The sequence below is a fragment of the Panicum hallii genome, chromosome 2 (assembly GCF_002211085.1).
Source record: "Panicum hallii strain FIL2 chromosome 2, PHallii_v3.1, whole genome shotgun sequence".
NCBI lineage: Eukaryota > Viridiplantae > Streptophyta > Magnoliopsida > Poales > Poaceae > Panicum > Panicum hallii.
This window is the reverse complement of record NC_038043.1, coordinates 3,156,069-3,274,862: the sequence shown is the minus strand read 5'-3', so window position 1 is coordinate 3,274,862 and position 118,794 is coordinate 3,156,069. Positions and strand designations below refer to the sequence as shown.

The 118,794-nt window shown below is 44.3% G+C and overlaps 7 protein-coding genes, 2 long non-coding RNA genes and 2 pseudogenes across 15 annotated transcripts; all 11 read right to left on the bottom strand.

Annotated features, from left to right (window-relative positions):
* Nucleotides 1-48,964: 48,964 nt before the first annotated feature.
* On the bottom strand, nt 48,965-55,024 carry LOC112883050 (probable LRR receptor-like serine/threonine-protein kinase At4g36180). 2 transcript variants are annotated; one of them, XM_025948267.1, is made up of 3 exons: nt 53,599-55,024; nt 52,008-52,316; nt 48,965-49,911 (listed from the first exon to the last, which is right to left on the bottom strand). In XM_025948267.1, exons 1-3 carry the CDS (start codon nt 54,971-54,973, stop codon nt 49,850-49,852), a joined length of 1,746 nt encoding a protein of 581 aa, XP_025804052.1. In that variant the 5' UTR covers nt 54,974-55,024; the 3' UTR covers nt 48,965-49,849. The 2 variants fall into 2 exon arrangements, with proteins under 2 accessions (XP_025804052.1, XP_025804053.1); XM_025948268.1 differs by lacking the exon at nt 48,965-49,911 and adding an exon at nt 51,446-51,637.
* Nucleotides 55,025-58,188: 3,164 nt separating this feature from the next.
* LOC112880132 lies at nt 58,189-64,819 on the bottom strand (annotated as a pseudogene).
* Nucleotides 64,820-73,563: 8,744 nt separating this feature from the next.
* LOC112883163 (receptor-like protein 54) lies at nt 73,564-74,849 on the bottom strand. The gene is given in 2 exon segments (XM_025948415.1): nt 73,564-74,312; nt 74,315-74,849. Coding segments are annotated over 2 exon segments (1,113 nt in total). The 5' UTR covers nt 74,781-74,849; the 3' UTR covers nt 73,564-73,665.
* Nucleotides 74,336-78,217, bottom strand: LOC112883162 (receptor-like protein 53). 3 transcript variants are annotated; one of them, XR_003226763.1, is made up of 4 exons: nt 76,836-78,217; nt 75,244-75,552; nt 74,874-74,984; nt 74,336-74,751 (listed from the first exon to the last, which is right to left on the bottom strand). XR_003226763.1 is itself a non-coding variant. In XM_025948414.1 (4 exons), the coding sequence occupies exons 1-4, from the start codon at nt 78,202-78,204 to the stop codon at nt 74,932-74,934; spliced, it is 1,644 nt and encodes a 547-aa protein (XP_025804199.1). In that variant the 5' UTR covers nt 78,205-78,217; the 3' UTR covers nt 74,874-74,931. The 3 variants fall into 3 exon arrangements, 1 of the variants encoding a protein (XP_025804199.1); XM_025948414.1 differs by lacking the exon at nt 74,336-74,751 and having other exon boundaries at nt 75,244-75,333; nt 75,421-75,552; XR_003226762.1 differs by having other exon boundaries at nt 74,586-74,751; nt 74,874-75,552.
* A 2,775-nt stretch (nt 78,218-80,992) lies between these two features.
* On the bottom strand, nt 80,993-82,721 carry LOC112880125 (annotated as a pseudogene).
* Nucleotides 82,722-83,865: 1,144 nt separating this feature from the next.
* LOC112879419 (zinc finger BED domain-containing protein RICESLEEPER 1-like) lies at nt 83,866-84,880 on the bottom strand. Its single transcript, XM_025943664.1, has 2 exons — nt 84,113-84,880; nt 83,866-84,029 (listed from the first exon to the last, which is right to left on the bottom strand). The coding sequence occupies exons 1-2, from the start codon at nt 84,854-84,856 to the stop codon at nt 84,021-84,023; spliced, it is 753 nt and encodes a 250-aa protein (XP_025799449.1). The 5' UTR covers nt 84,857-84,880; the 3' UTR covers nt 83,866-84,020.
* Nucleotides 84,881-91,196: 6,316 nt separating this feature from the next.
* Nucleotides 91,197-94,128, bottom strand: LOC112882820. 2 transcript variants are annotated; one of them, XR_003226715.1, is made up of 6 exons: nt 93,870-94,128; nt 92,974-93,171; nt 92,228-92,375; nt 92,080-92,150; nt 91,876-92,004; nt 91,197-91,781 (listed from the first exon to the last, which is right to left on the bottom strand). It is a non-coding gene; the product is annotated as an uncharacterized LOC112882820 (long non-coding RNA). The 2 variants fall into 2 exon arrangements; XR_003226714.1 differs by having other exon boundaries at nt 92,974-93,162.
* A 2,564-nt stretch (nt 94,129-96,692) lies between these two features.
* LOC112880122 lies at nt 96,693-98,082 on the bottom strand. The gene is made up of 2 exons (XM_025944614.1): nt 97,255-98,082; nt 96,693-97,202 (listed from the first exon to the last, which is right to left on the bottom strand). Exons 1-2 carry the CDS (start codon nt 98,080-98,082, stop codon nt 96,693-96,695), a joined length of 1,338 nt encoding a protein of 445 aa, XP_025800399.1.
* A 5,283-nt stretch (nt 98,083-103,365) lies between these two features.
* Nucleotides 103,366-106,778, bottom strand: LOC112879426 (heat stress transcription factor A-2b-like). Its single transcript, XM_025943673.1, has 3 exons — nt 106,607-106,778; nt 105,850-106,499; nt 103,366-104,673 (listed from the first exon to the last, which is right to left on the bottom strand). Exons 2-3 carry the CDS (start codon nt 106,165-106,167, stop codon nt 103,891-103,893), a joined length of 1,101 nt encoding a protein of 366 aa, XP_025799458.1. The 5' UTR covers nt 106,168-106,499; nt 106,607-106,778; the 3' UTR covers nt 103,366-103,890.
* Nucleotides 106,779-107,680: 902 nt separating this feature from the next.
* On the bottom strand, nt 107,681-109,042 carry LOC112882332. Its single transcript, XR_003226645.1, has 2 exons — nt 108,932-109,042; nt 107,681-108,503 (listed from the first exon to the last, which is right to left on the bottom strand). It is a non-coding gene; the product is annotated as an uncharacterized LOC112882332 (long non-coding RNA).
* Nucleotides 109,043-109,518: 476 nt separating this feature from the next.
* LOC112881691 (ETO1-like protein 1) lies at nt 109,519-114,659 on the bottom strand. Of its 3 annotated transcripts, none has more exons than XM_025946507.1 (6): nt 113,990-114,659; nt 112,156-113,868; nt 111,780-112,071; nt 110,830-111,139; nt 109,907-110,166; nt 109,519-109,826 (listed from the first exon to the last, which is right to left on the bottom strand). In XM_025946507.1, the coding sequence occupies exons 1-5, from the start codon at nt 114,118-114,120 to the stop codon at nt 109,946-109,948; spliced, it is 2,667 nt and encodes an 888-aa protein (XP_025802292.1). In that variant the 5' UTR covers nt 114,121-114,659; the 3' UTR covers nt 109,519-109,826; nt 109,907-109,945. The 3 variants fall into 3 exon arrangements, with proteins under 3 accessions (XP_025802292.1, XP_025802293.1, XP_025802291.1); XM_025946508.1 differs by having other exon boundaries at nt 109,911-110,166; XM_025946506.1 differs by having other exon boundaries at nt 109,519-110,166.
* Between the last annotated feature and the right edge of the window lie 4,135 nt (nt 114,660-118,794).

The window sequence follows — 118,794 nt, the reverse complement described above, 5'->3', positions numbered from 1 at the left end:
GAAATGCCCATGGCATCCAGCTGCCAATCATGCGGCAATTGATTGCTACCACCTCTGGAGGACATTTAGCAATTCTGGTGGTGGCAAGAAGAACAAACCAGCGGACAAAGAACCTGAAGACGACGACCAAGGGGACAAATCGCACAACGTGAAGTTCCAGGATGCCTCAAAGACCGTCAACATCATCTTCGGGGGAGACGGAGACTTCGGTTCCAGGCGGGAACAAAAACTGCTTCTCCGAGAGATCATGTCCGTCGAGCCGGCGGTACCACGACCACTCCGTTGGTCGGAGGTCCCCATCTCTTTCTCCCGCGACGACCAGTGGACGAGCTTCTCGAAGCCCGATAAGTTCCCCCTGGTCCTGGATCCGGTGGTGGCAGATGTCAGGCTCACCAAGGTGCTTATCGATGGCGGGAGTGGTCTCAACCTCATCTTCGCCAGTACTTTGAGAAAGATGGGTCTGGACTTCATGGACATGCTGGTTCCAAGCAAGTCCCCTTTCTACGGCATTGTCCCAGGTAATGCGGCGCACCCACTTGGCACGGTGGTCCTTCCAGTCACCTTCGGCACGAGGGAGAACTACCGCACCGAGTTCATTAAATTCGAAGTTGCTAACTTCGAATCTTCTTATCATGCCATACTGCGCCGACCGGCACTCGCCAAATTCATGGCAGTGCCGCATTATGTTTATTTGCTTCTCAAGATGCCAGGATAAAGTGGAGTACTCACTCTCCGAGGCGACTTGAAGAAGTCATATGATTGCAATCAAGAGGTGATCCAGTATGCTTCGACTACGCGTGTGCTAGATGCTTTAGGGGAAGTACTCGCGGCCGCGCAGCAGCTCTCCCAAGCCGGGCTGGAGATCCCTTCGAGAAAGGCCAGCAAGTCGAGCATCCAGTCGACTGATGACGTGGCCCTCAAGTCGATCTAGCTCCAGGAGGGTGATTCATCCAAGACCGCCGTCATCGATGCAGGCTTAGATGAGAAATAGGAACTCGCGCTCGTCAGTTTCCTTCGGGCTAACCGAGATATATTCGTGTGGAAACCAGCGGATATGCCAGGGGTGCCTAGGGAACTGATCGAGCATGATCTGAATGTACACCCACAGACTGTGCCCAAAAAGCAACGCCTTCGAAGATTTGCTCACGACAAGCATGAGGCAATTAAACGGGAAATAGCTAAACTCCTCACGGCTGGCTTCATTAAAGAAGTAATCCATCCAAAGTGGGTAGCTAATCCCGTCCTTGTAAGGAAAAAGAATAATGAATGGAGAATGTGCGTTGATTACACCGATCTCAACAAGCATTGCCCAAAGGATCACTTCGGGCTACCGTGCATTGATCAAGTCGTCGACTCGACGGCGGGTTGTGTACTCCTCTGCTTCCTTAATTGCTATTCAGGATATCACCAGATTGTGCTCAAGGAGGAAGATCAAATCAAAACTGCGTTCATCACCCCGTTCTGGACATATGCTTACAAAACTATGTCCTTCGGGTTGAAAAACGTAGGAGCGACCTATCAGCGCGCGATCCAGATGTGCTTTGCTGATCAGCTGCATCGGAACGTTGAAGCCTACGGGAATGACGTGGTCATCAAGACCAGGAATCCCGACGACCTGATTGCGGACTTGGAAGAGACGTTCAGCAGCCTACGCAGGTTTCGGTGGAACCTCAACCCAACTAAATGCGTTTTCGGAGTACTATCAGGGAAATTGCTCGGGTTTATCATCAGCAACCGGGGAATTGAAGCCAATCCTGTGAAGATTATGGCCATCACTGATATGGGGGCTCCGGCCACAATCAAAGATCTGTAGAAGCTAACAGGATGTATGGCAGCCCTGAAAGCCCTGAACAGGTTCATCTCCCGACTCGAGGAGAGAGGACTACCCTTCTTCAAGCTCCTGAAACGCCAAGACAAGTTCCAGTGGACGGAGGAAGCCGAGCGGGCCCTACAAGATCTGAAACATCACCTTCAGTCTCCCCCGGTCCTTGCAGCTCCACTGCCGGGAGAAGATCTACTACTCTACATTGCGGCGACAACTCATGTTGTCAGCAGTGCCATTGTAGTCGAGCGCAGCGAGGAGGGCCATACGTTTGGAGTGCAGAGGCCCGTGTACTTCGTCAGCGAGGTACTCTCCGAATCTAAGGTACGGTACCCGGCGGTTCAAAAACTTTTATATGCTATACTGATTACATCAAGAAAGTTGCGCCATTATTTCGACGAGTACAAGATCACTGTGATTATGAATTTTTCATTGGTGGATATTCTTCACAATCAAGATGCCACGGGGCCCATATCAAAGTGGGCAGTGGAACTGGGGGCTTTGTCCATCGACTTCAAGCCACACACTGCAATCAAGTCTCAAGCTCTAGTCAATTTTATGGCTGAGTAGCGAGAAAATCAAGTCCCAACTCCAGTCGACAAGCCAGAGCACTGGACCATGTACTTCGATGGGTCTCTTAAACTCGATGGTGGCAGCGCTGGAGTCCAATTTATTTCCCCACGGGGCGAACAGGTGAAGTATGTCCTCTAGATTCTTTGGGAGGTATCCAATAATGAAGCTGAGTATGAAGCCTTGCTTCACGGGCTACGTTCGGCGATATCACTAGGCATCAAGCGACTACTTATATATGGTGATTCACTTCTTGTCGTTCAGTAAGTCAACAAAGAGTGGGACTGCAACAAGGAGATGATGGACGCTTATGTACAAGAAGTGCGCAAGTTGGAAAATAAATTTTCCGGCCTGGAGGTTCATCATGTGGTACGGGAGAATAATGTTGGTGCAGATATACTGTCCAAGCTAGGATCCACCCGCGCACAGGTTCCAGCAGGAGTTTTCGTCCAGGAGCTGAAACAGCCATCCATCAAGTCCTCACCTCAGATAACCACTGATGCTGGCCTTCAACAGCCTGATCAAGAGGTTATGATGCTTGGAGAGGACTGGAGAGAGGCTTATATTGAGTTCATCCGGGATCAAAAACTTCCAGCGGGGATGGACGCCAGAAACGCAGAGGCAGCTCGTGTCATGTGTAGAAGCAAGGGTTTCGTCCTAGTCGACAGTAAGCTCTACCGGCGTGGCGCACGATCACGGGTTCTCATGAAATGCGTCACAAGAGAAGACGGCTACGACATACTACGGGAGATACATGAGGGCGTTTGCGGCAACCACGCAGCTTCAAGAACGCTGGTGGGGAAAGCATACAGAGATGGTTTCTGGTGGTCCACCGCAATGTCCGATGCTGAGGACCTCGTGCGGAGATGCCAAAACTGTCAATTCTTTGGCAAGCAGTCTCATCTTCCAGTTCACAGTCTCATCACCATACCGCCATTCTGGCCGTTCGCTTGCTGGAGCCTTGATATGATTAGGCCCTTCACAATGGCGCCAGGCGGTTTCACCCATGTATTGGTGGCTATCGACAAGTTTACCAAGTGGATCGAGTACAAGCTGATAGCCAAGCTCACACCAGATCGAGTCATTGATTTCATCTCCGATATCTTGCATCGCTTCGGCTTCCCGAACACCATCATCACAGACCTGGGATCAAATTTCACGGCCAACCAGTTCTGAGAGTTCTGTGAAAATGCGTGCATCGAGGTCAAATATATCTCTGTTGCACACCCAAGGGCCAATGGTCAAGTCGAGAGGGCGAACGGCATGATAATCAAGGGCCTTAAGAAAAGACTCTATAATGAAAACAGCAAGAAAGGAGGAAAGTGGATACACGAGTTACCACATGTCGTCTAGGGGCTCAGGACTCAGCCGTCCAAAACCACAGGACAAACACCGTTCTTTCTTGTCTACGGCTCTGAAGCTATCTTACCGGCCGACATCATGTGGAAATCCCCAAGGGTTGAAATGTACAACGAAGGCGAGGCGGACGAAGCAAGGCAGTTAGAGCTCGACTCTGGCGAAGAGGCTCGCTGCACCACTCTCGTCCAGTCAGCACAATACCTGCAGGGGATCCGGTGATATCACGATCGCAACGTGAGAGAACGGTCGTTCAGTATAGGCGATTTGGTCTTACGCCGCATCCAAGACGAGTCTGGCTTACACAAGCTCAACTCGAGATGGGAAGGACCGTTCGTCGTCAAGCAGTGTACAAGACCGGGGTCTTATCGACTACAATACCCCGAGGGCCAAGATGTCCCAAATTCTTGGAATGTTCAGAACCTGCGCAAGTTCTACCCATGAGAAGATGTGCGGGGATAGCTGTTCTCCGGGCGCCTAGGCGGCCTTTTTTCTTCTGAATCAATTTGGAGGCTATGTGTCACAAAATTCGGAATGTAAATTTTTTCTGTTAACAAATGGAGGCTATAGCCACGTTCATGTTTTATATGAATCGACTTCTGGTCATGAGTTTTGATGGAGGCTACAGCCACGTTCATGCTTTATATGAATCGACTTCTTACCACGAGTTTTGATGGAGGCTACGGCCACGTTCATGAATCAACTTCTTGCCATGACCTTTGATGGTCATTTGCGATGACGATCGCATTTTTCCCAGCAAGTTAGATCCGTTCGATCGGTTTATACCTAACTTGTTGGACGGGCTCACATAAGGAGCTATTTCGACTACGCCTAGATTCATTGCGCTCGGGGTAGTTTCGACTTCTTGCTATAAGCACGGCAGTCACGAGACGATGCTCGCGTTCTTTCCTAACTGGTTAGACCTGCTCGATCGGGTTATATCTAACTTGTTGGATGGGTTCCTACTCGGAGCTACTTCGACTACTTCCAGAGTCGCTGCACCTGGGGTAGTGTCTACTACTTAGCCTTTGAACTTGGATGACAATTCAGAAGTCATAAGGCACATACAAGTGGAGACATCAAAGACAAATATATACAAGGAAAAGAGTACTTGTTTTTACACCTCAATCCTGTAGTACACTTTTTACTATCTTTTCTGCTACAGGTTGGGCTTCTTGGAGGTACTCGTTGAATTGTTCTTCAGAGCACTCGGCAGCCACACCCTGCGCGAACGCCTCTAGTCGAGCCTCCGGCCAAAAGGATTTTACAAAGCTAAGAGCATGGCTGACACACGCGATGGGGGCTTCAGTGAGGAAACTGAGTACCTTCTACGGCGCTCCGAGAAGTCGCTCCAGCAAGGGCCGCCCGTCTGCTTCGTCGCCTTCTTGTGGGTCCACCATGTCTACATGCTGCTGGGTGGCTCCCTTGAGGTCCTCCAGCTCCTTCTGGCGCTCCTCCAGCTCCTTCTGGCGCTGCTCGAGCTCCTCCTGGCGTTGTTCCAGCTCCTTTTGTTGCTGCTCCTTTTCTTCACCCAACATCTTGATCTGCTGAAGGTAGCCGACGAACTGTTGTTCAGTGTCGGCGATCACCTTCTACAGCCTCTCGACGTCATCTGTACAACGATACAGCATATTCTTCACGTCAGTAAGCAGCTCTTCTTTATATGTTAAGTTTTTCCTAAGCTCTGTGGTGAAGATAGTTTTCAGAATTCAAGATATATTGCTAAGAGAAAGTACTTGAGGGAAGAAAGGGCATGCCTTGGTGCGCCTTTTTCTGCTCTTTGAGTTGTTCCTGCAGCTCGGAGTTGGCCTTCTCAAGGTTGCGGAGATCGTTCTTGAGCAGCCACGTCTCTCGCGTCCGCTCCAGCTTCAACTTTTCGAGCTCTCGTTCAAGATATATGTTCTTCGTCAGCTCCTCTGATATGCATTTATCCTTTGCGTTGAGTTCCTGGAGGCCACTCACGACTGCTTTCAGTTTGTCGGATTTTTGTTGTAAGCGTTTGGCCAAATCCTTGATAAGGGGAAGGATTAAGACAAGCAACTCGACAATGTATAACGGCAGAGGAGTTATCATGCCTTACCACGGTATATTGGTACATCTCCTTGGAGATCTTCTGGAAGTATCGCATGTTGTTGACCGTCAGGAGTGGATCATCCACTAGATCTGTGAAGATGATGTTCTGATATCCACTCCCGGGCACCAGCAGATCTTCAGGGCTCCTTGTGGTCCCTCCAGCTTCTTCAGCAGATGTTTGTTGGGCACCTTCAAGTCAAGATGCATTCACTACATGAAGTCTGTGGTCTAAGTAGTTAGCCACGGGAGGTCAGACGCTTACTTGTGCCATCTTCAGGAGTGGCATCAGTGGCCTCGACTTGTTCTTCACCACCAGCACTGGCTTCGGGTTGCTGGAGCTCGGGGGGTGTTGGGTCGGGCAGTGTCGTGTCCTTCCCGGGGCTGGCTCCTCTGGTGCTGGTGGCCCGGGGGCTGGAGTAGCCGCGTCAGGTTTTGGCTTAAACCTCATATCAGTTATAGACCTAATGAAGCAGAATCGGTTATGTTACTACACAAGTCAAAAAGAACAGGACATGCATTATGCAATAAGGATCTACACTTACAGTGAAGACTTCTTCATGAGAGCTTTCTTTACTCTTAGGGCCCATGGTTTTTCAACCACGGTACTCGTTGCCGGCGGCGAGGTCACACCAGCTGGTTGCGAGGTTCCCGCCACAGCAATGGTTACCAGCTTGGGGTCTGGTGGAGAAGCCGAGGGACTGCAAAACAGAGTGTAAGCATGCAACAACTTTGATATTTGACAATTCAATAGGGCAGCAACTTCATACCTGGAGGGTTCGACTACATGCGCTTTGCGTTTGCGCACTATCCGACGACCTCGAGGGACCACTGGCAGCGCTTCGACCAACTCCACAGATGATCCGGGGGAGTTGTTCTTCGCTTTCCCTTCGATTTCCCTGTCCGCCAAGGGGCTCTCGCTTTCAGTTGTCTCGCTGCCGGGCAGAGCCTCCGCTGCTTGAGCCCTTTTCGCTTCGGCTACGGCGCTGGGGAGAAGGTGGTCCAGTCGGGGGATGTCGGGTTGTGGTGGATAGCTCCGGTACAACTCTGTGTGTCCCTGCAGGGGATTTTCAGTTAGCGGTGGCAGAATAGCAGAACTTATTCCAAAAAGTAGTCGAATACTTACCGGTTGTGGACGATTTTGCGTAGAAAACAGCTCTGGGACGTAGGGAACTGCGTTAACGTCCAGCAGTACTCGCTTGACCCGGATGAGCACGGCGTCATCAGTCAGCTCCTTTGCGCATATTCGAGATGGATCTTCAGTGCCCATGTACTCGAAGCCTAGTGTATGGCGCTGCTGGATTGGCTGGACCCGGCGTTTGAAGAAGGAAAACATCACGGATGCGCCGATCACTCCTATCTCTTTATGGGCTGCTATGATGGCTAGCAATTCGTCGACTTGATCCATGTCCCCCTTGGAAAGTTCGGTATTCCACTCCGGCCTTACAACAGGTGGTTTATTTGACCTTTCTGGGAGTTGGGGGGCATGATTTCTGATGTAGAACCAATGATTTTTTCACCTAGGGATATTGGAGGGGAATTTGTAGGAAATGTACCTATCGCCGGCTTGTTGTCTAAGCTGGATGCCGGCACCCCCTACAGCGGATGGATTTTTGGAGGTGGGCTGCGGCTTTACTCGGAAAAGGAATCGGAAAAGATCCCAGTGGGGTTCAATTCCAAGAAAAGCTTCGCAAAAGTGAATGAAGATGTCAATGTGGCAAATCGAATTCAGGTTGAGGTGATAGAGCTCAAGCCCGTAGAAGTAAAGAAGGCCCCGGAAGAAAGAGCAAGAGGGGAGGGCCAAACCCCGTTCGGCAAAATGGTAAAATGTGATGATTTCGTCTACATTTTCCATGGGGAGAGGTTCGCGAAAAGAGGGGCGCCAGTTGACAAGACTTTTTTCTTGGAGCAAACCCTCTAAAACAAGATTCATGAGGTTGTTGTTGAAGCACTTACTGTAAGTCCATTCTCCAGACGGTGGCTGCAACTCCTTCTTCTTCCCATCTTTCTCGCTGGATCTCTTGGGCGCCATTTCTAGATCTGCTCGCCACGAGTTGCTCGAGGGCTGCGGAGAAAGGAGCGGAGAGATTTGGCTAGATTGGGGTGAAGGCGGAGTGCAGATTTGATTGGGGGATTCACAAATTTCTTAGCAGATTGCAGATTGGAAGCACGGATTTTACCTGGCGTTACGGCGGGGTTAAATAACCAGCGGCCGGGTACAGATTTACTGTTCCGAGGTTGACGGGTCATCAAAGGAATATTTGGAAGCCGAGGGGTCATTTGGTGGATTTTTGGATAAATTATTCGATTAATCATTTTTTCTAGGTTAATTGTCCCGAAAAAAGGGTTTTTCGAATTGTAAAATCTAACTTTCATCATCTATACCATCACACCAATTGTTTAACATGGTAATATTTTTTCACTGCATGCCACGTCCTTTGGATCCTTATTTCCAAAACCTGAGAGATTTGGATTCAAGGCTCGGGGGCTGCGGGATACGTGGCATCGACTACTTATTTTTTGAATTTGTTTGAAAAGTGAGTAAAGAGGATTCAAGACTAATGTGGCCCTCAGCCTGATTCTCCGATTCAATCTAAGGCTCAGGGGCTACTCCATATGGAGTGCGATTTTTCAATCACACACCATATCAAAGTAATTCGGGGCATGAGCACCTCATAGCTTCGATGCAGCCAAGAAAGTACTCGAAGAAGAACTTCAAGAGGGAGCTTCAAAAGAAGCCGAAGACTACTTCAAAAGTACTCGAGAAGCTGCAGTACTCAGCTACGAAGAGCTCGGGGGCTTGTCAGACCCGGGGCTACGGGACTGTGTACATAACGTAGTTTAAATAGGATTAAGAGATAGAGCTTGTTTTATCTCTTATTCGTGATTGATCTCTACTCGTATGGGAGTAGGACTAGTCGGTATAGAAGGAAACTACTAGAGTTGTACTCGAGTACGATTCCTTATCTAGTATTGGACTAGGATTCATGTAACCCTATCCTCCCGGATATATAAGGGGGGCAGGGACCCCCTCAAAATATAACATCAACACCCAAGGCAATACAAATCACCATACAAGACGTAGGGTATTGCGCTCCTTGCGGTCCGAACCTGTCTAAATCTTGTGTTCCTTGCACCTTCGAGTTCCTGATCTCGGCGTCTCCTCACCTAAACTTACCACCTCGGGTATACCCCTCGGTGGGCAGCCGGTAAAACACCGACAGTAAGATCTATCTAAGTTGAAAAAAGAAAAGAGGTATGTCTAAGAAGAAGGCAATCGGGATATAGTCTAACCTCCTATGTTAGAAGACGAGACCATCAGCTTCTCAAGTTGGATCAGGTTCCCAATTGTAGAGGGTATTGGCCCGGAGAAATTGCAATGGTAAATGCTGAAAGAGGTCAACTTTGTAAGATTGCCCATCCATGATGGCATTCTCTGCTCAGAGAAGTCACGGTTCCAGAACTCCAGATCTGCCAATCTTGTAAGATTTCCGATCTGGTATGGTATTGGCAAGGGGAAATTGCAAGTTCCTATAAACAAACTTTCCAACCTTATCAGTTAGCTGATCCAAGTGGGAATCAATTTAGAGAAGTCATAACCATCAAACATTAGGTGTGTCAATTGGGTAATATTGCTGACCTAAGATAATATCGGATTCTTCATATCTGGTCCTATGAGTTGCAGGTCATCCAATGATGGAAGCTTAGATATCAAAGTGGGGAGTTTGTCATCAATGTCCATCGTGTTAAGCCCTAATTTCTTTAAATGCTCAAGCTTGGCAAACGAGGATGGCATGTCATAAGAGAAATTGGTGCCTATTAGATTTAGTGTTTCTAGATTATTTCTAGTTGGGAAGTGTGTTAACCTCACAGAAAGCATGGGGTTATCGGACAAATCAAGCTTCCTCAAACATTTTAGCTGGTAGATTTTTGTTGGAAACAGCCCTTGAAATTGGCTGTCTGATATGTCTAAAATGGTCAAGGAAGATATTTTAGAAAAGTACTCAGGGACTTCACCGGTGAGTTTAGAATTGTTTGCCAAGTTGATCGTTGTAAGTGAGCGAAGCCTTGAGAATGAAGGGTAGATAGGACCTAACATAAAACATCCAAACAAGCTAAGAACCTGTAGCTGGGGAACGGAGTCTGCTAAAACAGTGGACCAAGTCGATCCACTGCTAGATAAATCCACTCGATCAAGATAAAGCTCCCTCAGGTTGCTCATATTTGCCATGAAGACTTGGAAGCTTGGCCGCCCAAAATACAATTCATAATTAACAGACAGGTCAATGGTGACAAAGTTCTTGAGGCAGGCAATTCCAACTGGGATCTGACCCAAAAAATAGGTGCACGAGAGGTTGAGGTGGATGATATCCGTGAGCCGCTCAAAACCAGAAGCTGGGAGCAAGGCTCCACTAAAGTCATTGAATGCAAGGCTGAGGTTCCTGAGAGAGGTGAGGTTGAACAACGCAGGATCAAGACGACTGCTCGTCAGGTCGAACTCACCGAGGTCAAGAGAAATGACTCTTCCGAAGGCCACGTCACAGGTAACGCCCTCCAAGTGGTGGCTGTTGGTGATATGCCCAAGAGCCCATCATCACAATACAGTTTAAAGGCCCAAGAGGATATTGATCCAAGAGGGATTAGGGTTACTAATGGGCCTAGCCCATTAGTACGCCCTATATATACGAGGGAGGGGCTAGGGGGGCGACACAACCTGTGAGCCGTGCCACCTCCCTAGCCTTCGCCCCCCCTCTCTCGGCCGCCGCCCTTTCCGTGTGTGCGGTGCTAGCACACCGACACCCGGCGTTTCATCCCCGTACGTGTGGACTCCGTGGAGACGCTGCTGCGACTGCTGCGCTGATCGGCTGCTAGTGAAAGTGCATCTAGGCCTAATGACCTATTTTGGTGATTAATAACAACCTAAATGTGTATCTAATGTTTCAATTGAGAATAATGAGCAGGGGTCAAAGAAACCAAAAAGGAGAAAAGAAGAAGAACCAATTCCGACGATTTGTTAAAATTGGAGAACGGTACCGGATCAAGAAAAGAGTTGCAAGCGGAGAAATTTATTTGTTTTATGTTTTCTTGAGTTTAGGTATACCGTACTATCAAGGGGGATGTGGAAAATGTGTGGAAAATCACCAATAAATCAAATCTGGTGTGTAAGCCTTGTAGAAATTTATGCAAATCCGAGAGCTCCTGGCGGACAGTCCGCCAGGTCATTGGAAACTGCCTAACGGCTAGTTTCCAGTGAGACCAAATATATACCCCACGACCCCCAAACGCAAACAACTCTTGCCTAACCAGTGAAACCGAGTCTCAAGCACATTTCAAGCACTCCAAAGCTCCCCAAAGTGAAACCCTAGCTTCTCCACTCCAAATCCTTGGTCTAGGGTTGGGTTTGAGCACGATCCAAGCAAGATTCAAGCTTTCCCCAAGAGATTCACCTCTCTTGGGCATCTCTTGGCACTCTCCATCACTTTCCACATCTATTACTCTTGGAGCTTGGCTCCTAGACGGTTAGAGGTGCTCAAGAACAACCAACTCGTGGTGTGGTTGGATTGAGAAGTTTGTATTACCCTTGTTGCTAGTGAAAAGCTCAAGTTTGACCTTTGTGGTTGCTTGAGAGAGGAAAGGGTTGAGAGGAACCCGGTCCTTTGTGGACTCCTCAACGGGGACGTAGAATCCTTGAGTGGATTCGAACCTCGGGTGAAAATCTTGTGTCTCTTGTGCTTGATTATCTTACTTCATTCTAGTGTTTTTGTTATTCCTACCTTCGTCTAGTATTCTTGCCCGATCTACTTGTGTACTTACTTTGAGCTAGATTTCTTCCACATTTAGTGTTCCTCACTTGTTTTAGAGTCTTTCTATTCAAGTGGATTTTGGCATACAAGTTTTATTCCTCGAAAGGTTGCATTCCATTCCCGAGACCTCCCAGCGGACATTGGAAGTGCCCAGCGGACACTCCCAGCGGACAGTCCGCCAGGCAGCCTTGGGCTGAGATTTTTGTGTGCAGGTTTTAAGCGACGATCGCCTATTCACCCCCCCTCTAGGCGTACTTTCAAGTGGTATCAGAGTCTGGTTTCTCAAATTTGAGTCTAACAACTCGAGGAGATCATGGCCGGAGAAGATTTACACAAGAATCTTGAGAAGAACAAGGGCAAAGAAGATGAGGCGCACAAGGAAGATGACAATACCAAGTTTGATGTATCCGATTGCTCCAAGAAGAGTGGAGATCACAAGAAAAAGAGTAAGAGCAAGAGAAAGAGCAAGAGGATAGTGATTGAGTCATCCTCATCCTCAACATCAAGTAGTGATGAAGGGTCCATCTACATCAAGAGAAGAAAGAAGAAGAAATCGGTTACTTCTAACTACTCTCGCACTCCTTTCAATTATGATAACATGAGTTCCAACAACAATTTTCTTTCCGTTTCTCTTGGAAAACCTCCACACTTTGATGTTTCTCAATGGAGGACTAACATGAGATGGCACTTGTTTTCTCTTCACCCTAGTCTTTGGGAGATTGTTTGTGTAGGCATTGAGCAGCCGGATAGTGACGATGAAAGCTTTGGACCAACCATGCAACAATTGTTCCACCGCAATGCTCAAGCCGCAACCATCCTCCTTTCATCCTTGAGTAGAGAGGAATTTGATAAAGTGGATGGATTGCAAAGTGCAAAGGAGATATGGGATACTCTCAAAGTGGCACATGAAGGCACCAAGACCATTCGGAAAGCAAGAATTGAGATGATTGAAGGAGAACTTGGGAGGTTTGCCATGTTGGATGATGAAACCCCCCAAGAGATGTACACAAGGCTCAAGAAGATGATCAATCAAGTGAGGAGTCTTGGAAGCAAGAAGTGGACCGACCATGAAGTGGTCAAGAGGATGATTAGGGCCTTCTCGGTAAGGAACATAACTTTATGTACCTTGATAAGGGAAAGCCCCAACTACAAGAAGATGACACCGGAAGAAGTACTTGGCAAGATCATCAACCATGAGATGATGGAAAGTGAAGCCAAGTATGTGAAGAGCTTGTCCAAGGGGACCTCAACCTCAAGAGGGCAAGACATTGCCCTCAAGGCAAACAAGAAGGAGAAGAGCAAGAAAGTAGTGCAAGAATCCTCATCAAGTGACAATGACAGCGATAGTTCAAGTCTTGATGATGATGACATGGCTCTTCTCATGAAGAACTTCAGCAAATTGATGAGAAATCGCAACTACAAGGGTAACAAGAGGCATGAGAGCTCCAAAAGAAGGACAAAAAGAAATTGCTATAATTGTGGCAAGAGTGGGCATTTCATTGCAAATTGCCCATATGAGAAGAAAGAGGACAAGGAAGAGAAGAGGAAGGACAACAAGGAGAAGAAGTACTTCACCAAGGACAAGAAGTTCTTCAAGAAGAAACAAAGTGGTGAAGCACATCTTGGCAAGGAGTAGGACTCCGATGATGAGAGCTCCAGCTCGGATGAAGAAGTGGCTACACTCGCCTTTAACAAGACTTCTCTCTTTCCCAACCTCAAGGATGGGAAAAACATCACTCACACTTGTCTTATGGCAAGGGGAGGTAAAAGAAAGGTAAAAACCATCCCATGTTCTTCTCCTAAGTATACTACTAGTGATTGTGAAAGTACATCTAGTAGCTCTAGTGAAAATGATAGAGATATTGATATGATTGCCATGCTCAAGAATCTAGATAAAAATGCTATTGCTAAGTTTAACGAACTCATGGAAGAATTGAATGAGAAGAATGATCTCCTTGATAAACAAGAGGACTTGCTCATTCTTGAAAAGAAGAGAAACCCTTGAACTCAAGGAGATCATAACTAAGCAAGAAGAAAAATGTAAGGCCTTGGACAAGGAACTTGTGGAAAGCAAGGAGACTAACACTAGTCTTAAGAGTGCAAATGTTGCACTTCAAGATGAACTTATTTGCTTAAACAAAAGCCTTGAATTGCAATTTGACACTCTCTTGTCCAATGCCTCAACATCTCAACATGACCCATCAATTAATCCCGCCATAGCACAATCATGCCTTAGATGCAAGGATATTGATGTTGATGCTTGTGCTACTAACGTAAAGTTGATTGAAAGCTTGAAAGTCAAGATCACATCCTTAGAAAGTGAAGCACAACAAAAGAAGAAGAATCTTGAGGAGGAAAAATTCAAATATGCAAGAGGTGCATACTTGAACTCAAGACGACCCAACATCAAGGATGGTATTGGATTTCAACGTTTTGAAAAGCACAATGCAAGAGTTAAGATCAACGGGCATGAATTCCCCAAATTTGTGAAGGAAGAAGCAAGTGGGAGAGTGGCTCCCGGAACTGGGCACCCGAGAGTGCCTGGCGGACAGTCCGCCAGTCCTAGCGGACAGTCCGCCAGGACCTAGCGGACAGTCCGCCAGGAACCCTCGGGTGGCAGATTTTCAGACTCCCGCCCCACTTCTTCCAATGCATCAAAGCTTCCTACTAATCATTTCTATGACTTTAATGCATCATATGTGATTATGAGAAACAAGTTTGGTAGAGTCTTTGCTAAATATGTTGGGATACACCGCAAGAGTCCAAAGACTTGTGTGTGGGTGCCCAAATCACTTGTGACTAATGTAAAAGGATCCAAGCAAATTTGGGTACCTAAAAACAAAGCCTAAATTTGTTTTGCAGGGCTATGCCTCCGGTGGATCGAAGTGGATCATTGATAGTGGATGCACTAACCACATGACCGGAGAGAGGAACATGTTCTCAACTTATGAAGAGAATGACGATCCGACCGACTTAATCTCCTTTGGCGACAACAGTCAAGGAAGAGTATTGGGTGTCGGTAACATTGCTATATCTTCCGAACACTTCATTTCAAAAGTTTTTCTTGTTGAAACCTTGGACTACAACTTATTATCCGTATCACAACTTTGTAACATGGGCTATAATTGTATTTTTCCTCATGAGGGTGTGATCGTCTCTAGGAGAAGTGATGGTTCAATTGCGTTTAAGGGTGTATTAAAGGGAAAGCTTTATGTAGTGGACTTCACCAAAGATAAAGCTCAACTTGATACATGCTTAATCATAAAGTCCAACATGGGTTGGTTGTGGCGCCGCCGCCTAGCCCATGTTGGTATGAAAAATCTTCACAAGCTCCTAAAAGGTGATCATGTCATTGGACTAACCAACGTTGTATTTGAGAAAGATAGGCCTTGTGGAGCATGTCAAGCGGGAAAGCAAGTTGGGTCTAGCCATCCCGCCAAGAGCATCATGACAACAAGTAGACCATTGGAACTACTTCATATGGACTTGTTTGGTCCTATTGCCTACATAAGCATCGGCGGTAACAAATATGGCTTAGTCATTGTTGATGATTATACACGTTTCACTTGGGTATTCTTTTTGCATGATAAAAGTGAAACTCAAGGGGTTCTCAAGAAATTCTTAAGGAGAGCTCAAAATGAGTTCAACTTAAGAATCAAGAAGATTAGAAGCGACAACGGGAGCGAGTTCAAGAACACTCAAGTAGATGACTTCTTGGATGAAGAAGGAATCAAGCATGAGTTCTCCGCTCCCTATGCACCTCAACAAAATGAGGTGGCGGAGAGGAAGAACCGCACGCTCATTGAGATGGCAAGGACAATGCTTGATGAGTACAAGACTTCCGACCGGTTTTGGGCGGAAGCGGTCAACACCGCTTGTCATGCCATCAACCGGCTATATCTTCATCGCTTGCTAAAGAAAACTCCTTATGAGCTTCTCACCGGTAACAAACCTAATGTTTCATACTTTAGAGTCTTTGGGAGCAAATGTTACATTCTTAACAAGAGAGCTAAGAGTTCTAAGTTTGCTCCTAAAGCTATGGAAGGTTTTCTACTTGGTTATGATTCAAACTCACAAGCATATCGAGTTTTCAACAAAACCACCGAGTGTGTTGAAATCTCATGTGATGTGGTGTTTGATGAGACTAATGGCTCTCAAGAAGAGCAAGTTGATCTTGATGAACTAGATGATGAAGAAGCTCCAATTGAAGCCTTAAAGAACATGTCAATTGGAGATGTACGCCCTCAAGAATCAAGCAAGGATCAAGGTCAACAATCTTCAACCAAGGCATCTCCTCCAACTCAAGATGATGATCATCAAGAAGATGGCAATGATCAAGGGGGAGGTGTTGAACAAGATGAAGAAGAGAAAGATGATGAACAAGAGGAGTCAAGAAATCAAGTGCCACATCCTAGAGTGCACCAAAGTGTTCAACGGGATCACCCCGTGGACAACATTCTTGGTGACATTAAAAGGGGAGTAACTACTCGTTCTCGTATTGCTACTTTTTGTGAGCATTACTCCTTTGTTTCTTTTCTTGAACCTCTTAAGGTGGAAGATGCTCTACAAGATGCGGATTGGGTATTGGCCATGCAAGAGGAGCTCAACAACTTCAAGAGAAATAAAGTGTGGTCATTGGTGGAGCGACCCAAGCAAAATGTTGTTGGAACCAAATGGGTGTTCCGCAACAAACAAGATGAAAATGGTGTGGTGACAAGAAATAAACCATGACTTGTGGCAAAAGGTTACTCACAAGTTGAAGGTTTGGATTTTGATCAAACTTTTGCTCCCGTAGCTAGGCTTAAGTCAATTCGTATTCTTGTTGCCTATGCTACTCACCATAATTTTAAGCTCAATCAAATGGATGTCAAAAGTGCATTTTTGAATGGCCCAATCAAGGAAGAGGTATATGTTGAGCAACCACCGGGGTTTGAGGAAGAAGCATATCCTAACCATGTTTACAAACTCCATAAGGCGCTCTATGGGCTTAAGCAAGCTCCTAGAGCATGGGATGAATGCCTTAGGGATTTTCTCATTGAAAATGGTTTTAAAATTGGTAAAGCCGACTCTACCTTATTCACTAGAAAAGTTGGTAATGATTTATTTGTTTGCCAAATATATGTTGATGACATTATATTTGGTTCTACTAACAAAGGTTGTTGTGATGAGTTTAGTCAAACAATGGTCAAGCGATTTGAGATGTCTATGATGGGAGAGTTGAACTTCTTCCTAGGATTTCATGTCAAGCAACTCAAGGAAGGGACGTTCCTATGCCAAACCAAGTACACTCATGACATACTCAAGAAGTTTAACATGGAGAATGCAAAGCCAATCAAGACCCCCATGGGGACAAACGGGCATCTTGATCTTGATATTGGAGGTAAATCCGTGGATCAAAAGGTATATCGATCCATGATTGGCTCATTGCTTTACCTTTGTGCATCTAGGCCCGATATTATGCTTAGCGTTTGTTTGTGTGCAAGATTTCAATCAAATCCTAAGGAGTGCCATTTGAGGGCTGTTAAAAGAATCATGAGATATTTAATTCATACATCTCACCTAGGTCTTTGGTATCCAAAAGGTTCAAATTTCAAACTAGTTGGCTATTCCGATGCGGATTATGCAGGATGCAAAATTGATAGGAAAAGCACATCCGGGACTTGCCAATTTTTGGGTAAATCCCTTGTATCATGGGCATCCAAGAAACAAAATTCCGTAGCTCTTTCCATGGCCGAAGCGGAGTATGTTGCAGCCGCACATTGTTGTGCTCAACTTTTGTGGATGCGACAAACTCTAAAGGATTACGGTTATACTTTTAACCGTGTTCCTCTCCTATGTGACAATGAGAGCGCCATTAAAATAGCCGAAAACCCTTGTGAGCATTCTAGAACCAAACATATAGATATCCGGCATCATTTCTTGAGAGATCGTAATCTTAAAGGAGACATAGAGATCTCTCATGTGAGAACAAACGACCAAGTTGCCGATATCTTCACCAAACCCTTAGATGAGAAAAGATTTTGTGCATTAAGGAATGAGCTAAACATCATTGATTCTAGAAATTTGGAATGAAGTATTGCACACCTGCTTGTCTAATGGTAAACCTTTTAACAACAAAATGATTTTCAAAATACTGTATGCCTTGTTTGTGAAAATATTGGATTCTCTTGATCGTTTGGATCGAATTGGTTAACATGGTCATTTTATATGATGTTCTCTTAAAAAACCATGTATTAAATCCCAAATATTCTATATCATATACATCCAATATTATCTCTAGGTTATTTGAATAATTGGATAGTTTAAGTGAGAGCGGAGAGTCTGCTGGCTGAGAGCTCCTGGCGGACAGTCCGCCAGGCCTGGCGGACAGTCCGCCAGGAGGTCTCGGGGTCAGCTAGCAGAGCAGGCCATCTTCTTATCTCTAATGCATCTTCTTGTGGCCCCACTGCCTCATGTCCGTGGGTGTGTGTCCAAAAGGCCCTTCTCCTTCTTTGTGGCTGCTCCTTCTCTCCCCATTCTCTCTCAAACACACAACACAACATCAACTCCTCTCACTCACTCTCTCCTCCTCCCCACGGACACCACCTCCATTGTCCGTGGAACCAAGGCTTCTACCCATCCACGGCAAGGGAAGCTCCTCTTCGTGCAGCAAGGACCTCACTCCTTTGGATTTTCATCCATTGGAATCTCTCTCTCATTCAACCTAGGGCAAGAGCAAGGTATTTGCAATCTTCCATCGATCTCTCTACTCGATGCATATCTTGAGGAATGCTTTTAGCTATGGATTCCTGCTAGGTAGAGCATGCTATCCCTTGAAAATCTTGAAGAATGGATGGCTAGGTTTCAAGTTCCCTTGTTCATGCTCATTCCATGCCTAAAATTTTGATTCAACCCGATCTCCAAATATATACATCCCAAGTTGTTCAAAATTTATTTCTAGCCTTCCATTATCATCTAGAACATACCTACAAAGTTTGAGCCTCAACAAACTAGTCCTTAACATCGCGTGATTTCGCGGGAAGGTTCAAAACCGACCCCTCCTGGCGGACTGTCCGCCAGGAGGGGTCTGTTCTGTATTTTCCCGCCTACTCCCGTGTTTGTTAACATTCATTCTTTCATTTCTTCTAATCAAGCACAATACTTCCTATACATGTCCAGATGGTGCATGAGAGGCGGACCAAATTCATGCATGATCCCGCTTCCGACTCCAATTCGGATGAAATTGAAGAAGTGGAAGTCATTCCTCCACCCAAGCGCCCCAAGAAGCCAACTCGCAAAATTCCGCTTAGTCGTGCTAGCCAAATGGGTGGTTCTAGCCATGAGGCATCGAGCCGTAGAGGTCAAAGAGCTGCTCCTCCACATGAAGCTGGACCTCAAGAACCGGTTCCTCTTTTTGATGACTATCCTCCACTCCAACCCTACCGAAAATACATCATGCACAGACCGGAGTACACTAGGATCAACTTCGGTGATGTTGGAGTAAAGCGAATTGATTACACCACAAAGCAAGGAGGTGCTGTCTTCAAAGAAAGAAGGGAAAATCCTTATGATTATGAGAAGTACATCCCGGATAGGAGGTTTTGGAGCAAATTCCAAGCTGATTGGTACATATCCGTCTTTATTGAAAAGAAGAATGCTATCACCGTCTCAAAGTACATCAATTGGGCTGAAATGAGTGAGAAAAATAATCCTACTTTTGACTTGGTCATAAGAGAATGTGAGAAGAAACGCCTCTATGAATTCTTGGCCCTCAATCAAAATTGGAACAATGAGCTAGTTGCTCAATTTTGCTCCACTGCTTGGTTTGAAGGTGAGGGCAAGAATTCCTTTATTCACTTCAATCTCCAAGGGCGTGCCTTCTGGATTTCATACAAGCAATTTGCCACTATCCTCAAGCTTGATGATACTCTAGATGAGATGGAGATTTACGATGAAATTAATCCAACGGATGAAGCTCTTATGACTCTCTATCGGGATGAGGATCCGGATTTGGCGACGACTCATGGACTACGTCCATATATGGAGATCATGAACAGGATATTCCGGGAGACCTTGACTCCCAAGTGGGGTGATCGCACCAAGATACATGGTACGGTCAAGTCGCTTCTCTTGGCTATGGACTTTGATCACCCGCCCTTCAGTGTCTTTCACTTTTTCTGGACGGAGTTGAGGTACATGCTCCATCATGGCAGTAATCCAGTTATCTATGCTCCATACATCCAAAGGATGATTAATGCCGTGACGGGAATGGAGTTTGGATATGACACGGTCCATGCACCATACTGTCCACAGCCTCCCAAGGAGCAAGAATTTCCACCAGAAGGCGAGTCTCCTCCATCAGCTCATTCTCCACCCCTAGCCCACTATGGATATGCCCTCCACTTCGGCGATGCCTTCCTCCTCTAGGACTCGTCCTCGCAGGAAAGGCAATGCCTTTATTTCTGGCTTGAAGGCTCTCTTCAAGGTATGCCGCAACACCAATGATGTAGTTCGCGCTCATGCTCGGACAAATCAGCAGAGCATCAACCGGATTGAGCGCCACCTTGGCATTGAGGAGACGGATTGGCCCGTATTTCCACCTTCTCCTCCTAGGGACTTTCCGGCTGAATGGGAGCATTATGATGTAGGTGATGATGTTGATGATGATGAGGATGATGAGTGATTGCTGCTCCTAGCTTCCATTTGTCTTTTCTCTTTTTGGTGCTTGATGCCAAAGGGGGAGAAAAGATTGTATCCTAGCATGTGTTCTTAGAGTCACGGTGAGCTTGAGTGCCGTCAAAAACTTATTTGGATAATTGGATGTATGTGAGACTATGTGTTTATTGCTTATCTCGTGTTTGAACTAAGTTGGTTTGTAATAACTTATTTATGGATGATGCTATGCTATGATTATGAACCTATTGCTTACCCTTGTTTATCTAATCTTGGTTATATCTCATCATGGTGCTATATCTTTATTTGGTATGCTCATTATGAAATGGAGTTGATGAATATCTTGTGGATGCATGGATCTAGGGGGAGCTCATCACATATATATATTTCCTCAAGCGCTATTGAATTCATCGTTTTTATTTGGTTCATTTGGGTTGTCATCAATCACCAAAAAGGGGGAGATTGAAAGTGCATCTAGGCCTAATGACCTATTTTGGTTATTAATAACAACCTAAATGTGTATCTAATGTTTCAATTGAGAATAATGAGCAGGGGTCAAAGAAACCAAAAAGGAGAAAAGAAGAAGAACCAATTCCGACGATTCATTAAAATTGGAGAACGGTACCAGATCAAGAAAAGAGTTGCAAGCGGAGAAATTTATCTGTTTTATGTTTTCTTGAGTTTAGGTATACCGTACTATCAAGGGGGATGTGGAAAGTGTGTGGAAAATCACCAATAAATCAAATCCGGTGTGTAAGCCTTGTAGAAATTTATGCAAATCCGAGAGCTCCTGGCGGACAGTCCGCCAGGCCTAGCGGACAGTCCGCCAGGTCACTGGAAACTGCCTAATGGCTAGTTTCCAGTGAGACCAAATATATACCCCACGACCCCCAAACGCAAACAACTCTTGCCTAACCAGTGAAACCGAGTCTCAAGCACATTTCAAGTACTCCAAAGCTCCCCAAAGTGAAACCCTAGCTTCTCCACTCCAAATCCTTGGTCTAGGGTTGGGTTTGAGCATGATCCAAGCAAGATTCAAGCTTTCCCCAAGAGATTCACCTCTCTTGGGCATCTCTTGGCACTCTCCATCACTTTCCACATCTATTACTCTTGGAGCTTCGCTCCTAGACGGTTAGAGGTGCTCAAGAACAACCAACTCGTGGTGTGGTTGGATTGAGAAGTTTGTATTACCCTTGTTGCTAGTGAAAAGCTCAAGTTTGACCTTTGTGGTTGCTTGAGAGAGGAAAGGGTTGAGAGGAACCCGGTCCTTTGTGGACTCCTCAACGGGGACGTAGAATCCTTGAGTGGATTCGAACCTCGGGTGAAAATCTTGTGTCTCTTGTGCTTGATTATCTTACTTCATTCTAGTGTTTTTGTTATTCCTACCTTCGTCTAGTATTCTTGCCCGATCTACTTGTGTACTTACTTTGAGCTAGATTTCTTCCACATTTAGTGTTCCTCACTTGTTTTAGAGTCTTTCTATTCAAGTGGATTTTGGCATACAAGTTTTATTCCTCGAAAGGTTGCAATCCATTCCCGAGACCTCCCAGCGGACGTTGGAAGTGCCCAGCGGACACTCCCAGCGGACAGTCCGCCAGGCAGCCTCGGGCTGAGATTTTTGTGTGCAGGTTTTAAGCGACGATCGCCTATTCACCCCCCCTAGGCGTACTTTCAGCTAGGATCAAGGACGAGGAGCTCGGTTCGTGGGACGTGATCGACTACTTCCTCTACATCGACGCGCGACTTCTTCCGCTGCGCTGCGCGTCTAGTGGTAACGATCTATGATCTTCTACTCACAAGTATCTTGGGTATATGCGGTAATGATGCTAGCGTAGCCTACCCGTTTCCCTACAGTGGTATCAGAGCCATCTTGTGTAGTTTTTGGTCTGGATCATTAGCATATAGGTGATATGTTGTTGTAGTAGATTGGATCTATTACTTTTGCACGGTTTGATTAGATCAATTGGTCATAAGGGGTTAAAACTGGAGCGAGTTGATTGCGCGGCATGTGACAAAAGATTAGTTCGTGTTCTTTCTCTATTATGCATACGACATGTCCCTACCGGTTGGAATCACCATCAGGGACTAACTGTGTACATAGTCAGCAGATTGAACCAACAGATCGAGGTGATGTGTAGATGCAGTCTTCTCAAATGCAAAGTTTGCACGGTCAATGTGATTGACCTAGTAAAAATTGAGGCATTATGAATGGCTCGGATTTGAGGTGATGCGATCACTCTGATGAGATTTCATAGGGATTCCATTGACCGCCGTTGCTTTCTCGCTATCGCGACTTCCTAAGTGCTACTATGGTAGAACACGTCGTACGCCTAACTTATTTTTGCAGGGTGTGATGTGAATGGTATGGCCTCAATGTCATGTGATGATGTATGTGATGATTTGTGCGGCCTGTGTGTCGCAAGTTAACACAACCGGGTTGAGGTTGCACCATTATTGTATAACGACCTGCGTGTCGACTTGTGATGTTTGAATCCTCATGTAATTATTTCACTAGCTATTAGATGTAGGGTGTGTTCGTTTCCTTCCCTCTAAAGTTTAGACCCCGTCACATCAAAGAGAATCTTATCATTTAGAAGTATTAAATAAAATCTATTTATAAAACTTTTTGCACAGATGGGTGCTAATTCGCGAGACAAATTTAATGAGCCTAATTAATCCATAATTTGCCACAGTGATGCTACAGTAATCATCCGCTAATCATGGACTAATATACCTCATTAGATTCGTCTCGCGAATTAGACCTGGGGTTCTGCAATTAGTTTTGTAATTAGACTTTATTTAATACTTCTAAATGACAAGATTCTTTTTGATGTGACCCCTCTAAAATTTAGACCCTAGGAAACGAACACACCCGTAGTAGCTTAGTATCTTTTCATGGAGGCTTCAATCATGATGGCGATGATGATCACCACAAGACAGGACGGATGGCAATGGAGGTCACCTTGGAACCATGGCGATGGAGCCTATTGTGATGCAAGAGGCCATACTATTCATGATTATATGCCTGTGATGTTTATTTTCCTGTCATACTATTCTTTCATGCTTTTACATATGGTGGATGTTTTAATCATGATAGAATAGCTTCCCTCAGAAAAGGTTGAGTTTTTTATGCCTTTTACCAATAGGTGCACCTATAAATTTTGATCGTTGTGTGGTAGGTTTACCAAAGTAGAGTACCCTCAGCTATCACTTTTGTATAGGGTGGATGCCGGACATTCACAAGCATAGTATTGGTTTACTCAACAAAGCTATCGAAACAATTTTGGGCTTTAAGGCATAGGGTTGGGGCCGGGGCATTGGATGCCACCCAACAAACAAGAGTCGCATAGAGATGTGATTAGTAATTTGTTGCTTACCTGTATCACTACTTTTCTAGCCGTGATGCTAAAGCTCACTAGGATTTTAGTGATTATGGATCTTGAACCACTATATGTCATTAGAGGGAAGATGACTTTGATATAGTAGGTTTTCTTTTGTTAAATCAGTTAATGAAAGTCTTTACATAAACTTAGTGCTGAAATCTTGCTTTACTTTAATGTTGTAGATCGTGTCTGCCAGTAACAATTCTGCTTTCAATTTGCGTTCTGTTCTTGAGAAAGAAAAGTTGAATGGAACAAACTTTATTGATTGGTACCGCAACCTGAGAATTGTTCTTAGGCAAGAGAAAAGGGAGTATGTTCTTGAGCAGCCACATCCTGATGATCTCCCTGACAATGCAACTGCTGCTGATCGCAGAGCTTATGAGAAGCACTGCAATGACTCACTTGATGTCAGCTGTCTGATGCTCGCCACCATGTCCCCTGATCTGCAGAAGCAGTATGAGCATGCGGATGCTCACACCATGATCGAGGGCTGCGTGGGATGTTTCAGAACCAAGCCAGGACTGAGAGGTTAAATATCTCAAAGTCCTTGTTTGCGTGCAAGCTGCCAGAAGGTAGCCCGGTCAGTCCTCATGTGATCAAAATGATTGGTTACATTGAGACTTTGGACAAACTTGGTTCTGAACTTCACCAAGACTTATTAAGAAGAATCCCAATCATGTGATGATGATTCAGAAGGGGAACAAAAAGAGGAAGCGTTGGATGCCTCCTAATCCCAAAGGTAAAGGCAAGGAAAAGAGTTCCAGTGGTGAGTCCTCGGGCTCTAAGCTAAAGCCAGCACCTAAGGCCAAAATCTAGCCCTACTTCTGAGGATGAATGCTTCCACTGTCATGAAAAGGGACATTGGTCTAGGAACTGCAAGAAGTACTTGGAAGAAAAGAAGAAGAAGAAGGGAAGTGAGACTTCCATTTCAGGTATAAATGTTATAGAAATTAATATTGCATTATCTTCCAGTGAATCATGGATATTTGATACTGGATCGATGATTCACACTTGCAAATCGTTGCAGGGTCTAAGTGAGACTAGAAGATTTGCAAGAGGCGAGTTGGACGTTCGTGTTGGCAATGGCGCAAAGGTTGCGGTGTTGGCGGTCGGCACCTACCACTTGTCTCTACCCTCCGGATTAGTTTTGGAATTAAATAATTGTTATTGCATTCCTGCTTTGAGCAAGAACATTATTTCTTCTTCATGTTTGGAAGAAGTTGATGATTTTAAGATTGTAATAGAGAACAAACGTTGTTCAATTTTTTGCAATGGTATTTTTTATGCTCATTGTTCATTGGTGAACGGATTATATGTTCTTGATCTTGAGGATAAATCTGTCTGTAACATTAATACTAAGAGGCTTAGACCAAATGATTTGAATCCCACTTTTATTTGGCATTGTCGCTTAGGTCATATAAATGAGAAGCGCATTGAACAACTCCATAAAGATGGATTCTTAAGCTCTTTTGATTTTGAATCATTTGACACATGTGAGTCTTGTTTGCTTGGAAAGATCACCAAAGCGCCTTTCACTGGTCATAGTGAGAGGGCGAGTGACTTGTTGGGACTTGTACATACCGATGTATGTGGACCAATGAGCTCAATAGCCAGAGGTGGTTTTCAGTACTTCATTACTTTCACTGATGACTTTAGTAGATATGGCTATATCTACTTAATGAGGCACAAGTCTGAATCGTTTGAAAAGTTCAAAGAATTTCAGAATGAAGTACAAAATCAATTAGGCAAGACAATTAAATTTGTGCGATCTGATCGTGGAGGAGAATATTTGAGCCTTGAATTTGGTGATCATTTGAAGCAATGTGGAATGATTCCGCAGCTAACTCCGCCCGGAACGCCTCAATGGAATGGGGTATCCGAACGGAGGAACCGAACCTTGTTGGACATGGTTAGGTCCATGATGAGCCAAGCTGATCTTCCATTGTCATTTTGGGGTTATGCTCTTGAAACTGCTGCGTTCACACTGAATAGGGTTCCAAGTAACTCTATTGAGAAGACACCATATGAGATATGGACTGGGAAGCGTCCCGGATTATCTTTTCTCAAAGTTTGGGGATGTGAGGCTTATGTCAAACATTTGATGTCAGATAAGCTCACTCCAAAGTCAGACAAATGCTTCTTTGTGGGGTATCCTAGGGAAACCAAAGGATATTATTAGGCAAAGTGTTTGTTGCTCGCAATGGTGTTTTCATAGAAAAGGAGTTTCTCTCAAAAGGATTTAGTGGGAGCAAGGTGCAACTTGAAGAAATTCAAGAAACACCCGAAACTGTTTCAGCACCCACTGAAGATCCACAGGATGTGCAAGATATTGCACAACCCGTAGTTGAGGCACCAGCCCCACGAAGGTCTATAAGGGCACGTCGCGCTACTGACAAGCTCAACCTCCTTATTACGGAGGAGCACCACATATTATTGATGGAAAATGATGAGCCCTTGACCTACAAAGAAGCAATGATGGGACCCGACTCCGACAAATGGCTTGAAGCCATGGAATCCGAGTTAAAATCCATGCACGATAATCAAGTTTGGAACATGGTCGATCAAATTGACGGTGTAAGACCTGTCGACTGTAAGTGGATTTTTAAGAAAAAATTAGATATGGATGGAAATGTTCACATCTATAAGGCATGATTGGTGGCGAAAGGTTTCCGACAAATTCAAGGTGTTGACTATGAGGAAACCTTTTCGCCCGTCACAATGCTAAAGTATGTTCGGATTCTCCTAGCAATTGCTCCATATTATGACTATGAGATTGTGGCAGAACCGCCTAAATTATTCTGGCTCAAGTGCGCTAGTCATCGCTAAGTAGCCGATACTAACTCAAGGCACTTCAAACGGAACAACCCATTGGTTTGTCGGGTCTCCGCCCGATACAACCACGGTTCAACAGGATCGAAGCAGGTTTACCTCGCACGAAGGCGAGTTTACATTCACAGTACAGCTCATCAACTTTTAATTTATAGAAACATAAATATTATTAGAAACCTTATTCACGTTTAATGTAAACTTATACAAACAGTGTTTAAAACGACAAGCTAAACAGCGTGTCCGAGTTTACAGCGGAAGGAAAATAAATTCGCAACTACACACGTCGCGAAGGTTGACACCGTACTTAGCCCAAAGCTTGGAGTCACTCAGGAGGGTCACTGCCAGCCGCGGACGGATCCCACTCCACGGACCAGCCAAAAGGAGCAGAAGTTGGCCATGCAGGGTTATCCGTGGGGTTCTTGAAGGTTATACCTGAAAGATTCACTAGCAAGACTGAGTATACTAATACTCAGCAAGGCTTACCCGGAATTGGGTATGCTTAGCCCGTAATTAGACTCATGGGGGCTTGAAATGGTTCTGGGTTTTATTTTGGCTGAAAAGCAATAAAGAGTATGATCTACCTTCGAATTTTAGCTTGCAAATTCTAATTTGATTATCCATTCTATTTAAGCACCTACACTAGGCAAGCAAGGTAGAGATTAGCATTCATCAGGATTATTCCATTAATAGTTACAGTTCTTACTCTATGTGGCAGAAGGAATAAGCAGTCTCAATTTCCGCGAGAGACGGACGATTCTGAATCGAATTTCAAACCTTGCAAAGCAAACCTAACTCACACGCTTGGAACACCAAAAGGTCGTTCCAAAGCAACCGTTTGCCTTTCATTCCGGGTTGTGGAACAGGGCCACCACAAGCGACTGTAGGACCGTACGCATACCAATTGTGCAGGACCTACGTCTGTAGCGCGACTACATGACCGCTCTCCTGTCCGCTGTGCGGAGCGTACTCCCGCACGTCGGTGCATGAGAAAAACCAAATTGCAAGTGGTGGGAGGTATGTCCACTTGCCGAGCTGATCGGTTATTAGGCTTACCGCTTTACCATATTTCGCGGTATGTGGCTAGTACTTTCAAAGGCTTAGCCACCACTACCACACACTGCGACCTTAACAACTTTTATCAACACAGATGAGGTAAACCTCCAAGTCATGATATTGCTCATGACCCTATCCATGATCCTTATAGTGATAGCAGAATAGTAAACATTCAACTTCTATATCGCGCGAGTGACTTAATGCAAGATATAATATATAAGTATATAATTGCATAATGAAGTAATTTGAAATACTAGGTTATGCACCGGGGCTTGCCTTCTTGAGTGGGGTTGGGGGCAGGAATGTCAGAGATTTCCGAACTTTGGTTCGGGGCTTCAGTTAATATCTCGGCAACGTTCGCAGGTTCTTCAGAAAATCCAAGCTCGGGTTCCTGAACCAGCTCGTAGATTCCGTCGTCGAGTGTTGCTGATTCTACATGACATGCAATGATTTAAGTGAGATGGTGCTTGAGTTAAAGATTTTATTTCACGATAAAGTTGCAATCCAATAAATTAATGAACATAAACTCATGTAACAAGGGGGGGTGGGGTTTCAAACTACCATTTATACTTAGGTTATGTCATTTTAATGGAATTACTTTGAAGTAATTCGACCATGCTTAATTAAATTCAAACTATTTTAAATTTGATTTGCACAAGGTCAAAAGAACTTAAACTACAAAACAGCACTAAGCTTGAAATTTTTACACAAGCTCACTTATGACCTAAGTAAGCTACAAATCAAAAATCACAAGAACATAAGCTAGTATGCAGAAGTTATGTATAATATACCCTTTTACCTTAAGTTTAAAATAGATTCAAAAGTATTTAGTTTCAAACCAAACTTCATTAATAAAAGTTGTAGAGTTTGAATTCTAATTTCCAACAAAACTGGTTTAGAATAGGAAAAATATTCGCATATGTGCCCCTGCCAGTTCCCGACGGCGACCGGCCGATCTGCTCTGGCACGTTCCCACCGGCGGCGAGGTCACCGGTGAGGATGGACTGGCTTAGCACGATCTACGGGACATGGGGTGCTGGTTGGGGGGAAATGTGCTCGATGAGCAGGGGCGGAACACGGCCGGCGGCGAGGAAGGGCGGCGGCCGCGACGGCGTGCTGGCGTTCCCGGCGAGGGGCCGGCGAACACGGGCAAACAAGGCTCGCAAGAGCACCGGGGAGAGGTAAGGGTGCGATTCCCGTACCCAAATTGGCCGAGGATGTGGCGGAAGAGGGTTGTCGACGATGAGGCGGTCCTCGGGCGTCTCCAGCGAGGAACGGCACGGGGTCGGGGCAATTCCGGCTAGGGAAGGCCGGAAGCTCGACCAGAGCAGGTCGGGGAGCTAGCGGAGGAGGTGAGGGAGCGCTGGAGGGCTGGAATTTGGGCGGGGTGGAGCAGCCGCGGAGAAACCCGGCGAGGAGCTCGGTGGTCGCGAGGAGGAGGAAGGGAAATCAGGCGAGGAGATGGGGTTCGGGTCGAGCTTTATAGGAGAGCACTGCTCTGTAGAAGAGAGGGAGAGGGAGAGCAGGCACAGGGCCGGGCTCAGGTCAACGGGCGGCACCGACGTGCCCTTCGGGTGCGCGTGACGGTCGCTCGGCACCGGCGCCCGACGTGGCAGGACGAAGAGAGGCCAGCGGAGGCGGCGCGGGCGGTGGGAGAGGCAGCAAGGCGACACGTGGGGCGAAAGGAGGGCGGCGCAGGTCTGCAGCAGGCTCGGGAAGCAGCCGGCGGCGGTGGATCACGCGTGCGCGGCAGAGACAGAGGAGATCGGGGACCCGAGGAAGAAGACGAGGACCGATTTGCAAAATCTTAAAAGTGCAGGGATCTCACAGTAATGTCCTGATAACTTTTAAACCAGGGCTCAAATGAAGATGGGCTCAAAAGCAAAAATGTAGGTTTTTTCAAAATCTACAACTTTGCTTTAAGGTTTATTTGTAGAAGAGCAACAGATTTGAAACTACTATAAAACTTAGCAAAGTTTCTAAACTTTATATAAATCCTATTTAAAAATTACACTAAATTTACGTCCCATGTGTAGTTTCACCTGCATTTGCGATTTAAACCCAAGTTCTTGACTTTTACAAAACAACCTTTATGTATTTGAATTCCACTTCCCACTCTCATCTATTTAACACTAAAGGACCTTTATTAAATTATAATTATATAAAACCAACCCTTTTTCTTAGCATTTAAATTTTTAAACATACTTTCACCACATTTTGCACACAAGATCATACTACAATTTAGGGTGTGACAGTACTAATTACCTGAGTGTCATAGCCTTCCCCCCTAAAAAGAATCTCATCCCGAGATTTCGGAATAAGATGGAATTGGACTATCAAGTTTGGAGATTGGCTTGAAAGAAGTCTGGGAAATTATGCTGAAGATAAGATTCGGTTTCCCATGTGGCTTCTTCTTCCGTATGATGGTTCCACTGAACCTTGAACATCCTAATGGTTTCTCTTCTAGTGCTCCTCTCTTTAGTGTCTAGCACTCGGAGTCGATGTTCGGTATAGGTTAGATCAGGTTCGATTTCGATGGCTTGGGAATCGATGATCTCGGTAGGGACTTTGACGCATTTCCTAAGTTGAGACACATGGAAGATGTTATGGACGGCCGCTAGTTGAGGAGGAAGTTGAAGACGATAAGCCACGGGTCCACAGATTTCAAGAATTTCAAAGGGTCCGATGTATCGAGGAGCAAGTTTCCCTTTTACGCCGAACCTTTGAACACCTCGGGTAGGAGATACTCGAAGATATACGAAGTCTCCGATTTGAAACTGTAATGGTCTTCTTCGTATATTAGCGTAGCTTTTCTGCCGAGATTGGGCTGCCTTTAGATTAGTTTGTATAGTCTTCACCTTATCCTCTGCTTCCATGACTAGGTTGGGTCCAAAGATCTTACGTTCGCCGGTTTGTGACCAACTTAAGGGAGTTCGACATCGGCGACCGTACAATGCTTCGAATGGAGCCATCTTAATGCTTGCCTGATAACTATTGTTGTAAGAGAATTCTGCCAGCGACAAACATTTGTCCTAGTTTTTGTCATATTGAAGTACACAGGTTCTGAGCATATCTTCCAAAATCTGATTTATCCTTTCAGTTTGTCCGTCTGTCTGAGGATGATACGCGGAGCTTCGAATTAACTTAGTTCCAAGAGCATGTTGCAGTTGCTCCCAGAACCGAGCAATAAACTGTGCTCCACGATTAGAAATGATCATCTTGGGTACTCCATGAAGACGAACAATTTGATCCAGATAGATTTCCGCATACTTTTTGACATTATATGTAGTATGCACAGGAAGGAAATGTGCAGTCTTGGTCAATCGATCAACGATTACCCAAATGGAGTCATGCCTGAGAGAAGTGTTGGGTAAGCCAACAATAAAGTCCATACTGATATCCTTCCACTTCCAAGAGGGAATAGATAGAGGTTGAAGGATACCAGCAGTGTTTAGATGACTGGCTTTGACTCTTTGGCAGATATCACATTCTGAGACATACTTGGCAATTTCTCGTTTCATATGAGTCCACCAGAAGTTCTGTTTCAGATCCTGGTACATCTTCGTACTGCCAGGGTGCATAGAGAATTTGGATAAGTGGGCTTCATCCAATATCTGTTTACGGAGTTTATGATCCTTAGGTACAACGATAGGTTCGTTGAACCATAAAACTCCTTCATGATCTACTCGAAAGCACTTATACTTCCCTTCTCCTTGTGTTATCTTTTGCTTAATGATCCTGACCCCTTTATTGCGCTGTTGAGTTAGAACAATACTATCCTTAAGCGTGACTTCAACTGAGAGATGGTTCAAGTCACCTTGGGGAACGATTTCTAGATTAAGCTTTCTCATCTCCCAACAAAGAGTCTCATTGAAAGCTTCTACAGAAAAACAAGAGCAATGTGCCTTGAGACTGAGTGCATCCGCAACGACATTGGCCTTGCCTGGATGATAGTGTACTTCTAAATCATAGTCTTTGATAAGTTCTAGCCAGCGTCTTTGCCTCATATTCAGGTCTGCCTGTGTGAAGATGTACTTAAGGCTTTTGTGGTCAGTATAAATATGACATTTCTACCCATCAAATGATGTCTTCAGATTTTAAGGGCATGAATGACAGCTGCGAGTTCAAGATCATGGGTAGGGTAGTTCTGTTCATGAACCCTGAGTGCTCGTGATGCATGTGCAATTACTCCGTTGTCCTGCATAAGCACACAACCAAGTCCGGTTCCTGAAGCATCACAATAGATGTCGAAGGGTTTTGACACATCTGGTTGGGCTAAGACTGGAGCAGTTGTAAGATGATCTCGGAGAGTGTGGAATGCATCTTTGCATTTTTGATTCCAAGAGAATTTAACACCTTTCTTTAGCAGTTCGGTCATAGGTTTGGCTATTCTGGAGAAGTCAGGAATGAAACGACGATAATAGCCAGCTAGACCTAAAAAACTACGGATCTGATGGACTGATGTTGGAGGTTTCCAATCCATCACTTCTTGTACTTTACTGGGGTCAACGGATATACCATCACCGGAGATAGTATGGCCTAGAAACTTCATAGTATCTAACTAGAACTCACACTTGGAAAATTTAGCGTACAAGTGGTGGTCTCTTAATCGCTGAAGAATAACATGAAGATGTTTTGCATGATCTTCTGGATTTTTAGAGTAGATCAAAATGTCATCAATAAAGACCACAACAAATTTGTCGAGTTCTTGCATGAAGACGGAATTCATGAGATACATGAAATATGCTGGGGCATTGGTAAGACCAAACGACATGACCAGGTATTCATATAGACCATATCGGGTGGAGAAGGCCGTTTTTGGAATGTCACTTGGCCGGATCTTAATTTGATGACAGCCGGAACGAAGGTCAATTTTAGAAAATACTTTAGCTCCGGTTAGCTGATCAAAGAGAATATCAATGCGGGGTAGGGGATATTTGTTTTGATAGTTACCGCATTGAGAGGACGATAGTCTACACATAGCCTTAAGCTATGGTCTTTCTTTTTCACAAATAAGGTTGGACAACCCCATGATGATGCACTCGGACGAATGAAACCCTTATCAAGGAGGTCTTGGAGTTGAATTTTTAACTCGGCGAGCTCATTGGGTGGCATACGATAGGGTCTCTTAGAGATAGGGGCTGTGTGATAAATTCGATATCCCGGTCCGGGGGCATTCCAGGCAAATCGTCTGGAAAGATGTCTAGGTATTCACAAACGACAGGGATATCCTTTAACTTGATCCCGGTTGCAGCATAGGTGCAAGAGTTAATGTACTCCCGTTGTGGAAGATAGAGAATGGTAGGTTCATACTCAGGTGAATCTATCTCCACAGTTCGGGAAGAGATATCTAATGACACTTGATGCTGGGTCATCCAATTCATACCTAAAAGAACATCCATTCCTTCTAGGTCTAGTAGAAGCAAATCCGTTTTTATCAATTGACTACCCAGCTGAAGTGGTACCTTCCTACAGATTTGATTTGATAAGATTTTTCCACCAGGAGTTGTTATCTTATAATCTCCATTAGTAGGATAAATATCCAAGCCTATTTTAGTCCCATACTTTGCACTGACAAAGCTATGGGTAGCACCAGAGTCAAAAAGAACAATCACGGGTTGGTGGTTGATAGAGAAAGTACCCGTCATTATTGGTGTCCCCTCGGGGAGTTCGGAGAGAGTGGTCAGGTTCACCCTTCCTTGGCGGACCTGGACCACTTGCCTCTTGCCCTTGTTGGTTGGATTGGATGTTTGCCCTTGGAAAGATTTCCTAGGTTGAGGGCAATCCTTGATAAAGTGGGATGGGCTTCCGCAATTGAAACAACAATAGTTGTTGTTTCCTTGGTTGACTGGCGGAAAACTCGGCCGTGGACCCTGTTGTTGCTGCTGAAATGGTGGTATCGGTGGTCGATTGAATCGTGCCTGCTGGGGTGGTCTAGCTACCCATCTGCCAGGCATGTTACTTCGAGGTGGTTCTCGGGTAGCAGCGTTCTGAACCAACCGATACCTTGCCGGTGGTGTAGCTGAAGGCCCTGTGGGTGTCTTCCTTTTCTTTTCTGCTCTGTGGGCTGAGATACAGTCTTCCTGAGTGATGGCCATGTTGACCAATTCATTGAAATTATCGGCCCCTACCAAATTCAGCCGTTCCTTAAGTTTGGTATTCAGGCCTCGATGAAAACGATCTCTTTTGCGGGCATCATTGTCCGCATGGTATCCCGCATACTGGCACAAGTGGTTGAAGACTTGTGCATATTGCAGAACGATGCGGGTTCCTTGAGTCAGATTCAGAAATTCATTGAGCTTTCGCTCAATGAGTCCTTCGGGGATGTGGTGCACTCGAAAAGCGGTCCGAAACTCATCCCAAGTGACGACATGATCGGCAGGCTACATGGCATGATAATGATCCCACCAGATGCGGGCAGTGCCACGGAGTTGTTGGGCTGCAAAGAGCGCCTTGTTCTTATCTGAACATGGGGCAGGCAATAAGGCGAACTTGGATTCGATGGTGCGAAGCCAAGCGTCAGCGTCTAGGGGCTCATCCGCCTTATGGAATAATGGAGGCTGGGTACTGAGGAAGTCTTGATAATTTGCCACCTGGGGGTGAGGATCATCACGACCTCCTCGTGATTGCTGGCGGTGTTGGTTCTACTGTGCCTGCATTAGCAGATTTAGAAGTTCTGTCTGTCGAGCCATAACCTCGGCTAGATTTGGAGGTGGCGGTGGCGGTTGCTGGGAACCGCTAGCCTGATCTGCCCAGAAACCTTCCGGGGTACCGCGAGTAGCTCCAACCATCTGAAACAAAGGAGATCCATTATCAATCATATCCTTACTCCAATTTCAGATGATATACAATTACCAAGCAGGAATGTAATTCATATGCTCCATTCAATCGACTCATTTCAGATGCAAGGATATTGAGCAAGATGGTAAAGCACGAGGTTTAGATTTCTACTCAAACACTGGTGGTCCTTACATCTTACATCAGGGCACTTTAACTACTGCAAGCCATTCCTTAAGTACACATTCCACATATAACACAACAAGTGGCTCTAGATCTAGGTAGACTACGCACTACCTATGTCACATCTTTCTACACTAATTACAGCTAGAATGTCACCAACTCAAACCAAACTAAAAGTCATCGAAGTTGCCCACGAATGACTGACTACCTGAAGAAGAATGATGGGGACTAAGAACAGGATCTCCATGCTCAGAATCGAGGTCTGAAACTCCCTCAGTTTCCTCTAGATCTTCTTCTTCGGCTTCAGGTGCTGGTACAGCAGGAGGTGCTGGCTGCTGTTGGAGTTCATTGATTTGGGCTTGAGCATCATCAACCTCGAGGATGAGGTCGTGGATTTGTTCCTGGAGGAACTCAATGATCGTGTTGCGTTGGGTGATCATTGCGTCACTCTCGTTGATTTGATCTTCCCGGTGATGAATAGTCTCCTCTCGGGCAGCGATGATTTCATCTTTCTCTGTCACCAAGGCTTGAAACTGCGCAATCTGGGTGACTTGTCGGTCAGTATTCCTGAAGTGATCTTGCGCGATATTGATCAACTGACCCATACCGCAACGTAGCAGAAGTTGATAATGATGCTGAACATTCATGAACCGCATAGTACCCTGAAGCACTTCTTCCGTTGAGCCTTCCAACCTGTGACTTTCAGGGACTACCTTAAGATTCCACTCAGGATCGTTGGGATCTGTTGTAGCGAATAGACCGATAGGCTGTCCTGCAACTTCCCTTGGATGTTGGTTGCAGAAAAGGTAGATGGCTTCCAGATTTGCTCCCTCAATCGTATCAACTATACGATAACCTACCACGTCAACTTCGATAGGTTGCCATTGGGAGCGAAAGGGATGTTAAGGAATAGTCATTCTGACTCGACATCGACGAACACCTTCTTCCGGGTATTCCACTGCGTCATACTGAGGGGGCTCGGTATAAAGGAACGAGCTTAGTGATTCCCAAAGAAGATGAGGAAAACCCTCCCAGTGCAAGGTATTAGTGTGGAGATTGTAGGATCGAGATGGCGGACTAGAGGGGGGGTGAATAGTCCTTTCTAAAACTAATTGCGCCGGCTAACCGAAACTTATGCGGAATTGAAACTATTCGCTTAGCCAAGACTTCACCCCTCTAACTATGACTCTAAGGCACTTCCAAAAAGATCCTACACAAAGCAAATGGAGTGCCAAGCTAGTAAGAGCTTCTCCTAACAATTCTAATGCCAAGCCACACGAGTCTAAGCACTAGTACTTCACAAACAAGGGGAGTTCCTACACAATTCTAATGGGTAATAGCACAAAACCAAACCTAAGCTCACTAGATGCTCAAGGACAAGGATACACAAAACAAACTCAAGAGCTCAACTTGCTTAGCTACACAATCTAAGCAAGAGCAACTAGTTAAGCTACACAAGCTAACTAGTTACACTATGATCTCTACTTCTAGCTACACAAGCAAGAAGATGATTAGCAAGCTACACAAACTAACTAAACACTAGAGAGCAACTACACAAGCACAAGATATATATGAATGTAAATACAAGGCTTGTGATTTGGAGAATGCAAACCACCGAGAAGAGTAGACAAGATTGACACGGTGATTTTTATCCCGAGGTTCACTTGGTTGCCACCAAGCTAATCCCCGTTGAGACAAGCTCCAAGGTTGCCACCGATCCTCTTGCTAGTGGTGACTCTCAAGTCACACTCTCCCACGTGGAGTGCTCACACCGAGCTCTAGCACATGATCCGGACAAACCACTTGTTGCTCTTCACGTCTCGCTCAACTAGAGTTGCTCTTCGCGGCTCCCGCGGGGTGAGCACAATACCCCTCACAATCTCTTCTCCGGAGCACCACACAATCTTCTTGTGGGCTTCAACGGAGCCTCTTCCCACCAAGCCGTCTAGGAGGTGGCAACCTCCAAGAGTAACAAGCACACCGGCTTGCAACACGATCACCTAGTGCCACTCGATGCAATCTCTCAAAGCAATCGCACTAGAATCGCTCTCTCACTCAATCGGATGATCACTATCAAGTTAGAGTGAGTAGAGGGCTCTCAAGCACTCTCACACATGGACACCAAGTCCCCAAGGTGCTCAACCCACTCAAATGGCCGGCCACACCCTCTATTTATAGAGGGAGGCCCCAAACTAGCCGTTACACTCAAATCCCGTGAAAATAGAGATTTCGCGGACTGTCCGCCTCATAGAAACCGGACCGTCCTCCATTCAAAACCAACGGCTAGAACTGCAATTATTATGTGTCAGAGTCGACCGTTAGAGCCCCAGGCGGACTGTCCGCTCCCCTAGGGCGGACTGTCCGCTCCCCTAGGGCGGACTGTCCGCTGTTCAAAACTTCGAACCAACCGATTTGCAAACGTCTCTGACTAAATCTAGAAGTGACCGGCGGACTGTCCTCTCCCCATGGGCGGACCATCCGCAGTTCAAAAAGTGAGCACACACAGAAACCGTAGTGTTTCTGTCCTAGAATTTTCAGTAGGAGGCGGACCGTCCGCCCCCAAGGACCGGACGGTCCGCAGTTCATTTTGGACACCCAAGATAGAACTACCAAGATTCTGCGCGCGTTTCAGCTTTTAAGGGCGGACCGTCCGCCCCCATGGACCGGACAGTCCGCGGTTCATTTTGGACCACCAACAGAGTCAAAAACGGCTCTGTTAGAGCACATCCGGGATAACGGCGGACCGTCCGCCACCCATGGGCGGACCGTCCGCAGGTCTATTTCCAACAGAAATGTACCTCGGTAAAACGGCCATAACTCTTAGCTCCGATGTCCAAATTAGGTGATCTTGGACTCTATGGAAAGCTAATTCAGAGGGCTACACAACCCAACTGAATACTTGGTCCAAAACACAATGGATCAAAGCAGTATTCCACTCCAAGAGACAACCTAATTTTCGGAGAAAACCGAAAAACCTTTCCTGCTTCCCAAAGTTGATCAACATCAACTCCAACTCTTTCTCCTTTGCAAATGTGCCAACACCACCACGTGAACAACACCATGTGCATGTGTGTTAGCATTTCACAATCATTTTCAAAGGATTTTCACTTGATCTCACCACGCCACTCGATCCTAGCAACATCGCAATGTTAGATCGCTCAAGTGGCACTAGATGACCGATATGCAAACAAGTTTGCCCCTCTTGATAGTACGGCCATCTATCCTAAATCCGGTCATGCACTTCTCTACACAACCTTTGACCGGTAAAATGAAATGCCCTACAAGTCATACCTTTGCCTTGTGCATTTCATTTCATTTTCCCAAATGTTGATGCCACACAAGCACCAAATTCCATCAAGCCTTTTGATCATCTTCATAAGTCAACACTTGGCTTGATCTTCCTTAAATGATATGATCCACTCCATATCATCACATGACCTCTTTGATCCATCGATCTTGACCTTGCTCGCTCTTCACCGTTGCCTCGGTCCATCGGCGCCAAATCTTGTCTTGATCTTCTCCATTTTGGTCACATAACTCCATGTTATGTCTCATATGCAATGAGCTCCTAGATCACACTATATGAGCATAGCATCAACCCTTAGCCATTTCTCCTCCATGGCACATGTTGCTCATACTAGTGTCTTTGTATGAACTAATCTCCTGTGTATCTCAACATAAACACTTATTAGTCCACCTAAGTTGTCACTCAATTACCAAAACCAAACAAGGGCCTTTCAGAGATGCCCTGCAGGATCCCAAAAGACGTTGGAAGGAGCTGCCATCTGCAACAAGAATGCAAATGGTGAGACTAATTTACCCTGCTAAGAACTCACAAGGTAAATGAAATGAGATAATCAATTCTGATAACAGCAAAGACTGGAAATCAGATGGATGCTTAAGGCACTCAACTTAGAACTACCACGAAAATCCTATTAACCCATTCTAGAGATAAACAACACGCTATTCGTCCTTAATAAAACCAAACATACATTGCATTCGTTTACTTGATAATGGATTATGCATGCACATACTATTCAACCTCACAACCAAAAACAACTGCCGAATACCTTTGGACTTACGCGGTTAATTTCGGTGGCATAAACCATACGTCTCTCACTAATAACTAGTCGATAAGCCCTATCCGTCTTAGCCTATTAATCGTGATTAGTGTACCTGCAAAAAAAATCATATTTATATAACATGAACCTTTCATGGCAGCACGACATGAAAGCGTCCCTAAACAGTATTGTTCGCTATAGAAACAGCATCTGTACCATTACCGTCGTACAGACGACGTTAACATACGTTATCAAAACAACATATTCATGGGGGTACCGCAAACTGCGGGGGTATGAACAGCGATTGCCATACCCTGCGCCGAACCATATACTCCCAATATAACCAACCTAAGTTGATATATTGGCAGCATCTCAAGTAAGCCACTGCTTGAGAAACAGCGTTCGGTTCGCATCACCGACGGTAAGGCTAACTCCCCAGTTAGCTGAGGATCCTTACCTTCTTACCTTACCATCAGAGGTGTCGTTACACAAAGTAAAGTTGGGTTGTACATAAATTTAAGTTCTAACTGAAAGTAGTGCTGCAAGTTAGAATTATATTCTATACATATATATATACTAATAGCCACCTGATCATTCCCATATAAGTCCCTAGGGCTTTACGATCTAAGCACAACCTTAACGGTTCCAACGCACGTTGTAAATTCATTTGTTTAACAAAGTGTTACCTTGAACACACTTTTTAAGAGCTACTGTTGTAAAAGTAAACCTACAGCTCTGATACCAGCTGTGGCAGAACCGCTTCAATTATTCCGGCTCAAGTGCGCTAGTCATCGCTAAGTAGCCGATACTAACTCAACGCACTTCAAACGGAACAACCCATTGGTCTGTCGGGTCTCCGCCCGATACAACCACGGTTCAATAGGATCGAAGCAGGTTTACCTCGCACGAAGGCGAGTTTACATTCACAGTGCAGCTCATCAACTTTTAATTTACAGAAACATAAATATTATTACAAACCTTATTCACATTTAATGTAAACTTATACAAACAGTGTTTAAAACGACAAGCTAAACAGCATGTCCGAGTTTACAGCGGAAGGAAAATAAATTCGCAACTACACACGTCGTGAAGGTTGACACCGTACTTAGCCCAAAGCTTGGAGTCACTCAGGAGGGTCACTGCCAGCCGGGGACGGATCCCACTCCACGGACCAGCCAAAAGGAACAGAAGTTGGCCATGCAGGGTTATCCGTGGGGTTCTCGAAGGTTATACCTGAAAGATTCACTAGCAAGACTGAGTATACTAGTACTCAGCAAGGCTTACCCGGAATTGTGTATACTTAGCCCGTAATTAGACTCATGGGGGCTTGAAATGGTTCTGGATTTTATTTTGGCTGAAAAGCAACAAAGGGTATGATCTACCTTCGAATTTTAGCTTGCAAATTCTAATTTGATTATCCATTCTAGGTAAGCACCTACACTAGGCAAGCAAGATAGAGATTAGCATTCATCAGGAATAAGCAGTCTCAATTTCCGCGAGAGACGGACGATTCTAAATCGAATTTCAAACCTTGCAAAGCAAACCTAACTCACACGCTTGGAACACCAAAAGATCGTTCCAAAGCAACCGTTTGCCTTTCATTCCGGGTTGTGGAACAGGGCCACCACAAGCGACTGTAGGACCGTACGCACACCAATTGTGCAGGACCTACGTCTGTAGCGCGACTACATGACCGCACTCCTGTCCGCTGTGCGGAACGTACTCCCGCACGTCGGTGCGTGAGAAAAACCAAATTACGAGTGGTGGGAGGTATGTCCACTTGCCGGGCTGATCGGTTACTAGGCTTACCGCTTTACCATATTTCGCGGTATGTGGCTAGTACTTTCAAACGCTTAGCCACCACTACCACACACTGCGACCTTAACAACTTTTATCAACACAGACGAAGTAAACCTCCAAGTCATGATATTGCTCATGACCTCGTCCATGATCCTTATAGTGATAGCAGAATAGTAAACATTCAACTCCTATATCGCGAGAGTGACAGGAAATCACCCGACTTTTACCGGTCCTATTAGCGGAGCGTCTATACGATAAGGACTCGGGTACAATACACAGGTTCCTAGGATTCAATGCATCTAGGGTTTCATTTCAACTCCTAGACTTAATGCAAGATATAATATATAAGTATAAAATTGCATAACGTAGTAATTTGAAATACTAGGTTATGCACCGGGGCTTGCCTTCTTGAGTGGGGTTGGGGGCAGGAATGTCAGAGACTACCGAACTTTGGTTCGGGGCTTCAGTTAATATCTCGGCGATGTTTGCAAGTTCTTCAGAAAATCCAAGCTCGGGTTCCTGAACCAGCTCGTAGATTCCGTCGTCGAGTGTTGCTGATTCTACATGACATGCAATGATTTAAGTGAGATGGTGCTTGAGTTAAAAATTTTATTTCACGATAGAGTTGCAATCCAATAAATTAATGAACATAAACTCATGTAACATTGGGGGTGGGGTTTCAAACTACCATTTATACTTAGGTTATGTCATTTTAATGGAATTACTTTGAAGTAATTCGACCGGTTTGATTTTTATTTTGAAAACCATAAAGATTCTATCCTTGAATTTTTATGGATAAGTTTATTTTCAATAAATAAGCTTATGGTAAATTTTTCAAAATTTTCTGGAAATGGAAACTAAAATATTTGAATTTGAATTCAAACTTCAAGTTTAAATTCAAATTCTAGGTAAACAGAACTTTAAATTTTTGAAAATTTAATTATGAACTAATTAGCAACATATTAGATTATGGTAAAACGATCTTAAACAAATAAGGCTCAAGAACATGCTTAATTAAATTCAAACTATTTTAAATTTGATTTGCATAAGTTCAAAAGAACTTAAACTACAAAACAGCACTAAGCATGAAATTTTTACACAAGCTCACTTATGACCTAAGTAAGCTACAAATCAAAAATCACAAGAACATAAGCTAGATGCAGAAGTTATGTATAATATATCCTTTTACATTAAGTTTAAAATAGATTCAAAAGTATTTAGTTTCAAACCAAACTTCATTAATAAAAGTTGTAGAGTTTGAATTCTAGTTTCCAACAAAACTTGTTTGGTAATTTTTGGATTTTTCTACTATTTTCTATCAATTTTACAAGCCGGCAGCTTGCCCACATGAAATAACAAAAACGTTTATGGGGGGTCCCTTAGTTTCTTGCACATGGGTCCTTAGAACAGGAAAAATATTCGCATATGTGCCCCTGCCAGTTCCCGACGGCAACCGGCCGATCTGCTTCGGCACGTTCCCACCGGCGGCGAGGTCACCGGCGAGGATGGACTGGCTTAGCACGATCTACGGGACATGGGGTGCTGGTTGGGGGGAAATGTGCTCGATGAGCAGGGGCGGAACACGGCCGGCGGTGAGGAAGGGCGGCGGCCGCAACGGCGTGCTGGCATTCCCGGCGATGGGCCGGCGAACACGGGCAAACAAGGCGCGCAAGAGCACCGGGGAGAGGTAAGGGTGCGATTCCCGTACCCAAATTGGCCGAGGATGTGGCGGAAGAGGGTTGTCGACGATGAGGCGGTCCTCGGGCGTCTTCGGCGAGGAACGGCACGGGGTCGGGGCAATTCCGGCTAGGGAAGGCCGGAAGCTCAACCAGAGCAGGTCGGGAAGCTAGCGGAGGAGGTGAGGGAGCGCTGGAGGGCTAGAATTTGGGCGGGGTGGAGCAGCCGCGGAGAAACCCGGCGAGGAGCTCGGTGGTCGCGAGGAGGAGGAAGGGAAATCAAGCGAGGAGATGGGGTTCGGGTCGAGCTTTATAGGAGAGCACTGCTCTGTAGAAGAGAGGGAGAGGGAGAGCAGGCACAGGGCCGGGCTCATGTCGACGGGCGGCACCGACGTGCCCTTCGGGTGCGCGTGACGGTCGCTCGGCACCGGCGGCCCGACATGGCAGGACGAAGGGAGGCCAGCGGAGGCGGCGCGGGCGGTGGGAGAGGCAGCAAGGCGACACGTGAGGCGAGAGGAGGGCGGCGCAGGTCTGCAGCAAGCTCAGGAAGCGGCCGGCGGCGGTGGATCACGCACGCGCGGCAGAGACAGAGGAGATCGGGGACCCGAGGAAGAAGACGAGGACCGATTTGCAAAATCTTAAAAGTGCAGGGATCTCACAGTAATATCCTGATAACTTTTAAACCAGGGCTCAAATGAAGATGGGCCCAAAAGTAAAAATGTAGTTTTTTTCGAAATCTACAACTTTGCTTTAAGGTTTATTTGCAGAAGAGCAACAGATTTGAAACTACTAAAAAACTTAGCAAAGTTTCTAAACTTTATATAAATCCTATTTAAAAATTACACTACATTTACATCCCATGTGTAGTTTCACCTACATTTGCAATTTAAACCCAAGTTCTTGAGTTTTACAAAACAACCTTTATGTATTTGAATTCCACTTCCCACTCTCATCTATATAACACTAAAGGACCTTTATTAAATTATAATTATATAAAACCAACCCTTTTTCTTAGCATTTAAATTTTTAAACATACTTTCACCACATTTTGCACACAACATCATTACTACAATTTAGGGTGTGACAGTACTAATTACCTGAGTGTCACAGAGATATGGCAAATGGATGTCAAAACCACTTTCCTTAATGGACATCTAAGTGAGGATGTGTATATGACACAGCCTGAAGGTTTTGTCGATCCTAAAAATGCTGGAAAAATATGTAAGCTTCATAGGTCCATCTATGGATTGAAGCAAGCATCTCGGAGTTGGAATATTCGTTTTGATGAAGTAGTCAAAGGGTTTGGCTTCATCAAGAATGAAGATGAGCCTTGTGTTTACAAAAATGCTAGTGGGAGCGCACTTGTGTTTCTGGTCCTATATGTGGATGACATATTACTCATCGAAAATGATATTCCAATGCTTGAAGCCGTTAAAACCTCATTGAAAAAGAGTTTTTCGATGAAGGATTTAGGAGAGGTGGCTTACATTCTGGGTATTAGGATCTATAGAGATAGAACAAAAAGGCTAATTGGGTTAAGCCAAGACACGTACATTGACAAGATATTGAATCGGTTCAATATGCAAGATTCCAAGAAAGATTTCTTGCCAATGTCACATGGCATTACTCTAAGCAAGAGTCAGTGTGCTACGACACCTGATGAGCAAAAGAGGATGAGTACGATTCCTTATGCTTCAGCCATAGGGTCGATCATGTATGCTATGCTTTGCACGCGCCCAGATGTTTCCTTTGCTCTAAGTGTTACGAGCAGGTATCAGTCAGATTTCGGTGAAGCTCACTGGACAATTGTAAAGAGTATCCTTAAGTACTTTAGAAGAACTAAGGATATGTTCCTAATATTTGGAGGCGAAGATGAGCTCCTTGTAAAGGGTTACACCGATGCTAGTTTTCAAACAGACAAAGATGACTCCAAATCGCAATTCGGTTTTGTTTTCTGCCTCAATGGTGGGGCAGTGAGCTGGAAGAGTTCCAAGCAAGATATGGTGGCTGATTCGACGATAGAGGCTGAGTATATTGCAGCTTCCGAAGCTGCAAAAGAAGCTGTTTGGATCAGAAAGTTTGTTTCTGACTTGGGTGTTGTTCCTAGTGCATCCAGTCCAGTGGACCTCTATTGTGATAATAGTGGTGCCGTTGCACTAGCAAAGGAGCCTAGAACAACTAAGAAGTCCAGACATATACTGCAGAAGTATCACCTCATCCGCAACTTTGTTGAGAGAGGTGATGTGAAGGTTTGCAATGTGCACACGGATTGAAACGTTGCTGATCCGTTGATGAAGCCTCTCCTACAACCAAAGCATGAGGCGCACATGAGATCTATGGGTATTAGATACTTACATCAGTAATTCTAGTGTGCATGGGAGATTTTTGTGTCATGAGTATGTTTATGTAATGCTGAATAATTATTATTTGTTCCATGGATGATTATTTTTACATTGATTATCAAGTACGTGGCTTGTTCGTGAAACTCTTTGTTGACAATGATATGATTCTAAATTATCCCTAGTTTATGTCGTTATGTGGGACAACAACGACGTTGAGACTAGCACATGCATTAATTGATGATCATGTTTCACGGATCATGGATATGGAGATATCGGATTAATGATATGGACACATGTTGGTGAACATGGTGTTGGATTGACCCACTCCAAGACAATGTTGGGATTGTTATTTTGTATGTGCCATCAGTTGTTCTTGAGTGTTATACCTACTGGATCCTTAGACCTGAGATCGCCATTATTTCTCACTGTGTGTAGTGGTGTATCTTGGGGCTGCTAAACGCTACTCCATAACTAGGTAGTTACAAAAGTAGCTTACAGGTGTGTCATGAAACATGGAATGGGATGTGAGCGGATCAAGATGGAATTTGCCCCTCCTAGATAACGGGAGAGATATCTCTGGGCCCCTCGAGATAGTTGGATTTGAAAGTGCATGGCCATGCCAAAGTGATTAAAGAGTTAATCATTATGACTAAAGGTTAGTTATTAATAGAATCCACTATTAGATCGAGAGAATGGTCGAGCTATCACAAAGGTGGCACGCATCTCGCCTTGAGCTTGACTGGTATCGTGTGGTAAAGGGATCAGTGTATGAGTATATCTAAGGTTCGGCTGATATGATCTTTATGCGTATTTGTGAGTCACTATGCCCTGCTAGGTGCCGCTATTGACTTGTGATTTGGAAATGATTTCCGATCACGACCACCTACACATGAACCTAACGGGTCACACACTTAAGGGGTTTGGAATGTTGGAAAGCTTGCCTGTATGATTGTCTCTAGTGCAAGTGGGAGATTGTTGGTGATATACCCAAGAGCCCATCATCACAATACGGTTTAAAGGCCCAAGAGGATATTGATCCAAGAGGGATTAGGGTTACTAATGGGCCTATGAGATAGAAGCCCATTAGTACGCCCTATACATACGAGGGAGGGGCTAGGGGGGCGACACAACCTGTGAGCCGCGCCACCTCCCTAGCCGTCGCCCTCCCTCTCTAGGCCGCCGCCCTTGCCGTGTGTGCGGTGCTAGCACACCGACGCCCGGCATTTCATCCCCGTACGTGTGGACTCCGTGGAGGCGCTGCTGCGACTGCTGCGCTGATCGGCTGCTGGGATCAAGGACGAGGAGCTCGGTTCGTGGGACGTGATCGACTACTTCCTCTACATCGACGCGCGACTTCTTCCGCTGCATTGGGCGTCTAGTGGTAACGATCTATGATCTTCTACTCGCAAGTATCTTGGGTATATGCGGTAGTGATACTAGCATAGCCTACCCGTTTCCCTACAGTGGCAGCAATCTGTTCCAGCTTTACCATGATGGTAGGCTGTCAGCGATGATGGAAGCTTTTAGCCTGTGGAGGGAAGAAGCCTGACCGGGAGTCAAGGTGCTGTTTTGCTAAGCTTGTGGAGGCATGCTATGAGCAGGAGCAGAAGGTTGTGGAGGGGTTCCTTAGCGGGAGCCATTTTGCTACTGGTTTGCAGTTTCCAAGTTACAATTGTGTGTGACCCATTATATAGGATAAATCTGGACAGTGTAGATATTCTTCTGTTCTCTGGTTGTTCTGAATCATTCATTCCGATCGCTGACTGCTAACTCGAGAGGAAGACCACCAATGAACCAGAGCCATATATAAATTCGCATGGAAGTAAATACTTGACCGCAGCAATAGTTCAGAAATCTTCTATTATTAGATTTTGATTATGTTTAGTAGAAAAAAGACGTTAAAGGAAAGAAGTCCCTGTGTTTACTCTAAAAATACATAAGTTGACTATTATGATCCCGCAACGGTGTAAATTAAACCAGTTAGTTCACGTCAAATACAACTACTCCCCCGGTCTTCAAAAAAGAAGGTGTTTCGGATACCATAGCTAGAGCCACTAATCTTAGTAAATTATACTATATAAACAAAGAACATACTGTATTTGAAAGTGCTTTTAAGATAAATCTTTATAACTGATCGATACAATTTTCAAACTAAATGTTCCAAAGGTTAGTTATAGTTTGATTTTCAATAGGTTGATTGGAATCGTATTCAAAACACCATCTTTGTAAACGGGGAGATTAATAGGTAATTGAAACTCGAAATGATAAAATAAAGGAAGAGTTTGATTTGCATACAATTGGAAAGCAAAATATCTAATAAAGAGTACAAATAAATATGCATAGTAAAAATTAGAATTCATCTTAAAGACACAAAAGATTCCACATCAAATAAGATATAGGATATGCAAAATTCATAATTATAGGTGGGCAAAATTATCAAACTAATTTCGACGGGAATTTAAGAACAATAAACAATCCAAATTCACATTAAATCCATTTAAACAGGATAATCTGTAAATAGTTTTTTAGATTAACGAAGAAATCCGGTCTTGAACAATCACAAGTGACTGTCTATGACTACAAGCAAAATCTGACCACAAAGTCAGACGATACACAAGTACTTAGACTCCAAGCCTCAAACTGAGGAACATAAAAATAACAAGAAAGAAAGAGACTAACAAATAAAGCTAAAGACGAAACGAGAAAACAAAGACTAAGCTTCGATCTTCTTCCATGTCTTGCTTCCAGCTTGTCTACTCTCAGTGACAATCCTTCACCCCTCTTGTCCGTCCACTTAGAAACAGTTGATGACGGATCACGACCACGGTGCTGCAGGGCTCAACAACTCCATGGCGACGCTCCCAAGGGAGAAATGACGCTAATATCGCCGCTGCCGCTAGAACCAACCTGGTAGTTCAAGGTTTTCACTCGGAGAAGAAAACATGAAGATCCTTCCAACGATGCCTTCATGAAAATTTAGCCACTAACTAGTTGAAATCCATTCCATAAGCACTTAAAAATTGAAAACATAATAGGATCTGTGTTTTTCCTTCTGAGGGAACATTGTGGGGGGACGAAGGTGACGATGGGGACTCGCACGAGTAAAGAACTAAAGACTCAGGACCACCGCCGTGCTGTGTGTGATGGGGCGATACTATATACCCCATCTAGAGTTCTAGACATCCATATCCAGGCTTGCCGGCCGTTATCATGCGGTTAAGTTGGCCAATCGCGAGGGTTCAATTCCCTGCAGGTGCGTACGCAACAGTGAATGAACCCGAAGATGTATCTACACAGCAACAATCGTTTAGCAGAAGAGTGAACCCTGGTGCTTTATTTAGAGCAAGCAATAATGTGGGGAATGTTTTATTGGCCTGCTTGTTACTTGAAGAATTCAGTTTAATTTGCAGATCGATAATCATACAAAGATATGTAGTGTTTGCAGGTGATCATCACATCCATTAGCAGCCATGTTTGCAGCGAGGGAGCGAGCTCGGGCATCAGCAAGTGGAAATAATTGAAATCCATTTTAACTGCATCTAAAAATCGTACCGAGTACGATGACTAGATCTAGATGGTGTCATCAGCATGGGCAGTGGGACGAGTTGGACGGTCGGAGCAAAGGGCTCATGCTTCGGACGGTGCCTGTCTGCTGTGTGCCATTAGATGGAAGTGCAATGGGAGGGCTAGCACGCACTGATTGGCACTGATTAGCAGAACAACAGGATAGGGAAGGAGGAGATGAGTGACTGTCCCAAGGTCAAGCCTCACTATACGATCGAGTTTCCCGCCGTATCCGTATGCTAGCTGCTATCAAATTATTACAAGGGAGGAAAGGCATAAGAGAAGCAATGTACGCCATGCGACTCCGATCGATCCCCATAAACAATGTACGCTGTTTGTCGTGGACGATCGATGGCTAGCTCCAACCCCTCGTTGCCATCGATGATCTGTTCAGTTTCGTTCAGAACCACTTTACAAAAGACGATCCTTGTTTATGGGGATCCGAGTCGCTTGGCGTACGTTCTCTCTTATTCCTTTCTTCCCTTGTAATTACAGCGATGTGCGTGACGAGAATGTTTCATTGGTTTTGTTACTTGAAGGATTCAGTTTGCAGATAATCAAACAAAGATAGTGTTGGACGCACACTGTAAATTCCACACTCTGAAAAACAGTGCAGGCCTCCTTTCGTGCAAGTTTCATTCCATTTTCCCCGTTTTCGCAACAAAAAGGGGGAAAAAAGGTTTGATCCCCCAGTGGAAAGTCTATGCGAGCTCTTAGAGTTCCAAACTGGCAGACATGTAAAGCTTGCGTTCCACATCGAACCGAGTACTCCCTCAGTTTCAAGACAAGGCGCCGTACCTGGAGATTAGAGCACGTTAAGTCTTGGTCACTGAGAACTTATACTTTGAAGTAGATAAGCTTATACCAATCCATCATAACCTCTCCACCAGCAACTGCAACCCAGGAATAAGATGGAAGCAGATCCACACGCGCCCCCTGCTCCGGCCCGGCCCTGCACGTCCGCGCGACGCCGCGGTCCAGCTCGGTCGACTGTCCTGCCGCGCGTGTGATGCAACTTTTTTTTGCGAGAAAAGAGTGATTATATTAATCACACAAGGAACTACAATTAGATTTGAGTAGCTCGGTTACACAAGATGGAGCGTTTTCTCTCCACACAGCACAATGCACCGTTCTCTTTGCTAATTCAGCTAACTCATAAGCAACTCTATTGTATTCTCCTGAGCAACACCTCTGGGAGTAAAAACTGCAGGCCTGAATCTCTTTTAAAATGTACGTGTTCAGGTATCTTTCCTCTTGCTGCACTGCTAAGGAAGCTACGATTGAAGCACAATCTAATTCAAGGATCAATGGATCATAAGCTTTCTTACCCATTCCACAGCGCACTTCAGACCTTCCAAACAGGCTAATGCTTCAACCTGTTATGCAGATTGGCAGCTTGGTAAGATACGCCAGAAGAATAAAATGGCACATCCTCCATGGCCCCTGACAATTCCTCCAATACTTGCAGCTCCAGTTGCTTTCTGAAAAGCCTCATTGTAGTTCTCCAATGTAGCAAGTCCATAACATGCTAATCTCCATGCAAAAATCTGAACTTTTCCCGGTATGACGTGACGTGACGTGACGTGCAGGTGCGGTGCGACATGATGTGCTGAGATGAGAAGGATGTTTTGCTGTAAAGAGCATTAATACAGAGAATTAATGTTGACAGTAATGACTGGACAATCAAGGCTCTTTACGACGTCCAGGTTCGTTGAACCTGAGGCATAATAACCGCCGCTCATCAAAGTCATTTATGATGTCTAGGTTCGTTGAACCTGAGGCACCTCCACGCCTATATAAACCACCACCCCCTCCTCCCATCCTCACTCACCTCAGCACTTGATCCAGGTACTCCTGCTTAGGAGATCTCTCCCTTCTCCCTCAGCTGCTTTCTACCATTCCCATCGCTAGTGCTGCGCGCACAGCTCTAGCGAGAGCAGGCCTCCGGGACCTCTTCTCGCTGAAGGTCCTGCATGGGACGCGGGCAATCAGATTTTTGAGGAGCGTCTTGACGCGACTGCTCGCTCCCTGAACGACTACTTCGTCTACTTCCCGGCGTGACCGTTCGTGGGAACGACTACTTCATCTACTTCCCGGCGTGACCGTTCGTGGGACTACACTGCGAACTTCTTCCTGCATCGACATAGTTCGGCTACTTCGAGCAAGGCCAGTCGAATAGCATGTCTATTCCAGCTGGTAACGGCGCAACCGGTGCCCCCGGCACTGGTCCCGCCTTGGGGTACTTACTAAACCTATTGTGGTTTAACTCTTTGTTCATGCTTATTAGTAAGAATAACATGAACACATGCACATATCTTATTCACACATTATCACTCTTTATATCATGAAATTGCTAGTAATATTTGGAATTAAAATATATCAAAAATTGCCTAGTTTTCTAACAGATTTAAGCTGTCTCATCAAAAAGTACAACACAAACATACATGGCTACGCTTGTTAAATACTTATACATTACTTTAAATATGATTGCAAAGCCATACTTCTATGTGGTAGAAGGATCTGAATATGATTGCCAATGCAAAACCCATGCCAAAGCCCAAGCCAGCAAAGAGGAAGAAAGTGATGGCATCAAGTCTGTCCTGCCACAAAGTATAGGGTTCTGGAACCAAAGTGCTTCGGGTGGTTGAATCTGGACCTGGATTGTCACATTGCTTGTAAAGCTGAATTCCACACAAGCCAGCATTGCCTTCAAATGAACTGCTGGGAAATGACAAGAATTGGTTTCCCTGTGGTATTCTTCCTATCAAGTTATTATATGAAAGGTTCAACCATGAAAGAGAAGTTAGAGAGGTAAACTCCTGTGGAATTTCTCCCGAGAGATTGTTGCAAGAGAGGTCCATTGATTCCAGCCTCGTTAAGTTGTGAAGTTGTGATGAAATTTGTCCTGTGAAGTTATTGTGTGACATGTTAAGCCCATGAAGTGAAACAAGCCTTCCAATTGAACTCGGAATGGAACCCTCAAATGAGTTATTTGACAAATCAATTAGTTTCAAAGAGGTTTCAATTTTGGTGACACTTAAAGTGGCATCTTTGAATGTGATAGTGACACTATCTTGATAGACCGATGCCTGATAGACTGATGCCCATGTTGCATTTGTAGAGTGCTCTAATATCTGCCCCACATCACTGCTGATATTCATCATTGATATAAAATTATCAAACCATTTTGAATGCAAGTCACCAAAGAAATGATTGGAGGCCAAATCCAATATTTGCAAACTTCTGAACTGTTGGTAGACACTGTGAAGATCCCTTATAGTGCCATAGAGTTGGTTAGATCTCAAGACAAGAATCTGAAGATTTGGGAGAGTGCCCATCCATGATGGAAATGAATCGACGATCTGATTATTACCAACATCAAGAACCTCTAAATCATGGCAATTTGCTAGAGATCTAGGTACCACACCTTCAATTCGATTTCCATTCAAATCAATTGTCTGAAGCTTACATCCTTCTCTAATATTTTCAGGAAGCACGCCATGTAATTTTTTTCTCTTAACTTTAATATGCTCATCAGGTCAGCTTTTTCCATAAGACAGGATGGAATTAGTCCACAAAAGTTATTGTAAGATAAGTCCAAGAACTCAAGTTTGTTTAAACTGCAAACTGAAAGTGGTATATGGCCACTCAATTTATTTTTTGACAAATTGATACTGATGGCATTTCTAAGATACCTGCCAACAAAGTTAGGTTCAATCGAAGAGAATTCATTATTTGAGTAATCCAAAAAAAATAGTTCGGATGGAGTTGATGGTATCGGTATGCTTCCTTGAAGTCCATTAAAACTGAGATCAAGATCAATTAAATGTGTCATCTGTACAATAGGAGACTTCTCTAAAGTAGTAAACATGTTGTGTGAGAGGTTCAAACTAACAAGGCGGTTCTCCCATACCCAACTTGGTATGGCCCCTTCGATTTGGTTACTCGAAAGATCGAGATCTTGAATAGTGTCAATATATTCTAATGATGCCGGAAATTTTGTAAGGTTGCAAGATGCGAGGTATATGTACTGGATTTTAAGGGAATGAGAGAATATCATATCACCTTCTTTTTCTGTGATTGATATCATATTGTTACCCAGGTTAAGATAGGTGAGATTTCTCAACCTCCAGATAGAGCCAAGTTCTACGGTGCCTGTCAATTTATTTGAGTCAAGATCGAGACGCCGAAGATTCGTAAGCTGAAAAAATGATTTGGGTATTGGGCCTGTCAATTGATTACTGCTTAAATCAATCTCCCGCAATGGTGAGGATAAAGGAGCAGGAATGTCTTCCAGCCAGCCAATAAGCTGATTATCTATTAACCAAAGCGATTGCAGGGCTGGAAGAGCGAACAAGGACTTTGGAATTTTTCCTGCATGTAACGGTAGAAAACCAGTCAGAATGCTGCATACTTTATTAATGCCTTTTTCCACAGAAGTGCCTGTGCGAACTTGAAACAAATTAGTATCTCTGTGACTCTGTCCATTGGAGCTAAATATATCAGCGTTCATCAACTTTTCGGAACAGACAAATTGATAATGCTTAAATTAATATATAACCCATCATATTTCTTCAAAAGAAAAACTGCCCAAATTTAAATTTGGACATGTTTATACCGTATAGTTTATTTGCTGTTTCTATATAATTGGTGTTCCAAAAAAACTTGGCACTAAAAATCTCGCTTCTTAATTGAATCACAATAAATAAGATCCAAATAACTCAAAACATAGCATGACAGATAGGTCACATTTTTTTAAAAAAAATGGATGGCAGCTTCATATTTTTCTGATTTAAAATGAATTAGTTTTGAATTTTTAAATAGAACTATAATTTTTTATTTTTAGAAAATGAAAAACCACCTTTCAAACCACCAAAAAACTTAGTTGTATAGGTCAACAATCACATGGTCTTTGGTGTTGGGTTTTGTAGTTTAGGGTAGAAACGTCCGTACTCCTACCATATTCATGTGTTTTTCTAATCCCATTATTTGTTGCCCCATTGACCCATTGTTTCAAACAAGCCTTGGGCCAGAGAAAGTGCAAACAACATTAATGCAATCTATTTTATATACATTTTACAATAAAAGTTTTGGTGCTACAAGTGATTATATATGCTAAAGTTGATTTCTCGTTGAGAGAACCTTTAATTGCCATGTAAAGCAGTTCAGAATATGAAAAGGTCTGTCCAAAATAATTAACATATTCCTTGTTATATTATGCAATCTACCCAATATTGTATAAATGTATCTGAAATATATCTAGGATGAGAGAGAGAGAGAGAGGCAAGATGGCTAAAAAAACTAAAAAATAATTAATATTAGTTATGAAAGACCCAAGTCGTGTGCTCAGGTTAGGCCTCGCACCATTGAAACCGCTAAACTGCGGAAATTGGTCAAAGACTCAAAATGAACATAACATTGTTTTTTCTTTCTCAACATTGCCAAAATTTAAAGCTTTTCTCTTGTTTCCTGAAGGTTGCTCTGTTGATTTCATAAGTTACTAAAATAGGGGATTTCCTATTCACTTAAAGTCTGTTATCATTTTGTTAAAGGTGTCTGCATGGCATGTCATAAACTAGGTGTAAGATCTATCTACAGTTGAAAAAAAAGAAAAGAAAGGATATCTAAGAAGAAAGCAGTCGGGACATAGTCTCACCGCTTATGTGAGAAGAAAAGACCACCAGCTCCTCAAGTTGGATCAAGTTCCCAATTGTTGAGGGTATTGGTCCAGAGAAATTGCAATCATCAATTGTGAAAGAGACCAACTTTGTAAGATTGCCTATCCACGATGGCATTCTCTGCTCCGGGAAGTCACAACTTAAGAACTCCAGTTCGACCAATTTTGTAAGATTTCCAATCTGGTACGGTATTGGCATGGAGAAACTGCAATCCACTATTGTCAAACTTTCCAGCCTTGTCAGTTTGCCGATCCAAGTGGGAACCGATTTAGAGAAGTCATAGCTGTCAAGCATTAGGTCCGTCAATTGGGTAAGATTGCTAACCCAAGATAATCCCGGGTTCTCCAAATCTGATCCCATGAGTCGCAGTCGCAGGTCATCCAATAATGGAAGCTTAGATATCAAATAGAGGAGTTCGTCATCAATGCGCATCATGTTAAGCCCCAATGTCTTTACATACTCAAGATTGCCAAACGAGGACGGCATGTCACAAGAGAAATTAGTCCCTGCTAGATTTAGTGTTTCCAAATTATTTCCAGCTGGGAAGTGTGTTAATCTCACAGAAAGCATGTGGTTATCAGACAAATCAAGCGTCCTCAAACTTTTTAGCTGGAAGATTTTTGTTGGAAAATGCCCTTCAAACTTATTGTATCCCAAGTTGATCGTCGTAAGTGAACGAAGCCTTGAGAATGAAGGGTGGATAGGACCTGATATATAACACCCAAACAAGCTAAGAACCTGTAGCTGGGGAACAGAGTCTGCTAAAACAGTGGACCAAGTCGATCCACTGCTAGATAAATCCACTCGATCAAGATAAAGCTCCCTCAGGTTGCTCATATTTGCCATGAAGGTTTTGAAACTTGGCCGCTCAAAATACAAATCATAATTACCAGACAAGTCAAGGGTGACAAGGTTCTTGAGGCAGGCAATTCCAATTGGGATCTGAAACCCAAAATTGGGGCCCGAGAGGTTGAGGTGGATGATATCCATGAGCCGCTCAAAACCAGAAGCTGGGAGCAAGGCTCCACTAAAGTCATTGAATGCAAGGCTGAGATTTCTGAGAGAGGTGAGGTTGAACAACGCAGGATCAAGACGACTGCTCGTCAGGTCGAACTCACCGAGATCAAGAGAAATGACTCTTCCCAAGGCCACGTCACAGGTGACGCCCTCCCAGTGGTGGCAGCAATCTGTTCCAGCTTGCCATGATGGTAGGCTGTCACCAATGAAGGAAGCTTTTAGCTGGAGGAGGGAAGAAGCCTGATCCGGTAGGCAAGGCGCTGCAGTGCTAAGCTTGAGGAGGCATGCTATGAACAAGCGCATAAGGCTGTGGAGACGTTCCTTTGTGGGAGCCATTTCGCTACTGGTTTGCAGTTTCCAGCAAGTTACAATTTGTGTGACCGATTATATTATATAGGATAAATCTGGGTAGTGTAGATATTTCTATTCTCTGGTTGTTCTGAACCATGCATTCCGATCGCTGTCTGCTGACTCGACAGGAAGACTAGTGAACTGGAGCCATAGAAATTCGCATGGAAGTAGTATTGACCACAACTATAGTTAGGAATCTTTTTATCATTATTTTAAGGTAATGACTTTACTGCATCCGGCCATAATTTTATTTGTTGGTACGCACGCTTTACATCGATTGGCTCATATCGGAGTGGGAGATTCTTGTCTCCTACAATAGGATGCGCAAGCAATTTCAAAACGTAAAAAAAATATAGTTCGTGAACTGGCTATCAAATTTAAATTTTGGTTGCACAACTATATTTCTTTCGAAAAGATCTTCAAAATAAGACGTCACTCGCATACGTATTTTTGAAAGACACAAAAATTGCTTACATAAAATAGAAAAATACCAACATAAACTAGTAAAAATATTCAATTAATTTGCTAAAGTTTCCTATCACTTATAATGCAATAAATATCAACCTACCCCAGCAAAATTGTTGGACATCATTCTCTAATCACACCATTCAATCTATCTTCTCAAAATCAACATCAATATCCACTTAATTGAACTTAGGTGAGTCAAGCAACATTTTGTAAAGCCATAAGCAATTTTTGCAAAAGTCATAAGCAAATTATAATATACTAAAAGATATTTTCTCACATGAAAAATAATACAGAGGTATCATTGAAACATAGTGGTGTGTGATCCTATTTTAAAGCTCTAATTGAAACGAGCGCAACTGTGTCATCAAATTTTGATTTGGACGCTCGATTTTGAAAGCATGATCTTTTTTGTGTTTGAAAGTGTGTGCATACACATGTATATCCGTTCTCTTTCTTCTTCTCACGCATGCACGTGTTGATATCATCCGTCCTTTTTCTTTTCTCTCTCCATCCCTCTCATGCATGTAGATATCTAGTGTGCTTGCCCACGTGCTGGTTTGCTCTATATAAAAAAAAAGACGGCTGTATCAACGGTTATAATACGGCCGGCCGTAAATTAGCAGCATCTAATAAATTATATTGCATAACAAAGAAAATAATATATTTTAAAGTAATTTTAAGATAAATCTTTATATACGATTGATAAAATTATCAAACTAAATATTCTAAAAGTTATTAATAGTTAGATTTTTCAATGGGTTTATTGGAATCTTGTTCAAAACATCATCTTTTGTAGGCTGGAAGAGTAATACTTAACCGAAACTCGAAATGGTAAAAAAAATAAAGGAACAGATGGATTACAGGATGAAAAGAGTACTCAGTAGTCGACCTCACGGCACCGTATGGGTAGGCGCCATCTCCAGAGTTGGGCAGAGAGTGGTAAAAGATTCTAAATTTTAGTCTAGATAATCTAAGGACCGAGTTTTAAAAGGATCAGATTTTAATTTTACTTAATTATAAGCTAAATATATATATATATATATATAAAGATCAAGTTGGATTAGTTACCACCTCCGGTTGGGCTGCAGTGTTGCACTCGAGCCGAAGGTCACAAAGGTCTGGTGATTGATTGCGAAAGATGTGTGGTGCGTGGACTCGCACGAGTCAAGACTCGGGACGTCCGCCGTGTGCGACCGGGCGACCCTACCTCCGTCGTTATCATGCAGTTAAGTTGGCCAATCGAGAGGGTTCCCTGGTGCGTACGCAACAGTATCAGTCAACCACTCAATCGGGTCGGTCAACGCTAGCTGTCAGTGAGAAGTGACTACTGACTGTGTTGCTCGGAAGAAAAGACTACCGAAAATTATTGGTTGCACATGAAAAACTTCGAGATTAAGATCTCACCCAAACGAGAAAATAAACCAGTATATTTGGTGTCTCGGGAAGAATCTCTAAAAGGTTAATTTGCTCAGATCTTCAGACTCCAGCATAAGCATAGTGTCAGTATGCCTTATGGTGAGTTGGTGGCAGAGAAGTATTCGTATAGCTGGTTGGTTCTAGGTAGAATAACAATACATCTAATTAGTTACCACGAATTACTGCAACACCCTTCTTGGACGAGCCAACTACTGCGACCTCAGCTTCGATGCAACACTTGGTATCTCGTCGTCAGCTAAATTCAGAATAAACAAAGAAATACCCAGTATCATGTTGGCACAAGATATTGGGTAATACAATGCAATTGGCGGGTAGTTTTTACTTTGTAGAAACACAATTGGGTGGTTTTTGTTGACTATAATATTTTGTTGACAACTTTTTTTAAAGCTTTGATTGACAATTTTCTTAAGACATGAATATTTTATTTTTTTTATTGGCGAGCCTGCAGTTTGCACCACTTGATTGTCTCAAGAAACAGGCCCACCAATTGAACCCGTTTTCACACACACTTACAATTCGAAAGGACGTGCCAGTTGAAACCGGTTAACACAATGGCCAGAACAAACTTGGCCTGTTACACTTTAGTCAGGAAATTTATTATTTACAACAAGTCTTAGGGGGCTATAGTCTTAGGGGGCTATAGGATTTAGCCGCAGGGTCCTCGAAACGCTATTAGCGCCACTAGTGCTATTTTGTACTGCGGTGGTCATAGCAGCAGCTCCGTGAAACCACTATAGCGCCGCTATAGCACCTCTATAGCCCGCTATTTAAAACATTGCAGGCCTCCGACACTACAAGCTTCAATTCATCCCCGTTTTTGGAAATCCAAACAGAAAAAAGATCAATTTTCGCTGGAAAATCTATGCGAGTTCTTGCGTTTCAAACTGGCAGCCATGTAAAGCTGGAATGAAAATTGTCCTCAGCCTGCCATATTGAAATAACTTGATTACTTGAACTGAATACTCCCTTAGTTTCAAATGCAACACTTGATTTTGAGGACATAGCCCTTAGACACGTCCTTCAAATCCTCCAGCTGTTTCATAAAAAAAAAAGAAAAGAAAAGAGATCCTCCAGCGACATGAACTTCTTTGAAATCCTACCTTGGAAATAGAGCATTGGAGTTGTGGAGTTGGAAAAATAATTTTTCACTTATAACAACTCCCTTTCAGGATCATATATGTAGTTGACTGAACTAAGGAACCAACCTTATTACAGCTGAGTGGATTTAAGCTGTGTCATCAAACAAGTGCAACACAAACACACACGATGACTATTCATGTTAAAAACTTAAAGTACTAATACATGTACTTGCCAAGCCATCCTTCTATATGGTAAAAGAATCTGAATATGATTACCAATGCAAAACCCACGTCAAATCCCAAGCCATCAAAGAGGAAGAAAATGATGGCATCAAGTCTGTCCTGCCACAAAGTATTGGGTTCTGGAGCCGATATGCTTCGGATGGTTGAATCTGGACCTAGATTGTCACATTGCTTAGAAAGCTGAATTCCACATAGGCCAGCATTGCCGTCAAACGAGCTGCTGGGAAATGACAAGAATTGGTTTCCCTGTGGTATTCTTCCTGTCAAGTTGTTGTAGGAAAGGTTCAACCATGAAAGAGAAGTTAGAGAGGTAAACTCCTGTGGAATTTCTCCGGAGAGAGAGTTGCAAGAGAGATCCATTGATTCCAGCCTCGTTAAGTTACTGAGTTGTGATGGAATTTTTTCTTGTGAAGTTATTGTGCGACATGTCAAGTCCATGAAGTGAAACAAACCTTCCAATCGAACCCAGAATGGAACCCTCAAATGAGTTGTTTGAGAAATCAATTACTTTGAAAGCAGTTTCAATTTTGGTGATACTTAAAGCGGCATCTTTGAATGTGACAATAACAGTATCTTGACAGACTCCTTTCCATGTTGAATTTGTATGATGCTCTAATATTTGCCCCACATCGTTGCTGTTATTCATCATCTATTGCTCCCAAATTCTCAAACCATTTGAATGCAACTCACCAAAGAAATGGTTGGAGGCCAAATCAACTATCTGTAAACTTGTGAAGTGTTGCTAGCCATCCTAAAGGTCCCTTATACTGCCGTGGGGTTGGTTAGATCTCAACACGAGAATTCAAAGCTTTGGAAGAGTAGCCATCCATGATGGAAATGAATCTACAATCTGATTATTACCAACATCAAGAACCTCTAAATCCTGGCAATTCTCTAGAGATCTAGGTAGCGCACCTTCAATTTGATTTCCATTCAAATCAATTGTCTGAAGCTTACATCCTTCTCTAATATTTTCAGGTAGCACGCCATGTAACTTGTTTTCTCTTAACTTCAATATGCTCATCAGGTCAGCTTTTTTCATAAGACAGGATGGAATTGGTCCAGAAAAGTAATTGTAAGATAAGTCCATGATCTAAAGGTTGTTTAAACTACAAAACGAAAGTGGTATATGTCAACTTAATTTATTTTTTGACAAATTGATATAGATGGCATTTCTATGATACGTGCCAAAGTCAGTTTCAATGGAAGAGAAGTTATTATTTGAGCAATCCAACAAAACCAGGTCGGATGAAGTTAGTGGTACTGGTATGCTTCCTTGAAGTCTATTAAAACTTAGATCAAGAAAATATAAATATTTCATCTGAACAATATGATACTTCTCTAAAGAAGTAAACTTGTTGTGTGAGAGGTCCAAATACATAAGGTGCTTCTCCCATAACCAACTTGGCATGGCCCCTTTGATTTGGTTATTCGAAAGGTTGAGACCTCGAATAGTGTTAAGATATTTTAATGATGCTGGAAATTTTGTAAGGTTGCAAGATGCGAGGTATAGGTGCTGGATTTTAAGGGAATGAGAGAATACCGTATCACCTTCTTTTTCAATGAGCGATATCATATTGTCACTCAGGCTAAGATAGGTGAGATTTCTCAACCTCCAGATAGAGCCAAGTTCTATTGTGCCTGTCAATTTATTTGATTCAAGACCGAGAACCTAAAGATTCGTAAGCTGAAAAAATGATTTCGGTATTGGGCTGTGAATTGATTATTTCTTAAAAGAATAGCCCTCAATGGTGAGGATAAAGGAGCAGGAATGTCTTCCACTGAGCCAACTAGCTGATTCTCAACCATAAGAAGACGTTGCAGGACTGGAAGAGCGAACAAAGACTTCGGAATTTTTCCTGCGTGTAAAGGTAGAGTACCAGTTAGATTGCTGGAGATTTTTTCAATGTCTATCGTATACTCTCCCATATAAGTTAATTTTACATGAGAATTCCTGTTTAAATATGTGTACGCATGTTGCCATGTTGGCAAGTAGATGCACCCTCTTTTTTGTTTTGCCTACAAATCTTCACGGATACTCTGCTCCGCATAGTCGTAGGAGATGCCCGCACCTCCCAATTGTGATCAAGTAAAAGACAGTAGCTATCTAGCGCGGCCAGCCTGATAAAAGGCCTAACACATCAGCCAGCGTGGCCAACAAAAGCTAGCGCTGCAGAGGCCCACTACCTCAGTCCAATTAGTTTTGCAGTCCATGAAAGATGTTTGCTTAGAGCAGGTACAATTTTTTGGTCCGTTAACAACAAAACTTAGATCATATAGCAAGATTGATTACACAAACTAGCTTTTTCCTTTCTTTTTTTTATCTATCTACTATTTATACTCATTTCTCTATTTTCTTTATTATGTTTTAAATTTCATTGTTTCCTATTAATATTCTATTTTATTTTTTATTTCAAGTTCGTATCTTCTACTTTGTTTTGTATTCCTGAGATGTTCCATGATTTATTTTGGATTTTTCCCATTAAAGCAAATTAGATTGTTCTATCATTCTCTGGAATGCTCATTTTATGTTCCGTAATGTACAACTTTTGTTATGTGTGTATAATAACATTTTGTTCTATGAGTGCTCATAATTAGTTTTATGTGTATATTTTCTCTATGAGTTTGTATATTAATGGTTCCTAGTGTACAAATTTTTTATTCCGGTCCTATAAAATTTTGCAAAAGGGTTCATGATTTGTTCTATGGATATGTTTCTATTTCCTTGAGTTCACATATTAGCTGTTTCTTGTGTACAAATTTTTTTCCTTATTATAAAATTTTATTACATGAATGTTCATGATTTGGTCCTTGAGAAGTCATAACAATCAAGCGTTAGATGTTTCAATTGGGTAAGACTGCTGAGCCAAGATAATCCCGTGTTCTCCGAATCTGATCCCATATGTTCACTACCGGATTCAGGACCTTTGCCGAGTGTCGTAGACACTCGGCAAAGCCTTGAAAACACTCGGCAAAGGCTTTGCCGCGTGTAACACCCGGCAAAGGGCACTCGGCAGTGAATATTCCGGCAAAGACGTCTTTGCCGAGTGCCTTTTGTCGGGCACTCGGCAAAGGCTTTGCCGAGTGTCAGGTTTGGCACTCGGCAAAGAAAAGTAGCCGTGACGGCGTTTGGGACCGTGACGGCTCTTTGCCGAGCGCCCTCGGTTTGGCGCTCGGCAAAGGCTGGCTCTTTGCCGAGTGCCTGTGACGTGGCACTCGGCAAAGGGCAGACTTTGCCGAGCGCCAAACAGAGGGCGCTCGGCAAAGTTTAGGTCACTTTGCCGGGTGCCTGTTACGAGGCACTCGGCAAAGTTCAAGTCACTTTGCCAAGTGCTTTTTTTATACACTCGGCAAAGAGTTTTTTTAAGATTTTAATTTGTTTTTTCCGTGGCATTTTACACAAGCACATATTCACACAGGCATATTATATATTCACACAGGCATATTATTTGAAATTTCACATACACAACCAAATTCACGCAAGTCTTATCGTCACAACCAAATTTAACAAAGTCTCGTCAACACACAAGTAATATCACATACACAAGTTCACCACATAAGTGTTAACAAAAGGTTCATTTAAAGTTCACCACACAAGTTCACCACACATGTTCACCACACAAGCTCCAATGTCACAAATGAAGATTTCGAGATGGCTGATTTGGAGTTGCCTGATTTGGAGATGGCTGTGCATGCGGATCATTTGACGCCGCCGATTGTCTCTACACAGAGAAGAAGAGATTGCATGTGAGACAAGATAAATGACGATCGTACATAAATATAGCCAGACTATTAGAAACCTAATAAAGAAATAAATCAGTACAAGTGAATTCCTCTAATCATCATCTAATGTACAAAAGCATCTAATACTGAATTAAGCTAACAAACAGCATACAAAACAAAAAATCTCTACTATCAATAGCAACGAAGAACTAACACTTCAGCATACAAATGCAAGAAAGTGCAGCCCCGCTGCACAGAGGTACATATCACTCTGGATAAAGTGCAGCTAAACCTTTCATGGATTGAGTACTAACATATACGAACATGCATTGATCAAGTGATCAATATATTTCATTTATGTGATAATGTGATTATGTGATATACAAATTATAATCATAAGCAACTGTTTTCTAATATATGAATCTTATGACATCATTTCTGTATCACAAAAGTTATCATTTAATAGAGTGATCGTTCCTGAAAGGCTTGTCCTAACTAAATGAAATAAGCCTTGTAATTTCAAATGTTGGGAGTCTTGAGGAGATGTGTGATTCTGGATTAATTTCATGAGGGGAGTATCATCTATTATCACATCAACTGCAGTTTACTTTCTACTTGAAGATCAGAGGCATAAATTCCTAGGTCAAAAAATAATGTTGTTATGTTGCCATGTTGGATGCACTTCGGAACTGCTAGCCTACTAGCACAGTTCCATCTTTTGCTCTATCATTGCAACTTCATTCCACCTTACTTGTCATGTTCACCTAGTATTTTCTACTATGTTCTTTTTATTAACGCGCGCATAAAAAATAAACTTTAAAATGCTAGCTCGCTGAATTAAAACATAAATGGACAAAAAGGTGCCCTCTAATCTTTTAAAAAGGAGCCCTACCATTACATAAAAGGACAATCACAAGCCTTTTAAAAGAAAAGAAGCTAAAGTTTGTCTGCAACTGATTAAGGAAAAGCTATTTTTATATACTAACAATGTTTATCTAGATGTATAGCAAAGACTATATATTTAAATTTGCTAAAACAATCTATATTTTATATTTTATATACTTACAGGAGTAGAGTACGGATCAGGTGGTGGAGGTTGCGCGAACAGAGAAGCTGGCGGAGGTACACCCGTTGCAGCGCTAAGACTCTGCATGTAAGTAAGTACATTACTCATCCTTTGCTCCAACTCCTGTCGTTTCCTCGTCTCTTCTTCCAGCCAGCCCTGCACAGTTTTCACGCCAATGTTACAATAATGCAAACAAAACGTATGTAATAATCAATGAGCGACGGACAAAGAAGGAATAATCTGGAGTGCCTGTATCTAATGGCGTGAAGTGTCCTGCCGAGGTCGTATGGCTGGGCTCGCACTCGTGCTCCTTGCTCGGATCTGAGAAAGTGTAGGAGTAGAGGACGAGTCGATTGCGCCATCGGCAATCCAGTACCGTCCTTTCTTCTTACCTCCTCCGACCCTCATGACGATCTCTGTGTCAAGATCCTCTGTGGTGGGATCATATTCTGGGCCATGGACCTCTCTTGCCATCGATGTGTAGTCACTGAGGCGGGAGTGGATGCTCGCATTGCTGTATGCCTCAGGCCTGTCCTCCGGGTTGTAACTAACGTCGGAGGTCGCCTTTCCCTTGTGGGACAGAGCAAATGCCGTGAAGAGATTGCAAGGCTGGCCACCATGTGACGATGACTGCGAGAAAAGCAACAAGATGATTAGAAAGCATGCATAATTGAGTGTTAGATGAAATAAATGTGCATACCCATGCTTCAGCGTATCCGTTGAGGTTGCGGCTGCCTTGATGGTGTGCTACACCTGGCATCATCAAACGTCGCTCCCGGCAAGCAACATGATTCTCCTCCCACTCCTTGAAGCACCACTTCTGCACTATGTGTCGCCAGCAATCGGGATACGAGATGCACCAATTAGGAGTCACCTAGAAGACACCAAGTACATGCATGACGTATTAGAAGATGAAATTAAGCCGTCCTTATGTAGAAAAAGAATCAAGCCACAGTGTTTTGTTCTTTACCTGTATGTACTGCTCCGGAGTCAAATAAATTGTTCTTGCTTCTTCTTTGGTGACCCTCTGTCCAAGGACGGTGGCGTGGTAATTTCTAACGGCTTGGATACGCGCCTCGTAGTGCATCTCCCAGACCAGTTTCTTGCAGCAATTGGTGATCACCACATCTGCCTCGCCCTCTTTACCAGCCTCGCATCGGAAGAAATCCTACATATACAAACACAATGGATCTCATTCATTTATGGTATAAAATTGTGCAATTAATATGCGATTTATCGAGCACTTACCCACAGCTCCCCCTTCACCTGCTCCGCCTTGTTGCTGAATACCCGACCCTCCCGATCTTCAGCATCCGGGGCCGCGGTGTAGTGCTCAAATGTATAGGCCGGCTCCCACACTCCGCCGTACAAAACCATGCCAGGAAAGTGTTGCCTGCATAGAATACCGATGATGCCATTGATGGTGCGCTTGTGAGAAGCTCCAGGCTGCACAATCTTCCAACCCCTGCACAAGTGATTAAGAAAAATCATTACTTTCTATTCCAGATTTGAACATATTACATGTACAAGCGGTGAAAACATTTAAAGTTACCTGTTCTTATCGGGAGTAATCAGCGGGCGCCTGTCACGAGGTATCGGTCGGTGAGGGAGACTCGAGGGACCTCGCAAGTAGACTCTCGACGCACCAGAGGCTGCGGAACCAGAGCCCGTGGAACCAGAGGCGGTGTGCTGCAAATCCTCGTCCTCCTCCTGCGAGTCCTCGTCCCTCTCCTGCACCTCCTCGTCCCTCTCCTGCATCTCCTCATCCCTCTCCGACCCCTCATCCTGCGTAGGCAACTGTGCCACCTCCTCCATGTCGTCCTGCGAGGGCCCCTGTGAGCTCCCCCTCCCCTCCTCCCCCTCCCCCTCCGTGACGACCCCTCTGCTACATCGGACGGTGCAAGGGCAGTCCTCGCCCTGGAGTAAAGGGACCGTACGTTCCTCAAGTAACCACCGCCCACCATCTTTGTTCAATCACCTGAAATTAAGAAGAGTAAATCAATAAGTACAGATAAACTTGCCATACTTAGAAAGAGATGCAAAATAAATAAAATATAATTATGTAATAATATAGTATTACATTGATTAAAAGTAATCTTCATCATCAGGATTAGCTGGATCATAAGTCTCGTCATCACTATCAACCATGTCATAGTCCGCATTATCCGAAGCATAACTATCGTCATTGACATTGCCTAAATGTAATGTTTCTAGCATTTGTAAGTCTTTTGCATTTTGCACCTCATCCTCCTCCTCCTCATCATCAATAACCATTTCAACTTCCGTTCCGATCGCTTCGGTTAAGTCTATCTCAAATCGCCCTTCTAGCCCCTCTTCTTGAAAGAACTCTCCGTCTTATGTGTTTGGGTCTAAGTTGTAATCCTCATCGATTGGGACAGGTACTTTGCCATGCGGTGATACCTTGTGCACAACATACCAACCCTTAAGATGCTCCTTGGTTTGGCACGCATATGGGAGATAATAAACTTGTATGGCTTGTTGGGCCACAATATAGACATCGTCTCCTGGTAAGATGGAATCCTGTCGGACCTCCACTAGCCCAAGATTAGAATATGTCCGTCTCGTTACCTCTGGATCAAACCAATGGCATTTGAATATGATGGGATTGAGAGGTTTGGAACCACGAAAACTGAGTTCGTATATTTCTTCAATTCTTCCATAATACTCGACATTATCAAGGCCGAGAGTAAAAACTCCAGAATTTGTGGTCTTTCGATTGGGTCGACTTGCCTCATGGCTTCTCGTCCAAAAACGATATCCATTAACGTCATAACCAGAATATGACCTGACCCTATAGTCAAAGCCATCTGCAACCTGTCTCAACTCGGCACTCATCCTATGACCCTGCAAGTTCAAGCACGATAGATTGTTATATTATTTGCACGTAACAACTACGATTGACAAACTAAGTACGAGCTACATTGGACGGTACCTGCTGTTTGAACCAAGCAATGAAAGTGGGCGATCCATTCCCCGCGCCCTGTCTAAGAAGGGTGTCACATTCCTGCTCGGTAGGATCCCTTGATTGACGCCAGAACTCACGAAGAAATCGCTTCATGTACGGCACCACCTCTTCAAGGTTGGTCAACACATATAGCATGATCTGACGCCATTCTTGAGGGCTCAATGTCTTATTGCTCGAACCACTTGCACTTCCGAGTTGCCCTTGCAACAGGCTGAGGTTCGATTCATTTTCGCTAGCATTGTAACGAGGGGAGGATTATGCACGCTAGGGAGGTTGTCACCTACAGGACAGCAAGTACATGCATGACATATTAGAAGATGTAATTAAGCCATCCTAATGTACAAAACGACCAAAGCCACGATGTTCTGTTCTTACCATAGTATGTTGTTGTGAAGTTGGACACCTCTTCATGAATGTATGCCTCTGCAATGGAAGCCTCAATTTTGCTTTTATTTCCACATTTCTTTCGAAGCACCTTTAGACATCTCTCAATTGGATAGAACCAACGACCCTGCACAGGCCCCCCAATTCGTGCCTCATACGGGAGGTGCAAAATCATATGCTCCATCGGATTGAAAAAGCCGGGGGGAAGGATCTTCTCCAACTTACAAAGCAACACCGGTGCCATTCTTTCTAAGTCTGCAACCACGGTCCGAGATAACTCCTTGGCACAAAGCTGGCGGAAGAAATAGCTCAACTCTGCAAATACTAGCCAGACATGCTCAGGGAAATAGCCTCGAACCATCACCGGAAGAAGCCGCTCAATCCATATGTGGTAGTCATGACTCTTCATCCCTAAGACTCGCATAGATGAAAAGTTGACCCCCCTACTCAGATTAGCTGCATACCCATCAGGGAACATCAACTTCTTAATCCACTCTAGTACTTCCCTCCTCTGGGGCTTGGTCAAGACGAAATCGGCCTTAGGCCTTCTCCATGTCTTTCCGCGACAAGGAGGCTTCATCTCTAGGTTCGGTCTATCACATAATATTGCCAGATCAACTCTAGCCTTAACGTTGTCCTTTGTTTTGCCAGGAATATCCATGATTGTTGACCAAAGTGCCTCAGCGATATTCTTTTCGGTGTGCATGACATCAATGTTGTGTGGAAGGATCAGGTCATCATAGTAGGGGAGCCGAGTCAAGCCTGACTTATGAGTCCACATATGTTGTTCGCTATATCCCACAAAGCCACCTGCTGGATTGACCACGAGACCATCTATTTCCTGACGAATTGCGACACTAGTCTTCATTGGAGGTGCAAGGCTTGTCACTACGACACCTTTCGTAAAGTTCTTGATGTCTCGTCTGAATGGATGGTTAAGAGGGAGGAATTGCCGATGTTTGTCGAAAGCAACATACTCGCCACCCTTCTGCAACCAAATGAACCTAAGACCTTCCTTGCATACAGGACATGGGAACTTCCCGTGAACACACCATGCGCATAATACCCCATACGCCAGCAAGTCATGCATGGAGTATTGGTACCAAAAATGAATTATGAAGTTTTGCTTTGTAGCCCGATCGTATGTCCATACCCCATCCTCCCAAGCATGGATCAAATCATCAATGAGAGGCTCCATGAACACACCCATATTATTCCCCGGGTGTCCAGGAATAATCAACGACAAGATTATGTTCTGCCGTTGAAAGCATACGCCCGGGGGAAGATTGAGGGGGATAACGAATACAGGCCAGCATGTGTATGTGGCAGCCGACATTCCATAAGGATTGAACCCATCTGTTGCCAGCGCAACACGTACATTACGAGCATCTCTGGCTTTCTCATGATGAATGCTATCAAAGTGTTTCCATGCTTCACCATCGGATGCATGTACCATCTTGTCAGGATTGTATCGTTTGCCATTTTTGTGCCAAGTCATTTGTTTCGCGTAGTCCTCAGTCATGTATAGCCTCTGGATCCTCGGTATGAACGGAAGGTATCGTAGGACTGTCACGGGAATGTTAAGCTGCCTCTTTGGGCCATCACCATCACAGTCTACCTCCATGAACCTTGAGAATTTACACTTTGGACAGTACTTTGCTTCCGTGTATTCTTTCGTAAATAGGACGCACCCATTCCTACAAGCATGTATCTGCTCATACGGCATCTTGAGCGCACGAAGGAGTTTCCGTGCCTCATACATGCTCTTTGGCAGAATGTGACCCTTCGGAAGCAGGCTGCCAATAACTGTCAATAAAGCATCAAAGGCGCCTCGACTCAGACTGTACTGCGACTTTAACGCCATTATGCGTCCAATGGCATCAAGCTGAGAAACCGTCGTATGTCCATGAAGGGGTTTATGTGACGCGGCAAGCATGTCGTAGAACGCCTTTGCGATCGACTCTGGCTCCTCCTCCGTTTGTCCCTCGGCGAACCGTGCCTCCCCATAGTCATCCAACATGTCCGCTACACCGGCATTAGCATCATAATCCTCAACACGTGGTCTCACCACATCCTCTCTCATACGATTGGCTTCACCGTGGTAGATCCACCCGGTATAGTCTGCCGTAAATCCATTCTTGCAAAGATGTTCCCCCATGTTCTTCTTATTTTGTCTTTTCCTGTTTGCACACTTGCTGCATGGGCAGAGAATCATATTCGCTCCTTTAGCAGCTTCGCCAAACGCCATTTCCAAGAAAGTATTGGTCTTCCTGATCCACTCACTAGTCATCCCAACCTGACTTGGGCGGCCAGTGTACATCCACGCACGGTCTTCCATCCTCTAACATATACACCGGAGACAGAGTAATATCAATTGCCCTACGTATATGCACGGGAGCGAGGAATATGGCATGTTATATCAACACAGCAGAATGATCTATAACAACTCCTAAAGATACATGGTGTATTTTTTTAAAGAAACGTGCATCAGCTGGTGGAATATGAACGGTGGAATATGAACGGATGCAGTACCTGCGGCGGCCGAGCAGCGGCGGGGGCACGGCCGAGGGCGCGGGCCGGGGGCAGTACCTGCAATGGAAGCCTCAATTTCAAATTCAGAATTTCACCAAACAACACTGGTTTCATAACATGGATTCGTAAAACAGCACTGCACATACTAAAACAAGGGGGAAATAAGGATTGGTGGTGTTTGGTGAATTGCTTGGGTGCATGCCGTGCTATTTTGTGGATATGCAGGATACAGATGCTGTTTCGTGAATACCATAAGAAACAAGTGCTGATAAGAGTGATCTCTTCACCCTAGGCATGACAGAAGAAGACAGTAATAATCTTGCAAGGTTGCTTTCCTGCAACAATGGGTATTTTGCTTTCCATACTCGACTTCAGTTATATGCTGATCTATTGGCCTTTGCTAGCCCCCAGATAGGAAATCTCACCCCCCCCACCCCCCCCCCCCCCCCACTACCAGAATTTTCATCGTTATCGAGAATTCAATATCTACTAAGTACCATGTGTGGCATTATCTTGTGGGTGTAACTTAGGTTCTTTGTATCACCGTGCATATTCCTATTGTTTCCGACGGTTCTCTAACTCTTGCAGAGATGCAGATTTTCGAATATTTGAGGGAACAAAGAAATAATATGGCCTCTAAGAAATCAGTAACCTGCAGTGTGATATCTATTACCACTATATGTTTTCTTATTTGCTCTAGGCCTTAATTATAGCTAAGCTTAGCTCATTTGGTTCAAGATGTGGACGTACGTCCAGATCACCCAAGTTCTAGTCCTCACCAAGGTGGATGTACATGACTGGCACCCATGCCCAATCTGAATGCTATCATATAATAAAATTGATTTTTCCTGAGAACTGATGATGTTCAATTCCTATCTTCAAGTCTCAGTTGCCCTTGCAGAAGTTGCAAGTTGCAACAGGGGTAAAGGTAATGACCGCAGGGTGTGTTAGACAATGAGTTATTTTAAAGGAAAATTAAATCACTTACTCACAGCATGGTCTACAAAGGCGAAATCAGAAATTAGCAATTCTAAGTTTCCTGTAAGTGCATGTTCATTACAAAAATGATGGTTGGACAAAACCTACTAAACCTCGGGCCGGGGGCGCGGGCCGGGGCGCGGCGGCGGCTCAGGCCGGGGGCGCGGCGGGGGGCCCGGCCGGGGGCGCGGGCCGGGGGCGCGGCGGCGGCTCGGGCCGGGGCGCGGCCGCGGCCGGGGGCGCGGCGGCGGCTCGGGCCGGGGCGCGGGGGGGGCCGGGGGCGCGGCGTCGGGGCCGGGGGCGCTGCCGCGTCCGGGGGCGCGGCGGCGGCTCGGGCCGGGGCGCGGCGGCGGCCGGGGGCGCGGGCCGGGGACGCGGCCGGGGCCGCGGGGCGGGGGAGCGGCGGCGGCGCGGCGGGGCCGGGGGCGGGGGCGGGGGCGGGGGCGGGGGCGGGGACGCGGCCGGGGCCGCGGGGCGGGGGAGCGGCGGCGGCGCGGCGGAGCCGGGGGCAGGGGCGGGGGCGGGGCCGCGGGCGGGGGCGAAATTGAAGAGCGCGCGCGTGTGGGTAACGGGCGGGGGCGCGGTGCACTGGTATATATTCCCTCTTTGCCGAGTGCCGCAGATCGGAGGCACTCGGCAAAGAGGAGGCTTTGCCGAGCGCCCCGAGCAGGCACTCGGCAAAGAGGCGGCTTTGCCGAGCGCCCCAAACAGGCACTCGGCAAAGAATTTTAATTTTTTACACCTATTTGCCACCAAACTTTTTTGCTGTGATACTTACATTACATGCAACAGTATGTGCAATTTGTGCCCATTAATCGAAGTGTTTGCTATATTTCATCAATTTATTTCATGTTATTGAATTTCTTGTAATTATTAAAATTTGAACTAGAAGTCACACGAATAATGGAAAATAATGAACCAAAAAATGATATTCACGTTATTGAAGCATGCGTTGAGACATTATCGAGAAAAAAATTAGAAATTTCAAATTTGTTGTCCACGAAACATGACGACGAACTTATTGCTCAGTTGTTTTTAAAATGTATAAAATGCAAATATGGTCCGAAAATTATGAAACTTGTCGAGATATAATGATATCACATGGGGAACCTATGATAAAAATCTGACGAGGTTTCGTTAAAGTAAAAACATACGATGCTTACAAATTAAAAGTTTTCCAAAGAGGTGTATGATTTTATATACAGACCGATTAGGTGTTAAGCATTGTAGATTGCAAACTTTCACGAAATCTTATAAAATTTTTATCACAATATCGTCACATGATAACATGACATCTCGACAAGTTTCATAATTTTCCGACCAAATTTGCCTTTTTATACAATTTAAATACGATTTAGTCGCCATATTTCGTGAATAGTAGTTCAAAAATTTCTGATCCTTTTTTCGATAAGGCATCAAAGCATGCTCATTAACATAAATAACAATTTTTCATTCATTTTTTCCACTATTCGAATGACCACGCAGTTCAAATTTGAATTATTCAAGAAATTCAATAAAATAAAATAAATTGACGAAATATAGCAGACACTTTGAGAAATGAACCTAAATTACATATGTTGTTGAGGAGAATGTAGGATGACAATAGAAAAAAATTAGGACAAAATAGAGAAAAAAAATGTGTACATTTTGCCGAGTGTCTTGGCCAGGCACTCGGCAAAACGTCTCTTTGCCGAGTGCCTGTGACGTGGCACTCGGCAAAGAATGACGCCGTTAATTGCGTGGCGCTTGTTTGCCGAGTGTCCTCCTTTGCCGAGCGCCCGACACTCGGCAAAGTATTCTTTGCCGAGTGTTTTTCTTTGCCGAGTGCCTGGCGCTCGGCAAAGGATGTGTTTACCGTGTGTTTTTTTTGCCGTGTGTAGCACTCGGCAAAGAGTCTCTTTGCCGAGTGCCCGATATTTAGCACTCGGCAAAGCCTCGGACACTCGGCAAAGACCGCGTTTCCGGTAGTGGTTGTAGTACCAGGTCATCCAATAATGGAAGCTTAGATATCAAAGCGGGGAGTTTGTCATCAACGGCTATCGTGTTAAGGCCCAGTATCTTTAAAAACTCAAGATTGCTAAACGAGGTCGGCATGTCATAAGAGAAATTGGTCCCTGCTAGATTTAGTGTTTCCATATTATTTCCTACTTGAAAGTGTGTTAATCTCACAGAAAGCATGAGGTTATCAGACAAATCAAGCGTACTCAATTTTTTTAGCTGGAAGACTTTTGTTGGAAACTGCCTTTCAAACTTTTTATTTAATATGTCTAAAATGATCAGGAAGATAGTTCAGAAAAGTACTCGGAGAGTTTGTCGGTAATCCAATTGTTTGCAAGGCTGATCACCATAAGTGAGAGAAGCCTTAAGAATAGTGGGCTAAGTCTAGGTAAAGCTTAATTAGTTAATCTAATTTTATATTACATATAAATCGTTGTCTCTACTAATTTGAGACTGCAACTGTTGCTATGCTTTTCTATAAGTTTATTAAAATTGAAAATGGTTAGGTTTAGAATAATATTATAAATAATTACATTTTAGTCTGAAGAAAGTAATACATCTTGGAATAGAGGAAGTAGCTAGTATCTTCGAGAATCTAGAAGGATATGAAAACAGTGATCGAGAGAAACATTAGCACTTTTGTGGTCCGCGGTGGAACAAAGTCGCCGGAGAACAAACGAGAAGTCCGCCGGAGAACAAAGTCGCCGTTGATCGACGCCACAGCCGTAGGTCTCTAGAAATCTGATCTAACTCCCAATCCGGTTCACTCATTACATTCGCTAAACAAAGCAAATTACCAATTAACACCTCGATTAAAATCGCATTTGCCACACGGCCACCCAGCCACTATAATAGACGACGCCTCCTCCTTGGCTTGGCAGCTTCTTCTTCCTTGTCGCCACTCGCCACTGACGCTCGCAGCGCACACGTCCCCCGCGCGCTCCTGCGTGATTCTGGAATCTTGCGCCACTTTTCTACATCCTGCGCGGCGCCTGGGCGTCCACGTCGCCGTCGACGCCCTCGCCCAGCTCGCTGTGATCCTGCCTCGCTCCACGTCGCGCGCATGTACTAGATAGCTAGCCCTCGTACTCTCTCGCCGGCGTTTACGGCCGTGAATCTCCCGCCGACGTGGCCCCCGCTGTCGCCACCACCGCCCACCCCGTCACGGGCGAGCTAGCTTTCCCACGGTGGCGCGTAGAGCGAGTTGGACCCCGTGTCGTGTTCAATCATTCTCTACCTGTAACCCAGCGAGGTTCTGTACTGTCCTTGTACATCAATCAACTAGCTAGGAAAATTCAACATGTTATTCCAAAAATATTACGGGCCTCTGATCCTACAAGGCTACAAGCTTCATTTCGTTTCGTCCACGTTTTCGGAAATCCAAACAGAAAAAATTCCAATTCTCACAGGAAATTCTTTGTGAGTTCTTGCGTTCCAAACTTGCATGTGGCAGCCATGTAAAGCTGGAATGAAAATTACCTTCAATCTGCCATATATATTGACATAACTTGATTACTTGAACTGAATATTCCCTTAGTTTCAAATGCAGCACTTGGTTTCTGTGAACAGGGCGACGGCAAATGCCTTGGAAATTGAACATTGGAGTTGGGAAGTTGGTGAATTATTTTTTTCACTTATAAACAACTATATTTGAGGGTCATACATATATGAAATTATGAAATTGAGTGAAACCAACCTTATTACAGCTGAGTGGATTTAAGCTGTCTCATCAAACGAGTACAACACAAACATACATGACTATCCTTGTTAAAAACTTATATTACTAATGCATATGCTTGTAAAGCCATCCTTCTATGTGGTAAAAGGATCTGAATATGATTGACAATGCAAAACCCACGCCAAAGCCCAAGCCAATAAACAGGAAGAAAATGATGGCATCAAGTCTGTCCTGCCACAAAGTATTGGGTTCTGGAACCGATGTGCTTCGGGTGGTTGAATCTGGACCTGGATTGTCACATTGCTTGTAAAGCTGAATTCCACATAGGCCAGCATTGCCTTCAAACGAGCTGCTGGGAAATGTCAAGAATTGGTTTCCCTGTGGTATTCTTCCTGTCAAGTTGTTGTACGAAAGGTTCAACCAGGAAAGAGAAGTTAGAGAGGTAAACTCCTGTGGAATTTCTCCGGAGATAGAGTTGCAAGAGAGATCCATTGATTCCAGCCTCGTTAAGTTGTGAAGTTGTGATGGAATTTGTCCTGTGAAGTTATTGTGCGACATGTCAAGTCCGTGAAGTGAAACAAGCCTTCCAATTGAACCCGGAATGGAACCCTCAAATGAGTTATTTGACAAATCAATTAGTTTGAAAACAGTTGGGATTTTGGTGACACTTAAAGCGGCATCTTTGAATGTGACAATAACAGTATCTTGATACACAAGTGGTCTCCAAGTTGAATTTGTTTGATGCTCTAAATTTCCCCCACATCGTTGCTGTTATCCAACATTGCTCTCAAATTCTCAAACCATTCTGGATGCAAGTCACCAGAGAAATGGTTGGAGGCCAAATCAACTATTTGTAAACTTGTAAAGTGTTGGTAGCCATCGTGAAGACCCCTTATAGTGCCGTTGAGTTGGTTAGATCTCAACACGAGAATTCGAAGCTTTGGAAGTGTACCCAACCATGATGGAAATGAATCGACGATCTGATTATTACCAACATCAAGAACCTCCAAGTCTTGGCAATTTGCTAGGGATCTTGGTAGTGCACCTTGAATTTGATTTTGATTCAAATCGATTGTCTGAAGCTTACACCCTTCTCCAATATTTTCAGGTAGCATGCCATGTAACTTGTTTTCTCTTAACCTCAATATGCTCATCAGGTCAGCTTTTTTCATAAGACAGGATGGAATTGGTCTAGAAAAGTAATTGTAAGATAAGTCCATGATCTAAAGGTTGTTTAAACTACAAACTGAAAGTGGTATATGGCCACTCAATTTATTTTTGACAAATTGATACTGAAGGCATTTCTAACATACCTGCCAACAAAGTTAGGTTCAATCGAAGAGAATTCATTATTTGAGTAATCCAAAATAATTAGTTCGGATGGAGTTGATGGTATCGGTATGCTTCCTTGAAGTCCATTAAAACTGAGATCAAGATCAATTAAATGTGTCATCTGTACAATAGGAGACTTCTATAAAGTAGTAAACATGTTGTGTGAGAGGTTCAAACTAACAAGGGGGTTCTTCCATACCCAACTTGGTATGGCCCCTTCGATTTGGTTATTCGAAAGATCCAGACCTTGAATAGTGTCAATATACTCTAATGATGCCGGAAATTTTGTAAGGTTGCAAGATGCGAGGTTTAGGTGCTGGATTTTAAGGATATGAGAGAATATCGTATCACCTTCTTTTTCAGTGAGCGATATCATATTGTTACCCAGGCTAAGATGGGTGAGATTTCTCAACCTCCAGATAGAGCCAAGTTCTATTGTGCCTGTCAATTTATTTGAGTCAAGATTGAGACTTTGAAGATTCGTAAGCTGAAAAAATGATTTGGGTATTGGGCCTGTCAATTGATTACTGCTTAAAAGAATCTCCCGCAATGGTGAGGATAAAGGAGCAGGAATGTCTTCCAGCGAGCCAATAAGCTGATTATCCAGTAAAAAAAGCACTTGCAGGGCTGGAAGAGCGAACAAGGACTTTGGAATTTTTCCTGCATGTAACGGTAGAAAACCAGTCAGAATGCTGCATACTTTATTAATGCCTTTTTCCACAGAAGCGCCTGTGCGAACTTGAAACAAATTAGTATCTCTGTGACTCTATCCATTGGAGCTAAATATATCAGCGCTCATCACCTTTTCGGAACAGACAAATTGATAATGCTTAAATTAATATATAACCCATCCATATTTCTTCAAAAGAAAAACTGCCCAAATTTAAATTTGGACATGTTTATACCGTATAGTTTATTTGCTGTTTCTATATAATTGGTGTTCCAAAAAAAACTTGGCACTAAAAATCTCGCTTCTTAATTGAATCACAAAAAATAAGATCCAAATAACTCAAAACATAGCATGACAGATAGATCACATTTTTAAAAAAAAATGGATGGCAGCTTCATATTTTTCTGATTTAAAATGAATTAGTTTTGAATTTTTAAATAGAACTATAATTTTTTATTTTTAGAAAATGAAAAACCACCTTTCAAACCACCAAAAAACTTAGTTGTATAGGTCAACAATCGCATGGTCTTTGGTGTTGGGTTGTGTAGTTTAGGGTAGAAACGTCCGTACTCCTACCTTATTCATGTGTTTTTCTAATCCCATTATTTGTTACCCTATTGACCCATTGTTTCAAACAAGCCTTGGGCCAGAGAAAGTGCAAACAACATTAACGCAATCTATTTTATATACATTTTACAGTAAAAGTTTTGGTGCTACAAGTGATTATATATGCTAAAGTTGATTTCTCGTTGAGAGAACCTTCAATTGCCATGTAAAGCAGTTCAGAATATGAAAAGGTCTGTCCAAAATAATTAACATATTCCTTGTTATATTATGCAATCTACCCAATATTGTATAAATGTATCTGAAATATATCTAGGATGAGAGAGAGAGAGAGGCAAGATGGCTAAAAAAACTAAAAAAATAATTGATATTAGTTATGGAAGACCCAAGTCGTGTGCTCAGGTTAAAGGCCTCGCACCATTGAAACTGCTAAACTATGGAAATTGGTCAAAGACTCAAAATGAACATAACATTGTTTTTTCTTTCTCAACATTGCCAAAATTTAAAGCCTTTTTCTTGTTTCCTGAAGGTTGCTCTGTTGATTTCATAAGTTACTAAAATACGGGATTTCCTATTCACTTGAAGTCTGTTATCATTTTGTTAAAGGTGTCTGCATGGCATGTCATAAAGTAGGTTTAGGATCTATCTACAGTTGAAAAAAAAAGAAAAAAGGATATCTAAGAAGAAAGCAGTCGGGATATAGTCTAACCTCCTATGTGAGAAGACCAGACCACCAGCTTCTCAAGTTGGATCAAGTTCCCAATTGTTGAGGGTATTGGTCCAGAGAAATTGCAATCACAGATGCTTAAAAGGACCAACTTTGTAAGATTGCCTATCGACGATGGCATTCTCTGCTCTGAGAAGTCACAGTTCAAGAACTTCAGTTCGACCAATTTTGTAAGATTTCCAATCTGGTACGGTATTGGCATGGAGAAACTACAATCCGCTATTGTCAAACTTTCCAGCCTTGTAAGTTTGCCGATCCAAGTGGGAATCGATTTAGAGAAGTCATAACCATCAAACAATAGGTGTGTCAATTGGGTAATATTGCTGATCCAAGATAATATCGGATTCTCCGTATCTGGTCCCATGAGTTGCAGGTCATCCAATAACGGAAGCTTAGATATCAAAGAGGGGAGTTCGTCATCAATGCCCATCATGTTAAGCCCCAATGTCTTTACATACTCAAGATTGCCAAACGAGGACGGCATGTCACAAGAGAAATTGGTCCCTGCTAGATTTAGTGTTTCCAAATTATTTCCAGCTGGGAAGTGTGTTAACCTCACAGAAAGCATGGGGTTACCGGACAAATCAAGCGTCCTCAAACTTTTTAGCTGGAAGATTTTTGTTGGAAAATGCCCTTCAAACTTATTGTATCCCAAGTTGATCGTCGTAAGTGAGCGAAGCCTTGAGAATGAAGGTTGGATAGGACCTGATATATAACACTGATACAAGCTAAGAACCTGTAGCTGGGGAACGGAGTCTGCTAAAACAGTGGACCAAGTCGATCCACTGCTAGATAAATTCACTCCATCAAGATAAAGCTCCCTCAGGTTGCTCATATTTGCCATGAAGGTTTTGAAACTTGGCCGCTCAAAATACAAATCATAATTTTCAGACAAGTCAAGGGTGACAAGGTTCTTGAGGCAGGCTATTCCAATTGGGATCTGACCCAAAAAATAGGTGCACGAGAGGTTGAGGTGGATGATATCCGTGAGCCGCTCGAACCCAGAAGCCGGGAGCGAGGCTCCCCTAAAGTCATTGAATGCAAGGCTGAGGTTCCTGAGAGAGGTGAGGTTGAAGAGCGCAGGATCAAGCCAACTGCTCATCAGGTCGAACTCACCGAGGTCAAGAGAAATGACTCTTCCGAAGGCCACGTCACAGGTGACGCCCTCCCAGTGGTGGCAGCAATCTGTTCCAGCTTGCCATGATGGTAGGCTGTCACCAATGAAGGAAGCTTTTAGCTGGAGGAGGGAAGAAGCCTGATCCGGCAGGCAAGGCGCTGCGGTGCTAAGCTTGAGGAGGCATGCTATGAACAAGTGCATAAGGCTGTGGAGATGTTCCTTTGTGGGAGCCATTTCGCTACTGGTTTGCAGTTTCCAGCAAGTTACAATTTGTGTGACCGATTATATTATATAGGATAAATCTGGGTAGTATAGATATTTCTATTCTCTGGTTGTTCTGAACCATGCATTCCGATCGCTGTCTGCTAACTCGAGAGGAAGACTAGTGAACCGGAGCCATAGAAATTCGCGTGGAAGTAGTATTGACCACAACTATAGTTAGGAATCTTTATCATTATTTTAAGGTAATGACTTTACTACATCCGGCCGTAATTTTATTTGTTGGTACGCACGCTTTACATCGATTGGCTCACACCGGAGTGGGAGATTCTTGTCTCCTACGACAGCACACGCACGCGCAAGTAATTTTAAAACTTAAAAAAATTGTAGTTCGTGAACCGGCCATCAAATTCAAATTCTGATTGCACAACTATATTTCTTTCGAAAAGATCTTCAAAATAAGATGTCACTCGCATATGTTTCGATAATATTTTTGAAAGACACAAAAATTGCTTATATAGAATAGAAAATTACCAACATAAATTAGTAAAAATGATCAATTAATTTGCTAAAGTTGCCTATCACTTATAATGCAATAAACATCAACCTACCCCAACAAAATTGTTGGGCATCATTATTTAATCACACCATCCAATCTATCTTCTCAAAATCAATATCAATATTCACTTAATTGAACTTAGGTGAGTCAAGCAACATTTCGTAAAGCCATAAGCAATTTTTACAAAAGTCATATGCAAATTATAATACACTAAAAGATATTTTCTCACATGAAAAATAATATAGAGGTATTATTGAAACGTAGTGGTGTGGGATCCTGTTTTAAAGCTCTAATTGAAACGAGCGCAACTGTGTCATCAGATTTTGATTTGGACGCTCGATTTTGAAAGTATGATCTTTTCTGTGTTTGAAATTGTGTGCATGCGCATGCATATCCGTTCTCTTTCTTCTTCTCACATACGCATGCACGTATTGATATCATCCGTCCTTTTTCTTTTCTCTCTCCATCCCTCTCATGCATGTAGATATCTAGTGTGTTTGCCCCATGCTGGTTTGCTCTATATAAAAAAAGACGGCCGTATCAACGGTTATAATACGGCCGCCGTAAATTAGCAACATCTAATGAATTATATTGTATAACAAAGAAAATAATATATTTTAAAGTAATTTTAAGATAAATCTTTATATATGATTGATTAAATTATCAAACTAAATATTCCAAAAGTTATTAATAGTTAGATTTTTCAATGGGTTTATTGGAATCTTGTTCAAAACACCATCTTTTGTAGGCTGGGAGAGTAATACTTAACTGAAACTTGAAATGGTAAAAAAATAAAGGAACAGATGGATTACAGGATGAAAAGGGTACTCAGTAGTCGACCTCACTGCACCGTACGTGATACAGGTAGGCATCATCTCCAGAGTTGGGCAGAGGGTGGTAAAAGATTCTAAATTTTAGTTTAGATAATTTAAGGGCCGAGCCCTAAAAGAATCAGACTCTAATTTTATTTAATTATATGCTAAATATATATAAAGATCAAGTTGGATTGCATTACCATCTCCGGTTGGGCTGCAGCGTTGCACTCGAGCGGAAGCTCACGAAGGTTTGGTGATTGATTGCGAAAGATGTGTGGTGCGTGGACTCGCACGAGTCAAGACTCGGGACCTCCGCCGTGTGCGACCGGGCGACCCTACCTCCGTCGTTATCATGCAGTTAAGTTGGCCAATCGAGAGGATTCCCTGGTGCGTACGCAACAGTATGAGTAAACCACTCAATCGGGTCAGTCAACGCTAGCTGTCAGTGAGAAGTGACTACTGACTGTGTTGTTCGGAATAAAAGACTACCGAAAATTATTCGGTTGCACATGAAAAACTTCGAGATTAGGATCTCACCCAAACCAGTATATTTGGTGTCTCGGGAAGAATTTCTAAAAGCTTAATTTGCTCAGATCTTCAGACTCCTGCACAAGCATAGTGTCAGTATGCCTCATGGTGAGTTGGTGACTGAGAAGTATTCGTATAGCTGGTTGGTTCTAGGGAGAATAACAATACTTCTAATTAGTTACCACGAATTACTGAAACACCCTTCTTGGACGAGCCAACTACTGCGACCTCGGCTTCAATGCAACACTTGGTTTCGGCAAGTTCTCTTTCCAGATTAGCCCGTGCGGCGTACATTCAATTGGGGGATCTCGTCGTCAGCTAAATTCAGAATAAACAAAGAAATACCCAGTATCATGTTGGAACAAGATATTGGGTAATACAATGCAATTGGCGGGTAGCTTTTACTTTGTAGAAACACAATTAGGGTAGTTTTTGTTGACTATAATATTTTGTTGACAACTTTTTTTAAAGCTTTGATTGACAAGTTTCTTGAATGTAAAGCTGGAATGAAAATTGTCCTCAGCCTGCCATATTGAAATAACTTGATTACTTGAACTGAATACTCCCTTAGTTTCAAATGCAACACTTGATTTTGATGACATAGCCCTTAGACACGTCCTTCAAATCCTAATCCTCCAGCTGTTTCGTAAAAAAAAAAGAAAAGAAAAGAAATCCTCCAGCGACATGAACTTCTTTGAAATCCTGCCTTGGAAATAGAGCATTGGAGTTGTGGAGTTGGAAAAATAATTTTTCACTTATAACAACTCTCTTTCAGGATCATATATAAAGTTGACTGAACTAAGGAACCAACCTTATTACAGCTGAGTGGATTTAAGCTGTGTCATCAAACAAGTGCAACACAAACACACACGATGACTATTTATGTTAAAAACTTAAAGTACTAATACATGTGCTTGCCAAGCCATCGTTCTATATGGTAAAAGGATCTGAATATAATTACCAATGCAAAACCCACGCCAAATCCCAAGCCATCAAAGAGGAAGAAAATGATGGCATCAAGTCTGTCCTGCCACAAAGTATTGGGTTCTGGAGCCGATATGCTTCGGGTGGTTGAATCTGGACCTGGATTGTCACATTGCTTAGAAAGCTGAATTCCACATAGGCCAGCATTGCCTTCAAACAAGCTGCTGGGAAATGACAAGAATTGGTTTCCCTGTGGTATTCTTCCTGTCAAGTTGTTGTACGAAAGGTTCGACCATGAAAGTGAAGTTAGAGAGGTAAACTCCTGTGGAATTTCTCCGGAGAGAGAGTTGCAAGAGAGATCCATTGATTCCAGCCTCGTTAAGTTACCGAGTTCTGATGGAATTTTTCCTGTGAAGTTACTGTGCGACATGTCAAGTCCATGAAGTGAAACAAGCCTTCCAATGGAACCCGGAATGGAACCCTCAAATGAGTTGTTTGAGAAATCAATTACTTTGAAAGCAGTTTGGATTTTGTTGATACTTAAAGCGGCATCTTTGAATGTGACAATAACAGTATCTTGATAGACTCCTTTCCATGTTGAATTTGTATGATGCTCTAATATTTGCCCCACATCGTTGCTGTTATTCATCATCTATTGCTCCCAAATTCTCAAACCATTCTGAATGCAACTCACCAGAGAAATGGTTGGAGGCCAAATCAACTATCTGTAAACTTGTGAAGTGTTGGTAGCCATCCTGAAGGTCCCTTATACTGCCGTGGAGTTGGTTAGATCTCAACACGAGAATTCAAAGCTTTGGAAGAGTACCCATCCATGACGGAAATGAATCCACAATCTGATTATTACCAACATCAAGAACCTCTAAATCCTGGCAATTCTCTAGAGATCTAGGTAGCGCACCTTCAATTTGATTTCCATTCAAATCAATTGTCTGAAGCTTACATCCTTCTCTAATATTTTCAGGTAGAACGCCATGTAACTTGTTTTCTCTTAACTTCAATATGCTCATCAGGTCAGCTTTTTCCATAAGACAGGATGGAATTGGTCCACTAAAGTAATTGTAAGCTAAGTCCATAATCTGAAGGTTGTTTAAACTACAAATTGAAAGTGGTATATGGCCCCTTACTTTATTTTTTGAAAAATTTATGTAGATGGCATTTCTAAGATACATGCCAAAGTTAGGTTCAATGGAAGATAAGTTATTATTTGAGCAATCAAACATTGCCAGGTCTGATGAAGTTAATGGTACTGGTATGCTTCCTTGAAGTCTATTAAAACTTAGATCAAGAAAATATAAATGTTTCATCTGAACAATAGGAGACTTCTCTAATGTAGTAAACATGTTGTGGGAGAGGACCAAAATATAAAGGTGGTTCTCCCATACCCAACTTGGTATGGCCCCTTCGATTTGGTTATTCGAAAGGTTGAGACCTCGAATAGTGTCAAGATATTTTAATGATGCTGGAAATTTTGTAAGGTTGCAAGCTGCGAGGTGTAGGTGCTGGATTTTAAGGGAATGAGAGAATATCGTATCACCTTCTTTTTCAATGAGCGATATCATATTGTCACTCAGGCTAAGATAGGTGAGATTTCTCAACCTCCAGATAGAGCCAAGTTCTATTGTGCCTGTCAATTTATTTGATTCAAGACCGAGAACCCGAAGATTCGTAAGCTGAAAAAATGATTTGGGTATTGGGCCTGTGAATTGATTATTTCTTAAAAGAATAGCCCTCAATGGTGAGGATAAAGGAGCAGGAATGTCTTCCAGTGAGCCAACTAGCTGATTCTCAACCAGAAGAAGACGTTGCAGGACTGGAAGAGCGAACAAAGACTTCGGAATTTTTCCTACGTGTAAAGGTAGAGTACCAGTTAGATTGCTGCAGATTTTTTCAATGTCTATCGTATACTCCCCCATATAAGGTCTTGTTTAGATCGTTTCCAAATTCCAAATTTTTACACTCTCTCTCCGTCACATCAATTTTGGGACACATGCATGGAGCAGTAAATGTATGTAAAAAAAATAACTAATTGCACAGTTTAATTGTACATCACGAGACGAATCTTTTAAGCCTAGTTAGTCCATAATTAGATAAAATTTGTCAAATACAAACGAAAGTGCTACAGTATCAAAAAGTTCCAAAAGTTACAAAAACTTGCAATCTAAACGGGGCCTAAGTTAATTTTACATGAGAATTCCTGTTTAAATATGTGTACGCATGTTGCCATGTTGGCAAGTAGATGCACCCTCTTTTTTGTTTTGCCTACAAATCTTCACGGATACTCTGCTCCCCATAGTCGTAGGTATAGATGGCCAACGGGCCGGCCCGGCACGGCACGGCCCAGGCCCGGCCGGGTTCGGGCCTTTTTTTCTCAGCCCGGCACGGCCCGATTAGGACCTCGGGCCGTGCCGTGCCGGCCCATGGGCGAGGGTCTCGGCCCAAGGCACGGCACGCCACCGGTATAACCATGCCGGGCCAGCCCGTTTGGCCCGTCTAGCCCGTCAGCCCAATAGCCCGTGAGCCCTTATTTCAGCCCGTAAATTAGAACTTCAGTAATTTCACATCAATATTACAGTTAAGTTTCATTTTCAGAACATTCAATGATTCAAAATATAATCAAATTTCAAACAGTATAATCAAACTTCACACATTCTCAATAGAAAGAACAGAATAAAGTCTCAAAATACTGAAAGTTCAATGCCTTTGTGAGGTTATGAGTTGTACGAGCGTTTTGCTGCCTCGTTAAAAACCTTTCTAAGTAAAAACTCATATCAACTACATGAGAAAACCCTAGAAAGGAAAAGAGTACAGCAACAACTCATTCCCACTTAGGCATTCTTCAATCCTCATCTAGGTACAGATTTTCGAAGGCATTCTCCACTTCATAGTCCACCAAATTGTGTTGCGCCCTAGCTGCTCCAAGCTCCCAATCCTTCAAGCAAGACAAAATCTCGACCATATCACTTGTCAAACGTCGCCGCCGCTCCTCAATGACCCTGCCAGCAAGACTAAATGTAGATTCGGAACTAATGGTAGAAACAGGAACAGTCATAACATCTTTAACAAGGATAGAAAGTACCGGGTATATACGCTTGTGAATTTGCCACCAATTAAGAATGTTGAATTCATCATCATATTGGTGAACCGTCTCACTTTCAAGGTACGTTACCAACTCAGAACCTTGAGATTCAAACGCTGTGGAGGTTGATGGCTCAATGACTTCAGAACCATCACCATACATCATTTCAAACAATAGTCTCTTCTTTCCAGTAACACTTGATGCTTGTTGGCTTTGTCGCTGTAAACGAACTGCACCAAACTTTGTTTCATACTTGCAAAAAATTCTAGTTAACTCAGCACGCACATTATCATAGTAATTGGAATAATCAACATCAGTAAATTGACTAAGAAGGTTTAAAACTTTATTAAAACCTCTCATCTTGCATCTAGGATCCAATATAAAGGCAATTGAGTACAGCAAGGGTATTTTTTTCCAGTACTTAAAAAACTTTTGTTTCATAGGAATCACTGCATGACCAATCAAATCATCATTCTCATAAGTTTTCAAATGCTTAGCAATACTACCAATATGATGTAGCATAAGAGGTGCAGTGGGATAATAAACTCCAGATAATTCAACAGTAGAATCATAGAACAACTCAAGGAATAGTAAAATTTTTTCAGCAACATACCAGTGATCGTCTGTTAGTAAGGTCTGACCTGTAACCTGCTTGTAGTGAGTATCAATAAACACAGAAAAAGTACTTCTGTATGGGATAAGATGCTTAAGCATGAGAAAGGTAGAATTCCATCTAATGTCCATATCTAAACCAAACTTTCTAGGGCGTACCCCCATGGCAATACAATAGGATTTGTATGCAGCAATGCGTTGGTTAGATGAGTTGACAAATGAAATTGCAGTTCTAAATGCATCAATATAAGGCTTAAAACGCTTTAAAGCAGACTTAACTATCAGATTTATGATATGGCATGCACATCTTTGATGCAAGAATAAAGAACCAATATATCCAGAAAATTTTGGAGTCAAAGAATCCATAGCAGAAGTATTGGCAGAAGCATTATCAAGTGTAAAAGAAAAGATTTTATCATTTAAACCCCACTCATCAATCACTACACTAATACGCTCAGCAATATTGACACCAGAATGCGAAACATCAATCAATTTCAAACCTATCAACCTTTTTTCTGGCTCCCAATCAGAATTGATATAATGAGCAACTACACTAAGGTAATCCTCCTTAGCATTACCATTCCATATATCAGAAGTTATAGCAATAGAAGAACAGGACTTAAAGCATTCCATAAGCACAGTACGACTCTGATTGAAAAGCTTAACAAAGTCTCTAGTACTGGTTTGCCTAGAAACAGATACATATCTAGGATTATGAGCAGTTTGAATAAAGTGAACAAAAGCATCATATGCACCAATACCAAGTGGAAGATCTAATCTAGCAATTAAACGACATAGTTCCATACGAGCAACATCAGCATTATATTCCCAATTACGAACAGAGCCATCAGAATTGAATTGAAGTACTGATTGAGATTGAGTCTTAGCAGTACGAGCAGCCTTAGAAATACAAGCCTTTTGATGCCGTAACAAGTGACCAGTGCCACCACCAGATGTAGCAGTCAAGACTTTCTTACAGAAATTACACTTAGCAGCATACCTGAGTCGCTTACCATCCACCATCTTGTACAGCTGCTCGAAGTCGTTCCAACAAACAGAGGTGCAAGCCCTAGTCCTTTGGCTCTGACTCTGAGCAGGTGCGCTCGCTGCTGTGCTTGGTGTTCCTGCTGCAGCATCCCCTGTTGCATTTGCATCATCCCCTTGAGCTTGAGTCGCAGAGCCACCCACATCAGAGCCGAACAAGGCATCACGTCCATCGGCATCTCCACCACAAGCGTCGTCGTTGTTTCCCTGCAACATAAAATCGTAATCTATAGAGATCGGGTCAAGAGACTCTGCATTCTCACCCGTCATCGAACCCTCTCCAGCAGACCGACGGGACGACCGCGGCGGTGGCCGGAACCCATTTCCATTGGGAGGCCGGGGTGTCTCCATGGGCTAAGCCTGCGAGGCCGCCGCCGGGCGTGGGGGAGGGGGCCGCCGCCCGCCGGGGGCCGCAGGCCGCCGGGCGCGGGGGAGGGCTCGCCGCCCGCCGGGGGCAGCAGGCCGCCGGGCGCGGGGGAGGGCTCGCCGCCCGCCGGGGGCAGCAGGCCGCCGGGCGCGGGGGATGGGGCCGCCGCCCGCCGGGGGCAGCAGGCCGCAGGGCGCGGCGGCGCGGGGGAGGGGGCCGCCGCCCGCCGGGCGGAGAAGGCCGCAGGGCGCGGCCGCGCGGGGGAGGGGGCCGCCACGAGAGGGAGAGGGACTGAGGGTCTGAGGGAGGGAGGACGGGTTGGGGTTAGGGTTAGGTCGGGAGACGGGGACTCGGGTATATATATACGGGCTCTATACGGGCCGTTTTTTTTCGGGCCGTGCCATTATTCGGACCGTGCTGCCCACGGACTTCAGCGGGCCGCTAGTTACACGGGCCGTGCCGTGCCGCCCATCGTGCTCAGCTGCCGGCCCAAGAACGGCCCAATGACCGGGCCCGTGCCAGCCCGGGCCCGTTTACAGTCGGGCCGTGCCGTGCCTGGACCGGGCCAAAATCGTCGTGCTTCGTGCCAGCCCGTATAGCCCGGCCCAAATGTACATCTATAGTCGTAGGAGATGCCCGCACCTCCCAATTGTGATCAAGTAAAAGACAGTAGCTATCTAGCGCGGCCAGCCCGATAAAAGGCCTAACACATCAGCCAGCGTGCAGTGGCCAACAAAAGCTAGCGCTGCAGAGGCCCACTACCTCAGTCCAATTAGTTTTGCAGATGTTTGCTTAGAGCAGGTACAATTTTTTGGTCCGTTAACAACAAAACTTAGACCATATAGCAAGATTGATTACACAAACTAGCTTTTTCCTTTCTTTTTTTTATCTATCTACTATTTATACTCATTTCTCTATTTTCTTTATTATGTTCTAAATTTCATTGTTTCCTATTAATATTCTATTTTATTTTTTATTTCAAGTTCGTATCTTCTACTTTGTTTTGTATTCCTGAGATTTTCCATGATTTATTTTGGATTTTTCCCATTATAAAACAAATTAGATTGTTCTATCATTCTCTGGAATGCTCATTTCATGTTCCGTAATGTACAACTTTTGTTATGTGTGTATAATAACATTTTGTTCTATGAGTGCTCATAATTAGTTTTATGTGTATATTTTCTCTATGAGTTTGTATACTAATGGTTCCTAGTGTACAAATTTTTTATTCCGGTTCTATAAAATTTTGCACAAGGGTTCATGATTTGTTCTATGGATATGTTTTCTATTTCCTTGAGTTCACATATTAGCTGTTTCTTGTGTACAAATTTTTTTCCTTATTATAAAATTTTATTACATGAATGTTCATGATTTGGTCCATGTGTGTTTTTCAAATGAGTTCATATTCTAATTGTTCCTGGTACACAAACTTTGCAGGTGTATAAGATTTTATTTCACAATTGTTCATAATTTGTTACATATGTATTCTTTTTCTCCATGAGTCTCGCCGAGAATTTTTGAGGATATTTTTCATCCCCACTAGTCACCTATTTGGAGCTTCAAAATTGGTTCGCGAAGTAGAGCAGGGACAGATCGACGAGTGCAACGGCCGTGGTAAATGGTAAAGCTAAGGTAGCACCCTCCATAGCTAGCTAGCACCAGAGGTAGATGTACGACCTTGCCAGCAACGCAGCTGGAACCTGAACAAGCGACGACACTGACGAGACGAGGGAAGGCACTTTGTTCCGGATGAAAGGAACGGAAATGTCATTTGAGATTCAGGAATGCAGCTTTGTCCAATTCCACAGGAAAGGGTCCTCTTCCTCCACGAGACACTACCCGAAACCGACATGGGTGGGTAGGTAGAAAATACCTAGGGGCACGAGACAACTCTCTGTAAGAAACTCGGGAAAATAGCCCTATAACTTTGGGAGAAGGGGTGCCCCCTCGCAAAAGGGGGTCGCAGTGACCCGGACGACTATTTACCAAAAACACAGGTCTGTGCAAAGTCGTAAGACCATGTATGGGCCTAGTGCCGGAAGGTCAAGGAAGTTGGTGCACTCATGACAGGGAAGCCGGCCGAAAAACCTTGGCAAATGGTGGTCCTAAGGTAGCGAATTCCTTGTCAGGTAAGTTCCGACCAGCACGAAAGACGTAACGATATGGGTACTACGGGAAGCAAAAAGTCCAGCCCATGCTCAAGTTTTCACGAGGGGTGGAGCTATATATATTCTGAGCACTCAAATTGCTGTTCCACAAAGAGAAAAAAAAAATCGATATGTCCTCTCTTTATTTTTGTGTTTCATACATATTCACATAATAGCAATTGCAGAGACCTTGCAGAATCTGTACTCTTTTTCCTAAAAGCTATAGTGAAAGGTACTATTAATGAAAAAGACATTTACATGTGAGACGATAGTCGTAGATCAATAATTGAGATCTTATGAGTATCCTTATGACCTACCCCGATCCCTCCATTCTGAAATATAAGATTTTGAAGGGTTGAAAATTTGTACCTAAATATAAGGCATTCTAGGGTGTTTTGAAAACTAATTATTCTTAGCTAGCCATAAAATCAGAAAAATAATAACCAAACAAGACATTAAATATCGTACATACGTTATTTCCTCATCTCCTTAACCTGTCATAAAATGTTAGGATGTCCTTATATTATAGGACGGAGGGAGTAGTATGCTGTACACTAGGAGTTTTGAGTTGATGCAAAGGTGCGTTGGATTTTTAGAACTATTTTGCTCAAAACAAGTCCAAAATCTAAACAATACATATGTAAACCTCTAATGGCTTTTTCTAGTGTTTATGCTATATATACCTCGAGTCCTCAACAAAGTTTTGCATCCCCATAGGCTCATGGGCAATTTATCTTGCCTCTACTAAGCTTGGGGTAAGCTTGTTAATAAAGAGCTTGGGTACCACCACTGCCCTACGTAATTCTTCTATTTGACGAGCCTTGGCACAGTTGTATATTCGTGCGTAGATCACACCTTTGGCTAGCTGCTGCGCCCAGCATTTCTTTCGGAGTCTTCAAAACCGTGTACACGTCCGTCGCCGTGCTGATCTAGAGGCTTGGTGTTTGCGACGCGATGCAGGACAAACAAATCTGAGAAGTATATAATCACAACAATGGTAACCCCTGTCGTAGAGCTGAATGTACGTATATAATAGGATGATTACACACACCAAAAAGTATATATGAGAAAAGTATATATGAGATTTAAACATACCATTTTATGGTTGTCCTAAATTTCAGAAAAGTATATATGAGATTTAAACAAAGTAGAGAAAACACTAGCCTGTGATCAAAATGGTACCAACATAAAGCAATTTGCTGGTGTTTTCCATATCAACATAAAGCAGCACAAGTAACTTGATGAATGAGGTGCAAACATACAAATGTATCAAATATAACAGCAAAGTGACAAACTCTAAAACAGTGGAATCAGTCATAAGTAAGCTGATTGATCCACAGGCACCAGCAAGTTTGTGATGCATAGTTTTCAGAGGGGCTCACCGTCCACCTCCACTGATAGATTAGCAAGTTTCTAAAGATGGAGAGGCAATGCCACACCTCCGCTGACCCATGAACAAACATCAGCTAATCTATGCAGGTTATAGGAGTCCCAACTTGACTTCTCCACAACCAGCACCACAACACCTCACTCCACAAAAGAGTACCACAGCAACTGTTCAGCCTCGCTGCACAAAACATGGATCAACCAGCAGGCATAACAACCTCACATGTAGTAGTGCTTGGAAAGGAAGGTCCTCAGCCACAGCACACGGTGAGAGTCAGTCATTCCAACAAAAGCAGTGCCCTGAAGGGTTTGAAGCTTTTTCAATGGCATACAAGAAAATTACTCACAATTAAACCAATTACTGACACACAAACATAGCACAATGTACATCCATGATCAGGCCATTATAACGCAGTAAATAACAGAAGACTGCCAATTAGTTGCGTCGACCATTTAAGCCCTCCAACATGAACAATGATGCCATTAGTAGGAACAACTTGTCCCCTGTTCCCGAGATGCCCTCCCTAAACTACTTTGCTGACAGACAAAATTTGAAGGAATCCTGAGAAAATGAGTTCATATACAAATAAAATATTGGCAGGAAAGGATTCACTCTCCAAACTATTACAAGATGTTAGCTAAAATTACATTAACAAACATAGCAAAACCAGTTAACCTAAGAACTGTGAGACGTTCCCAAATCCATAAGTCTACAACTTGAAAACTTCTGATTAGTTAGATGGTATGAGCAGTAAACGATGCCTAGTTCCTTCACATTGATGTATCCAATCAAGATGTCAAGTAGAAACTGGACAGAAATGACAGGAACAGAAACGGGTGAAGAACATGTATACACAAATGACTAGGCTTGCTCAAACCTTTGATCAAAAAAAGTGTAATAATCAACTAAAGATGGATTTGATCCTTATTTACCAAAGCTGCAATGTCCAAAGAACTGTTGTGACCTCTTAACAAACCAAACATTGTCCCATACTGATCCGAGAACACAAACAAATCACTTTAAGGTGTATCTTTTGACCTCAATTTGCAGAAACCAAATCCAAATACAGAGAGGCAAGACAAACTGGAGCAGCTAAAATTGGATTCAAGAACACAGAACTCAAACAAATAGCGCCCCACAGCACCTGGAGCAACAAACCTGCTCGAAAGTTCTCACCAATAGGAAACCAACCAACCAACATGTCTTGAAAAGCACGAAAAACAAGGTCAAGTTACTTAGAACCCCCTATTGGGATGTTCATCCAACAAATCTGGAATGGGCTATGAGGTAACAGTCCGAGAATGCCAGCTAAAAACAGGAAAACATAATCCATACCACACAATATTTTTGTAACAACAATATAAATCAAATGTGAAAGAAGGTGATCAACATCAGAGAAGGGCAAGATTTAATCCAACGGCTAGGAAGCAATTCAGGAGCCTTTATCTGAACAGAAGCAAGAATTGATAAATCAATTCATTCAGGCTACTGTCATTCAAGCAAGTATCCCATTTCAGGGATAACTCGTTCACCAAAATAAGATTATCAACAGATTGAAAAAAGAAAACTCATTAACACAACTACAACTCCCAGCTGCTTCCAAAGAAGGCCAAACCAGATGGAAACACACGCCAAAAGCGACTTGAGTATGCACAATCACACCGTATATACAAACAACTTATCTCCTAATCCCCCTGCAATACCATTAACAGAACAAAAGCAATACACCTGAGTCACCAACCCTGTATGACTATATCCATGCATCACATGCATTTCATCACGTTCATCAAGAATAGCCAATCGCATAAAAGGCCAGCATCCTTGAGAACCTCTCTTGGCACAAAACCACAACATTTCAATCAGCATCCAGCAGTATCACCCATCAACATTTCTATATGCAGTAGCATCGTTAGTTACCACAGGCAGTAGCTATGAACATATTGGATATGTTTTTCACCCAGAGTGAGAGAGGACGTTATCAGTTAAGCTGTATATCATTGGACGTACGTAACCATGTTACAAGGTGGCAATCGCTTGAAGCCCATGCTTGTAAAGGAAAAGTAGAATCATTTAGCTGCAGCATCAGTAACCTCATTTTCCGTCAAGTGGCATCTAGTAGAAATATTCAAACTCTAGTGAGTATTGTAGCTAGAAGTCACCAGAAATGTACTCAGAGAGACCATAAAAGTAGCTGAAACCGACTTACCTAAAAAGTGGCCGTGTTCTGCCCTTCTTGCCAAAATTGCAGCCTTCATAGATTTCTTCATCCTTGGAAGCATTTGGTATTATACTTGTTACTTGTGCCTCATCATCAAAAGGACCATCATCTTTACCACTGAAATTAACAAATACATGTCATCCAAAAACCAAATGGTACGATTAAATAAAAACAGATACCAAAGATGCTTACAGAGAAATTCTCCTCCTCAATAGTCTCTTCCCACTAATCTCATGTCGCCTGAGGAAGGTATTCTCATTGACCTATTGATGAATGGAAAACAAATTAATGTCTAAATATAAGAGTTTAAGTTAAGATGTAGTTGTTTAACGAGATGCACCTTCAAAGTAGAGATTCGCCTCTCTTGGGCGGTTGGGCCAATGCATTTAGGTCACGTTAGTAACCAGGCAGCTTGTCATCGCCAACTATTCCAGCGTTCAGATTCATCTGCATAAGCGTAGGTCTATCTACTACCAGAAACTCGTAGTCTGCACATCAAAAGTTAAAACGTCAGCACATGGTGCTCCAATGCTCCATCTTATCAAAACTTAATCAGCAGATCAGCAGACACAAAGTAGCAAACATATCATTCAAGAGTACTCATAATGCTATTAATAGCAACATTTTGTCCCTTGTTCAGAGATGCCCTCTTTGAATTACTTTGTTGATAGATAAAATTCCATTGGAGTCCTAAGAGAAATAAAATATTGAGGGGCAGAGAATTCACTCTCCACACTACTATGCAGATTAGGGGATTTATTTATTTTTTAAAGCTAAAATTACCTTAATAGAAAGGTAGCTAAAACCTAAGAACTACAAGGAGTCTGACAAATTGGAAACTTCTGATATGTTAGATGCTGAGGAACAGTAAAAGATATCCTAGTTCAAGACATTGACACGACCAATCAAGATTTCATGTAGAAACAGAAACTGCAATACTGTAGAGCAGCTGAAACATATGTTAGATGTTGGAGCAGTAAAAGATGGCCTAGTTCCTTGACATTGATATGCCCAATCAAGAATTCATGCAGAAACAGCAGCACATGATTGAAAGCAAACAAGAAAATTAGGGAAAAAAAATAGTACCTGGCCTGTTTCGATCATCTATGGCGTCTAGGACATGACCATCTTGAGCAAAAAGTACCGGATTCCTGAGTATGCAAAGTGATTCCTTTCTTGTAAGGAATCTATCCAGATCGCCAATGGAATCGAGTATTTGCAGAAGGTCAACGAAGCCATGTTCGCCGGGCCCGTTCCACTGTTGACCGCTCATCTCTGTATTCCCTTAACAATTTGATTTAGTAAGAAAGCATCTCAATTCGCTAGCGCAAAGTCAAGCAAAGAATGAAAATAAACAGTCAGTTTCAGGATTAATGATGCTACGGATAGTTTTGTACTAGTTAAAATTACATACGTTAGGTAGGCGCTATTCAACACAAAGGTAAATTCTTTTTATTTCTTGCGGGAAAATTTTAATTAAGAGTATACAAAACTTTATAATTGATAAGAATCTGTGACAAATTTAAGATCCTCTCCAATGGAAATTAAAGCTTACTGGTGTTCTATTTTTTAGAGGAACTCTACAGGTGCTTACATCATTGATTGTAGAGAGGCATTCTACTGTAAAATCTGTAAGTTAAAAAGAATAGCTCGTACAGGGCAGGCCAATATTTCTTGTGAGAAACACCAAGATTAATTAATGTAGATGATTGCAAAAACAATTATATTTTTGGAACGAGGTCGCTCCCCCTTAATGGGCGGGCTCGGCGTTGATCAAAGACTGTTCACTTTTAGGGTACTAAGGTTTGAGCAGTGCAGATTTCTTTTTAAGGGAAAGCTATGTCATGCTCGAGCATTTTTCCGCTCTCCCACACTCGAATTTGCTGGCCAAAGAAGATTGAATGCCACAACAGCATCATCTTCAGCTCCGGTGAGAACTCCGGCAGGTTAAGGTTAGGGTTCGGGGTTGGGGTTGGAGGTACCTGTGACCTGCGGGTCCAGAGGGATCCGCGGTGGGAGAGACGGCGGGGAGCGGAGGCGGCGGGGACGCCGCCGGAGCCGGGCGGTGGGAGACCCCCGGTGGGCGGTGGAGGCAGCGGGGGCGTAGGAGCCGACGAATTAGCGCCGGCCGTGGTAGCGGGAGGCGGGGGAGCTCGCTGAACTTGATGAAGACGACAACGAGGGACGGAAGGAGGATTCATGCGGTGGAGGACGGCGGAGGGCTGCGGTGGAAGGCGGGGGCGGGGGGGGGGGGGGGGTGTGTGTGGGGGGGGGTGTGGGGGCAGGAGCGATGAATAGATAAGGCGGATGGGTGCCTGTGTGGGGAAGAAGATGAGGAGGTGGGAGGAGTTGATAGCAGCCGTTGATCTTGGATCCAATGGACCAAAAAATCGACTGCTGTGATCATAAACCATCCTTGAGAGCTCAAACCCCCAACGGCCACGGGCATTTCTTCCCCAATCCCCTATGTAGGATTTGTTCAGCTGCAACAAACCAGTCCTTTGTTACAGAAATAGGGGTAACAGCAAGTGATGAGGCGGTGGACAATGCTATGTGGACTGGACGGGGGCTCTCGATAATGTCGTCGCTGTCGCAATATCAGCGACAAGGTGTCATTGCTGAGACTGTACTGCATCAGGCGACCTTCTATGATGGAGTTTCCGGAGTCCGGAGACCAGAGATGGAAGGCAGCCCCTGATCCCTGAAGACCACCAACTACGCATGCTGAAGAAGAGGATGAGCCAGAGTCCTTAAGTAGCCGCGGCCCGGACGTTCCCGGCGCGCTGCAGGAGGAGACGGCTCTCGGGGGATTCGAAATAAAGACGAAGTGGTCCGCGAGCAGCGGGAGGCCGAAGGTGGTCAGGTGGGTGCCGATGCCGGCAGGATATGAGGAGTGCTACTAGGACCATCTAATCAAATTAGTTAGAGATCTGTTCGCTATGAAATACAATTACACAGCATAAAAGATCAATAATATCTACAACAAGACAGATGTGTCACATATAACATTGTCCTAGGCAACAAGCACAATGGAGAATGGACCCAATATTTTGTTTCCTTTGGTGAAAAGAACTACACAAACACAGCACAGTACATCGGAAGCAAACTGAATCAACATGTCAATTTCCTTCGTTCCTGAACAGACCACGACTTTCTAAATAGCAGCAACTAAGCACTTGTGTTCCTGCTTCAAGCAACTAGAGACTGATGAGAGCTCAAGCCCCCAGCCGTCAGTTGCCTTTCGGCCCCCATGTAGGCTTTTGATTATCTGGAGCAAAGAGCAAATATATCAGCACTTGAATTTGTTCCAGAAGTAGCGGTCGCAGCAGGTGGCGAGGTGGTGGATCGGACAATGTCACAATGCTGTGTGGACTGGGCGTGGGGCTCTGGACGATGTCTCCGATCGCACGCCAGCGACAAGGTGTCGTCGCCGAGGTTGTACTGCACCAGGCGATAGATCTTGCTTGGAGGGATTGGCTGGACAGTAGTCCACTGCCTCCGCGGCTCCGCCGGCCGAGGCCGCCGCCGACTAGGCGTGCCCAAACCCAGGCGATACTCGCCGATCCGAATGCAAATGAAACTAAGCTCTACCATGGTGAGGGAACAAGGGAAGAGCGAAAGGAGTGGCCTGCTGCTTGCTCGGCTACCACGCGGGCGATGCTCGCAGTGCTCGATCGGCTTCCCACGCAGGCCATGGCCATGGCCAAGGCAACGCGGCGCGAGCCGCTAAAGCAGCGCGTCAACTGCTGCCTCTTCAAGCTCTCTTACCCGGGACGCCGAGGCCATGGCGGCCCGCCGATTGATCTCGAGAGGCCAGCGCGCGCTGGACGCCCTGGACCCGGACGAGCTCCCGGCCGGCCTTCGTCTCGGCGGTCTCTGACGCGTGCCAAAAATTACAATTCACGCACGCCGGCGTGGCTTCGCGGCCTGCTGCCAAGTGCCAACGCCGCCGTGAGCGCCGTCGCGCCTCCCTCACCATCCCACATATAGATGGGGGTGGTTCGGATCGGGTATCCTCAAAAAGTTGTTCTAGATGAGAACGAGGCAGTTCATCAAGTACAAGCACCAGCAATAACAAAAGCCAGTTTGTGGTCATTAATCAAGTATATAACCCATTACTCGTGGCAGTTCATCAATTTCTATACTAGCAACTGGAATCAACTGCCGGTGTACAAAATTGTATAAGATGCAAAACATGGTTGTTATTCCCTGGTAAGCTGCAGCGTAATTAAGTTACAACCGGACACCAAAACTCTGAATTAGGGCCATGCCACGAGTGATGCTGCAAAACAAAATCAAATCGACGATTCAGAATCTAGGTCCTCTGCAGTCTGCACCTTGGCGAGCACCTTCTTCCCTTCTCAGCGACAGCAACACCGCCGCCAATCATCTATCAATTGTACCATTCCAGCAGGCGGCACTGACTAGAGTTATGCAATTGAGATCATAACCCAAGAGATTGCAGAGACTCCAGTAGGTGCAAGCATCTGGGAAACTCTTGCCTTACTTAATTTATGCTTACTCACATTTGCTGAGGAAACAAGTCAGTAAGTCGGGGCCAAAATAAAGTGCCTGCAGGTATTGTTATTTGCCAGAGCTCCTGTCAGTATTGCTAAAAGAGCTGAAAACTAAACAAAATGCAAGATAGGGTAGCACATAACTTTTTTTATTTGGTAAAAGCAGAAAAACAGATGCTCTGTGGACACAATAGACACATTGTTAATTGTTATGGGCATTCACTTCATTCAGTTATAAATAGTAGAGCAACCAAGCACTTCTGCTATTGCTTGAAGCAAGCAACTGAATCAGCCAGTGGCACCTACGATCCTCGAGGGCTCAAAACCCAGCCGCCACATTCGTTTCTTCCCCCATGAAGGCTTCGTCCTGGAGCAGTAGATCAGCCCTTTGTTCCAAAAATAGCGGTAGCAGCAGGTGACGAGGTGGTGGACAATGCTGTGAGGGCTGGGCGGTGGGCTCTCGACGATGTCCCCGTCGCACGCCGGCGACAAGGTGCCACTGCTGAGGCTGTACTGCATTAGGCGATCTTCTTCTATGCTGTCGCAGAGAACGATGGAGTTCCCGGAGACGGAAGGCAGCCCCTTGGAGGAGACGGCCAGGCTACGCATGCCGAAGAGGCAGTTGTCGCCGATGCTCGTCAGTGGCGCAGCGGCTGGCTCCCCAAGCAGGAGGTCGGCAAGCCTGACAACCACAAGGCGCGAACAGGACACGTCGGTGCTGCCGACCACCAGGATCTCCGAGTCGCACTCCACTAGCTGCGGCAGGATCATCAGCTTGGATGGAAGCGTGGCGATCACCTGCGGTGGTGGAAGTGCATGAGGAAGAGGATGACGAGCCATCGTCCTCAACCTCGAGCAGTGGTGGGTCTAGGCGCATGATGCTTGACTCCTCGTGGCCCCAGCAGGCCAGGTACAGGCTGCCATGGAACCCCAGGGTTCTGGCCACGCGGTCCGTGCTCCAGGCCGTGAGCTCCCACCTCCTGTCCCCGGGGGACGCGTGGGCGAACCGACAGATGTGCTCGTGCGCGAGCACGACCGTGACCGTGCCGGTCGTCGGGGCGACGGCGACGGCCGCGGAGACCCTGCCGAAAGACTGCACCTTGTGCTCGTCGGCGTCGAGCCGCGGCCGGTGGCCCGTGAGGCGGTCGAGCTGCGGGATGAGGGACGTCAGCGGCGGGAGCTCGCAGACGTCGCCGGTGAAGGGGTGGAGGAGGCGGACGGCGGAGTCCGCGTCGCGCTGCAGGAGGAGGAGGCCCTCGGGGGAGTCGAGGACGCAGTGGTCCGCGAGCAGCGGGAGGTGGGCGCCCACGAAGGCGCCCGTGCCGCGGTTGAAGAAGCGGACGCGGGCGCGGAGCCTGGCGTGGCCCGGGTGCAGGCCATGGCCCTCAGGGAGCATCGTCCACCCGCGCGGGTGGAAGCGGGGGTCGGACACGCCGCGGCCGTGCGGGTCCGCGGTGCAGGAGCGCCAGCCGGGGCACACGGCGCGGAAGCGGACGTAGTCGAGCAGGTCTCCGGCGAGCACGCGCTCCGCGATGCGCGACCCCAGGTCCTCGGGCATCGACGGCCAGGGCGAGGAGGCCGCGGCGGCGGCGGCGCGGAGACGCTTGGTGCTGTGCCCGCCGGGAGGGGCTGCAGAGTCCACTGCCTCCGCCGGCCGAGGCCGCCGCCTGCTAGCCATCCGGCCCATAGGCGACACTCGAAGATCCGATCCGAAAATCCAAATGGAAAAACACAACCTTGACTACGGCGAGCGGGGATCGAAGGATGCCAAGAGAGATGCCCGGGCGGCCATCTCGCAGAAATAGGCGGCGCCTTTCCACTCCGACTCCCGCAGCAGCTCCGGCTCCAAGCCGGAGTCCGATGGCCTCCGCCACCGCGTCCCAGACGAGTCCGAGTCCGAGTCCGAGTCTCGAAACCACCGCTGCCGCTGGGTCTGGCCGTCTAGAAAAATGGGCCATGGCCCATGGTTGATGCCCCTCGCCGCGAGAGCCCCTCAAGCTCTAGACTTTTTTAAAAAAAAGGTTAAAAAAATTTAAATTCGAAAAAGAGGTGTACGTTTGGAAGAATTTGAAAAATAGGTGCCTCCCGCCCGATGAGGCCACATCCCGCCCATCCAACGGGCGGGGGGTCGAAATAAAGCGAATAGGCCCCTGGGGAGGGGCCTCATCGCGAAAGAAAACTTTTCTTATTCGCGAAGAGGCCCCTGACGCGGCATCCCGCCGGACCAACGGGCAGGACGTTCCCCCGAGGGGCATCCCGCCCTCCCAACGGGCGGGACGTCCCTCCCCCCCCCCCCCCCCCCCCCCACTATTTAAGCCCCCCACCCACCCCTAATTCTCATAATATTCAGAAAAATCAACAAAAAAAAGAGAGGAAGGAGAGGAAGAGAGAAGAGGAGAGGAAGCGGCGAAGCCCTGTCGACACGTCAGTTTGGAGGTATATTCTCGTTATAGTCGTATAATTATCAATTATTTTTACGAATATTTGTTAGGATAGTTATACGTAGAATAGTTTTCAGTATTTTCAATAGCTTTTAGAAATATTTATTTTTTAGAAATATTTGTTAGGGTAGTTCTAGTTTAAATAGTTCTTAATATTTTCAATAGTTTGCAGATATATTTCTTAGGGTAGTTATATTTTGAATAGTTTTTATAGTTTTATTAGTTTTCAGATATATTTGTTAGGGTAGTTATATTTTGAATAGTTTTCAGTATTTTCAATAGCTTTTAGAAATATTTGTTAGGGTAGTTATATTTTGAATAGTTTTTAGTAATTTTAATAGTTTTTATATACATTTCTTAGGGTAGTTGTGTTTTGAATAGTTCTTAGTATTTTCAAAAGTTTTTAGGAATATTTCTTAGGGTAGTTATATTTTGAATAGTTTTTAGTAATTCAATAGTTTTTAGATATATTTCTTAGGGTAGTTATATTTTGAATAGTTTTTAGTATTTTCAATAGTTTTTAGGAATATTTCTTAGGGTAGTTATATTTTGAATAGTTTTTAGTATTTTTAATAGTTTTTAGGAATATTTCTTAGGGTAGTTATATTTTGAATAGTTTTTAGTAATTCAATAGTTTTAGTAATTCAATAGTTTTTAGTAATTCAATAGTTTTTAGATATATTTTTTACGGTTGTTATATTTTGAATAGTTTTTTGTATTTTCAATAGTTTTTAGGAATATTTGTTAGGGTAGTTATATTTCGAATAGTTTTTAGTATTTTCAATTGTTTGTACGAATATGTGTTACGGTACTTATATTTTTCATGTAGATATGGTGCAGACACCGGAGCTCCTTGACGCGAACGCCGACGAACGGCACAGATCGTACCTGGCAGCGGTGGAGGGGCAGGAGCTTCACGAGTTGCGCCCTCGTGTAGCAAAGGATTTGTTGCACCTGGACGACCGCTGGCTTGACAGGTGATAGTTTGTATTTTTTTTACGGAACTAATGTATAGCTTGTACGACATTTGTAACAACAATTCAAAATATACAGGTTACGTGAGGCTGGTTTGCTGCCACTCGCATGTATGCTTCAGGCCGGCGACGGCCAAGACGGTGGCGCCAAGAAGCGGATGCAGCTGGACCGCTCTCTACTTGCGGCGTTGGCGGACAGGTGGCGTCCGGAGACGCACACGTTCCACTTGCCGGGCGGGGAGATGACCCCCACGTTGCAGGACGTGTCGTATCTGCTCGCGCTTCCCATTACGGGTGAAGCTGTTGGCCCGGTTGCCGTGCCACTTTTCTGGAGGGCGGAGCTTCAGGAGCGGTTCGCTCCAGCGAACCCGCCACTTGTTGTGAACGTACCTGATTTGCCCGGCCCGCCAAGAGTTGGGTAATACAATTTAGGGTACGTCCAATTATTTTTTAATTAATTTAATTGAATCATATGTGACTACCTCTAAGAGCTGAACAAATATATTTCAGGCTCAAATATATTTCAGGCTCAGGATCTGCACCCTCTGGCTGGGCAGTATGAGGTGTCGCGATGCCTGGAGGCATATCTGTTGTGGTTGTTCGGGTGGACTCTTTTCTGCAACTCTACCGGCAATTATGTGGACAAGGTGCTCATGCAATACGCGCGCGCGATTGCAGATGCCGAGCCGGGCCAGGTACCTGGGTGGAGCTGGGGATCGACAGTGCTTGCTGCCACGTACCGAGGCCTTTGCCAGGCCTGTTTGAAGACGGAGAGGACCGCCGTCATCATAGGCTGCCCACTTCTGCTGCAGCTATGGTCATACGAGCGATTCGCCATAGCACGCCCCCAAATCAGCGAGGAGCCTTATCCGCCCGAGATGTATGGGATGTGGGACGAGGATAGCCCCACGATGGGTTCGCTTTGGACCGATCGACGGGTAAGCTCTTTAATTTAATGTTGTACGATTCTGTATATGCAAAGTACCGATGCAGTTTCGTAATTTTGCAGATGAGCTGGGCACATCGGCAGGTCCGGAAAGCATACTCGCAGTTCGTGTCCGAATTTGATCGGATGCGGCCACACGATGTCATCTGGACCCCGTAACCGCTACGGCTATCCAGACACGTGCGCCGCACGGGTTGTCTTCCCTCTGCACGCGTGACGAGGAGTACTGGCTCACAAAGGCGAACCTAGTGTTCGATATTCTCGTCGAGCCGTACTGCGTCGAGCGAGTGATGAGGCAGTTTGGGTGACGACAGCACTTCCCTCTCCTACCTCGAGCGTTCCAGGCCGTGCCGCGCAACGTACACGAGTAAGTTTGTGATAACTCGTTTTGTATTAATTATGTAATCGTTATCATAAAGTAACGTTGTCTTTCAAATGTTTGCAACAGATATTCGCGCAGGGGATATCATGCCAACGAGGTCAACTGGGTCGTCAAGCTGCAACAGTACGTAGAAGGGTGGCTTCACGCACGTGACCATGTGTGGGACGAGCCGCAGCCACACACGGAGGCGTCATACCGCGCATACCTCCGCTGGTACCTCCCTCGCACGCATCCGTACGTCACTCTTTCACGTATTGATGACGCGGAGTATCAGCACCAGCCGACCATCTCGGACACGTATCCCTCATACCGTGATCAGGCACAGCGTGGCGCGGTACGTCTTTCGCATCTTGAATTATTAAATCTTTTTTTTACAAAAGATCGATAACAATATTACTCTGCTTCCCATTACATATGCAGATCGATCTGATCAACTTCGCGGAGGTCGAAGCTTCATCTCAGATCACGTTGCTTGAACGTGGAGTACGTGTGCCGGAGGCACAGTACAAGGACAGCTTGCGTAAGATTCAAGACAACTTGACGCGAGCGTTACGTGCACTTACGTGTCGCGGCAGAGACGACGTGGGGACCTCCAGTTCATCTCATGCGTCCGCCCACGTGTACACAGCTGGCCCGTCGACCTCTGCAGCACCGCACGCAGCGTCCAGCGGTACTGCCGCTAGTTCAAGCTGTAAGTCCTTTATAATTGCCATTTCGATCATCTTTGATTTACACGACTAATTTCGTTTGTTTTTATAGTCATGCACTCGACGGCAATGGGACCTCCTTCTGCAAGAATGGAGCCTCAGACGTTTGGCGCCTATGCTCCAGGAACGTCTCTCCCGTCGGGTTCGATGCTAGCTGCACCAGCTGCACCATACTCTCAGGGCTATACTCAGCATGCATGATCGACGGGAGCTCCTGCATACGGTGGTCCATTCGGTGTGCCGGACTGGGACGACTGGGAGGGCGGCTCCGCCACTTAGTCGGAGTTGGTGGGCGGCGGCGCCGAGCCTGACATCATTGGTCCCTCCCAGACGTATGACGCTCCAGGTGCACAGTCCCAGGATGACCCTTTCACGCCTGCACCTCCTCCGCCTCGTCCTCACCGTGCTCCAGATGCATTTACGTACTCGGAGGACCACATACGCCGACGGGCTAGGACTAAGGGGGGAGGACCAAGAGAGCGCGAGGTCCGGGACAGGCGGGGTAGATACTCCTCATTCGGTGGACTTTTCATATTTAAACTATTTTTGTATGATACTATTTTCTTTTTAATTGGTTGATGTATCGTACTATCGTAATATTTGGATTCTACGTTGCAAAACGTTATCGTTCAACCATCTTCATACGAGTTTTACATACAGCAATCTTCTTCGTAAAATTGAATTAAAATTTTATATGTGTATAAAAGAGTATGGCGAATAAATATTGTATTAGAAAAAAGTTTGAATTTCAAATAGTTTGTAAATCATAAATTCCAACAAAAAATAATAAAAAAATAAACAGGGAACATCCCGCCCACTGGCCGGGCGGGATGCCTCCCGCCCTCTGGCCGGGCGGGATGCCTGCCTCAGGGACCTCTTCACGAATAAGAAAGTTTCTTATTCGCGAAGAGGCCCTCGGGAGGGGCATGGAAACATTTTTTGGAACATCCCGCCCGATGGATGGGCGGGATGTCCCCGGCCCCACGCCTCCCGCCCGTTCAACGGGCGGGAGGCACCTATTTTCCGAATTATTCCCAACTGGCACCCCTTTTTCGAATTTAAATTTTTTTAAACCCTTTTTTTTAAAAAAATTCCAAGCTCTACAGCTCACAGCGGGCTGGCGTAATAAACCTCTTTTGGGCCCATAAATATCTACGAAATTTTGTCTGCCCTGCTCGATTCCTTCTGCTTAGGTCTGTGTGTGCTAAACATGTACTAGAAAATTCAGAAAAGAATCAACTCAACACCTGGTACAGCACCCACCAATTTATGATGTGGTAACATAAATAAAAAAAGAGAGGGAAACCGTTTCTTCATTAAAAGAGGCATTTTTGGGGTTTTCCATGGCCTTTATTCCACAGATTTAAATTTTTTCTCAGTTTTTTTCAAGCCGAGATGCAGCAGTATTTTCAGAACGTCAACGCAACAAAGCCGCCTGGCACAGCCCAAATTACACAAACGCAACTTGAAGACACAAGAGAAACAAGGACATTACACAGGCAGACTGAATGTACTACCGGCACACGTTATGGTACCAGAGAAATAACAATTGGACATTAGCAAAGCTGCTGTTACAGTGAGATATTTTGACTCCATTTACAAGTCTACACCTTTTTTAACATTAGAGTATCAACAGAACAAAGTATGCCACAGCATAATTACACAAGAGACAATTAGCACATCACCACCTACCGAAACATGCAGGGATCAACAGCATTACTCACTGCACGTTCTGAATTCTGATGGACATGAAGCTCTAAACAACCAACAAATCACTTGTGATCTAAAAGAGCAACCCCGGTGGCAATCAGCAGTCACTACAGTCAGTCAGATCAGATAAACTTGCCGCTCTCCCCAGAATCCATGGCGCTTTTTATGGAAGCAAGCTCTCCCTTGACAAGGAGTTCAGCAGGCGTAGAAAACACTAGCCCCAGAACAATTGCCATCTTGCTGACACAATAGAACTCAGGAAGCTGCAGACTGTGATGCGATGAAAATTACAGAAGGTGATGGCAATGTGATGCGATGAAACAAAACTATTTCCTGGATGTCGGGCCATCTGAGTTGAGATAGCCCATCTTCTCAGACAGCACATTCATATCATCCTCGACAACAGGGTTGTCATTCTCCTCGCCAAGTCCTTCATTCAGCAATTGCTCCCAGAAGTTGTCAGTCAACTCCTCCTGGGGCATGTCTTGCTGATGCTCAGAGGTACCAAGATCAATATCCTGTGGCTCAACCAGGCCCTGGCTGTTGAAAGCTGGACTCTCAAGATCAGTTGGAATCCCATCAACAAGGAATTCAACCGAGTCCTCGGGGTCAAATAGGACTGGTGAACCTTGCTCTAGGCTGCTACTGGTCCCCAAGTCATCAACTTCAGGTCCCTGATCAATGCGGCGCCTTCTTTTCTTTGAAATAGCATCTTGGAGCTCCTTTCTCATCTCATTCTGGGAAACCAGGTGCTTCAAGAATTCAGGGTTCCGCATGACGCGTGCCAAGAATGCCATCATCTGCTGCTGCTTCTGCTCAGTGCCTTGTAGCCTATCCTCCATGGCTTTGAGATTTGCCTTTGTGTTCTGCTGCTCCTGCCTCAGCTTCACCACTTCTGCCATCAATAATTGTTTGTCCCGCTTCAGTCGGTCAATCTCTGCATCATATCCAAAGTGTCCCACCTCAAGGTATGACCCAAGAGACTGCTGGTTTGAGGCATTCTGAGCAGGAGGTTTTCGACGCCTAATGTTCTTCAGGAGGTGCCTCTGTCCCCGTAAAAAACCCTCATTCGCAAATTCCCACCGATCAGGATCCACCTTCCTGAAACCCTGAATAGGCCAACAGGTAACATATCAGGCAAAAGACCTCAATGCAAGAAGGGATGACTGGTTTATTGGCAGTAAAAAAGGAAAGTTAATTTTTCTTTAGATCCCAGCATTAACAGCTAATGTGTAATCAAACAAAAAGTATGCCTATATTTACCTCATTAGGATATGTTCCAGTTCACTTTGCACAGCTTCAGTTTGCATGTTTTCAGTTCTTTCTCCATTTTATTTGTTAATTGTCTGTTTCGATCATCATCCTTTTCTACTGCTTTCATGGCCAGTCATTTATCTCTCATTCAAAAACAAACACGTGGACAATAAAGCCTAACAAAAATGATTCGAGGTCATGATTATCAAAATATTGTTTTACTTGAAATATTGACTTTATTCAGAGAGAAGTGTGTCCAAGAGAGGAAGAATCCCAGTAATGGACGGTGCAAGATTGCATGCAGTTGACAGTGACATGTGACCTAAGATGTTACTGTTGCACCATGCACATGATCACAAATAGCTTCAAAGAGGTGGCACGCAACAGTTTTCCAGCCGCTCTTAATTCAGAGAGAAGAACCCTGACATCAATACATGAAGTACAGCACATTTAGGGCAATGTTTGCTGTTCACTGCCTTAAGAGTTAAATAATCCAAGGACATATTGTTGCTTATAGATAAATGTGTGCTCAAAACACAGCAGCAATATTTTCCCAAATGCCAACAAGATTTTCTTCCTTTAAGACAACTGAGCAGATGTAGCGAACTGTGCATGCATATGTTCCTCATAATTTAATTTAAGTTAACTGGTCTGGGATTTCTATGAAATGGACACAGAAAACTGAATATTGTGCAAGTTAGACTTGCTTGTTTAATTGATTGCCAATGTCATTCTGAAGTACAAAATGTCCTTATCATGAAAAACAAGAAATGAGATTCCCACTAGGCCACTACTCAGCCAGAGAAGTTAAGAGTGCCTAGCAATCTTCAATGCTTAATTTGGCCTCTCTGCTGTTCTATTGCTTACCAGGAAAATACAAAATGGTAATTTCGAAATTACACCAACTACTTACAAAATAGTCAACAGCATTGCATTTGGGAGCTTTGAGTAAGGGAAAAGTAAGCTACATTCATTGCTCTAAAAATTCAAGCATCACAGAGCTGAACCTTAAGGGGAAAACAAGCACTTACATAGGTGTTGAGCTGCCTGACGAAGCTAGAGAAGTTGTTGTGCTTGAAGTGCCTGGGCAGCAGCACGGTGGCGAAAGCGTGCGGATCCCACACCACGAAGCTGTTGTTGGTGGCGCTCCACGACACGATGGGATCGGTGGCCGGGTCATCGACCATGTCGTAGGTCTTGGTCAGAAACGGCGGCGGGCCGGCATCGTGCAGCCCCTCCATCGGCTTCGGTGCCGCAGCCGCGGACGGCCCATCCCCAGCCGCCGCACCCGGCAGCAAACCACCATCCCCATGGCTCTCCTCCTTCACCGGGTTCAGCATTGGGTCCATAGCCAAATCCTACCCTCCCAGCCAAGAAACAACACTAGAATCTCTACTCTGGCGCCCGGAACGGAACGGTCAGTTGGTCAGTGTCAGTAAGCAAGCTCCCTTCTAAGCCAAGCACAATAACAAGCAGCTGCCCCTAGTACGCCGGACACACATACATGATACACCCACACGCGCAGGAGCGCATCGATCTAGCACGGGGATGGGGAACAGGATAAGGTGTTATCCTGGCAAGACCACCCCACCCCCACCCTGCAAGCGCAGCCAGAAAAGACAGCCGACAAACTGGGGACCAAAAGCGCCGCACCAGGGGGGAACCAAAGGCGCCGGGGAGCCTGAAACGAGCACAGCAAGAAGTGAGCTTTTACCGGCCGAAAACCAGAAGGGGCGGGGAGGAGAAATTTCGAGCGCAAAGGCGGGAGCTTTTGGGTGAGGGAGAGACCTCGCGGTCGCCACCAAGGAGGGATCTTTTGCCTGGCGCCCCGAGCGCAGCGGGCGGCGGCGGTCACGAGCGCGCGCGTGGGGGTGGCGGCGGCCAACTAGATGTGGCTCGGGGATGGTGGGTAGGGATGACTATTTCGGGAAAGGAAGATTCTGGAAGGCGGGGGGATGGGGCCGTGAAGCGGCGGGGACCGGTGGGGAAGGCGACTGGGGGAGAGGGACGGGGGGCTGTGGCGCTGGTCGGTGCGGCGAGGAGGGCGGGGCACGTGGCGACGATGGGCTTGGGCCTGGGCTGCAAATGGGCCTCCAATGGGCTTGGGCCTGGGCTGCAAACGTGTCGATGCGTCCGAGTTGCTGCACCAGCCAGTCAGATGATAGTCAAGGCGTTGCGAAGGACTCCGTGTACTGAAATTGTATGCGGGGTGGTTAGTAGTGCTGGTACAAGGCAAGAAACTAAAGATGTTTGGTTATATTCTGGTTATCTTTCTTCATAGTAATTTAATTTCTTTTACTCTATGAGAAAAATTGTTATGTGTTATTTTAGGTTACTTTATGGCCGCATAACTAGAGATGGAAACGGGAAGAAAACAGAAAAATAGATATCCGAGATATCCGAATCCGTTTCTACATGTATCCAATCCGCTTCCATCCTAGGGAAAGAAACTGGAAGACGGATATGGAAGACGGATATCCGAGATATCCAAATCCGTTTCCATACGTATTCGATCCGCGATTTTTGAACCATTTCCTATAAAAGAATGGTTTCCATTACTTTGAGAAATGGATTATATATCAAACTATAGCTATTGCATTAAAGAAGAAAAAAAACTAATAGAAGTTGAAGACGCGGTTCCATCCTTACGCATAAAAGAGTATGCTCATTTGATTAGATTATTTACAGTGAAACATGTAAACTAGATTTAGATTCGAGACTCAGCATGTGTGCTCGCGGTGTCAGGTGTCAGGGAGTTCTTATTTATTTATTCCTTTCATAGTCATTTATGTATGTCTACTGAGTTTCTCGATTATCAATTTTGCTAACTTATAAATTCTTCTCTCTCCAAATTGTACCGCATTTTAAAAAATACTTACAGATGTTTCTCTCTTCCATACAGTGTATCTAGAAAATCAACTCCATTAACTTACAAGTGCTTCTTCCTTGCATAGCCATGGACCCAAAATCCTTGGTTTTTTTTAGCAGGGTGAGCAGTTGAACACAAACACACACACAATGGCCTCTCTTTCTTTTCTTTTCTTTTTTGAGAGAGAGAGAGAGCCACACACAATGACCGTAGGAAACACGGCCGGCCTATTACCCCCTGACACACTGGATGTAACTGTGTAAGGGCATGTGCCTCTAGGGACAAAGTCCATACTCCATGCATGGCAAACCTTTTTATTTAACTATTAATCCTTTTGCAACTCTGCAGGCCTGATGATTGAGCAGAAGAAGACGTGTGCAAGGGGGCTGACTGCAGTCTACAGGTGCGCTTAACTGCCCGGAGGTGGTTGCAGCGGCTGGTTTGGTCACTCACACTGCAAAAACTGAAACCAGCCACAAAAACATTAATAAGATTATCATGAAACTCTTCTTGTTAGAACACAGTCATCAGCTAGACAGACAAGACTGCCAAACAGCAGTATACACTGTACAGCTGCGTGGTCAGCACGCCATCGCGATCATTCCCAGCGTGCCCATAGGCTGCGGCATCACCATCAACGGTTCAACACAGCAGCTCGAAAACAAGTGGTGGGAAAGGTGTCAGGCACAATCTGTCAATGTACCAGTACACTACCCAAGTCAGAAGATCCTGTTGCCGGTCAATGCATTTGGTGCCCGAAGACCCATCCTGACATCAGGCCAGATCACTTTTCCAAACAGCTGCTCTGAAGAAGCCCTAGCAGTAGCAGGTTATTCAGATAACTTTGTTCATGGAAGCTGCATTTTTATCTGCTATCCTTGATAAAGCTGTGTAGAACATGTTGACTAATGTTTAGCACAGTTGTAGTTACAATGGAAATGTATATGAAAAGCGTATACGAGTTGCAGATTCACACTCGATGAGCAAGTTTATGGTAGTGTTTGGATCCAAAGTGTAAAAGGGTAAAAATTTTGCTATTTGCTAAAAGTGGCAAAAGTTTTGCTATTGGGGGTGTTTGGATCCAAACAGCGAGAGGGGGAAACAACCGCATCCAAGACGCAACAGAAACACCGAGCAGAGCTTGGCGCCGCCGGGGCTGACGGATCCAAGGACCCAGGCAGCGGGACGCTCCGGCCTCGCCAAGAACCTAGCGAATTGGTACGGCTCACGGAGAGGAGACTCACCGGCAGCTCGGATCGGAGGCGGTGGCGCGAGCGTGGGGGCGCGGGCGGCGGGCGGCGGGCGGAGGCGGCGGGTGGAGGCGCGGGCGGCGGGAGCTGGCGGAGGCGCGGGCGGTCGGGCGCTGGCGGCGGCGCGGGCGCTGGCGGAGGCGCGGGCGGCGGGCGGCGGCGCGGGCGGAGGCGCGGGCGGAGGCGCGGGCGGCGGGCGCTGGCGGAGGCGCGGGCGGTCGGGCGCTGGCGGCGGGGCCGGGCGGAGGCGCGGGCGGCGTGGTCGGGCGCTGGGCGGCGGGGTCGGGCGCCGGAGGCGGGGCCGGGCAGCGGGGGCGCTAGGCGGCGGAGGTCGGGCGCTGGGCGGCGGGGTCAGGCGCTTGGCGGATGCGGGATCGGGCGGGTTGCTATTTCCTTTTTCTATCTGTTTTTGCTCTTTCCTTTTTACCATGGGGTGTTTGGGTCCAAATGGAAAAAAGAGCAAATCTTTTGCTATTTGCCCTTTTACCAAAGGATCCAAACAGGCCCTATGTCATTACGAATGAACAAACTCTATGATAGGGGAACAAAGGGGAGAAAACGTTATTGAGACAGTGATCATGCAGGTACAACTCGAAGCAGGGTTCTTTAACAAAAAAATCCCTGAACAAGATACAACATGTATCGCAAAGTTATATACAATCAAAGCCACTGTAACTGCACAGGCAGGTTGATCCTCAGATGGATCACAATTAGTAAAAAATGGATACAGGGAACAGACCCTGATAATTGCATTGTGCACAAAAGTCAGTTTATCAGGATACAGTTCAATGATTAGCACATTACTTTTACAGAAGCCACAAGCATCGAGTTTAAAAGCTTTGTCAATGCGGGCTTCCATAGAATCGGTTCTCTCTTTTTTACTTTCTTGCTGAAAATATCATATGACGGTGATTAATTAAGAATCAAACCAAGAACAATGAATCAGGTTGAGACTGTCATAAGGCGCACCTACGTGGTATACAATACACAATATAGCACCACAGTGTGTCAGGGCTCTTGGCTGTTCACACGTTTCTGAAGCTCTAGCATTTCCTGGTGATTTGGGTCCAAGGAGAGGGCGGCTCTACAATCACGGAGAGCGCTTGGGACATCCCCAATGTGCTCGTGGAATGCCGCCCGAAGATGCAGCAAGTGGAGGTCGGCTTTGAAGGCGATGGCACGGCTGAGCTCCGCTATTGCATCGTTCTCCTTGTGGCTATCCATCAGCACTGTGAAATTCAAAACCAACAGAATGTTTTAGTTACATTGATATACCGTGTGGAGCGATCACATGAAAAAAATGAATAGATGGAGTTTCACTGTAGTTTTCACAAGGTGATTTTCTTTGCACCTGCGCATATTTTCATGAGTGGTTCTCATTCTAGCAATAGCCTATTTAATTCTCGTCAGCTGCACTAATCGAAGTGGTGCAGGGTCCAAAACTTAGATCAAATGTTAAGAGGAATTTTGCGAAGTGATATAATCCGGGAAAAGTGACAAGTCTTTGTAGCTATAGTCCATGACTAAAGGGTATAGTTGAACCTGATGTTGAACAATAATGAGATATGGAAATCCACTAGGGCAAACAGAGTAAGTCAGTACACTGTACTTAAAACAAAATTCGAGTATAAAGCTGCATTGAACAATGGATACAGTATCGGACATTTAAGATAAGCATAGTTTTTCCATTTCAGGGAATATTTACACCCTAAACCCTAAAACATGGGTCAAGTAGCAACAGCTAAAAGTTACTCAAAAAGGATGACAGCTAGCAAAAAAAACTGTATAGAGAAACACTAATATGGCATAATGCTTCTTCTGAAGGCATGATACTGGTTTTTTATGTTGAACCCAAGAAGAAAACATGAAGAGAAATTTCAATTTGATCTAACCTGCTGCTCGATATCTGTACGGATAAACACGTAAAGGATCCAATTGGGTCACTGTTTGCAAATCTGTCATAGTTTGTTCTCGCTCGCAATATTCTGAGCGCTTCTCATAAGCTGAAGCATTGTTTTTAGCTTTCTCTATCAATTTTGTCATTTCCTCATATGCAGCATCCCTGTTGTTCCTGAGGAAATGAACACGAGCAAGACCTTGATGAGCCCTAGTGTGTCGAATCTTCAGGGCACTTGTATAGCAATCAGCTGCTGAGTCTAATTTTCCACAATCAACATAGACACCACCAAGGTTGTTCAAAGCCTGCAAGTAAAATAATGCACAGAAAGTGTTAATGGCCCCTGGTACCACATTGAGCAATATGAACAGACTTGCTGAACACAATGCCAACCACACACATGCATAAATCTCAGATTTCTTGGTACTCTTAAACATAGTGCAACATTCTTGTTGCTACTGTGTGTGTACTTGGTGGATCATGTCAGTTAAGATGAAGGTAGGAATGTATTCCTTAGCCACAACTTCATGAAGTATATCAACACCTTTCATGTTGTTCAAATTCCTGAAGTTTGTCAATTCTATTGAAATTCATACACTACATTGCAGTGATCACGCCTCACTACCGAGGAGGAACATGCGATTCATGACAGCCATCATAGATACTATAATATTTTTTTCTCCCTCAACTCCCATTTCTCCATGCCAGCTAATACAGCAGCAAGCACCATGCTACATGCTCAAATATTGAGAGTGTGTTTGGATCACTTTGTGTCTAACAATAGAGAATCTTAAAAATTCACAACAACATTGGATGAACCAAGTTTTGTCCTTGACTTTACCAAGTTTAATATATGGGAGATGCTAAACTAAAGTTCAAATGCATAAATTACCAAAGTAAAGAATATCAAGAATCACTTTTGCATTGGAAAACAGAAGCACGAACCTGACCCTTCCGAAGCCGGTCTGAAGGGCATTTCAATGCATCTTCAAGAAGCGAGATAACAGTCGCGGAATAAGAAGGATCAACTCCTGAGTCAGCCAAAACGTAGGCTTTCAGAAAGAAAGCCTCAAATGACCTTTGAATAGAAATAGATTCTTCTGCTTTTTGTAGAGCCTCCTCACAGTGTCCAGTGTCATACAAAAGCCACCCCTCATATACTAGTCGTTCATGCACAGTTGCAGCATGATGTCTTGCCAATTGCAAACTGCGCATCGCTGCCTCAGGACAGTTCAACCTGGAAGCACAAATATCAAGCACCACCTGTCATTAAACTGGAGACCATAACAGAATCATATGGGAGATTGGTAGTAGAATTTACCTAAGGAGCAGTAACGATTGCCTAAAGTACAGAACACTTTTTGCAGCATCTGACTCGAGCATCCGGTAGATCACTGAAAGGGAACCAATATCATCCACTGATGACCAGCGCTCATACAGTTGGAGCCAACACTCAGCTGTATTCCACTGCTCGACATGTGCACCTAGAAGAGTGCCAATTTTGGAAGCAGCTACACGTCCTTCCAACATCCGATACTCAGGTGAAAGAGTGAGAATCGCATGGATATCACAGATGGCAGATTTGTAGTCTTCTAGAGCCAAGTATAGACAAATCCGGAGCTCCAGGCACTCCAATGCTAACTTGAAACCCAAGAGTCGGTTAATTTCCTCCAAGGCAAGTTTAGCATCTTTCTTTCTCATCAAGGATGCAGCTCGGTACATGTAAGGGTAAGTAAGAGTAGGGTCCAGCTCAGTTGCTTTGTCAAGGTCCGCCAACTTTCTATCACCTTCAGAATACAAAGATCTCTCCAGATACATCCACCCTAATGGCAGATAAGATGCTATGACTGAACTGAGTTTCTCATAAGCCAAAGCCTTTTGGCCTTGCATACTAGCGATTCTAGCAAGACCAGCAATGGAATATATATGACCAGCAGAGAAGGCAACCTCAAATGGGCGTTCAGCTTCATTGTATTCCTTTCTCAAAAGTCTAATGCATCCAAGCTGATGAAAAGCTATTTGCTTCTGAGTAGGGGTAACTGCTAACTGAACAAGCTTCTCTGATAAGCATACAGTTGTCTCTGTCCTCGGATCAATGTTCATTGCAACTTCACTAAGCAAGCAGTATAGCAAAAAGGAGGTTTGTCCAACCATGATAAGCTGTTGCTGTGCAGTCGCACCCAAGAAGAGGCTAATTACCAGATCGTCAGTTAGACAATCAGGAAGCTCCTGTAAAAGCATTTGCAAGCAAGAAGCAGCAAGAACTGGCGCATTTTCTTCAAATGCCAACGCCATGAGCTCAACAGCATCCTGCCTTGATGAAACAAACGAAGCCAGTTTCCTATCACAGGCATCCTTTAGCCTGTCACAACAAAATGTGTTTGCAAACACCAGGATCTCCAACAAGATTTCCAAAGGAAAATCCCCTAAGCTATAAGTAGAACTAAACTCGGAAACAGCTCTCATGCCCTCCAATGAAATACTGTTCTCTGACAAATCAACAAGCTCAAGCTGTGACTCGGTAAATGGTCCATTAAGCATGGAGAAAAATGGGATCGACAAAGATGCAATCTTGCACCTATCACATGTCACCCTCCCATCTCGTATTTGAAATGTCACCATGGAAGAAACTCGAGATGAGGAGCCCATCTCACATGAACCAAATATCTGAAAATTACCCACAGGCATCTCAGAAGCAATATCAAGTGGGCCAAACTCTCGGCAGCACTTCCTACATGCTGCAAGCATATCAGATATGATCTCCTCCCCACACTTCTTATACCGCAGCCACGCACCAAATATGACCTTTTCATGCACAGTGCTTGCACAGTGCCACGCAGAGTGCAGGCTCCTCTGGCACAATTTTGCCTCCCCAAGGCCCCTAAACACCTGGGACTGGACCAGATACAGCCCTGGACGCTCACTCGGCATGCATTGCTCCAGCTCCTCGTGGATCCTCGATAGAACCTCAACATAATCCAAAGGCTTATACAATGGAACTACTGGCGGCTCAGCAATCTTGATGAGAGACTCACTGCACGTAGCAACGAGCCGAAGTTAATCAGGAAATCCAATTCAGCAGAATCAATGTGAACAGTTGAACTGAGCTAAAGAGAGAGCAAAATGCTGGAATGGCGTTGAAAGGGGGGTCTTACATGGAGGACGGCGAGTAGGATGACTTGGGCAGTTTCCCACGCTCCACCTGCAGCCATGACTGGGGGTTGAACCCGTAGCCATGGATGTGCTGCTCGTCGCACGGCGACTCCGACAGGAAGCTGCTCCTCATAGAGCACAGGAGGGAGAAGACCTCCCAAATCTCCACACTCTCAGATTTTCACACAAACGGCAGATACAAATCGCGAGGTAAATGGCATAACCACACCAACCGCGAAGCTCGCAGGGGGGAGACAAGGACCTACGAGTCAGAATCCACACTGATCCCAGCTAATTGTGGAAGAAGGTGACTGGAAAAAGATTGGAATTTGATTCCTTCCGTAGCTCCACCCGACCACCAACCGGTCCCGACCACGGGAGCCGGAACAAATCCGGCAAGAACGGGCCAAACGAACCGGCGAAATCGCGCGGGGACGGCCCCGCCGGACCGAATCTTGACGGGGGAAAAGAAATGCAGCCCCGGGTGCGCGCGTCGGACCGAATTCCACGGATCAGATCGAGAACAGGGCAATGGCTGGCAGGAGCAAGGAGCGGGGAGCGTGGGGCCCGCGGGAGTGGGCTGCGGGCAAGCTCGGGTTCTGATCCCTGCGGGAGCAGCTTCCATGAGAGAATGGAACCGAGGGAGACGAAGAGGGAGGAGGAGGGTAGGAGAGGAAAGGGAATTTTTATTTTTATATTTTCGTAGTGGATGTGGAGAGGAATAAATAAAGTATAGGGTATTGGGCTTTAGCCTGGTAGAGAAAATATTTAAATTTTTGTAGGGTGTTTCTTTTCTGGAAAAGAAATAGTAAAAAAGGATGTTGCGCCCTGCACATGAATCTATGCAGAGAATGTGGTGGTGCATCCCTAGTCAAATTTCAAGAGGGAAATGTAAATCAAAAAGATCTTCCTATCAGCATGTAGATATTTGGCAATAGAGGTTTGTAATTTGTTGGAGAAAAAATGGCATGATTCTTTTACATTGCGGGTATATCACGTGTTTAATGAGCGAGTTTGAAAAGAGATTTTTCAAATTACGGTTTATGGAGAATCCATGCAAGGTTTGCCAAATTTGTTTTCTTTTCCTATTATTTGGATGATCTTTAAAGTTTGGTGTTTGTTAGATCCAAAACTAGGAGTATTCCATTTACTTGTTCTCTTCCTCTATTGCTTCATTGCATATGTGTGGCAAGTTTGGTAATTCCCACTGCTGCTAGTATGGAGGCAACCGCAATAAGCCAATAACTACCTGTTGTAACCTTTACTTCCCAGCCACATCATTCATGTTTGTTTGTCTGTCTGTCTGCTGGCACCTACTAAGTATAGCATGCATGTTGCTATGTTGGTTACAAGCATACTCCCTCCATCCTGTAATATAACACATACTATTTTCGTATTTTCGTGACAGATTAAGAAGGTAAGGAAATAATATATGTACCCTAGCTCCACTTAATACCTTGTTTACGTGTCATTTTGCTGGTTTTATGACTGACTGGAAATAATTAGTTTTCAGAACGCCTCCTTATATTTGCATACAAATTTTGAACCTTTCAATGCCTTATATTTCAAGATGGAGGGAGCAGCGTGTTGTTTACTTGTCCTAATCACAACTAAATAAAAAACATCAGTTGTGTAGTTGCTTAACCAACCCACTTACATAACGATAATGTGCGTAAGAAATGAAACCTACACCCGATGCAATTTATTTGCGGATCACTTATATTTCCTTCTACAAAATAAATCATTAGAATTTTCAAGCTGGCATGACACAAAACAAGGTTAAAATAGCATTCTTCTACAAAATTGCTAACAAAGTACTAGTACAAGAATAGTACTACAGGCTACTGGTTTCGGGATGCCAAAAAAAAAATTGAATTTCATGTGAAACAAATTCAAAACTGTTTTCTAGGAAACATGAAATTCAAAATCGTTACACAGCATGCTGCCAGCAAATTAAACACCCAAATGATCGAGTGCTTTTTTTTCTCCATCCACTCATGCATGCATGAATTTATAGTTGAGGTGGATGGGCGACCAAGGTTGGATTTATGGGGTCACGAGAGCCAGCAGTTCTCTCAAGGCGAGAGCAGGGATTGGTAGGGAGACATGATGCGTGCATGCACTCGCATCATCACCAAGGAAGTACAACTAACAAAGTCCCAAGATTAGTGAAGACGCCTTGAACATTACTGGACAGAGGTTGTTGAGCGCCATAAAGTCCCAAGAAATCTCAGCCCAAACAAGCGGGAAAAGCACTAGCACTCTCGAGATGATTTGGGGGCAATGGCTGGCCATGGATTGGAGTGGAAAGAGAGGAGGAAGAAAAGAAAGAGCCTTGTTTTGCTGCTCGAGGCGTCGGTGTTCCGTGGATGCCGGGCAGAGCGGAGGGCCCCGACCGGCGGACCAAGGTGACACGGGAGCCAGTCAGCCAGCGCTAGGGGGCGCCTCTCGATCGCGTCGAAACACGCTTATCTTTTTTTTTTCTCGAGACAGTCGAAAAGGCTACGACCCGTTTCGTCAGAGAGACGGGCCTCCGTACTAGCTGCGCGGCGTGGCTTTGGAGGTTTGGGCCCATGGGCTGTCGGGCGCACGTTCCTCGCAGCTTCAATTGCACGCTGTTCAATTCTCTCTCCCAACTCCCAACTCTCGATACTCAGCAGTCAGTGCAGCAGCCCGCCGAACATATCTAAGCATTACACTTATACGAATTGATCGCTAGTCATACTCTATAAGATTAGATGATCTCTGGATGCCCATCAAGAGGTTCGGAATACCATAAGCTCTAAATCGTGGAGATACTTTTACAGTCTAATGTTAAAATTTTGATGAGGATTGTTGGAATATTTGGATCAGATCCATTTATTTAAATGATAAATTAAGAATTAAAAGATCTACGAATTAATATTGAGAAGTTAAAAGAAGATTAATACCTTGTGAGCAATTAAGGAGGGTATTAATACCTTGTGAGCAATTAAGGAGGTAAGGACTGGGCTATAAATGGTGATTAAAACAGAGATTTGATGGCTGGTTAATGGTGTGCCTTAATGGCCATTGTTGTGCCCAGATTTCTCTCCTATCATCTATATAAGAGCCAGCCTCCTCTCATTCCGTATGTTGAACACTTTGATATTCCTGCTAAGGAGATATCTTCCTTTCTTCCTTCGTTTTCTACCGCAACATCTCCATCTCTAGCGCTGCGTGCACAGCTCTGACGAGAGTAGGTCTCCAAAATCCTGCATGTTGAAGATTCTGCATGGGATAGCGGACAATCAAATTTTCAGGGAGCATCTTCACGCAACTGCTCGCTTCCTCCCCAATTGACTACTCCTTCAAACCATACGACTACTTCCTCAACAAGTACAACTACTTGGTACCTCGATCGACTATTTCTTCAAGCTGTGCGACTACTTTCTCAATAAGTACAACTACTCGATACATCAATCGACTACTTTCTAAAGCTCCTACGACTACTTCCTGGTGATCTTAGCTGTGTTCTTTGAGTGAACGTCAAGATCACCGCGACTACTTTCTGAAGGTCATCTACACTGCATCGACTTAGTTCGGCTACTAGCTGTACCGACACAACGTCCAGTACCGAGAACGGCGCAACTGGTGCCTCTGGCATAGGTCCGTCTTGAGGTACTTTCTAAACATTTTTTGGTTTACATTTATGTTCATATTATTTGATGGAATTAATATAAACACAAGCACATACTTTATCATCACAAGATCACTAATTTGTATCTTGCTAGTAATATTCAAAATTAAAATATACTAAAATCTGTCTAAATTTCTAACATATTGAAGTTAGGTCCAACGCGGCGTCGAGCTATAACCGTGCGAAGTTAGGCTGCCGTCTCATTCAGCCATATGTCAAGGTGTTTTTATGGGTTGTCAATGGGAGATGCATGGTTGTATGCCACGATATCCTTCCTCCTCACTCATGTGAAGTGATGATAGATACACCAAAATTTATCGACTGAAACTTCTAGGCAAGTTCGTTCCGAGGAATGCTAGCTAGGACATGGGCCAAACATGCCTTAGCCACGAGGCATGTGGGGAATTCGTGGATAGTAGGATTGTTGTAAAGTTGCCTTGCTCACAACTTCTTTTCTACCACTTCAAACAGTAGAATTATTAGGTGTTGAAGATGTGCTTGCCATCACCACCACCACCACTCCAACCCTATATTTTGCTTTTGTTCACACTTTACCCCCATTTTTCTCTAATAATAACATCATGGGACCTAGACTACTAGCTATACATCTGTTTGATAAAAACTTAGAAATGGATTGCTCACCGGCTCCAACTCTATCTCAAGTAGCTCCACTCCAAAATTTAAGCTGGAGCTGGCTCTAGGTGGAGTTGGAGCTAGCTGGATGGGGTGGCATGGAGGGTACCCAGCTCCTGAAAAGAGCATTTTGAAGGTGGATTGTCCTTTCAGTCCTGTTTGATTGACTGTACCAATATGAGAGAAATGAAATGACTGCAACTTCTTTTGCCATATATCTGAAATAAACTATTCATAAAATGAAATAAACTATTCATAAAAAAATAGAATACAAATATATTATAAGTCTATTGTCTCCAACCAAATATTTCACAAATTATAATACAAATATATGATAGATCCCATGTCCGCATCCAATATCTAACGAAATTCACACTAATTCAATCGAACTCAACTAATTTACTAGTGTCCTAGTGAACACATTTTGCTATAGAGAAAAAGGAGAGAGAGAAAGAGAGAGAGCAAGGTTCCTTGTCTGGCTCGATCGGTAAGGCGTCAGGTCCTGTCTCATGGAGA

Excerpts from the sequence above, each read along its gene's own strand:
- LOC112881691 (XM_025946506.1), bottom strand. The coding sequence starts at position 114,120 with ATGAGGAGCAGCTTCCTGTCGGAGTCGCCGTGCGACGAGCAGCACATC. Across the intron at positions 113,869-113,989 it reads TCCTACTCGCCGTCCTCCAT|TGAGTCTCTCATCAAGATTG; the intron begins GTAAGACCCCCC and ends TGCTACGTGCAG. Across the intron at positions 112,072-112,155 it reads CAATCGTTACTGCTCCTTAG|GTTGAACTGTCCTGAGGCAG; the intron begins GTAAATTCTACT and ends TTGTGCTTCCAG.
- LOC112883050 (XM_025948267.1), bottom strand. The coding sequence starts at position 54,973 with ATGGCTCCCACAAAGGAACGTCTCCACAGCCTTATGCGCTTGTTCATA. Across the intron at positions 52,317-53,598 it reads CTTTTCTTCTCACATAAGCG|GAAAAATTCCAAAGTCCTTG; the intron begins GTGAGACTATGT and ends CGTTACATGCAG. Across the intron at positions 49,912-52,007 it reads ATCAATCACAGAAAAAGAAG|GACCTTCAGCGAGAAGAGGT; the intron begins GTGATATGATAT and ends CGTCCCATGCAG.
- LOC112880122 (XM_025944614.1), bottom strand. The coding sequence starts at position 98,082 with ATGGCTAGCAGGCGGCGGCCTCGGCCGGCGGAGGCAGTGGACTCTGCA. Across the intron at positions 97,203-97,254 it reads TAGACCCACCACTGCTCGAG|GTGATCGCCACGCTTCCATC; the intron begins GTTGAGGACGAT and ends CCACCACCGCAG.
- LOC112879426 (XM_025943673.1), bottom strand. The coding sequence starts at position 106,167 with ATGGACCCAATGCTGAACCCGGTGAAGGAGGAGAGCCATGGGGATGGT. Across the intron at positions 104,674-105,849 it reads TCAGGCAGCTCAACACCTAT|GGTTTCAGGAAGGTGGATCC; the intron begins GTAAGTGCTTGT and ends TGGCCTATTCAG.
- LOC112883162 (XM_025948414.1), bottom strand. The coding sequence starts at position 78,204 with ATGGCTCCCACAAAGGAACATCTCCACAGCCTTATGCACTTGTTCATA. Across the intron at positions 75,334-75,420 it reads GCGGGAGATTCTTTTAAGCA|GCACAATAGAACTTGGCTCT; the intron begins GTAATCAATTGA and ends ATAAATTGACAG. Across the intron at positions 74,985-75,243 it reads ATCGCTCACTGAAAAAGAAG|TTTTAATGGACTTCAAGGAA; the intron begins GTGATACGATAT and ends TCTTGATCTCAG.
- LOC112879419 (XM_025943664.1), bottom strand. The coding sequence starts at position 84,856 with ATGGACATTAGATGGAATTCTACCTTTCTCATGCTTAAGCATCTTATC.